The 115,062-nt window shown below is 51.6% G+C and overlaps 31 protein-coding genes and 2 non-coding genes across 33 annotated transcripts; 17 read left to right on the top strand and 16 right to left on the bottom strand.

Annotated features, from left to right (window-relative positions):
• Nucleotides 1–3,668: 3,668 nt before the first annotated feature.
• COL26b_007421 (uncharacterized protein) lies at nt 3,669–6,457 on the bottom strand (the record flags this gene model as incomplete). Its single annotated transcript, XM_053180213.1, has 3 exons — nt 3,669–3,724; nt 3,785–5,490; nt 6,348–6,457. 3 exons carry the CDS (start codon nt 6,455–6,457, stop codon nt 3,669–3,671), a joined length of 1,872 nt encoding a protein of 623 aa, XP_053035822.1.
• A 1,578-nt stretch (nt 6,458–8,035) lies between these two features.
• COL26b_007420 (uncharacterized protein) lies at nt 8,036–9,698 on the bottom strand (the record flags this gene model as incomplete). Its single annotated transcript, XM_053180212.1, has 6 exons — nt 8,036–8,162; nt 8,224–8,305; nt 8,376–8,571; nt 8,631–8,670; nt 8,751–9,217; nt 9,276–9,698. The coding sequence occupies 6 exons, from the start codon at nt 9,696–9,698 to the stop codon at nt 8,036–8,038; spliced, it is 1,335 nt and encodes a 444-aa protein (XP_053035821.1).
• Nucleotides 9,699–11,445: 1,747 nt separating this feature from the next.
• Nucleotides 11,446–13,185, bottom strand: COL26b_007419 (uncharacterized protein; the record flags this gene model as incomplete). The annotated part of the gene is made up of 1 exon (XM_053180211.1): nt 11,446–13,185. One exon carries the CDS (start codon nt 13,183–13,185, stop codon nt 11,446–11,448), a length of 1,740 nt encoding a protein of 579 aa, XP_053035820.1.
• A 2,817-nt stretch (nt 13,186–16,002) lies between these two features.
• Nucleotides 16,003–16,359, bottom strand: COL26b_007418 (uncharacterized protein; the record flags this gene model as incomplete). Its single annotated transcript, XM_053180210.1, has 2 exons — nt 16,003–16,233; nt 16,333–16,359. 2 exons carry the CDS (start codon nt 16,357–16,359, stop codon nt 16,003–16,005), a joined length of 258 nt encoding a protein of 85 aa, XP_053035819.1.
• A 1,014-nt stretch (nt 16,360–17,373) lies between these two features.
• On the top strand, nt 17,374–17,901 carry COL26b_007417 (uncharacterized protein; the record flags this gene model as incomplete). Its single annotated transcript, XM_053180209.1, has 1 exon — nt 17,374–17,901. The coding sequence occupies one exon, from the start codon at nt 17,374–17,376 to the stop codon at nt 17,899–17,901; it is 528 nt and encodes a 175-aa protein (XP_053035818.1).
• A 5,153-nt stretch (nt 17,902–23,054) lies between these two features.
• COL26b_007416 (NRPS) lies at nt 23,055–37,999 on the bottom strand (the record flags this gene model as incomplete). Its single annotated transcript, XM_053180208.1, has 2 exons — nt 23,055–32,909; nt 32,972–37,999. 2 exons carry the CDS (start codon nt 37,997–37,999, stop codon nt 23,055–23,057), a joined length of 14,883 nt encoding a protein of 4,960 aa, XP_053035817.1.
• Nucleotides 38,000–39,730: 1,731 nt separating this feature from the next.
• On the top strand, nt 39,731–40,455 carry COL26b_007415 (uncharacterized protein; the record flags this gene model as incomplete). Its single annotated transcript, XM_053180207.1, has 3 exons — nt 39,731–39,748; nt 39,815–40,395; nt 40,440–40,455. The coding sequence occupies 3 exons, from the start codon at nt 39,731–39,733 to the stop codon at nt 40,453–40,455; spliced, it is 615 nt and encodes a 204-aa protein (XP_053035816.1).
• A 784-nt stretch (nt 40,456–41,239) lies between these two features.
• On the top strand, nt 41,240–42,358 carry COL26b_007414 (uncharacterized protein; the record flags this gene model as incomplete). The annotated part of the gene is made up of 2 exons (XM_053180206.1): nt 41,240–41,476; nt 41,543–42,358. 2 exons carry the CDS (start codon nt 41,240–41,242, stop codon nt 42,356–42,358), a joined length of 1,053 nt encoding a protein of 350 aa, XP_053035815.1.
• A 376-nt stretch (nt 42,359–42,734) lies between these two features.
• COL26b_007413 (putative secondary metabolism biosynthetic enzyme) lies at nt 42,735–43,505 on the top strand (the record flags this gene model as incomplete). Its single annotated transcript, XM_053180205.1, has 1 exon — nt 42,735–43,505. One exon carries the CDS (start codon nt 42,735–42,737, stop codon nt 43,503–43,505), a length of 771 nt encoding a protein of 256 aa, XP_053035814.1.
• A 706-nt stretch (nt 43,506–44,211) lies between these two features.
• On the top strand, nt 44,212–45,049 carry COL26b_007412 (putative secondary metabolism biosynthetic enzyme; the record flags this gene model as incomplete). Its single annotated transcript, XM_053180204.1, has 2 exons — nt 44,212–44,267; nt 44,320–45,049. 2 exons carry the CDS (start codon nt 44,212–44,214, stop codon nt 45,047–45,049), a joined length of 786 nt encoding a protein of 261 aa, XP_053035813.1.
• Nucleotides 45,050–45,428: 379 nt separating this feature from the next.
• On the bottom strand, nt 45,429–49,184 carry COL26b_007411 (putative PKS/NRPS-like protein biosynthetic cluster; the record flags this gene model as incomplete). Its single annotated transcript, XM_053180203.1, has 1 exon — nt 45,429–49,184. The coding sequence occupies one exon, from the start codon at nt 49,182–49,184 to the stop codon at nt 45,429–45,431; it is 3,756 nt and encodes a 1,251-aa protein (XP_053035812.1).
• Nucleotides 49,185–50,820: 1,636 nt separating this feature from the next.
• Nucleotides 50,821–52,643, top strand: COL26b_007410 (uncharacterized protein; the record flags this gene model as incomplete). The annotated part of the gene is made up of 4 exons (XM_053180202.1): nt 50,821–50,901; nt 50,985–51,635; nt 51,688–51,931; nt 51,988–52,643. 4 exons carry the CDS (start codon nt 50,821–50,823, stop codon nt 52,641–52,643), a joined length of 1,632 nt encoding a protein of 543 aa, XP_053035811.1.
• Nucleotides 52,644–54,861: 2,218 nt separating this feature from the next.
• COL26b_007409 (uncharacterized protein) lies at nt 54,862–56,739 on the bottom strand (the record flags this gene model as incomplete). Its single annotated transcript, XM_053180201.1, has 6 exons — nt 54,862–55,505; nt 55,565–55,930; nt 55,984–56,274; nt 56,330–56,389; nt 56,453–56,600; nt 56,659–56,739. The coding sequence occupies 6 exons, from the start codon at nt 56,737–56,739 to the stop codon at nt 54,862–54,864; spliced, it is 1,590 nt and encodes a 529-aa protein (XP_053035810.1).
• Nucleotides 56,740–57,395: 656 nt separating this feature from the next.
• Nucleotides 57,396–58,289, top strand: APF8 (Cytochrome P450 monooxygenase apf8; the record flags this gene model as incomplete). Its single annotated transcript, XM_053180200.1, has 4 exons — nt 57,396–57,412; nt 57,460–57,529; nt 57,635–57,854; nt 57,904–58,289. 4 exons carry the CDS (start codon nt 57,396–57,398, stop codon nt 58,287–58,289), a joined length of 693 nt encoding a protein of 230 aa, XP_053035809.1.
• Nucleotides 58,290–59,363: 1,074 nt separating this feature from the next.
• COL26b_007407 (uncharacterized protein) lies at nt 59,364–61,419 on the top strand (the record flags this gene model as incomplete). Its single annotated transcript, XM_053180199.1, has 5 exons — nt 59,364–59,432; nt 59,499–59,890; nt 59,943–60,147; nt 60,207–61,225; nt 61,257–61,419. The coding sequence occupies 5 exons, from the start codon at nt 59,364–59,366 to the stop codon at nt 61,417–61,419; spliced, it is 1,848 nt and encodes a 615-aa protein (XP_053035808.1).
• A 987-nt stretch (nt 61,420–62,406) lies between these two features.
• On the top strand, nt 62,407–63,751 carry COL26b_007406 (uncharacterized protein; the record flags this gene model as incomplete). Its single annotated transcript, XM_053180198.1, has 2 exons — nt 62,407–63,002; nt 63,058–63,751. The coding sequence occupies 2 exons, from the start codon at nt 62,407–62,409 to the stop codon at nt 63,749–63,751; spliced, it is 1,290 nt and encodes a 429-aa protein (XP_053035807.1).
• Nucleotides 63,752–63,870: 119 nt separating this feature from the next.
• On the bottom strand, nt 63,871–64,796 carry COL26b_007405 (uncharacterized protein; the record flags this gene model as incomplete). Its single annotated transcript, XM_053180197.1, has 2 exons — nt 63,871–63,903; nt 63,957–64,796. The coding sequence occupies 2 exons, from the start codon at nt 64,794–64,796 to the stop codon at nt 63,871–63,873; spliced, it is 873 nt and encodes a 290-aa protein (XP_053035806.1).
• A 2,547-nt stretch (nt 64,797–67,343) lies between these two features.
• On the bottom strand, nt 67,344–67,710 carry COL26b_007404 (uncharacterized protein; the record flags this gene model as incomplete). Its single annotated transcript, XM_053180196.1, has 2 exons — nt 67,344–67,412; nt 67,498–67,710. The coding sequence occupies 2 exons, from the start codon at nt 67,708–67,710 to the stop codon at nt 67,344–67,346; spliced, it is 282 nt and encodes a 93-aa protein (XP_053035805.1).
• A 969-nt stretch (nt 67,711–68,679) lies between these two features.
• Nucleotides 68,680–69,780, bottom strand: COL26b_007403 (uncharacterized protein; the record flags this gene model as incomplete). The annotated part of the gene is made up of 2 exons (XM_053180195.1): nt 68,680–69,407; nt 69,459–69,780. The coding sequence occupies 2 exons, from the start codon at nt 69,778–69,780 to the stop codon at nt 68,680–68,682; spliced, it is 1,050 nt and encodes a 349-aa protein (XP_053035804.1).
• Nucleotides 69,781–71,072: 1,292 nt separating this feature from the next.
• COL26b_007402 (uncharacterized protein) lies at nt 71,073–72,874 on the top strand (the record flags this gene model as incomplete). Its single annotated transcript, XM_053180194.1, has 4 exons — nt 71,073–71,224; nt 71,309–71,387; nt 71,453–71,744; nt 72,009–72,874. 4 exons carry the CDS (start codon nt 71,073–71,075, stop codon nt 72,872–72,874), a joined length of 1,389 nt encoding a protein of 462 aa, XP_053035803.1.
• Nucleotides 72,875–73,371: 497 nt separating this feature from the next.
• COL26b_007401 (uncharacterized protein) lies at nt 73,372–74,339 on the bottom strand (the record flags this gene model as incomplete). The annotated part of the gene is made up of 4 exons (XM_053180193.1): nt 73,372–73,397; nt 73,476–73,778; nt 73,842–73,920; nt 73,965–74,339. 4 exons carry the CDS (start codon nt 74,337–74,339, stop codon nt 73,372–73,374), a joined length of 783 nt encoding a protein of 260 aa, XP_053035802.1.
• A 665-nt stretch (nt 74,340–75,004) lies between these two features.
• COL26b_007400 (uncharacterized protein) lies at nt 75,005–76,732 on the top strand (the record flags this gene model as incomplete). Its single annotated transcript, XM_053180192.1, has 8 exons — nt 75,005–75,032; nt 75,099–75,249; nt 75,306–75,469; nt 75,606–75,743; nt 75,834–75,964; nt 76,016–76,117; nt 76,177–76,336; nt 76,401–76,732. The coding sequence occupies 8 exons, from the start codon at nt 75,005–75,007 to the stop codon at nt 76,730–76,732; spliced, it is 1,206 nt and encodes a 401-aa protein (XP_053035801.1).
• A 2,241-nt stretch (nt 76,733–78,973) lies between these two features.
• Nucleotides 78,974–79,369, top strand: COL26b_007399 (uncharacterized protein; the record flags this gene model as incomplete). The annotated part of the gene is made up of 2 exons (XM_053180191.1): nt 78,974–79,065; nt 79,150–79,369. The coding sequence occupies 2 exons, from the start codon at nt 78,974–78,976 to the stop codon at nt 79,367–79,369; spliced, it is 312 nt and encodes a 103-aa protein (XP_053035800.1).
• Nucleotides 79,370–80,537: 1,168 nt separating this feature from the next.
• COL26b_007398 (uncharacterized protein) lies at nt 80,538–81,258 on the top strand (the record flags this gene model as incomplete). Its single annotated transcript, XM_053180190.1, has 3 exons — nt 80,538–80,592; nt 80,613–80,782; nt 80,830–81,258. The coding sequence occupies 3 exons, from the start codon at nt 80,538–80,540 to the stop codon at nt 81,256–81,258; spliced, it is 654 nt and encodes a 217-aa protein (XP_053035799.1).
• Nucleotides 81,259–86,703: 5,445 nt separating this feature from the next.
• Nucleotides 86,704–87,944, bottom strand: COL26b_007397 (uncharacterized protein; the record flags this gene model as incomplete). The annotated part of the gene is made up of 3 exons (XM_053180189.1): nt 86,704–86,871; nt 86,931–87,067; nt 87,128–87,944. The coding sequence occupies 3 exons, from the start codon at nt 87,942–87,944 to the stop codon at nt 86,704–86,706; spliced, it is 1,122 nt and encodes a 373-aa protein (XP_053035798.1).
• A 2,206-nt stretch (nt 87,945–90,150) lies between these two features.
• Nucleotides 90,151–92,094, top strand: COL26b_007396 (uncharacterized protein; the record flags this gene model as incomplete). Its single annotated transcript, XM_053180188.1, has 3 exons — nt 90,151–90,357; nt 90,430–92,012; nt 92,067–92,094. 3 exons carry the CDS (start codon nt 90,151–90,153, stop codon nt 92,092–92,094), a joined length of 1,818 nt encoding a protein of 605 aa, XP_053035797.1.
• Nucleotides 92,095–93,861: 1,767 nt separating this feature from the next.
• COL26b_007395 (uncharacterized protein) lies at nt 93,862–94,719 on the top strand (the record flags this gene model as incomplete). Its single annotated transcript, XM_053180187.1, has 3 exons — nt 93,862–93,969; nt 94,052–94,072; nt 94,138–94,719. 3 exons carry the CDS (start codon nt 93,862–93,864, stop codon nt 94,717–94,719), a joined length of 711 nt encoding a protein of 236 aa, XP_053035796.1.
• Nucleotides 94,720–97,062: 2,343 nt separating this feature from the next.
• Nucleotides 97,063–99,437, bottom strand: COL26b_007394 (uncharacterized protein; the record flags this gene model as incomplete). The annotated part of the gene is made up of 6 exons (XM_053180186.1): nt 97,063–97,805; nt 97,854–97,973; nt 98,070–98,213; nt 98,282–98,540; nt 98,599–99,161; nt 99,215–99,437. The coding sequence occupies 6 exons, from the start codon at nt 99,435–99,437 to the stop codon at nt 97,063–97,065; spliced, it is 2,052 nt and encodes a 683-aa protein (XP_053035795.1).
• Nucleotides 99,438–101,051: 1,614 nt separating this feature from the next.
• On the bottom strand, nt 101,052–102,643 carry COL26b_007393 (uncharacterized protein; the record flags this gene model as incomplete). The annotated part of the gene is made up of 4 exons (XM_053180185.1): nt 101,052–101,473; nt 101,525–102,062; nt 102,126–102,417; nt 102,468–102,643. The coding sequence occupies 4 exons, from the start codon at nt 102,641–102,643 to the stop codon at nt 101,052–101,054; spliced, it is 1,428 nt and encodes a 475-aa protein (XP_053035794.1).
• Nucleotides 102,644–103,670: 1,027 nt separating this feature from the next.
• On the top strand, nt 103,671–104,653 carry COL26b_007392 (uncharacterized protein; the record flags this gene model as incomplete). Its single annotated transcript, XM_053180184.1, has 2 exons — nt 103,671–103,706; nt 103,781–104,653. 2 exons carry the CDS (start codon nt 103,671–103,673, stop codon nt 104,651–104,653), a joined length of 909 nt encoding a protein of 302 aa, XP_053035793.1.
• Nucleotides 104,654–106,435: 1,782 nt separating this feature from the next.
• On the bottom strand, nt 106,436–108,585 carry COL26b_007391 (uncharacterized protein; the record flags this gene model as incomplete). The annotated part of the gene is made up of 2 exons (XM_053180183.1): nt 106,436–108,119; nt 108,173–108,585. The coding sequence occupies 2 exons, from the start codon at nt 108,583–108,585 to the stop codon at nt 106,436–106,438; spliced, it is 2,097 nt and encodes a 698-aa protein (XP_053035792.1).
• An 812-nt stretch (nt 108,586–109,397) lies between these two features.
• Nucleotides 109,398–109,503, top strand: COL26b_007390. The gene has a single exon. It is a non-coding gene; the product is annotated as a tRNA-Met (tRNA).
• Nucleotides 109,504–113,226: 3,723 nt separating this feature from the next.
• Nucleotides 113,227–113,309, bottom strand: COL26b_007389. Its single transcript has one exon. It is a non-coding gene; the product is annotated as a tRNA-Arg (tRNA).
• Between the last annotated feature and the right edge of the window lie 1,753 nt (nt 113,310–115,062).

Below are 115,062 nucleotides of genomic sequence, written 5' to 3'. Positions count from 1 at the left end.
TTTGTCTCTGTTTTGGCTTCCTCTTTCGAGGGCCAAACGCGCCGGAAGCCCTATTTTGCAGGGGTTGAACGGGCCACAAGGGAAAAGGAAAGCGTATCACCCAGGCTCCTCGCGCTAAGATGAGTCAGGAATTTGGGGGAACCAGGCATATCAGCCAGTCGATTTTACGAGGCAAACGGGCGGAATTGAATTCGACAGGCCTGATTCTATTTTTTCCCAGTTTTTGTGCGCATGGCGTGTTGCGATAGTGGGTTGGGCATCGTTCCTTTTGCTTTGCTCGGGCCAGGTTGGGACAGTTGGGACGAAATGGACAAGGATCTGTCTAGAAGATCGCACGGCATTGGACGTTGGCGGCCATTTCACTGCAACCTGCAAGCTCCCGGAGGCGACCGGGGGGTCTGGACTTGGACGTGGTGTCTGTTGATTCGTCTGTTGTGCGGGCCGAGCCATGGACCCCGGCCGCTCTGCTGCTCTACTTTGCCTTGGTTTGTGTCGACGAGATGAAGGGAAAGTGTGTCTATTTCATGATTCGTGAAAAGCTTCTTGCCGGCCAAATCGGAAACTTTCACTGTCTTTGTCTGCTGATGACTGCCAATATGGGAGCAACAGAATGACTCTCGCCATCCGCTGGTCTGACTGTATCCTGATGCCCGGCTTATCAGATCGATGCTCGCGAATAGACGGTGGCTTTCGCATCCCGCCTTTCCTCTTCGACGGGTATCGATCCACCACTTTTGCTTCATTGGCCGGTTATGAGACCCAAGTGGCGGTACGCATGCCCTGTCGGATGCGCCGTGTCTCCTCAATCCCGCGTTCGAGTCTAGATGTTCTGGGAGGGGTTTGCGGTGGAGACCGACTGTTCGTGCGTACTCTGGGTATCCTTGACGATAACAAGGAAGCGCGACTTCCATCTTCCCGGGTCCGACGACATGCATACGGACGTACTGCGCTCGAGTATCACCAGAATCTCATCTAGAACCCCTTCTTCGACTCCTTGCATGCTGTTGTTTATATGACACTAAATCTAGAAGGTCTACGCGAAAAGTGTGTGTTGCTGAGTAAACTTGAAGCGAAATGATACATTGGAGCAAACGGAACAATCTGCATCTGCCACGCACCTGAGGCTCAATCGCGCAGCTATCGACCTACTGAAAACGAATGGCCCGCATTTCACGCTGAGGCGTGTTTGCTGCGGCTGTCGTGGCTGGATGGTCGGGAGGATTATGCAGGCCTGCAGCGGCCCCTTTTCGTCCGTCCAGTCAGAAAATGAGGCGGTCGAGTAGTGTTGCTGTGTGACAACCCGTAGGCTGCATGCATTGTATGTGCATGTACGGAGTATGCCTGGTGACGTACCAAAAGCAAAACACCGTGAACGTCTGCTCGTGAGAGTTGCAAAATGTCCGGAAATTGTAATTAAATTCCCCGTGGCGGCACCTCCTTTCTGCCCACCTGCCATGCTGATTTTCATCCCAAACGACGATGTTGCTGCTGGTATATCTCATGATTATTCGGCACAATTTTATCTACAGACCACAAAACGACCTTTTATTCACCTTCTTGACGTAAACCAATCCATGTTCAACCTTTGGCAAGCCTCCATACGTTACATTTGAACTGACTTCATGCAGAGTCTAGGCTTGGTACGTACACATTGAACAGCCTAAAAGCACGTCTAGAACGTTTGGGACATGTTTGCGTGGACATGAGGAATGAGGCGAAGAGGCGAAGAGGCGAAAGGCGAGTGGTTGGACAGAAGAGTGTATCGATGTTAAAGTAACACCGATGCCCGATACCTCTACCGAATCTGCAAACGAAACGTACTCCACGGAATCTTCATGCTGTCGTGTCTTCAATGGGACGATGAAGCAGTCAAAGTGGTCTTGAACTCGATAATAGCCGCGCGGGGTTCTGTAAGCGCATGATTCAGTCATAGTGTCATTGCCAGCTTGAACAAGCATTACTGTGAAAACACACGATTAACTCACAACACATCGAGGCTAGAATCGGTAACCGCAGGTGGTTCTCACCGGAAGTTTCCTTCCATTGGCAAGACCCTAGCTGCATGTTCAGATTGAGGCCTCCCCCGCCTGTATCCTCAAAGAGGACGTGTTGATAGGAAAACACCAGCACAAGATTATGGAGTAGGCATTCTAGAACATTACAATACAATCACGCCTACAAGGCGAGACGCTTCAGAAACATTGGTACAAAAGGCAATAGTCCAAACGAAGACCATACGTGGCAGATCGTTTCCGCCGGATTGCTCACTGAGGCCAAGGTTAATGTACTTTGTAACTTTGGACGCGACTCCGGGTGTCCCTCATTGGACTAACACGGTCTTGATGCGAGTACACGTGTGACCTCTGAGGTTCGACGCGGAGAGCATCATCAGCAAATGAGCAACGATTCCGCCAATTGTATGGGTCTGCAAATGGATCTGGGGAGGGGAAGAGCCCACCCGCCCACCCAGCCCACAAGCCCAAGCCAATGTGCAGGGCTGTGGAGTTTGCATCGGGATTGGTGGACTGTTCAGTTATAGCTTCACTCTGCTTGCCCCGCACGATCCTCACCTTCAGATGTTGAATAGTGATTGTATCTATTCAGTTGCCGAAAGAGGCGATGGAGTCGCCGTAATGGAAGCGTACCAAGCCGGGTAGATAGCCCGCAGACTGCTCACCGTTCAAAGCAAGTTGCGGTAAGAGAGGTCGTGAATGTTCGTGATGGTTCAGGATGGTTCAAGAAAATGGAGGGTCTCTGTCTCCATCATCGTCACGAGGATCGCAGGGGTCGGGAATTGTGCTCTGAAATCGCCGACGAACGCATGCTGCAATGCCTCGCTTTGTCCATCACGCCCCATCCGCATCGTGGGCTTGACGGAAAGGCACGAACTCCTACGTGTTGATCGTGAGAACGTATGGCTTGTTGAACTGGAGGGGCAAGTTCGTGGGACCGGTCATCATGTGACGAAAATTGCGAGCGAACCTGCTTTGGTGTTCGTGTGCAATCTGGCGCGTAACTTTGAGGGCATCGTGTGATCTGATGACGTGCATGTTCCGAGGGACATTTTCCCGGAAGCTTCCCTATTCGCTTTACTCGTCGCTTCACTCGAGGAAAATAACAGGAATTCAGACAAGCCAAGACAACAGATTGCCAACAGGTGGCAGATGCGGCAATCATTGCAATCGTGACAAGATATCGTGAGAAGCGGGAGAAAAGCGGATTGGCATTATGCCCAGTTTTCGTCAAGTGGTGCTAAAGATCACAACACTCCCATAGAAGTTTTAAACATGCAGAAATGACAAAGTCAGAGATGATTTGGTCATGTTCGAAATTACGTCTCGAGAAGAATAGTAGTGTTCAACCTGACGGGGCGCAGTGATAAGGATCCCAGAATGCCTTCGCGTCGAACTGCACACGAGACGGTGAGGGACCACCAGGATCACAGCTCACGCATTACATCAATGGTCAAGAGCGGCGTGAACACGGTGTCATGATCATGCAACAGATGACATAAGATCTAGAGACAATCTAAGGGTATTGATCATAATGAATCATGTTGAGAGCCATCATATACAAACGAGAACATTGCAAGCCATAAACCATCAGGAACAAACGAAACACATTTCCATAACGCTTAACATCCGTAAACCCAGCATTCTAATCATCGTTTACTCATCATCGCTGTCGGAGCTGGAGGTATCCTCGTCATCCTCCTCGTCATCATCTAAGCGCTGTTAGAACGGATGCTACACTGCGAGAGCTTGTTCGGCGGGAGAAAGCTTACCATCAGCCGGAACCTTGCTGGCAAGGACGCCGTTAGTCCTGTCGCGGACCTGCTTGTAGTGGACGGGGTCCGTCTTCAGGTCCTCGCCCTCAACAGCAACGCCATCATCCTGAACATACTCCTTCAGGTCGGAGAAGAGATCCTCGCCGAAGGCGCCAGACTTCTTGGCCCGGGTGATCAGCTGGCTGACGACACCGGAACCGACCTTGGCGGGCGTGTTGAGGATCTTCTCGAGCGCCTCGCGGTGGCCGAAGCCGCACTTGGCGTGGAGGTCCTCGACGGGCGCGCCGTCGGGCTGGCTGTCCCTGAAGCGCAGGCCGGGGGTCTGGTAGCGGCGGATGCGGACCTCGCTGTAGGCTCTCGCGAGCTCGACGGCGCTGACCTTGATCTTGGCGGGCTCGGGAGCGGGCCAGAGTCTCGCCTTGGTCAGGCCCATGATGGCCGATCCGAGCAGGAGCTGCTCGCAGTCCTCGACGGTGCCGTCGTCGGTGCCGGCGTGGCAGTAGCGGATCTCCTCGCCGGGGTAGCACGAGGGGTTGAGCAGGCGGTGGACGGGGTTGCTGACGGCCTTGATGATCTTGTCGATGGCCTCGGCGCGGGTGGCGGTCAGCATGGCGATGACCTCCTCGGAGATGGGCTGCTCCTTCCAGGGGCGGCCCTTGGAGTCCTGGAGGGTGCCGTCGGGACCCAGGCGGGACTTGTAGGCAGCCTTGGAGAGGACGCGGCTGAACCAGCGGGCCTCGCCAAAGACCCAGCTGAGAACGAGGGTCTTGTCCTCGTCGTTGCGGGCGCCGGCCATGAGGACGTGGCGGTTCAGGGAGACGATCCAGTCCTTCATGAAGGGCACCAGCAGGTGCGTGGCGGCATACTTGTCGGAGGCCAGGGCAAGGTCGTAGAGGACGTCGACGTTGGGCCTGGTGGGGAGCTGGTGGAACTTGAAGTGGGCGATGGAGAAGAGGGTGTCGAGGCCGCTGGTGGTGTCGGCGGCAGAGTTGAGCTCGATGATGCCCTCGGTGTTGCCCGCGAGCTGATCTCTGAAGACGCGCGACGCGGTGGCGAGAGCCGCGGCGCGGACGGAGAACACGGTGGGAACACCGCTGGCATCCCTGACCTTGATGTGAAGGTCGGTGTCCTCGTGGTACGAGATCTTCCTGTCGCCCTCAGGCGTGGGAACGCGGGCGGGAACGACGACGGCGCGGGTAGCAAGCTGAGCACCCTGAGACTCCTGGGCCTCGGCATCGTTCTTGTCCTCCTCTTCCTCCTCGTCAGAGGATGACTCACCCTCGTCCTCGGTAGGGTGGGCGTCGGCGGTGCTCTCAACCTTGAGGTGATCAGCCGCGGAAGCAGGCTCGGCACCGTTGCCGTTTGTCTCGGGTGCAGGCGCAGCAGCGGGCTCAGACTCCCCCTTGGGTCCGACCTCGGGGGCTCCGTTGGTCTCCTTCTTCTCGCCGTTCACGGGCTCCTTGTTGTTGTTGTCAAGGAAGGGCTTCTCACGGCCGGGCATGGCGGTCATGGGTCGCTGGGCGGGAGCTTCGTCGTTGCCAACCTGAGCCAGAGACGGGATACTCCGCGAAGAGTCGGTGCGCTTGAAAAAGCCATTGCCGTTGCCGTTGCCGTTGCCGTTGGCTCCATCCTTGACCGGGCCGAAAGTGGGCGTCGGGGGAGTGGAGGTGGCGTTCTCGTTGGTGGTCTTTGTGGTGGCAGCTCTGTTACAACATGTTAGAAACAAAGACTCTGAGTCATCCTGGTATGAGACAACCGTAATAACTTGGGCCGGTTTAGGTGCTTCTTCGCAATGGAGAAGTGGGGGAGGCAGAATGGTAGAGGAGGCATGGAAATAGATGAGGGCGAAGCAAAAGGACGCTGGCTACCGAAGGGAAGAGACTCTGGGAGGGACTGATGGCCGTCGAGGCATCACTCTTATGATGGGGTGTCTCGCGAGGGGAGAAAGGGGACGCCCTCCTTGAGGGTCAGTCGTGGAGGCATGATGGACATCGGGCCAGTCACGATACCGGCCAAAGGAGTCGGGCGCGTCGCCCCCGGGTGGTGTTGGCGGACTACGAACACCCGTGTAAGAGACATGGAAGGGAAGCTGATTGGAGGTGGCGACATTAGGTGTCGATGACGATGGGAGTTGGGATATCGTGGGCAGAGACACGTCAAACATGCAGGACCCGACAACTCGACAGGCCCGAAATCCGAAACGAAGCGTTGGCCGTTGGAAAACCACAAGGCACGCTCCGTTTGGTGGTGTTTGGTGGGGTGTCTTTGAAGCCGCGGCGCCCGCCCATCCAAGCCGGGGCCTGTCACGGCGGGGCGAAGGGTCCAGCGTAGAGCCAGGGGTAGCGAGCACATGCTGGCAACTTGACCAGGGGCAACAAAGAGGAGCATGAAGAGCGGTGAAGAAGGCCGCTTTTTGCGTGTCCCAAGACAACTGCATCCATTGTCTTGAAGAATGAGGCGGGGGAGGGGGAGGGGAGGGGAGGAGAGGAGGAGAAAAAGACACGCAGTAAGACGCGTGTATATAAAACGAAGAAAATGGATATATATCATCAGGACGTACCTCTTGAATCTGTTGTTCAGGAACAGAAAGCCGTTGGACTTGCGGCGCTCGGTGGTGGTTTCTTGGGAGACGGAGTTGCTCCTCCTGGTGTCGAAAAGCGCTGGAGACATTTTGGGCAAGGGTATCGAAGGCCGGAACTTGAACAGGAAAAAATGCAAAACAAAACTGAAAATGGGCCAACGCTTCAAGGAAAAGAGAAGCCGCCAAAGCAACGATGGAGCAGCCAGAAATGCAGTGCTCGCGGGTATCGTATCGGGACCAATAACGGATTGATATGAATCAGACGGAGAGGAACATAAAAACAGACCTGAGCCTGAGGACTGGCTGCGCATCTATATGTACTCTGCCTTCTGGCTGGTCGGTTCGACCCGACGACCATCAGGATCCACTGGTTGGCGGTTGAACAATCAATATTGGCCGTCCGTGAGTCTGTCGAAGAGTCGAAATGCCCATTCAGAGCCTGGGAATCGCCGAGGATACGGCCCACCAGATGGCTGGCCAACTACCTGAACCATGAGTTTTTCAAGCAGGGTCTAAACGAGATGGAAGGTCGACATTGGGCAGCAAATGTATGGATTGGATGGATGGATGGCGACAACGGACAGACAATCGCAACCATCTCCTCGACCACCACCACGACCGCCCTCACCGCTCGACTGGCCGGTTCGTCGCCAGACGCGTCAAGGCACCTTTCCTGGACGATTTTTTTCTCTGGTGCGAGAATCCCTGTTGACGAAGGTCGCCGGGAGCTCGGAACTCATGCAGATTTCTCCCAGGGGCTCCACCCAGTGACATTTTAGCGCAGTTCGCGTTGGAGCCGTTGCTTGGTTGCCCTCCAGATGTCACCAGGGTTTGCATACAGATTCGGCCGATCGCATCCACCGCCCTTTGGTTGCATGAAACATTGACGACGAGAGTGCTTGCCTTGTCTTGAGCCTCTCTCTGTCTTGTTGTCTTTTCAAAGTGATTCCTCGATATCGTCAACTTGGGGCTGTCAAAGTACCTAAGATACGTCTTTCTTTCGCCTCAACTACCCCTCTTCTGGTGTGAGGTCCGATGTGATGCTGGGAGAGCGGAGTCTGGCCCTCACCGCATGGCCGCGATAATGAGGCCATGTCGTTGGAGATCCTGTCCGTGGGAGTCAAAACGGCGATGCATGGTTGGCTGAAAACTTTGCTCGCCAGCCTCATCTGCAGCATCTAATGCTGGGCCACGTTCGTGATGCAGACTGCATCGCATGGTATCGCGCGCCTAACGCATTCGCCTCTCGATTTGGCGACACTTACCATATAACTGTGACATCTTGCATCAACGTCTCAAGATTGCGAGGGGAAGTCTTTCAAGCGTAAAGTGGCCGCCGGTCTGGAGAACTGGCGCTGCTGGGCTGGGTGCATCGCGCGTGGAGACTGAGTTGCGTGCCCATATTTTCGTGGACTCCCTTGTCTGCACATTTGACGATGTCGATCACAACTCGTTCATAAATAGGCATAACTAATTGCACGGCCCATGACATGACTCTTCTTCAGGAATTTCAAGAACACCAAAATTCTTTTTCCCTATCATCTCCGTAAATCTAGATAGCCCGCTGGTATCGCACACGAGGTTCCATCCAACCCAAAACTCCAGAAAATAGGTACACGAAAAGACGAAAAGAATCCACAAAGCCCCACCCGACGAGGTCAGAATATCTACTGCCCAATGATCACGCCGTTGGGGAGCTTGAGGCCGATGGGAAGGCCCTTGGTGAACTTTTGCGTAAACGCAGTTCCGTTCCTCTTCGCAATGACCTCCTCAATGTCCTTGTACATATCATAGCTGCACCCACGATGTTAGTTGATTGGCTCCCGAGTCAACGTCCAGGGATGCGGTCACTTACGCATTCATCTCCTCGATGGTGAGTTTGGCCTTCTCGTCCTCAACCTTGTACGTGCTGCAGCTGTCGGCATTGCTGGAGAAGCCTATGCAAGAAGTCAGACATAACAGGGCTCATGAGTCAAGTTTCGTGGTTGACAATGATGGGCGACTCACCGATGCGCTCGTTGATGTTGTAGGCCGCCTTCGCAGCAGCCTGCTGCACCCTCGTAGCACGGGGCAGGCGTACATCGTTGTACATGGACAGAGTCTCGTTCACGTCGCCGTTGAAGTACTTGGGGTGGAAGAGGATGCCAAGGGCAGCCGCATCTTCAATCGCCATGCAAGCTCCTTGACTTTGGTGAGGCATCATCTGTGCTCTCTAGTCAGTGGGATGCCGGTCATTCGAGAACAGGGATAGAGTTTACTTACAGGGTGTCCTGCATCGCCCAACAGGCAGACCTTGTCTTTGCTGATGTAAGGGTAGGGGTCGCTACCAAGCCGTCAACCTTTGTCTCGACAACCATTCAGTCCAGGAAAAAGTAAACTTACTGCATCCACAGACGCCAGGGCTGGATGTCCATGCCGATGGCGAGATGCGCCTTGACCTGCGCATCCAACTCAGGGTAAGGAGCGAGCAGCTCCTCGACGGGGCGGTCCTCGACGCCCCAAGCCTGGTTGGTGTAGTCGCCCTTGTCTCTGGGGAAGAAGCAGTAGTAGGACAGCAGCTTTCCTCCGTTGCAAGGCGAGAGGACAATCTTGTCCCACTTGCCCTCCTGGCCGCCCCAGTACTCGAGAGCGGCGTCCTGCGAGTAGTCGACGAGGCCGGCCTTGACCGCATCCTCGGTGAGGACGTTGGCGTGGAGGCAGCTCGAGTCGGCGGGGCGCTTCGCCGGCTTCACGCCGATGAGGCCCCGCACCGCGCTGCCGATGCCGTCGGCTCCGATGATCAAGTCGTGCGTGGCAGAGTGTCCGTTTTCGAATGACACCTTTCCGGCAGCGATGTCCATCTCTTTGCACTACACCAAACACGTTAACAACGTCAATGTTTCAAGGTCGGCCGAAATGATGTCTCACCTTGTAGTTAACAAACAGCTTGGCAGGCGTTCCCTCTCCGGCCTCCTCGAGGGCCGTGTCCTTGAGCATCGAGTGCATGTATTGACGGTGGAACATGTTGTAAACGTATCCCCAGCGCTCCTCGTAGTCGTCCAGGTCGTACACACTGACCGGCTCACCCGTCTTCCAGTCGCGGTTGATGAGCTTCTTCAGCACGACAGGGTCGCCCTTCTGGACGTCGACACCCCACTCATGCAGCCAGCGAGTGCCGTTTGCGGCGCATGAGACGGAGGCACCGACCTCTCCGGCAAAGTCGTTGCGCTCGTAGATGGAGACCTTGTGGCCGGCGCGGCGGAGGGCGATCGCGACGGACATACCACCGATACCACCGCCGACGACTCCGACGTCGAGCTGCCTCCACCCCGCAGTCGGCAAAGAACCCATGGTGATGACTTTTGGTGGTGACGGAAAGTGGGACCTAAAGAATATCGGACGAAGTCGATTATGTCGGATCAAGTGGATGAATTCTTCACGATGTCGTCTTGGTGGATGCAAAAAGTAAGGTAGCGAACAAGGCTCTCGAAGAACTGCCACGAGGCCGGCATATGTACTTCACGGTCGGCATCATTACTAGGATAAGGTCATGCGTGTATTGCCAATCCGAGCATCAACACACCCTCCATCTTTGCCCCATCCGTGCGGCCGGCTTGTCGCGGTCGTCGATAACAGATCCCACGCCCGTCCGTCGCGTGCCTCAGAACCGCATCAGACGGGCGGATGAGGTACGGGACCATGGGGGTGCAGCAACCGCTCAATCTAACCCACTGATAGCTTCATGTTGGAGAGGAAGAGATCTTGAGAAGGCCCCAGAATCGAGGAAAGATGCCCACTTGCTGCTCCAATGACCCGCTGGCGTGTTATCGCCAAATCCACGGCGCCGGGTCTCGGCAAGTATCCGAAATCCCTATCGGAAAGGTGTGCGGGCCGCACACAACTCAGGTGCAATTGCCGCAATCATTGGTGCAGCGCTGGAGGATGACTTCCGCAGGCTCTTCCGTATCACAGTGCACCCGAACAGTATTCCCGCCCATCTCTTACGGATGACGAAGCAGTCTTATTGTTCATCGCATATCTAATCTGTTTGGAAATCGTCCCAGCTTTCGCGATGCCGCTTGGCCTGCCCAAAGCCGCCCGAAAGCGAGCAAACCTAAGCTCTCCCGCCCCCGGTAACTCGTGGCAGTTTAGTGGGCAGCTAAAAGACGAATGTTTCTATGGGACTTAGCCGACTACTAGACCACTAGATTGGTTTCTGGGTTTGTCGACCCTGAAGTACAGCAACTGCAATTGAACTCAACGTCGCGACCACTTCCGACGGCGGCAGAAGTCAAATGAACGATTACGTTATCGTCCGCTGTACACAGATGCTGATCAAGCTACCGTGGATGTCATAAGGCCTAGCTGTGACACTCATTGGCGTGACAAGAGTCTTCCATCTCGTTAAACAACTTCTACGTTGGCCGATCTGTATGATCATCGAAGGAAGATAGCAAAAGCAATCTCTGTTTCCCGTCTCCTCGCTGATGCGATGAAGCTGAGAAAATTGGTCCACATCAAATCCCAAGGCATTTGACGTAAAAATTGACCTACCAAGATTCGCCGTTCCGTCTCTAGCTACGGACAAAGCCTAATACGAAGCGTCAGGACTAGTCGATTAGACCGGCAGGTTGGCCTCAATCCCATTGAAGACAAACGTCTGACCAATTTCATAAAACTTAAGAGCACACCGATCAGTGCAAACATAGTCTTCATTTGTTCAACTGATGTTGAATCAAGATCCCTGAGTGCTGTAGATATATGCAGCCTGATGGAGCTGCAGCGTTGCACTGAAGGTGTTGTAAGGTAATGGCCCACAGTGCAACGTAGAGAGCCGAGCCAACAGCATGTTTTGGGTCGGCCGCCGGCAACATGGTCTTCGAGTCTATCATGTGATTGCTCTCAAGAAACGCTCGATCTTTTCACAAACAAGTTAAAGCGGGTATGTTTGTTCTCATGTTCTATTGTTGTCATTTTCTCATCAATACCAGTAAGAAGTACTGTCTAGTGCCCCGACCTTATCCAACAGCCATAGGGTGCAGCTAACCCATATCCGATTTAACCAAAACCATCAACGCCTTGATGCTTCCCAGATACATTATCCCTGGCCGAACTGGGGGGTGTTGAGGGACATCGCCATCAACAAGCCACCAATCAAACCCGCGCAGGGTAGTGTGATGAACCAGCCAGAGAACACAAAGGCAACCTGGCGCCAGTTCACAGCGCGAACATCGAAGTTCATCAAGGCAACACCGACGATGGAACCAGTCAGACATTGCGTGGTGCTGACAGGAAGGCCAAGACGACTGGCAACCAAAACGGTGATGGCTGCGCCCAATTCCATGCTGAAGCCTCGGCTGGGTGTAACGGAGGTCATCTTGTTTCCCATTGCCCTTATAATCTTATAGCCCATGAACCAGAAGCCAGCACCGAGGAGAAAGCCGGCGACAACGAGAATCCAGATTGGGCTTTCGCCTTTTTCGGACACTTCGCCCGTCATGTAGACCTGGTACGCCGCAATCCAAGGCCCGACTGCATTGGCAACATCGTTGGAGCCGTGAGCAATGGACATCATCATGGCGCTGGCGACTTGGGCGTACGTCAACAGGTGCTCAGCGCGAATATCGTATTGCTTGGCTTTTCCATGAACGGAGGCAAGCTGGGTATCAGCGTGGTTGACGCAGTCACGCGTGACTCCTTGAAGAAAGATATACTTGATGAAGCTCCAAATACGCTTGGGGTTGTGAATGGGAAGGTGAGCCGTTGGAGCAAGGAAGCGTTCCTCAGGTTCAGGCATACGTTTGTAAGCGCTCGCGGGGGGTGCTGTCTTGCCGCGCTCAACGTCCTCAAGAGACAAGGGTGCGGCGGTCGGGCTGGTCGGGGAATGGTCGTTGACGAGCTTCTCTCCCTTGTCGGCACTAGACTCGGTCTTGGCCTTTTGCTTCTCAATGTCCTCATTGTCATTGGGGGATACAATCCTGGCGTTGTAGTCGACAACCACCTCGTCGCCCTTTGCAGGCAGATAGATGGGCGGGTTCTCCATCCACAACAAGGGCCCAAGGAAGACGTGACGCAGTCGGATGCGCGTGTCTTGCTTCACAAGCCTTCGGTGGACATATGGCAGGAAGAAGACGTAGGCGAGAAGAAGAGCACCAAAGAAGGTACCCAAGACGATTGCGCATGCAATGCCGGCACCGAGCTCCTCGAGTGACGGCGCACCAGGGGCCTCGATGATAATGAACAGGGCGAGAACTGCAGCGGTAAAGGCGAGGTAAAACGGAATGGCCTTCATTGCTTTCTCGAAGGGGTTCTTGCGCTCGAGGACAGCGAATTTGAGACTTCCAAAGAGAATGGCGGAGAAGACTGCAGAGATCAAAGGGGCGATGACCCAAGATGCGGCAACCTGGGACACGCTTCCATCCTTCCAGCCCCAAGATACGCCAGCTTCCGCAGCTATGCCAACGCCAACCAAGGCACCGACGATGGTCTGCGTTGTTGAGACAGGGTATCCAATCTTGGTGGCAGTGAGCAACCAGAAGGCACTGGCGAACTCGGCACAGCCCATGGCAAGGATGAGGGTTGCGGGGGTCCCGCGGAAGCGATCGAGGCCGATGATATTGTTCTTGATCGTTCCGGTGACGCGGGATCCGAGGACGACGGCGCCAAAAAACTCGGTGAACATGGACAGAAAGCCGACCTGGGGCATGGTCAGGGTGCGGGCGGCCACCGAGGTGGCGTAGGAGTTGGCGACATCGTTGGCGCCGTTTCCGAAAGAGCTGCCGCAGAAGGCGATGCTGATCAGGGCGATGATCCAGTCATACTGCGGGAGGGCAGCCATGACGGCGGCGTTGAGGGAGAAAGTCGAATACTGATATCGATATTCGTACTAGAGAGGGAGCGGGAAGAGAGAGCCGAGGGGGTGAAGTAGGAAGATGAATCTTCACCACGACGATTGCGGCCCAGAGAGGGATGGGGGCTTGAAGTATAAGTAGAGAGGAGGCTTGTCGGGTCTCTCAAGGTCGAGAGCCACAGGAGAGACCTGGAGCGCCGCGACCTTTATAGAGAGGGTGAGGTCGGAGAGGTTCCCAGCAATGGAGGATGGATGTCTGGAATCTGGAGACGAGGGCTGGCCAACGTGGGGGAGGAGTGGGTGTTTCTCCTGCTCCCCCTTCTTCCTTTCTTTCTCCTCTCTAGTCAATCAAGGACCGGCGGTCGCTGCTACCCTGGCCATGGTGGTGTTCGCCGCACATTGAGCCGGGCAAGAGACTTTGGAAAAATCAGATAAAAAATCTCAATTGCACCTGCTCGTCCGTGAAAGTGGCCATCAAGACCCATGCGGTGGATGTTTTGACGGATGCCCAGTCTGCGCCGAGCTCTGCGACCATCCACATCGGCGGCTGGTATTCGCGAGGCGGGTGCCACCTTGGATCTTGGCCTTCTTGGCTTTCGAGGTACCGACGACCGATCCGCCAGACGATTCCAGCCAGTCACAGTCGTTTTCGCAGGCACGTTGCTGTTTCAATACGCTGTCGACGCACCAGGTCGTGCTTGCGACTTCTCGGTGGTGAACTCTCCGTGATGCCTGCCAAGACACGAGATCTGACGCTAAACCCCAGCAGAGTCTTACAGAGACTCAACCACGGCTGCTGTCGCGTGCCCTCCTGCTCTTCTGAGAGCACATGTGGCAATCGACTGGGTAGGAGAGCACGCGAGCAGCTCCCCTTTCCAGCTTCCTCTCTCTTCCTCAGTTCCCTCCACTGAAGACTCGCATGGCATGTCATGCTGCTCACTGCTCAGTGAAACCTCCGAGGCTGTCCTTTCTCCCGGATTGCCCTTCTCGCTGACCGAAGGCCAATGTAGGCACTCATCCTTGATCCTGCACGGCATCCAATTGCAACAAGTCGGCATGAGCGATAATACCCGCAGCCAAGCTCGATTGCTGGCTGCTTATGGCTGGACGATGTACCGTGGGTGAAGCATTTGGGGGATGCGAGTCACGAGTCACGCGTCCACTGCGGCGCTGTCTTCAGAAGTTTGGGCGACCACAGGAATTGTGCGCGCAGCCAAGACTCTCCAGCGAGGGTTAGCGAGTCTACACAAAACGAAGGTGAGGCCGATAAGGCTGCTGATCTCTCTTCTTTCGCGACCTCCGTCAAGACCTCACTGTAAGGATCAGCGATTTTTGAGGGTCCCTTAGTCCAAACTCACCATTGATGGTCAAGATACTTGCGTCGGATTCTAGCTCACAGCCTCAGTCAGAAGCGTCGCCTCTGAGCTGTCTTTCCACAGCAAGCACCATCTCCCACGTGGACATGTCCATCGCCGCCAAAGAAGCATGGCGTACGCCCAACCCGCGAGGTCCCCAAGACTTGACTGTGTGGCTAGCTCTAGAGTCGTCGATGTCCTCCGGTGGTAATGCCGCGTGGTTTGGCAAGCCTACGCCACTCTGAAACTTTGCATCGCACCTCAGCCAAGAGAGGTACACTTGAGATGCTGCGTCGCCACTGGGTCCAATTCGTGATTTTCTCTGATTTTTGCCAAGTTGGACAGAGACACGGAGGTGGCTCAGTCTGCTTTCGCAATGTAGCTTCGAAGCTGTGAACCGCGACGCGTGGGAGCTTGGCAAGCTCGGGAGGAGCTTTTAGGGAGCTGCCGACAGCTGGCGGGGGCGCCAAGGCCCCGCGAGTGGGAACACCGCGATCACCAGAGAACCTTTGCGGAACAACTGGTTGATCAAATAGAGAGGACCCTGAGAATGAGGCCATTTATCTGGTCTTTATTCTTGGCGTGGCATTCGGACTGAAGCATCGGACAAAAGACCGTCTCTGACTACTAAAAATACACGGAGATGACTGCCCTCATGTTATCGCCAAGACATCAACCCCAATCCCGACATGGGACAGCGTGATTTACAGCGGCCCGTGGGCGTTGGAACTTTATATCATTCAAGATCAAGTCTTATGAGGAAGGCTATTTTAGGCAGTTTCATGACAGAAACATAGTGTTCATAGGCTCTTGCTTTGGAGATGCCTTCATCTTTGATTGCTAAGACCACGGATAATACGACCCAAGAAATCCCAATAACATCTGAGCCATCTGGATGCCAATACAGTTCATGCAAGAATGCTCCTGTCCCATAATTCTGCGGATATCATACACCATCAATATCTCCGACGATGCGGGGATAGCGTAATGCCATCAACATTGAAACAAATGCATGGGACGGCAGTTGTCAAAATTCGTTACCACGATTCATGGCAGAGCAGTCCCAAGACATGTCAATGCAAGCCTGAAGAGCGCCGTTATTTTTCATTCTGGGCTTGCAGTGACAATGCGCCAGTAATAATAAGACTGATGGATGGGATGACAAGTGCCGCTATCCTCGTTGATCGATCAGTCATGTTTAATCCGAGCACGCCAAGGGAAGTTATTCGGATTGTCCTTATTTCACAGCGTATAATCACGATAACACGTCTCACGAAGCTGTGCGATTCTCAAAAGCAAGTGCATTCGAGCATAGAAGCTCCTCCCGAATGCTGACTTGGTCTTGGAGTTTTGCACCCAGTACAAAAACCCTGAAATTTGCCCCTGGTATCTTACAAACAGCCACTCAACCAGCATTTCCCCTTACGCAGTGCTGTAATTTGAAGTGCGCTTATTTGGTATCCTCAGTCCCGCTTCCCCAGAATTTCTTGTCAACCTTGTCATCGGCAGCTGGTTGCGCTCGGTCGTGCTTCTTCTCGAAATCGCGGTTGTGCTCGTCGACCTCGCGCTTCTGCTCCTCGGTGAGCTTATCCGGTCCTTGTCCCGGCACGCTGGAGTTTGTGATCTTGGGCTGAGGAGGCGACGTCTTTCTCGCGTCCGCGGCGTCTCGCATGTCTGTTGACTCCAGCCCTGGTTTGTCGCTGAGATGACGTCGCGGGACGCTGGCTGCGCGAAGGGCGAAGGGCAGAGAGCGCGTTTGTTGCGCGAGTGCGGGAAGTACCCTTTGGCGAGTTGCTAGGTGTGCCATGATTGTGATTTGATTGATTCGGTAGTTATTTGGTATGAGATCTCGTGTGGTTGAAGCTCTGGGGTCCTTGGGAGGTCGTTCTGATAAGGGAGCTTAAGGAGCTTGGGGAGCTTGCCGCTCGACCTCATGATGTCATCAAGCCACGCCAGCTAGATGAGGACGGATGCAGCAGCGATCGGCAATTGTGTGACGGGATTTGTGCAAGGAGGATCATGATGACATATGGAGGTCGCCCGTGCCCCAAGACATGATCGTTTATCATTCTTAATGTACTGTCGGTCGCGACGAATGGGAAATGATAATCCGAGCACGGCTGGTCTCACCCGGGTTTTGCGAGTTGATGAGGCAGAGCACCGCAAATGTCAGCCACGTGCCCTGTAGATCATGCGCATCCAAGCAATTGATTGCTGCTTGCCTACAGACCAATCGTGCGCGACTGAATAGGATCGCTAGCGAGGGTTACGCAACATCTTGCGCCATAAAGGCATATGAGCTTCAAGAAACGTTCTAAAACTCTTCCCCATTTTCCTCTACAGCCCTCAGCTTTGAGTCTGGGCATGCATGAATAAGCAGTAAGCATCTCGTATGAGCTTATTGTTTCGCGAACGCGTGATCAAAGCTTTGAAAGTGCACATGTCACATTTCAGGAATTCCTCGTCGGCAGTTAATTACCTAGTTGGTGAGTATTCGTGGAGTTCCAGCTGTCTCAGAACAGCATCGTATCACACACCACTGTCAAAGTTAACCGATGCCTCGGATCCTCAATACTGCGTCCGCCGCCTCTACAGTCGGTAGTCGGAGACCACGACCTCCCGATTCGGTGGGTTCGTTTTACCGAAGGTGTTGCGGTGCTTGAATTGATTGGACACTACGCAACTGCGATCCGCAGACATCAGACGATGAACCAAGATGTCCAACATATAATTCCACGAGTTTGGAAAAGTGCTTGTTGATCTACATATTTGTCTTTTCCTGCATGAGAGTTGCAATTCTTCCTTGTTATCTTGAAGCACCATGGCCTCTTTCAAAGTCATTATCATCGGCTCTGGGCTAGCCGGCAGTTTGCTTGCTAACGGCCTCGCCCGGCACAACATCGCGTTCGAAGTCTACGAGCGAGCAGAAAAGCACTCGAAGCGGGAAGGATTCCAGATTCGGCTGGGCGAGGGAGCTCTTATCGGCATGCGGGCATGCTTGGAACAAGAGCAAATCGACTCTATTGCCAGACGATTCGCTCGCTCGACTGTCTCAAACCCACCCATCGTGTACGACAAGCACTTCAACAAGATGTTTGAGCCAGGAAAGATGCCGGGATATCAGAGGTCGACCCCAATCAACCGCGTATCTCTTCGAGAGGCTCTCTCCGAGCCACTCTACAAGATGGGAAAGATCCACAATGAGAAGCGACTCACGAATTACGAAATACACCGAGATGGCAGCCGGCGCTTTGTCAAGGCCTTTTTTGATGATGACACGTCTGACACTTGTGATGTTCTTATTGGGGCGGACGGAAGTGGATCCAAGGTAACTGCTGCATATCTATGAATCTTGGGTATCTGGGGCTGACAGCTCCAAGGTCAATCGCCTTTTAGGGCTCAACAATCTAGAAGAGGTCAGTTCCTATTATGGATTCCTTGCGCGGAAAGACTTCCCAGTCCCAGTCTTCAACGACATTCCTCGACAACTACATTCTCCAGTAGGTACTGTTGATGGTGGGGCCACCCTTTTCTTCCAAGGTGAGAGATGACTTAAAAATCTGCTTACTACCCCTCGTCATATTGACGGCTTGTCTGATAGTCTACCTCCCAAGAGAGACTGGAAACGCTGCCGATTCAAAACATAGCTCTGAACAGGGCATATCTACCATGCTTGGAATAGGATGGCGCCGTGATCGAATGCCTCAAGAGTTTGACGCATTAACAACAGAGGAGAAATGGGATGCAGCTGAGCTACTTATCCGCGATTGGTCTCCGCAACAGTAAGTGAATCAGCCGTGAGTCTTTATCAACGGAACACCCTGAACTTTGTAGCTATACTTACGTCGAGTCTCTCCAGTCACCAAATTTTCAATATGTTTCGCGGACAAGACATGTATTGCTGGACTCCGAGAGTTTCTTCTCGTCCTCCTCTCGACTGGCGTCGTGCTGTAGCTTCACCTGATGACGAACGCCTTGGAAACCCGCATGTCTGGCTCATCGGAGATGCCATGCATGCGATGCTTCCGTCTAGGTATGCAGTGAGGGTCTTAACCGCGCAAATCTTCAGGTATGTACTGACTTTATCGCGCTAGAGGTATGGGCGGGAACCAGTCCATGCTTGACACTGCCGACGCTCTTCCTCTCCTGACTAGGTTGGCGGAGAAGGCAAGGACGGCAAATGGTGCTAGTGAGCAAGACTTCATTGAAGCGTTACACGCTTATGAAGGAGCCGTCATACCTCGCGCATTTCAATGGGTTAGACAAAGTGGAGGCAACGACCCATTGGTAAGCTGCTCGAGGCCATATGTTTTATCAATGCTAACGCAGCATGGTAAGGCGGCCGACACGTCAAAGTTCAAGGCCAGGGCAATCATGCGCCTGCTTTCGTTCATTGGAGAAGCCTCGACGTTCTGGAACTGGGTGGTGTTCAAAATTACTGGCGTGGACAACTCAAAACAGGCGATTGACTTGCTATAACGGCTTTGGGGGATACGTTTGACGTGAGTACCGTAATTCGCTCGGTTAGCTTGTACCACGCGATGGTTTTACTCTGCTCAATTTCCTAGGCGAGTAAGACCATTTCAAAATTGCCCATAGGGACTTTCAAGATACTGCGTGTTCAACTCGAATAGCCTCAAATGAGATTACCATCACGGATACAATTGCTCTCGCCGTCACCAACTTTATTGTGACAGTCTTGACTTCATCGCCGTGACCAGATACCGTCGTTATGTGTCCTTTGACAGGTACATCAGTGCTATTCAAATATTCCTCGTAAACTCGTCGAAGTCCGACACCTCCGGACTCTTTGGGGCGACTTAGTTGAGTACGCAGCAATATGATCCATGGATACAGCAACAAGGGCCCAAATAACATGGAGGGCAATCGCGAGAAAACTTATATCAATGGATGCCCGTCCAGCAGCGTTCTGGATAATTTCTTTATGTTGCTCGCAAACTTTTGTCACTCTTCAAGCCTGACACAAGGTGGGACAGGTTGAATTATGTTGCAGTGTGCTACAACTTCCATCCATTCGATATACGTGTTGAAAAGGGCTCAGGCATTGGATTCGCAGCCTTTTTAAAGGGTCTTACAACTGGGAGTGACCGAGATTAATGCATGGATTTGCAAAAACGTTTTGTGCCTGGACTCTCACTCTCCACATAGCACAATTTACGCAATTGCTTTTGGCAAGGAACCAACGATCAATCGCACAACGGCCACGTTTTTGCCGCAGCTTTTGTCCGAGCAAGACGAGGCAGAAGTGGACCCGAAACTCGGCAGTACGACATGATGCGGGGGGGAGAAGACCGCAGCGTACAAGCCACCAATAATTGACGAATCGAAGTTTATTTGATTACTATAGAAATCTGGGGCTATGTTAGAGAGCAGTAGCCATCGAGATCGTGTCCACTCTGGACTTAATGTAACGATCGGAAAAGAACATCCCCTGGTTATGATAGCTCCTTATTGCACTCTATGCGGGGTGTGCCTGCGGGCGAGAGCTCCTCCTCGTCGGGGCACTGAATCATTGAGTTGCAACCTCGGGATACGCGTACGGTTACGGCCGCTTTTGCCGAGCTGAAGTGAGGTTATGCCGGACGTCTGTGGGTAGGTAGGGAGAGGCCGTTTACCCGCGGTCCGAGTTGAAAGGCCCCGTATTACCACAAGCCCGGTGCCAGGCAATAGAAGAAACAGGACGCGGATTTCGTAGAGAAACCATCAAACGGCAAGACAGTTGTCGTTTGACTCGCTATGAGGCTTTATGCTAGTTTATTTCAATTAACGCGGCTTGTAACCCTGCCTGTCGGAAATTTCAGAGTTCACGTAGGCAAACCGGGCAAATTGTACGTCAGCACTTCGGCTTAGCGGCGTAGCGGACTAGCCAAACTTCCATGCGTTCAGGCAGGAGAACTTTCCCGGACCACATGCTGAGAGGTTCGTCAATCTTCTGGAAGGCTCCCAATGTTAAGTCGGTTCTTACTCCCGACGGCGAGCCAGTCTACTGACTCGGGAAACTCTCGCTTGTGCATCGAGCACGAAAGGTAAGGTTTCCAGGGTCCTGGCATTTGCATGGGTCTAAAGCTTAGCTGCATTGGTAAACCACATTGCAAAATCAGACAGCAGCTCAGACCTGACAGCCGAGGACAAGCTGCCAAGAACTTCAGTGACTTGCGTGCTCAGAGACAATTCAACAACAAGCGGTGGGGTCGCAATGAGAAACCCGAGTTTCTGGTTGTAAGCGGCGTTGTCGTTTTTTCGGACATTGTTTGTGTCCATTGAGACGTATCGCGAGTCATTTAACGCGCATCCAGGGGAATGGAACGAACAGGCTGCCCTAGGTTCAGCGAAACGTTATTATGTGACGCTCCAGATTTTATACTTTGGAGCGTGGTATCAACAACCTCAATAGTATTCTACGCGCCGTGAGGGGTCCCGGCGGGCTGCGTCTCATGTTGAATTATACAAACAGTCTATATCCATCATTGTCGAGCAATCACGATGGGATAGATAGTTGTCGGACGATCAACCCGTCAGATGCTGCTTGCAAACGCGTTGCTGCCCGGCACTTACACCAGATATGGCAATGACTTCACGGGATGATGATTGGTCGCACATTACCGACATCAATGAACGTCGCAAAGCGCAGAACAGGATTGCACAGAGGAACTACCGTGAGTTTCGTCCCCAGTCAAAAAGCCTTCTTGGCATTGTTGGATACAATCCAAGACCTTAGTGATCATATCGCCAGAGGGGGACATACGGAAGTGCCAAACTAACAGGAGAGCACCTCAGGCTCACGGCAGCGTATGCGAATCGAACTCGCCGAAGCTATTCTTTTCGATCTGCCACACCTGAAATCTGCAGCAGCACAGCAGAGATGGAACGAGACCAGTAGTAACAGCGGTAGCAACACCCGGTCGCGAACACCAGAGTTCTTCGATACATCATATCAACCCGATTCTACGGTTGACTTTCTCGATGTTCCAGGATTGGATGATTTCGAGTCGCCAAACGCTTCCGCAGGCTTGGATTGCATCGATGCCGCGCTGAACTCGTCCATCGCACCCGCAGCGGTAACCACAGCTACCCAATTGCCAGCACCACAATCTTCAAGTCAACCGCAACCGCCATTGCCACTACAAGTAATGGAAACATCGTCTCAGCCCAGGAAGTCACCGTCCGAGCAGCCTTTGGCACCCACAACAAGTCAACCGCAGACACATGATAGCCCAAGCGACGCGTTCAGTTGCCTCAGCGATCTCAACGTAGGCGCTCTTCGATTCTCTCAGCTTTGCGCTCTTCAGTCACTGACTGCATTCCACCAGGATTCTGCCGACTCCGCGAACCTTTCTACAGCTGCATCGACCATCGATACTGTCAGCACGCCGTCAAGTCTAAAAGGGCTCACTCCATCATCCATAGCAAGCTCTTGCAGCTCATGCAGTTCTGTCGCCTCGCACGATTCAACAACAGAATGCACCCCGCTGCTTAGCGCCGTGATGCGCGGCAACCTAGAAATCGCGCGGCTGCTCATCAAGAGTGGAGGCAAGGTGGATTCGAAGAACAAGTCAGGGAAGACGGCCCTTCATCTAGCTGTGGAAAGGGGTGATACTGTTGCGGCTCGCACGTTGCTGGATTTGGGGGCCGAAATCACGTTGCCAGATGACTCGGGAACAAGTGTTTTCCACAGGGCCATTGTTCGCGACGATATCGAACAACTACGAGGACTGTTGAAATGGTGCGAGGAGAAAAGTCGTTTGCAGCCCTTTGGAGGGCTTTTGAAGCGTTGCGTCAATTTGAAGGATACCCAGAAGCGAACATTGGTACACTTGGCAGTGGTGTTGGAGAGGATCGAAATTCTGAAGTTGCTGCTAGAGTATGGAGCAGATGTGAACGAGTAAACAGGTAGTAATCAAGTATTCCAACACCTCATGCGATGTGACCATTGTCGTTACGTATCCGTATGATTTCACTCGCGAAGAATGACGACGCCGAGACCAAAGATAAGATTCCATAGAATTTGGTTAAACCTTGATACGATACGGATCTCACTAAATAGCATGCGCGTAGTTCAGAGTTTGTTGTCAAACACATGGGGTAGAATTTCTGAGCCAGTGTCGAAGAAGCTTAAAACTTTGAAGGGTTGATTTCATGGCTGGTTTCGATACACGCGATCGCTAAACTTCTTGTGCAGCTGTTAAGCTTTTGACAACACCCAGCCGTCCTAAGGTTCTGAATGGAAGAGGCAACAATCAAGATCGGCCGAACATTCCTGGTATGTGTAGGCGAATCTAGCCGCCGGGGGGAACCGATTCGCACAGTGTTTTGTCTTAATCATTGGAAGATGCCAACGCAAATGTTGTCTATTTTCTAGAGACTACAATTGAAAAGAAAAAATGAGTCTATTGAAGGATTGGCTCAATACAAGAAAAAGAAATGAAATCTCATGTTGAAACGTGAGCGCACGCCAATTGACGCCGTGGGATCCCGGTGAAATTAAGCGAGCAGGACTGTCTTGAAATCCTCCAGCAACGAATCGATACTCTCTTTTCGGGCCGCCCGGCTGTCCCAAAAAGCAGTGACTTCGATGTAATTTTCTGTAATGGTGCATTCGACAGAGAAGCCACCAGGAGGGGCCGTAACGACCTCACCTCCTACGAAGCGCATCCCAATGCCCTCGCCTGCGAAAGAAAGTGTGCCGTGTGGGTGGACAGTCAAATCTACAGGAAAACGACAAGCATCCCTTGCATCTTGGCTGGCGCTCTGGACCGTCTTCAATCCAGAAAGTTCATACGGCATGAGTCGGGTGAGTTCGTTCTGGACCTTCTCCGAAACATCGGCGGTTGTGTCTCCACCTTCGAGCCGCACGCGGAGCGGGACCTTGGAAATCGCCGGCCCCACACATTGCTGAATTCCGGGGATGGACGCCGCGCGGCCAGTGACGAGGTATCCAATGGTGACATCGTTAGATTGAGTCAGACGGCTGGTCGCCCGGACCCAAGCTGATGCTATCGTCGCTGTCAAAGTAGCTCCTTCCACTTTTTGTGGCAGCGAAACCTGGTAGTCTGCTCTCATGTCCTTCATAGGATCGCGCACAAACAGGTAGCCGAACAGCGGGGAGTTGCCAGCCCCTGAAAGGTATGATGCCCAGAACGAACGATCGGCAGCCAGATCTCTACTTCCAATGTGTTCAATTAGCTGTTGGAAGGCAAGTCGGGGCTTGACCTGGAGGGCGTCACTCTGGTAAGCCTCATTGACGGCATCCAAGAGAAGTCGCAGTGTCCATGCGTCGTAAAGGGAGTGATGCAGAGTCCAGATGAGATGAGTTGCGACCTTTTCGACGCCTCGAATGATGCTCACCCTGGTCAGGGCATCTCCAAGACCGGTGGAAATCGTTTTGTCGGTCTTGAGGGCGTCGGCCAGGCTCGTCTCCGAGACTTCTCGCCAGTGGATCTTGTCGGAGAGCACAGCCTGGTAGAGTTGTTTCGATTCTTCAAAAAGTCTCGTCCGAAGAATAGGAAACTCAAGTGCGCAGCGATCAATCGCAGAATGCAGCCTCGGCAGGTTGATTGTGCCATCGAGTGCGAAAATGAACTGCACAACGTGAGCGCCAGGAACCTTGATAGAATCCTCCATGAAGAACTCCTGCATATAGGTGCAAGGATAGATGTCCTCGATTCTACTGAGCTCGACGTCGTGCTTGCCGGCGATCTTGATTCTCAGAGCATCATTTACCCTTCGTGATGAGATGGCTGTCTGCAAAAGCTTACTACCTCCTGGCTGGCCACTGGTCTCTGTCTGTTGCATCTTGGAGGCCATTCCAGAAAGTGTCGGGTTTGAGAAGATCTCTGCAACGGCAAGAGAGTAACCTTCCGTTCGCAACAGTGCGACAAGGCGCATGGCGAGGATAGAATCGCCACCCAGGCTGAAGAAGTTGTCTGATGCGCTCACAGACGATACGTCCGAGATCTTCAAGGCAGTGCACCATAGACCGGCTAGTAGCCGTTCGCTTTCGGTCCGCGGCTTTTGGTATGAGTCATCCGCGCTGGTGTATGTGGCGATGGATTTGAAGGTCATTGATGTTACCATGACCTGCATCACTCGTCGATCGAGCTTCCCAGAGGTCTGCACAGGTATCATTGGGAGCGGGATGTAAGCATCAGGGATCATGTGGCCTGGCAGGGTCTCAGACAATCGACCTTTGAGAGCCTTGGACAACTCCTTCATGAAATTGATTAGACCCGTATTGGAACCAGAGTCGCTGGCAGCTTGCTCAAACTTCTCGCCCACTCCAAACACGGCTGCGAGAATCTGTCGATCTTGTTCCCCAGGCTTGAAAACGTCCACAGCAACAGTCAACCAGCTGGGAACATGTTGTCGGATAACTTCTTCAATCTCAGAAAGTTCGACTCTCTGACCGCGAATCTTGACCTGGGAATCTTTCCGAGCGAAGAAGCTCAGAGTGCCATCTGCGTTGTAGTAAACATAATCACCAGTTCTGTAGACTCGGGTGTTTGAAGAATCTCCCGGCAACCACGAAGGGGCGTCGATGAAGGCTGCTTTGGTCGCAACTTCATTTCCGAGATATCCACGGGCCAAGCATGGACCTTCGATGCAAAGCTCTCCGATACCTCCAATGGGAACTAATTCGGAGGACTTAAGTGGGTTGACAACCCAAGCTCTGCATGCAACCGGCCAGCCGACGGTGTTGGGTGGTGTGGTCGGTGTGAGTTCCCCAATGAGTGTAACAATACAAGTCTCTGTTGGGCCATAGCCGGCAACGAGTCGAACCTTCGAGGCCCACCGGTCCACGTCGCTCTGCAAAACTGCTTCACCGCCCATGACCACTGTCTTAAGACTAGGCACTGAGTCGGGATCAATGATCCTGGACAATGAAGTTGTGAACCAGGTGGTGTTGACTTGGAAATCCTGAACGAAGCCAGCCAAATCGTTCATCTTCTGGTGTTCGGATGGAACACAGACGCAACCGCCGTGGATGAGAGCGGCAAAGGCGTCCAGCAACATGACGTCGAAGGTGTATGCGCAAGATTGCAGGAATCTTGTCTCCGCGTTCATGCCCAAATACTTTCCAAGCGCAGATATGGACGAAGAGAGTGTCCTGTGTTCGAGAAGCACACCTTTGGGGATTCCAGTCGTGCCCGAGGTGAAGAGGACATATGCCGGATTGTGTGTTTTAACCGTGGATTGAACAGCGGTCACGCCTTCGCCAAGAGAGGGAACCGTATCTTCGTTAACCAATATAGGCTTGCATCCCAAATCTTGGCATCGACTGGAGTACTCGGACGATGTCAAGATAATGCTGGCGCTGGTTGCTTGGACGAGATGCTGCAGTCTCTGGTTTGGACTCTTGGGGTCAAGTGGCACGAAGTATCCACCCGCCTTCCAGATTGCCATCATTGAAACCATTGCCCATTTGGACTTCTCGAGCAAGAACGGCACTGCTTTCTCTGGTCCGATGCCAAGCTCTTGAAGTTGTTGAGCTAAAGTAGAGGAGACGGTAATGAGTTCCGTGTACGTCATAGAACCGTCCCAGGCATCGATTGCGATATTGTTCGGGCATTGCTTCGCTTGTTGCTCGATCAAATCATGAATGCAGGAGTCAACGACAGCCGGAGTCTTCTTCCTAGTGATGAGATCGATTTTGGACACGTGCGCCGCTGATAGTCCTGACAAGTCCTGAACTAAGGTACTGGGAGTAGCCGAAATGAGGTTGCGTAGGAGAGTGGAAAAGGTTGAGAGAACGAACGATGCATGCGCATCTCCCACCATTTCAGGGTCGTAACTCAGTGTCACTGACACATGATCGTTATCTGACGATAACTGGCAGTCAAGGACGAGCGCCTGCGGGAAGAACTTTGGTGATGCCACCGGCCCTTGTCTAAGTGTAGGCACCTTGTTGGTTCCGTTGTTGAGCGAAGGGGGTTGAACGACAAGGATGCTGCCAAACTCGCAACTCTGGTGGCACTCCTTGCTGACACGGGCAATGCCCTGGAGACCTAGCTGACAGAAACGAGACTCCGCCACGGCATCTCTTTGAACATCCGCAAGGAAATTGGAAATACTCGAGCTATAGTCAATCTTGATGCGTGTTGGGACAGTTGCAATCGTGGGTCCTGCGATGGCCTCTATGTCCGAGATGTCGGTAGTCTCTCTTCCCGTAACAATTGCACCGAACACAGTGTCAGGGCTTGCGACGTAGTGTGAAATGGTAAGCGACCATGCAGCTCGCACAGCTGTGGCCATGGTAACCGCAGAGCCCAAGCTTTGAGATTTGGGGAGCGAAACTGCTTCTTCAAGGAAGGCGGTTGCCAGCGGCTGATGTTTAGGATCGTGAGGCGGGCGAGGGAACGGAAGTGCCTCAAGACCAGACATTCTTTGCTTCCAGTATGACTCTGCCTCTGCAGGATCTTGATCGATCAAGTGGCGCATGAAAAGCCTGAACGGGACTGTTCGAACCGAGTCTGAATTGGCGGAATCTCCGGTGAAATAGCTTTCGAGGAACTGTCGAATCAAGCCTAGGGACCAACCATCATAAACGGAGTGGTGCGCGCTAAAGACCACCTTGACGATTCCGGACGTGTGGGTAGGAACGACTGCGAGATGAACCATCGGCTTGCCATATCCGTGCAATTCTTGGACCTGGTGGACAAAGCTCTCAATATCTGTGGCTTCATGCCAGATGGGATCTTGTCGAACGACGACTTGAAGCGAGCCAAACTCATGACTTAGAACAATTCTGGTGCGGAGGAGCTCGAACCTCTCGAACGTCATTTTCCATGCTTCTTGAAGACGGGGTAATTCCGCGTCTGAGATTTCCATGGTGTCTGCGGAAATGTATGCACCGGAGTTTCGTGCTGTTACTGCCATGAGACCCTCTTGAAGAGGTGTGCAGGGGTAGATGTCCTCAACTTCATCCTTGTTAATCCCATAGAGGGGAAGAACGCTCGAAAGGATCGTAGCAAGCTGTGATGCTGATAAGAGCTCGAAGGCCTTCGGCATAGGCTTCTCCTGATTAATCCCAACTGCAATACGAGATGCCATTTCAGTCAAGACTGGGGAAGAGAAAATGTCTTCAAACATGAGACGATGCTTTGACGATCGGGCAAGACCGGCGAGCCTGATCGCTGTAATGGAGTTGCCACCCAACGCAAAGAAATGATCCCCTGCGCTGATGTTCTCAGCGTCAAGCTTCAAGACTTGAGCCCACCACTCTTGAAGAAGCTTTTCGTTGCCGAAAAGCTCCTTTCGCTCGCCCTTGGCTGCGGCGACGGGGAATAGGAGACCCTTGGCAGAGAGTTCGGTGATACATGCCCTCACGAAGAAACGGTCGCGCTTGCTGGAAGCAGTTGTCGGCAGTCGTTCGACAGCAATATAAGCTGAAGGAACCATGTATTCAGGCAAGAGGTTTCGAAGTTGTTGTTGTAAATCGGTAGCCATTTGAAACAATTCTGGCCTTGTAAGATCCATCATCGACGCACATCCAATGTCAGATACTCTGTCCTCGTATGAGATGTTCATGACAAGGAGTGCTGCCAAGAATGGCTGGTTGCGGTTATTGGGTGAATCAGAGAGCTCAACGCCAATGTGCTTGAAATTCGGGTTCTTTGACATGATCTTTCTGATGTTTTCTTCAATCTCACCGACTTCAATGCGCTGGCCGCGTAGCTTGACTTGGCCGTCGCGTCTCCCAACAAAGGTTATTGTACCGTCTGCATTGTACCGAACCAGATCTCCAGTATGGTAGATGCGCCGTCTAGCCCCTGCTGGCAAACATCGTGGATCTGTCTCGAAAGAAGCATTCGTTCTCTCCGGATCTCCCAAATAACCTCTGGCAAGGGTTGGACCCTCAATGCAAAGCTCTCCGACGGCTCCGATGGGGGCCAAAGTCTGCGTGAAAGGGCTGATCACCCATGTGGCTGTACCGACAGGAATTCCGATGTTGGAGCTGCTGTCTGTGGGCGTGACTTTACGACCAGTGGCCATGACACAGGCTTCTGTCGGACCATACGCGTTGACAAAGGATACCCCAGGCTGGCTTAACCAAGCTTCGATATCAGAGGGTGCCAGTGGCTCACCTCCAACCATGACGAGCTTGAGGGTGGGGACCTTGGCTGGCACAAGGAGTCTGGTGACAGAAGGTGTAGAGATGAGAGCATTGACCCGCTCCCTGGTGATATATCCGCTGAGGTCATTCATTCTCTCCGACTCGGAAGGCGCGCAGACACATCCACCTGAGGTAAGCGTGATGAAGATCTCGAAGATCATGGCGTCGAACGTGTAGCTACTGAACTGCAGCATTCGGATGTGAGGCCCGAAGCCGAAGGTTGTGGATTGAGCAGCGATTGCGGAAGCCCAGGCAAGGTGATCAATGACAACACCTTTTGGTTTGCCTGTGCTACCGGATGTGAAAAGAAGATACGCTGCTTCTGCAGGAGTGACTGGAACATTTGATGGTGGCTGAGCTGTCCGAGCTGGTTGGAAATCGCCAAAGGGCAAGACTTTGCATTTCAGGCTGCCCGATAGAGATGAAATCCTGTCTGGAGACGCGAGTACAAGCTTGACATTGGCCTCATCGAGGAGGGCTTGGAGGCGGGCTGGGGGATGGTCCGGGTTGAGCGGCAAGAATGCGCCACCGGCTTTGAGGACGGCTATCATGGCAGGGACTGCTCTTGCTGACTTGTCTAAACAAAGCCCAACGAATTCGCCGGTCTTCACAAGGTTTGTCGAGATGATCTGCCCGGCTATCTGATTTGCCCATAGATCCAACTCAGCGTACGAAAGGGATGCATCATGAGAGACAACAGCCGGGCTATCTGGTTGTGCCTGGACCTGCTTCTCGATGAGATGATGCACACATGCCTCGACTGGATTGATGTTGTTGCTGTTCCACGTTTCTATGAGAGAAGCGTCTTCTCGTGAGATGGTCATGACATCACCCACGACAGCCGAAGCACTGGCGTTGCAGATGCCTTGAAGAATGTGGTTGAAATGATGCATGACAATATTCACCATGTCCAAATCGATGCAATCAGGGTCAAATCTGACGTCGATTGACAGCTCCTTCTCGCTTGGCATGAACTCGACTGCGAGGGGATATGTGTAAGACTCTGTCATATCCAACGGAACAGGAGTGATATTAATATCCTCGAAAGGCAGTCGAAGAGCGGCGTCTGGATGTACAACCATCAGGGAGGCGAAGTCGTAGGCCTCTTGTGCGGCTGAGCTTACAGCTTGGATGTCGGAAAGACCCAGATGTTGATGCGAGATGCTCTCGATAGCGACCCGTTGTACGCGATCTAGGAAATCAGCGAGAGACTCGTCTCCTCGCACTGCGAATTGCCTTGGCACGGTCACAATGGTTGGTCCGACTAGTTGCTCGATACTTGGAAGAGGGAAGTCCCTTCCGGATAGGGTGCAGCCGTAAGTTGCTGTTGAGTCTGCCGAGTACTGCGCGTTGACAAGAGCCCATGCGGCGTTGATCAAAGTTGCCGGAGTAACATTGCGATCCGAGGTTGACGCAGCGGGTAGAGGGAACCTGAAGCTGGTACCAGCGCGGGCGACAGGTTTATGCGACACGGGGATCAGTGGGAAAGATACACCTTGCCTTTCGACGATCGCCTCTCTCCAGTATTCTTCAGATGGCTCTTTTGGTGTGGCCCGCAGCTTTGCAACTAGTGCCTGGAACTGGGGTGCCGGATCTCTAGGCTCGCCGCGGTAATGCTGTAGAACCGTATCCCAGATCAACTTCGTGGACCATCCGTCGTATATGGCATGATGAGCATTGAAGACGAAGTATCGATCATTGCCCTCCTCGACGAGGCCCAGTCGTAAAAGTGGCGTGCCGTAGCCGAAAGCCTGGTGCCTTTGCTGGGTCATGTAATCGTTCAGGAGACCGACGTGCTTGGTGACAGGAATGCTGTCTTTCGTGATGACAAGTAGGGCTCCCTGTGGTTTCAACACAATGCGACTTCGCAGCACAGAATGGTCTTTGGTTGTCATCTCCCAAGCTCTCTGGAAGCGCTCCTCGTCAATATCGGTCGGGAGCTTGTATGGGGCGTGCAGCACATATGTTTGTGCTGATGACTGGCGGGCAGATAACGCCATAAGAGCTTCTTGTATGGGGACGCAGGGCACAACGTCCTCGACGGCCTCCGGGGAAACGCCGCACTCTTGAGATATCTCGTCAACCAGGCGAGGCACCGACTCGTATTCTCCGAGTAGAGCAAAAGGTTCGATTGTGACTTCTCCGTCAGTTACAGCAACTCTGTCCATCACGTTGGCCATGTCTGCCAGTACGGGATTTGAAAAGATGTCGGCAACGGAAATGCCGAGACCACTGCGTCGCGCTTCAGACCGCAGAGCCATAGCTGCGACCGAGTCGCCTCCAAGCCTGAAGAAGTTATCGTAAATTCCAACGGAACTCACACGAAGAACCTTCTTCCACATCTCCGCAAGTTGACATTCTTCAGGCGTTCTTCCTGTCTCCTTGGCACTAGACGTGAAAGAGACAAGCTCATCTCTGGAGAGCTGACTTGTTACTCGTTGAAGAGCACGTCTGTCAAGTTTGCCGGCAGTAGTGATGGGCAGGACCCTCAGAGGGATGAAGACATGCGGACTCATATACCGTGGAAGGGACGACGCTGTCTCATAAATCTGTTTGACGAGATCTTGAAACTTCTCGAGAGCTGAAGGTTCGGTCGCAATGATATCGTCCGGGTCCTCTGGCGTCGTATCATCATTACCGACGTGAATAAAGGCGGCCAAAAGGTCCTGCTCGCCAGCTCCAGACCGCTTGAGTAGATCGACAACGACAGGGCCGGCAGTTGGCGGTATGCTGCTCCGGAGAGAGTGTTCGATCTCACCAATCTCGACACGTTGACCATTGATCTTCAATTGTGTGTCTTTTCGGCCGATGAAGTTAATGGTTCCGTCTGAGTTGTATCTGACAAGATCTCCAGTCTTGTAAAGACGGTTGGTCCTAGGATGGGGGCCATTCTTAAGCCATGAAGGAGCATCGATAAATACCTCCGCTGTCTTTTCTGGTCTCTTAAGATACCCACGAGCGAGGATTGGCCCTTCGATCAGTAGCTCTCCGGCAGATCCGATGGGCCGCAGTCGTTCATGGTCATTCTCATCAACAACCCAGGTGACACACCGATAGCCACGGCCGATGTTGGAAGCATTCGTCTCACGAGTGACGTCCTTGTTGACGACGCAAGCAACACTGCACTCGCTGGGGCCATAGATGTTGAGCAGTTTCAATCGATCAACCCAGGCGTCAACCTGAGATGCAGGTAGCGGTTCGCCGGCCATAAGAAGCACAGTCAGCGTCGGTACAGTGTCGGGATCAACAAGGGAGGCAAAAGATGGTGTCCAGCCAGCCCATGTCGCTCGGCTCTTGGCGATGAAGTTCGAGATTTCCATGCTTCTGTCCTCTTCCGAAGGAATGCAGATACATCCTCCGACGAGGAGCGTCGTCAAAATGTCGCCGACACTGGCATCGAAACTGTATGCGGAGAACTGCAAGGTCCTAGACTCTGGGCCGACTTCGATCGCCCACGCGTGATCTCGGAAGCCAGTGCAATAGGCTCTGTGGGATGTGATGGATCCTTTTGGCGCGCCTGTGGTTCCGGATGTGAATACCACGTACATAGCGTTGTCTGGAGTGACCTCTGGGCAGACCGGCAGACCCGGGTCTGTGGATGGTAACCCATATGCAAGATTTGACTCGATGACAAGGGCCTTCTCTTTGATTGCCTCAAACTTGGGTTCAGTAAGAGGTGAACAAAGTAAAACCTCGGTCTCGACTTCCTCAGCAATTGAAAGAACACGAGCATCCGGATGTGTTGGGTCGAGCATCACAAAACATGCGCCTGCACGTAAAACCGCCAGCATGGCGACGACGGCCCACTTCGATTTCTCGAAGCAAAGAGGCACGATTTTCTCGGGGCCAATACCAAGGCTCTTGAGATGGTGAGCGAGATTCCTGGAAAGATCATCCAGTTCACGGTATGACAGTGATCCATCCCAGCTGAAGATGGCCTCTTTCTCAGGGTGATCCCGCATTGTTCTCTCCACGAAGTGATGAACGCATTCCTCGACCGGAGCTATGCATGTCTCGTTCCACTTCCACAGTTGTTGGAGGTCGTGAGAACTGAGCGCAGGAATCTCATCTGGGGTCCTTGAAGGATCTCTCAATATCTCCGTGAGAATATGGTTGACGGTTGAGGCGATGTTGTTCGCGTGACCTTCGCTGACAAGGGACGTGCGATAGTGGATGGAGATCTGAGTTGCGTCTTCTCCAGTCTCTACAATGAGAGCAAGTTCAAACTGTGATTGCGTCAGCTACCTACGTGGTCAAAAGTCTGTGACAAATGGCAAGAATTATTTACCTCTGTTGGATCCTTAATCGACTTCTCTTCGAAGACCAGACTTGACCCTTGTTGGGCCCTCTTGTCCAGCAGGGGCATGAATGATATACCCGCGTTGAACAACGCGCCGCCAGTGATACCGACGGCGTTCTGGATCTCAGCCAACGAGCTGGCTTGATGCGCTGCGCCGTTGATGGAGTCTTGTTGCAGCTTCCTTAGGAGGGCGAGAAAGGATTGGGGGTCCGTGAAGTCAATATAGCAAAGAAGCATAGAGATAAAGGGGCCGATAGCTCCCTCGATGTCGGCGATAGGGGCGTCTCGTCCCGAAGCGAGGTAGCCAGTGACGGCTTGGCTGCTGTTGGTGTAAACACGAAGCACGAGCAGCCACACCAGTTGAATGAGAACCGGGAAAGTGACCTCAAGCTCCGCGATCCTGTCTTGCAGCTGCTTGTGCGAGATTCCGAGCGGAACATGTACAGCCTTTTGCTCGCTTTCGCCATTCGTGACGTCAAGAAGAGGCGGGAATACGCAAGCTTCGGCCCCAGTCAAATACTGCTTCCAGTATGCGATGCTCTCCTCCCTCAGCTTTGGATCTCGGATGTAGCGAATGAAGCTAGCATATGGTGAACTCCAGTTCGCGGCGAGGCTTCCGTCATAAGCTCGTGACAGGTCACGCAGTAAAGGAGCAATAGACATGCCGTCAAAGACGATATGATTGATCTCAAATCTCACGAATGAGCGCCCGTCGTCGGCAGAGCATATCAGTAGCCTGTGAAGAGGTTCTGTTCGACTCAATCCTCTTGGCTTCTCTGGGTAATCAGCCAGCATCTTGAGGGCTTCATCGGCGTTCTTTGCCCGAAGAAGCTTGCATTGAGGAGCATACTTCCTGAGGACAACTTGATCGAGCATGCCAACCGTAGCTGGCGTCTCTATGAAGACCGTCCTGAGAGCTGCATGACGGGATACAAGGCTGCTCCACGCTTGTTGGAGACGACTCAGATCAAGCTTAGCTCCAGTAGAAGAGGTTACTTCCCATATGATGTCAACTTCATACACCCCTTCAGCTCGAGATTGACTCAAGGCCAGTGACTCTTGCATTGGCGAGCAAGGATATACATCTTCAACATCTTCCAAAGTACTTACACCCGGAATCTGCTTGATCGTGCGCTTCAGAGTGTCCAGCTCGGAATACCCAAGGTCGAATTGGTCTAGATCACTCAAAGTGAACTGCCTCGGGGAAGATCTCAACGTGCTGACGATCTCTTCGACGGCTGCGGGTATGCTAGCTAGCCACGTCTCAATCTTGCTTTGATGTTTCAGCCTGGAATTCCATGCGAAGGTAAACTGGAGGCGGTCTTCCAGAACGCTAGCGGCGATCTCAAATAGGGAAAAGCGCTGAAGCTCTGGGCTGATGTCTTCCAATGCTTCGCCAGCTGTCCAGGATTCTTGTCGGAGTAAAGAGCCTTCCTTCTCCAGAAGCTGATATCGCCCCTCGTAATTAAAGAGAACTTCCGCTGGGAGGTGGTTCTGGAAGGCATCATGGCCTTCAGTTGTAAGGAAAGAGGCGCTAAAGTAGTCGAAGCCGTTGTTGGGGGTTCGCTTCCTGGCATCCTTGACTTTCATAACTAGGTCTATGGTGTCCCCGAAGTCGCTTGCATGAATGGGGTACACCGTGGTGAACCAGCCGATCGTCCGCGAGAGGTCCATCTGGTCATCCCAGGCCTCTCTTCCGTGAGCCTCTGTGAACACTGCTGGAGGGCGCCTTTCACGAAAGGCTTTGCCGAACGATTGCAACAGAGCGGCGATGAGGATGTCCACTGGCTCTGTCTGCAGAGCATGGTGGCAGTTGACCAAAACATCATTGGTGATATCCGGGCTGATGGAGAAGCGCTTTTCACGCACGTCGGCGTAGATGTTTTGTTGTCTCTCTATGCCCCAGAACGAGAAGTCAGAGGCAGGCACAAGCTCTGGCAACACGCGACTGATCGTCAATGTGTTGGCATACTCTCTCTGCTGGTTAGCCCAAGCGAGAAACGGGAAGGAGTTGCTGAACGTCGGTTGGGCTTCTGTGAGAGCCGATTCGAGCTCTTCAAGGATGACTCTCCAAGACACAAGGTCCACAACCAGATGATGAATTACAAGGAAGAGATATTGGGCACCACTGTCCTCAAACATGTTGACGCGGACCAAGGGTCCCTTCTCCGCTGACAATGATGCACGAGAAGTAAGCATCAGTTTAGCCCGAAAATCGGAGGTTGTGGTTGGGTGATACACAAACTGATAGGACTGATCGGTGTTCTCGGTGATGTGTTGAACCCACTCCCCTGTCGGCGCTTGTTCGAATCGGGCTCTCAGCATTGGATGTCTCGCTACGAGGCTGGCAATAGCCTTCTCAACGACCTGGGCCTCTCTTGGTTGCTCAATCCTGACAAAAACACTTTGATGGAAATGATCTCGTGTGTTGCGAGACGTCGAGATCTTGAAGAAGAGTTGTTGAATGGGGGATAATGGAAACCGTTGACCCGCATCAATCACCGGAAGGGGCTGATGGGTTCTAAGTTCTCCGATCTTTGACGCTGTCTCCCTCAAGGATGAAGACGTCAGGAGATCCTTCACCCGTAACGACTTGTTGGCAAGTCTGAGTGTGGATATAACCTGCATGCTGGTGATAGAATCTCCGCCAAGGGCGAAGAAGGATCTGTCAAGATTCACCTTGTGAAGAGGGATGTTGAGAACATCACTGCAAGCTCGCTGCAACATTGCCTCGGCCGGCGTGATATCGGCAGTATTTGTAGTTGTCTTTTCGCCGAGGAGATGGTGCGAGCTTTGCTGCGCAACGGCTTCCAACTTGTCTAACAGAGAAGGCCGATCCAGCTTGCCAGTAGAAGTGTATGGTAATGAAGAAGTCTGAAGCCACACAGAGGGTACCATGTAAGGAGCGACAGCTTGCAGCAGCAGCGGCTTTGCCTTGGATACGAAGTCAACCTCACAAGGGCGGAAGTAACTGCCATGTCCGTTGGTAACACCAGGCGAGCTCTCTCCGACCACAACTGCTGTGAGACGTCCAGCTAAAGGTCCGTCCCTGGGGAAGAATACGGCGGATTCCGTTATTGAAGTATACCTGCGCAAGTGATGCTCAATATCCGAGAGCTCCACACGTTGACCTCCGAGCTTGATCTGAGTGTCTGCGCGTCCGAGGCACTCCAAGGATCCGTCAGTGGAGTAGCGTGCCAAGTCACCAGTCTTGTAGAATCTCCTGTGAGCTGTCGCATCGGGTATGTCAAGTTGTGCCCAGTTCGGGTTGGAGATGAAGCTTTCGGCTGTCTTCCGAGGATCATTCAGATACCCGATGGCTAGGACTGGGCCCTCGACAATAAGTTCGCCAACGGCGCCGATGGGTGAAAGCTGATCTCTGCCAGGATCAACAATCCAAGTTCTCATGTTCAGGCCGTGACCGATAGAACTGGCTCGCCCTGTGATGGGTCCCCGAGTTGTAGTTGCCAAGAATGTCGCTTCTGCTGGGCCGTAGCCATTGTAGACGCGGACTCCTGCATCAACCCACGGCTGGATATCTGAGTCCCTCACCAATTCGCCACCCAATATTAATGTCTTCATGGCAGGAATTGTCTTCGGATCCAGCAAGCGTGCGACAGTTGGCGTCAGGATTCCCCATGTTGTGCGCACATCTTGGAGATAAGCCTGCAAGCGATCGAGCCGATCAGATTCGGAAGGTACGCAGATACAAGCTCCTGCAAGGAGTCCAGTGGCCATGTCGGCGATACTCATGTCGAAAGTGTAGGAACAGAATTGCAGAATTCTCGAGTCGCCTGTGACCTCCAGATTCTTGATGATGTCCAAAGCGGTCGTGTAGATGATCGAGTGAGAGAGCACAATTCCTTTCGGGGTACCAGTACTTCCCGACGTGAAAATGACGAAAGCAGTGTCCTCCGGATGCACTCGCGGCCAGATGTGTCTGTCATCGTGGAAGCCATTAGAAGTGGCGGCGTGGTTAGGGACTTGTATGACTGCTAGGCCGAGTTCACTGAGAGTTGTTGCTGTAGATGCACCCGCAAGTGCATGAGTCGCGCCTGTTGCTCTGATGATTTGTTGTACACGATTAGCAGGAGCTCTCTGGTCCAGAAAGACGCATGCTGCTCCAGCTTTGAGAACTGCCAACCACGAAACAACAGCCCACAATGACTTATCGAAACTCAAAAGCACCAAAGATCCAGGAACTACTCCATGCCGAATCAACTGCTTCCCAAGCAGGTTCGACGTATCCTCCAAAGCCTTGAAAGTCAAGCGTCCGTCCCATGCGTCTACCGCTGCAGCATCTGGTCTCTCTCTGGCAACTTGAGTGATGGCCTCATGGAGAAGGCGCTCCGAATACGAGAGTGCCACGCCGTTCCACTGACGTATCTGGTATTGATCTCTCTGGCTAAGTTGTAGGTTGCGGATGAGTTTGTTGCCCGAGTGGACCAGCTCGCGTATGAGATGACTCAACGTGGATGCCACATTTTGAGCCTCATTTGGGGACATGAAAGACAGACGGAACAACAAGCGGCACTCAGGACCCATAGCTTCGTCGTAGGATCCTTCCACCGCTAGCTGATATTCATGTGGCAGTGTAAAATGAGAGGTCGTGACTCCATTTGCCCTTGCAAATCCGTTGACATGAGAGGACTGAGATGTAAATCTAATCACCGTGTTGTAAGAAGCGTCCTGTGAGCCATTGGTAACGATCCCATTGGTATGAGTGCCGTTCACTCCGTTACGAGTTGGAGCGATGGCCAGTTGATTGACCACATCGCGGAGAGTATGGTGATGGTCAACGATGTATGTCTTGCTAGCAGTTTTGCCATCTTCGTCCGTTGAGGCAAATGAGATATGATCCTGGCCGGTGTACAAATACAGTACCAAGCACCATGCAGCGTTCAGAACTGAGCCTGCCGGGATGCCGGATTGCTTGAGATCTTCAATGTCGATGTCGACATATGCTGTCTCCTTGGATTCTGGCTGTGCACCAGCAAAGGCCGGTAAGTTGCACATCGTCGGTCTTTCGGCCGGCTTCAAGGTGCGGATCTTCGTTGTGAGAACCCCTGGCGGTTGGGGTGTCGTTGTCAATCGGTGTCGTCTTGACTACTTGCATGCATCGAAAAATCGGCCAAAATCGTTTGACACCTTTCCTACAGCTGTTCCGCATGCACTACACCCAACTACAATATTCCCCGTACTCTGCCAACTGGCCCTTCCCCAGACAGTTACCAGGGCCCCCTGGCACTGAATCTGTTCGCATCGTCCAGGTGAGGTAATCTCAACACTTCGTGTGTGGTCATATTTGGTTTAGCGCTGACCTCAGCATGACCGGACTGGACATTCGTCGGCACGGTCCCCGCGGTGGCCCTCCGGCCGGCTTCCGGCGGAAAACCCGGTCGCCGGCGGGATTGGCTGCCGGGAGGTCGGCCGGAGCCCGTCACAGGCCCGTTTCAGGGTCCATTGACAATCAGTCGCCTGTACATGGGGATTGGTCGCAGTATGTTCTTCTCAACACAGCGCTAAGTCACCCATATGCTCCGTTGATAGTGGTCTTTGAGGCGCATCTATAGCAGATTCAGTGATTCTAGCGATCGAAGCTGCAAAATTGTCGCCCTACCTTAGTATGGCTTCAGAACCAGACCCGTCGGCCGCAGTCGAAGACTCGCACTCACTCTCTGCATCTCAAGATGTCTCGCAACAGGAGAAAGATGATGAACAATCATTCCCTCCTATGGTACCGCGGGTGCTCATGGTCACCGCCCTTGGGTTGTCGCTGTTGATCGCTGCTCTTGTAAGTATTAGGAGGCATGAAAAAGAGATTAATCGCTAATGATACGTGTAGGATGCCACAATGGTCGCAACAATTGTCCCTACATTATCAGAAGAGTTTCAATCTGTCAAAGACGTAGGATGGTACGGGTCTGTGTAGTAAGTCACGGTTGACGACCTATTCATCGGTGGATGGCTTACCTTGGGCATAGTTTGTTGGTAACTGGTGCAACCCAGCCAACATTTGGAAAACTCTACGCCACATTCTCAAGCAAAGCAGTATTCCTTGCGTCGCTGCTGTTGCTGGAAGGTGGTTCTTTAGTATGTGCTCTGGCACGCAATTCCGGGAGCTTCATCGCCGGAAGGGCGATTGCGGGTCTCGGCAGCGCCGGTTGCATCTCCGGCGCTTTAATGTGAGTAGCAGACGGAGAGGACTTTTTTTTCCGGATTCAGTTGCTGACCCAAGGATGAAGCATCACGGCCCTTGTTGTGCCTCTGCAGCAGCGGCCGATGTTCACAGGCATCCTTGGATCCCTTGAAGGCGTCGCTGTTGTACTGGGACCAATCATTGGCGGCGCGATTGCCAGTCACATTGGATGGAGATGGTGCTTCTGGGTAAATCTCCCTATTGGGGGCGTGCTGTTCATCGTCCTTGTCGTTCTGTTCAAGCCGCCGCAAACCCCAGGCCAGCAGGCGCCATTGAAAGACAGAATGAAGGGGGTCGACTTCATCGGCGGGACGGGCTTAGTGGGAAGTATCACCTGCCTCCTTCTCGCGCTTGAATGGGGATCAACGCTGTACAATTGGAGCGACGCCAGACTGATCGGGCTCCTTGTGGTGTTTGGGGTCTCGTTCATATCGGTTGCTGTTCACCAGCACTGGCTGAAGGAAAAAGCCACGTTCCCGACGCGACTGTTGAGAAACAGGTCCTTCGCTTCATCTCTGTGGTACGGATTTGCGTTATCGAGTGCGCAAATGGTTGTTCTCTACTATGTGAGTTACATCCCAACAGCAGCAGCATCACCTTTGCGTTCGTGCGTTCTAACGTGGTCGCTGCAGATTCCAGTATGGTTCCAGGCCATCCAGGGCGTTTCTGCCCGCGAGTCGGGTGTCCGACTGTTGCCGATGGTCCTGGCCCTAATTTTCTCCGGCGTGTCTGCGGGGATTGGGGCGTCCATTGTTGGATACCTTCCGCCATTCATGATCGCTGGAACAATATTTGCTTCCATTGGAGCCGGCATGCTTTACACCTTCCAGCCCGATATTGAGAGTGCTAAATGGATCGGCTACCAGATCTTGTTTGGTCTCGGCACCGGCGCTGGGGTCCAGCAGTCCATTGTTGGGGTTCAGGTCGCCCTCGACCCCTCCGACGTCCCCTACGGCACGTCTGCCATCATCTTAGTGAACACTGTTGGGGGCTCCATCTTCATCAGTGTGGCCCAGAACATCTTCATCACCAGGATTGAACGTCTCACGCAGCTGATCCCATCCGTGGACCGTGACACGCTCTTGAATCGTTTCGGGTTCCTTAGAGAGTCGCTCACACCAGAGCAGCTCACAATTGCGCTTCGAGAGTACAACAGCGGCATCAAAAACATATTCTTGCTAGTCATCATTTTAGCCTGTCTGAGCACCTTTGGGTGGGTTCTCATCAAGTGGATTCCACTAAGACCACCAAAACCAGCGCCGAGTTCAACTGAAGAAAACTCATCAAATGAGGGGGCGAAAACAACAACAGAAGTCATTTCTCAGCCAGCATCATGAGGAGCATCATTTCCAAACCGAAGACAGCGTATATAATATGTAATATGTATCAAAGATTTTGAATGCAATATCAAGAAGAACAAAACATCAAGAAAATGTTCATGCTCACTATTGTCCACCATGTACCCCGACCTCACAGTGCTACGACTACCGACAACCTTAGGCTTCGTACTGACTCAAGGTGCGCTGTGCCCCGCGGACCGCGGTTCGAATGGTGGTGCCTGGCCTGGAACAGTCTGCCTGTGGCTGGGGAATGACATCACTTAGACCCCAACGAAAACGGGTTTCTCAGCTGGGCATTTTGCAGCCTATCGGAGCACTCAATCGAGTGGAATCTCCGGTCCACCAGGCTATTGAATTTCACTAAGACTAGATTCCACTTGCCTTTGCTTTACCGACATTACATTGGTCCAACCTCTGCTAAGCGAGCCTCTCTTCTAACATTGACGAACCAGATTGATTCAACAGGGATACTATGGAATCCCACTTTCATGAGACTCAACGGCTCGCCCGGGGCATCGTATTTGGGAAATCCCCCTGACCGCCTTTTCCCCTGAACAGCTGACTCATCGTGCCACGTGTAGAGGGGTTCTGAGGCTTCCACCGGCGGTGAGTTTGCGCCTGACTTGACCGAGGCATGTCCCGTCATTCCATTGCAAACCTTCACTGAGCGTCAATTGGTCGTTGCCTCATCAACCTCCCGGTCGAGGAAAGAGCACAATGTTGCGCAAACGGGCGACAGAGGCTCTGCCTTGGTCGTCTTCTCAACCCGTAGGACTCGGGGCGACGTTGCGCGCGAGGGCCATCGAGGCCTTCAAGGCCGCGAAGCCGGTGCTCCTGCGGGCCCTTGAACAGGCCCAGCGCTGGGCTGCAAAGAACAAGGGCAAGGCGTGCCTTGCCGCCCTTGCAGCAGCTGCCTTCTGTCTCAACTTCAAAAGATTGCCCTTCGTCTGGCACGTAAGTCATCTCAGCGGCAGATCATTCCCCTCACCGAAATAGCGCATCAGTCTGACATGGTCTCAGTTGCGTGTCTTCTACAACATTTGGTTCCCGAGAAAGCGTTACTTTGACTCCCGGCCAGGCTCCATTTTCAGGCCGGTTGTCACTCCTTCTCGTGTGGCCCTGCTTGAGACCGACTACAACTTGCATAAGTCTAACAGCACCTACTTCTCTGACCTTGATGTTGCCAGAACGGATCTCCTTGCCGCCCTGCGGTCTCAGGCCATCCGCGGCGGACTGTACAAGGAGTACAAGGAGGGCGTCCAAGTGCTTCTCGCCGGCACCTCTTGCAACTTCAAGAAGGAAATCAAGATCGGTGTAGCTTTCGACATGCACAGCAGAATTCTCTCCTGGGACCGCAAGTGGATTTACGTCATTACTCACTTTGCCGAGAAGCGAAAGAAGTCAGTGAACGGCAAGGCCCCTTCTCGTTCGCCCAGCGTCTATGCGACAGCGATCTCGAAGTGTGTCGTCAAGGCCGGCCGCCTGACGGTGCCGCCAGAGAAGTTCTTCCAGGCAGCGGGAGTACTCCGCACTGAGGTCCCCAACTTGAACTGGGTCGACGGAAACACTTCCTCCGAGTCGTTGAGCAAGTCCAAGAAGGAAAAGAAGTCAAAAGACAAGGACTCTAAGAAGAGGGACAAGGGAGAGAAGTCCTCCAGGAGACACGGAGATTCCACCTCGTCACTGCCTACGGTCCCGGCCCCGCCCCCGCCGGTGGCCGGCGGCGGATGGACATGGGAACGTGTGGAGGAGGAGCGCGCCCGGGCCTTGAAGGTCGCCGAGGGCTTCGCGAACGGATTGGATGCAGCTCACGAAGAATTCCGCATTTTGGGATGAAGATACAGAGAATACAATGAGTAAACGTACACGCGATAGATGAAGACCAATAGATGAACACAGAAACATGATGAGGCTCCGAGGCTGTAACCAAGTGACATGGGACGGAACAGATGAGACGCTGACGTGATAAGTGGCTTGATACACCAAAACTCTCTCTTCTGCGGCGCAGCAGCGGGCTCTTGGTTCACGTGCTCGTCTCTTCCCCCGCCCTGATCCTTCCAATCCTCTTACACGGAAATGCAGCTTGATTTCAGCGCAGCTTGCTTTTCTTTCCTCCTATCTCATCCGCGCCAGCTTGAACCTAGTTCCATATCCAAGTTCCCCAGCCTTGTTCATTTAATCTCCGAGAAAAGTCGTCCATCACAGTTGTATCATGACGAACACCGTCTACGTGATCACCGGCACCAACAAGGGCATCGGCCTGGGCATGGTGAAGGCCCTGATCGCTCGCCCTTCCACAACCGTCGTCGCTTCAGTGCGCAGTGAAGCTGCCGCCGCCTCTCTGAAATCGGGCGTTGCCGAAGTCACCAAAGGCTCTGGTAGCGAGTTGCATGTCATGCTGCTCGACCTCTCCTCGGCGCCGTCTCCTGCCGCTGTGCGTGAAGCTTTCACAGTAGCTACCGCTGGCACCGTGGATCGCATCGACATTTTGGTCAGCAACGCAGCTGCTCCTTTCCCCATGCTTCCTATATCTACAACCCCAGCCGAGGACTTCCGCAAAGCATTCGAGATCAACACTATTGCTCCGTTGATGGTGTTCCAAGGTCTCTGGCCACTGATGGACAAGCCCCGCACCGAGACCGATGTCCCCGCCAAGTTCATCGGTGTCACCTCCTCTGTCGGATCCATTGAAACGCAAGAGCCGGTCCCCGGGGGTGCTTATGGCCCCAGCAAAGCAGCTTTGAATCACATCACCAAGTCGCTGCACGCCCAACACAAGAATCTGGTCGCTGTCGCCCTTCATCCTGGGTGGGTCCAGACAGACATGGGCAATTATGCAGCGAACGCATGGAATTACGCTGCCGGACCCCCGGACACAATCGACAGCAGTGTCAGTGGCTGTCTCCAAGTCATTGACGGAGCGAGCCGAGAGACTACGTCGGGGAAGTTCGTCACCCAGACTGGCCAGGTTGTCCCTTGGTAGACATAAATCATTAAATATTACTTCTTTGCCCTGTTCTACCACAGTAGCCATCATTGTCTTATCCATACTTATCATCAATGAGAAGAACTTTGAGCTAAAATAACTCCATTCTGGATGCCTACTTCTCACGTCTACCTTGAATCCACTTCATCTTGCACATACTCAATGCTGGGTACTATCTGCTAAGGCGGATGATCATTAAGTGTTTATTTACACATTATCAAAGCGAAATACCTCAACCTCGATGTGAATCTCCAGAATTGCCGACAGAGCAACTCTTCGATTCGTCCCTACCGAATAATGGTTGGCGAAATCACTCGGGGCCGAAGACGGAGCCGATGAGGGCCCATGCGCTGCACCTATTCCATGATGATTCAAGACGACAACTACTGACTCAGGCTTACTCTATCTCACGTCATGGCCTTCAGAGGCCATTGTACTCTCACTGATATCTCGTACACTGAGTCAGACGGAAATAGGGACGGGATTATGTGTCGACAGCTCACAATGTGATCATCTGTCGGAATACCCATTTGCTGCAATGCCTCGATCGGAGCATAGGGACACGCCGGTCACCTTTCTCACTGAATGCCGACAACTCGTGTAAGCCGAGCAACGGACACGCAGCCGACCACACCTCCGTTCCCAGAAGCCATACCTGTGGGTCTTATACCGTCTATTGTTCAACATCCCGAACACCGAAACCATGTCGGAGTTATTCCAGCTGACAGGGAAAAATATTATCATCACAGGAGCTGCTGGGTACGCCATGATCTATTCAAGAAAACAAGATTAGACTTCTGATATTAGATAGGAGTATTGGTACTCAAATAGCAATTCTGTTCGCCAAGTCTGGAGCGAACCTGTTGCTGTCCGACGTGTCAAACAAAGCCCTTGAAGACCTGCGGCAAAATGTGGAACGTCACGGACCGCATCCCGGACGAATTGACTACAAGACATGCGATGTGTCTAACGAAGATGACGTTGCGGCTCTGGTCCAGTACTTAGACCAACACGGCGGCGTCGATGTCATGCTCAATAATGCTGGCGTCTTCCCCCACGAAGATGGCGATGCGCTTGAAGTAACTGAGAAGGCTTGGGATCTCACCTATCAAGTCAATGTCAAGGGTACTTGGCATGGGTGTAAACACGCCGTCTTGAGCATGCGGAAGCACGGCAAGGTCCGGGGAAGTGTGATCAACACATCTTCGGTTGTCGGCTTGATTGGTTCTGCAACAGCTCAACTAGCCTATACCACCAGCAAGGGTGCCATCATTGCCATGACGCGAGAGCTCGCCATAGTTCATGCGAGAGAAGGCATCAGGTTCAATACGTTGTGCCCGGGACCGCTGAACACCCCTCTCATGCAAGATTACCTGGGTACGAATGTGGAGAGGAGAGCACGCAGGGAAGTTCACTTGCCCCAAGGAAGGTTTGGCGAACCTATCGAGCAAGCATCTGCGGCGCTATTTCTTGCCAGCGATGCGAGCTCATTTGTCAATGCTCAGGAGCTTGTGGTAGATGGGGGATTAACCAAGGTTTGACTCCACGTTCCCAAATCCATGACAGCGACCCAGAAACTGACGCTGAAGACAGGCATACGTAACTCCTGAAGGCCCGGCACACGAGAGTATCAAGAATTTTGAAACCAAGTAGAGATCGTGTAGCGGCTGAGCAACGCTAATACGTAGTGAGTGAGGGAATTATCGAGATCTCTCATCTATCCAATATACATTCTGATTCTGTTCAAAACTCCTAGTTTCATGCTAGAATGCTGCCTATAAATGCGCTATGGTTGTGGTGCTAACACACATGACCATGTAATGCTACTTGTCCGCCATGTTTGTATCACATTGTCCATAATAAGAAATGAGTAGAAAAGAAAATTTCCTTCGCATCTGAGAAGAGAATCCAGCCCTGTTCTTAATAGCGTTGCTCAGAGAAACGAGCTGCCGGGTTGAGCAGTGCTGCAGACTCCTGCGTCGCCTGGTAAGGCGGCAAAGTCTTGGTGTTGACAAGTTTCTCGTGAAGTATCCCGCGGCTGAAAAAGCTGTTTGCCTTTCTCCATCTATCATTCCTCCTTTCAGCGTAGTCCTCATAAGACTGCTTGTTTGTGGTCGCAAAGAGAAACTTTGGATGAACCAGAATGGCTTGCGAACCCTTCTGTCCAAACCCGAAGGAGGTAATGGAGCAAGCATTGATCTCTTCAGCCCGGGTGGTCATGTTTGGGAAATGAAGAAGATTGTACTGTCGGAGGTCGGTGTCGATGTTATCGGCATTCCGATTACCTGGGATCAAACCAGAGTCCATCATCTGCAGGGCACCGTTCACCATCCAGGCACCGGCAGCTCCTTTGGAGTGGCCAGTAAGCCATTTCTGGCCTACGCAAGGAAGAAGGTTTCCCTGTTGTCTCCCCAGAAATTCCATCTGTTTCTGCAGGACTGACGACTCGTTGGTGTCATTCTTCACGGTTGAGGTCAAGTGCATCGACGCGACCGCCAAATCATCGATCCCGAGGCCCCAGGTTGCGAGGCTGCCTCGGATCGGTGCGATGTGCTGCTCGTTCTTCCAGAACTGATTCCCCAGACTGAATCTCAAGTCCGCCTCTTGCTTCTTTGCGTCCTCTTCAAAAGCAGCCATGTTGTCCTGTCGATAGCGCTCCTCGTCAAAGCCGTCGGTTCCCATCTCTTTGATGTAGTGAATTTCATGTTCCATGAGGTCCAGATTCGTCTGGTAGTTGTCGTTGACTTGCTGAACTCGCATATTGAGTAGCCTTCGACGGTATCCTATATCAAGCAGGGGATGTGGCGTGGCATATCTTCTCCCTGAGCTTGCTTCTCGGGCATTTGTTAAAACGCCTCCACCGGGTGCTGGAACAGAGCGGCCGACTTTATCGGCGGCCATACTGGTAAAGGCTACCACCCCAAATATGGGAAGACCCATCTCCAGGGCAAGCTCGGCAGTCGTAAGGATCTGAATTCCACAACCTTGAGACTCGACAAATCCACTTCTGGTTGATGTTGTAGGTCGGGACATCTCAGCTGGACTCCTTCCAGCGGCAAATTCCTTGTCGGTGTCACAGGTAGCATTCATGCTGCCGAACTCGTAGGATACGTCTTCGACAAAGTCCTCGACGCCACCAACAATGCAGACCTTGGCTTTGCCAGCGACAATGAGGTCGTATCCGGTATCAAGTGACTCCAGCGACGTAGCACAGGCACCGACAGGTGTTTTAATTGGTCCAGTTGAAGACATCAGAAGCATGTTGATCCATGCCCCCGTTGTGTTGATGAAGGTTTCCTGAAGGATATCTCCCTGAACTGTTTTATCGAGGAACCGATCGCGGTGCATCTGTCTCAATGACGAAAGCCCACCCATGCTTGAACCAATACAATTGCCAACTTCAGAGAGATGGATGTGCTTGTACAATTCGTACGGGTCGACAATCCCTGACGCCAAGAGTGCTTCGACAGTGCAAACCAACGTGAACAGTGTCACGGGGTCAACTTGCTCAATGATCTCGTCATCGATGCCGTATCGCTTTGCCGACCATCCAGTGGGAATCTGCCCAGCCACAGTGCGATTGAATGGGCTTGCTCTAGGGAGGAGAACTTTTGCGCCGGCCTTGAGCTGGACCATGACAAGCCCAGACTCCATCTTGCTGATTACGGCCTTGTCACCGTGTTGAAGTTGAAAGTACCGTGCGACGTCAGAAGATGCCTCGAATGGGGGTAGGTCCTGGGTGAGTTCCATTTCCTGGACTGTCGTCTTCTTTTCCGGGTCGTAGTTGTTATCGCAATTGTCTGGCTCAATCTTACGTATGCCGGAATGCTCGAGGATGGATCCCATGTATCGTGAGAAGATCTCACTCTCCTCCACCGGAGCCGAGGTCTTTGCGTCTATCCAGCCAGTCCACGGGAGGCCGTCTTTCAGAACATCCTTGCTGTATTTGATGAGACCCATCATCCATGCCATCTCAATGCATCCTTCAAGTGACAGAGAACCCTCGGCCTCCATCTCCCATCGCGTCCTACTGCTGCCATAAGGTCCAAGTTCTGAGAAACCTGTAACGACAACTACTCGGCTCAGATCGACCATACCCTCCAAGCCTTCTGCGAGAGATGCCAGTTCCCCGTCCCACTCAGTTAGTCGAGGTAACTGAAGACGTAGATTCGCTCTCCGCGGCAAAGCTTGGGGAGTATGGAACGACGTTTTTCGACCAGTAATTGCTGCTTCTCTCTGCTGCTCCTCCATGATAGCTCGTTGAATGTCTGCCTCGGCGCGAAGATCTTGGCGAATCCTCGTAAGCTTATCCTTCAGTTCCATGACCTTGCCCATTCCGCCGCTGAGATCGACGACAATTGGGATAGACTGGCAAGCAACGTTCATTCTGCCACCCAAGAGGGACGCAATGAATGCAGCCATCTGGTATTTGGAGAATGTTCGAACTCCCATACCCTCGACTCCCTGAGCAACAATATCATTGTCGTCCATGAGGCCTGTTCCTCGAGTCCAGCCAATGACAACCCCCAGCATAGAGAGATAGTCCCGCCAGGTTTCAGACTTCCATTTCGAGAGTAGAGATTCCAAGCCCCTCTTGGACTCTGCATAAAGACCATCGTTACCCATGAGTCCGTGATTGGGAGACAGGGGGAGTACGACTGTGGCAGGTCTGGTAATGATTCCCCTGGAACGCTTGTTCTTGGAAATGGCACCAAGCAACCTGAGGAGATTGGTGAGCATCAGCCGGTGGGCAATCTCCGACTTCGAATCCAACTCTTCAAGCTCTCGGCCGTTCTCAGATGTTGCCGCAAATGGAATAAGGAAATCAGGGTCCCAGTCATCTACCAGGTTCTTCGCAAGTTCCTGGATGTCTCGTTGACTACCTTGGTTGAATGGAAGAACCCTCAAAGCAGACCCCTTGGCTCCATGTCGAGAATAAAGGCTCTGGTACATTTGCGTGACTTCTGAGGAGTAGTTGCTGGTGGTCACCGTGACCCTTCCACCGCCCTGTAGCAGGTACTTCAGAAGCCCGAAGCCAATGGAGTTCCGACCAGCACCTGTCAACAGTACATTTCTACCCCGAAATGTGAATCCAGAATGACGCCCTGTATCCAAGTCTTCTGCGTATGCAAAGCTGAGCCTATCGGACATAGTTAAGATGCCATGATCATAGGTGCCCACGGGATATGGCATTTGCGGCATGGAAGACTTGCGAGCCTTGAAAGGGGCCGTTCGAGGTACTTCGGCAAACTTGATGTTACCCTCTTTGTCAATACTTGTTGATGGCGCCAGGTCGATTGACCCATCAATGAATACCGGATCCCGAGTCTTCGAGGATATGCTTGCTTGCAGACAAAGCCTCATGATCCGGCCCAGGTTCGTCTTCTCGCCCATGGTCTTAGAGCAAAGATACTGGATCTGAGCGATAGAGCGCTCGCAAGATCGATTGATGATAGAAGTTGAAAGTTCTTCGATTAACCCAGCATTCTGCGAGCTGGGGTGCTTGGCAAGATCGAACAGTAGAGCAATGTCGCGGGAGGACCAGTTCCAAAAGGAGTCGTAGAACCGCTGCTTCTTGATATCGAATATCGGCCTGATACCCTCAGCGTAATCTTCCCCATGCTCGCTGCGCCACAAGTCGATTTCGCCAATCTCTTTTTCAGATTCCGCCGCCATTGAATCCGTTTTGGGACTCGTGTTTGCGGGAAGATGCCGAGACATAGCTTCACTAATGTCTCGTAGCAGAGCGTTGCTTCTTTCGTTGATCACTTCAAAAGCTTTTGCGTCAACCTTGGCGATTGTTCCTGCGCTGGATGAGCTGCTTTGGGGAAGTGCCAAGCCCTCCTGCTTGAAATATGCTCCTGCGCAGTCGTCGATAAAGCTCTTCGCAACATCTTCAGAAGGTAGGCGTGAGTCAAGCTGACTTGTGAGCGCAAGAAGCAAGACCGCATCCTGGCGCATTGATCCTAGACCCCATCGTTGCTGGAGATGCTCTCGAACCTTTGACTGATTGAAGCTGCCTGGTAACTTGGAGGAGACAAAGGTTGCAACGAGCGATGAAGTCTTCTTCCCGAGTGTCCCAGTGTGGAGCTTACTAATTGTCGCAAAAAGCTCGGTGAGTCGCTGCTCCTCCGCACGATCGGGCAGTTGGTTTGCAAACTCGACGTGAAGATCGCCAACAATTTCATTGGTGAGCGTTGAGCGTCCTTCTCGTATTAGTGCTTGAGAAAGATGATGGACGAAACATATTGACTCACCGCTTACGAGCTGGTTGATTGACTTTGTGGTGTCAATATCTTTGGGGGCTTTCTTTAGTTTTGTGGCTATGATTGCGAGCAGCACTGCTGAGACCGGAACACTCGCTTCTTCTAAGTTCATCACCGGCGCTATTGGCTCATTTTTGTCATCTACGATCGACGGCGATGCTGGCTCGGTAGAACCAAACTCATTCTCGTCGCTCTGGAGTGGTGTCTGGGTACTTGCTACCGGCGAGTTCTCAGTCCTTTCCTCAGAACTTGTTTCCTTAACGTGAGACTGATAATAAATCTCTGGTAGGTCTGAATCGGGCCCAAGTATCCGCCGGCGAAGGCCTTGGACATCGTCTGATATTGTGTATCGCCCATTCCAGGTTCTTTTCATCATATTGGTAAGAATATTCGCGGGCCCGACCTCCACAATCCTCTCTGCTTTGATCTCTCCGAGAATAGCATCTTGTGTTTCGATCCTATAGATAACATAAGCTGAAAATGATCATTATGGACTGACGTCACTCATGCCGGCATACCATCGCACGGGATACGCAAACTGATGCCTATTTGCGATGTCAGTTTAACCTTCATATCTAGTGATTTGGGGTCAAGCTGCATACGCTAGTAACTCCACGAGCAGAATATACGCCAACTCCCGCTCTGCTTCTGGATGCATGGCTGTCGCTTCTCGGGATTCAACTTCAACCCGAACCGTAGGGTTTGCAATTTGTGGATCTGGAACTTTCCTGCAAGCGAGAACGATGGTTTCGAAGGCATCGCAACTGTGGCAACCTAATTCGTGACGAATTCAGGATCAGATGCCCATGTCCGCCCTCGCGAACACCCTCGGATGCGGTCGTGCAGGGGTGTTGATTATTGCTCCGGAACCTTAAAGGTGACATCAGCACCTGGTATCCGTCTTACTCAACGCCGAGGGCAGGCTTATGAGTCAGGACAAGACCGCGTTTGATGCATGCGGGAGCCCGCCGGGAAAACTCGTGGATGACCAGCAGCAATCGTTCGTGCGAGGAATCTGGCAGTAGTTCCTCAGGACCGAGCGAACAATGGACGATCTGAGCAAGGTTGTTGGTGCCAGCCTGTCGGTGTCGAAAAGTACCGCGACGGCTGGTTTTGTTGTTTTGCTGGTAAGTTTTCGTCCCATGTGCCGACCTCATTCCTACAGTTCATCGGAAATGTTCTCGTGTCTCACATCTAACAATATCTTGAGATTGCTGTAATTGCCTTCATTTTCAAGCGCCTCGTTCTGCATCCGTTGAGCTCCCATCCAGGCCCACTGATTGGACGTTTGACGAGCCTTTACAATACGTATCATGCCCTGAAGAAGGACCAAGCTCGCAACCTGCATCAACTGCATGAGAAATATGGCCCAATTGTTCGCTATGGACCCAACCATGTCAGCATCAGATCTGCCGAGGGGGTGAAGATGCTGTACACCAACAGTCGCTACACTCGAAAAGCGGACAACTATCTGGCGTTTCCCAGAAATCCAGAGAAGGCCAGTCTGTTCTCTTCCATCAACAAGCAAGTACATGCAAGGAAGCGGCGGATCCTTCGGCAAGGCTTCTCAGACTCGGCGCTCAAAACCGCAGGTGTCACCATCAAGAAGCATGTTGCGACTCTCTGTCAGTGTTTAGAGTTCCTAGACAACGATACTCAAGAAGGCTATGTGTTGTCGGGAAGGGAGCCTTCGAACTCAGAGCGGTGGAGCAGACCGAAAAACTTCTCGGAATGGATCAACCGTTTCACATTCGACGTCTCGAGTGACTTGTCATTCTCCAAATCTTTCGACATGATGCGGTACGCTGGCAACAGGCACATTATCAAGATTCTCCACGAGACATTATGGGCAGACAACGTCGTAAGTAGAATTGTACAAGTGTTAGAAGAACAGTGGCTAATTCATCAAACAGACTGGATCTTCGCTTACGCTTCTTCACACCCTGAGGCTCAAGTGGCTGCTGTTCTCTCACCATGTTCGGTCTACGGTCACATTCGATTCTTTCATTGAGAAGGCGGCAGATGAAAGAGTGAGCAAACTGAGTGATTCCAAGAAGGACTTCATGTTCTGGCTCACTGGTGCGGTTGATCCCGTTACGGGAGACACGTTCACGATGGAAGAGCTAGTCGAGGAGGCAATTCTATTGATCACAGCAGGTAAGTACAATGTGAAAATACCTTACGGTGCCATGGTGATAGACTAAACATAGTAGGGAGCGACACGTCTTCAACTGCCATCAGCTCCACGATATACTACTTGCTGCACAGCCCCGACAAGCTCGCAAGACTGCAGGCGGAAGTTCGGAGTATGTTTTCCAGTGTTGATCAAATTGAGTTTGGCACGGAATTGCAGGCCTGCACTTACCTTCGGGCCTGCATCAATGAGGGCTTGAGACTGTCTCCCCCGGCTGGCTCAGTGCTTCACCGTCAAGTGGAACCGGGTGGTGTGCATGTTGGGGACACCTTCTACCCCGAGGGTGTCAACATCGGCGTGCCGGTCTTCTCCATTCATCACGATAAGGAATATTTCCCCGACCCTTTCTTGTTCCAGCCGGAAAGGTGGATCGTTGGTGAGACACTTGCAGACGGCACCATCATCACCCCTGATTTTCTGAAGCACTCTTCCGCCGCCTTCATGGCATTCAGTGCCGGAACCCGCGGATGCATTGGAAAGCCTCTCGCCTACCTCCAGATCTCAATTCTCTTCGCAACTCTGATGTTCAAGTATGACATGAGACTGTGCCAGCAATCATGGGTCAACGGAACCTGTAGCGGCTCAGGACCGGATCCGTCCAAGGAATACGAGCTGGTGGACATGTTTATCAGTTGGAAGAATGGCCCACTCATTGAAGTGAAGCCCAAGGCTTGAAAAGCAGATTAATTCTTTTACACTTGTTCTATTATTTTAAAATTTTGTCGATTCGACACTAGATTTTAGCTTTGGTCCATTGCCGTGTCACATTATATGTCATTCAGCGTCAAAATATTTTTGCCAAACATATCTTGATGATACCCTCTTGTGATCAACTCCATTGAGTGGGCAGAACTGTAGCCGGATGCTCTATCTCTTTGACTACAGCATTCAAAGTCGCTATGTAGCTGCCTGTGTAGCTATCGCCATCTGCTTCACCTTGATTCATAGCCACTGGCCAATCACAAGCTGGTTCTCCAATAGCCATCGCCCACAGTCCTTGGCTCACTTTGACGAGCCGATTCGCAAAGCCGATTCATCAAGCAATATTGCATATCATGTCATCGTCGCTCGCAATTTGCAATGCTTTCCCGCTTAGCCAGGGCGAAAGCTCATCTCACGTCATGCTCACCAAATTCACTTGTGGCCGGTGCGCCCGGTTAAGTGATGTGATGTGCTGTGCGACTAGCAGCGGACCCCTGTCGATGAGCCGACGACCAAGGCAAGCAGCAAGAGGCTGGTTGCTTAACGGCGCACAATGGCTCTTCCTGTTGACTTGCGCTGTTGACTTGTTGTGCCAGCTGGTTTTACAGGGTACATTCAGTCTCACAGCCGTTATGATCCCACCAAAATCGGATTACAGCAAGTGCCCAACCCCTGGAACAACACAAGGGCTCTCCCGAAGCTTGTGCTAGTGTCGCTAATGAGCAACCAGAGTGGGATGTGTATGACAGCAAACGGAATAATGGTCAGTTACCGCCTCAAAGTAGAACACCGAGACATATCCAGCTGATCTTTTTTTCAGTTGCTGGTCACGTAGAGTCTGTCTACGACGCGGCCACTGGCAAATGGACAACCCCGACGTTTGTTGAGAGCCCTTTTCTTTCAATACACGGCTTGGCTCCGGGGTTGCACTATGGTGTGTGTCCCCACCAGCTTAGATCGACATCTATGGGTGGATGCTAATTCGGTCGCAGGTCAGCAAGTCTTCGAAGGACTACAAGGTATCAAGCCATAGTGATGATCGTTTGAAGCAGTAATGCTAATCCTTTTATCGAAATGCAGCCCGTAGAGACCCAGCAGGCGAGATCTCCATATTTCGTCCCGATGCCAACGCCGCTAGAATGAGAAGGTCCGCTACCTTTGTCTCCATGCCAGAGGTACCAGAAGACATCTTTCTTGAAGCCATTCACCTAGCCGTCAGGAAGAACGCAGAGTATGTTTGCCCGCACGATGTTAAGGGATCTCTGTACATCCGACCTTTCCAGTTTGGTTCCAGCGCTCAGATTGGTCTGGACCCCCCCGAGGAGTTTCTATTTTGTGTGTTTGTTCAGCCTCACATTGCCTTTCATGGTCACGGCGCCATCAAGGCTTTGGTACTTGATGACTTTGACCGCGCTGCCACAAGGGGGTCAGGTGCAGTGAAGGTTGGTGGCAACTACGCTCCAGTGATGAGGTGGACTTCCGAGGCAAGGAAAGAGGGTTACAGCGTCCTCTTGCATTTAGACAGTCAGACTCAGACTGAAATTGATGAGTTCTCTACCTCTGGGTTCATCGGTATTCGGAGGATTGGAGGGGAGACCAGCCTCGTCATTGCCGACAGCAAAGCTGCGATAGAGAGCATCACAGCGGATTCAGCGGCCAGAGTTGCTGAAAGCCTCGGCTGGAGGGTGGAAAAGCGAACCGTAAGCTTATGAGCATGACGTATGACATATAAGTCTTTGGTCAGTATTTGCTAACTTACCTTAGATAAGATTTGATGAGCTTTCAAACTTCACGGAGGTTCTTGCCGCGGGAACCGCGGCTGGGTTGGTTTCCGTATCCTGTGTTCATCGGAAGTCTACCAACGAAACGCTCAACTTTGATTCCGAAGGCCCAGCTTATGAGGAGTTATGGGGAGCACTGAAGAGCATCCAGAATGGCACAGCAGTGGATAGTTTTGGTTGGCGCCATAGTCTCCAAGAGTAGTTCCATAATATTATGATTTCAGCATTTCCTCATGTTAAATCCATCTTCTCAAAGCGCGAAGCTTGATTGCTCACATTGTGGTGGACGGTCTGTCATAACGGCCTTCATCACACCAAAATTATCCAGACCGTCACAATTTGGATATCTCTCGTGACTTTATGAGGATTCGTATTGTACATTTGAACAATTTCCCTACCGCTGGGACACCTCAGTGCAGACCGACAGCCTCGGCTCGCCGGAACTGCACGAAGGGTCCATCCTTCATACTAGTGAAAGCCCAGAAGATCTGATACTCGTCCTTCAAATCACCCTTGCCTTCCCCGACTCTGCCCATCCCTGTCTCGTCTCGGCGGAAGTCAAACTCACTGATGACTGCAGCCATCGCCAGCGAGATCTCAATCATGGCAAGCCCCTTCCCAACACAATTCCTTGGTCCAACAGAGAACGTACCATACGCGGACTTCGCCTTCGAGGCAGCTTCCTCCCCAACAACCTCTGGGATCCACCTTTCGGGCCAGAACTTAAACGGTTGAGGATAGTACTCTTTGTGATGGTTGATAGAGTAGATACCAGTTCCGATGTCGTACCCAGCTGGGACATAAAGGTCACCGACTTGAAGACCGCCATCTTGCACTTCACGCCACATCGCCCCGGCGGCTGGAGGTGACAGACGGGCTGCTTCAGTTATGCAAGCTCTCAAGTACGTGCAAGCAGAAAGTTTGGGCCCTTGAGAAACCTCCTTTGCGGAGCGGAAAGTGCTCCGGACCTCCTTGACCACCTTATCATATGCCTCGGGATATCTGGATAGGTAGAAGAATAGAGCAGCCATTGCGGTTGAGGAGGTATCAGATCCTAGTAAACGCTGTCAGTGACACTGGCTGCCATGTTTCGTTATTCATGGCAGTTCTTACCGGCAATAATCAGCAAGTTGCTTTCGGCCCATAACTGCAGCTGGGAAAGTGACTCTCCCGTCTCAGGGTCCTTGGCAGCCAGAAGCTTTGAGAATAGGTCGTTCGTAATAGCCTCAGAAGACTCTTTTCGCTTTTCCATGATCTCTTTGCTTTTCATAGAAAACCGAAGCGCCTTCTTGCGTGCGTGTGGAAACAAGATCTTATGCAACCTCAAGTCTTCCAACTCGGGCAGCTGCATCAGGAAACTCACCCGACGCATTTGGCCCAGGATAGCATCCGCAACCCAGTGGTTTTCGGGGCTCTCCAAGAGATGATATGACCTTCCAAAAACCAGCTGCGACGTCACATCAAATGTGAAATAGTCACCTGAGCTAAATTAGCCCAAGTTGATTGTCCCCAGTAGCTTAGCGTCAACCCACACCAATGGGCCATGTTCTTGGCGCATGTCCATCCGTCAGTAGTGGCGTCCGTTTCAGGGACGAAGCGGTCCTTGGTTGATCCCAGACTTGACGAAAACAAGCGAGCAAGATCTGTCAATTCTTTGTCGAATGTTCGGATGTACGATTCCGACAGTCCTTGATTCAGGATTCTTCGAAGCTTGCCATGCTTGGTCTTGTCGACGACACTTTGGGTTGCTTCCACACCCTTAACCAGCGAAATGCGATGGTATGACTTGGCCTTCCGGACATTCTTGCCGTGCCCATAGATACCTACATTCTGTTAGACACATTTTGTTCGATGAAACTCTCCGTGATAGGTGTTCACCTTTCAATCCTGCCTCATTGTTGATCAATAGTCTGTTGGGACCATAGCGGACGACGTCCCCTGTTTCGGCGTGTCAGCGGTGTGGTAGCACTTCTTTTTTGTAGCCCAGTATCTTGAACTTACCATACTCCTCATGGCACCGCCAGATGTCAACGTGGAGATCACCAATATAGGTGTGATATACAGAATACCAACTGGTCAATTTCGCCAAGAGGGGCCCAGGATACTTGGCGTAGGGATGGAAGTAGAGGCGATAGACACAGAGAGCCACCTGTTTGTGATCTGTTAGTGCTCGACATCCGGCTCCAATCTTGAAATTGCGCACTTACAGCCGCCGGGAAACCCGCCCCGGCAGACAGGGTGAATATTTGGCCCAGCAATGCCAGGTATGTGTTTATCACGCTGAACATGGTTTCTGCCGTGTTTGGAAGACTCTGAACGAGGATGCGAGCTGTAACGCATGCGATTTCAGTGCCAACAGCGCATTTGCTTCCCCGCCGGGTGTTTGTTAGCGCCCCGACAGGGATCCTCCCACCTAGACTCGCCTAGCTGCACAGGGCAGCTCGCGCAGAGAACTACTCTCTCTGACCGTGACGTGAGCCTGACTCACATGCGGAGAGTGCTTGCTTGGCCGAGATCAGGGCTGCCAGCTGGTGGCTCATCCGCTGTAAACGATGGCCCACCCTGTAAACGGGGTGCCGTTCGCTGTGCCTAGGTCAGGAGACAATTCACAACTCCACGGAACTCGCGGTGATACAGCGTCTCCGAAGACCAGAGATTCGGCGGAATGCTTCCATTATCGTTTTGATTCACAAATTGTCGCAAGAATGAGTTATTTAAGTTTGGCTGCATTTGCAGCAGTTACCTTCGTAAGTTTATCTCTGCAAATTGACCGGCAGTTTGATGGGTTTTGCGGCTGATATCTCTCGTAGGTTGTAGCTTTCCTCGTCAAGCAACTTGTCTGGCACCCACTGGCGGCGTACCCAGGTCCGCTGCTAGGAAGATGCACAAATCTTTATGCCGCGTATCACGCATGGAGGGGAACGCTTCATGTTGACATGTACAGATGTCATCAGAAATACGGTAAGTCCCGTAAACCATCGTAACTTTTAAGTACGTCCCGCTTACAGGAACTCGAAGGCCCCGTTGTCCGCTATTCGCCGTCTCGCCTACTTATCAACAGCAGCACGGCTGCCCGGGGTATGTACTGTTTCCACCCCTCTTCTCACACTGTTTTTAACCTGAACTTGGGGTACAGAAATCAGCTCGCATGGAGCAAATGTCATCAAGTCAAAGGCCTACCAGGCACTCGTTCACAGTGCCCCAAACACCTTGACAATACGCAACAGAGAAGATCATGCACGCAGACGCCGTATCCTGAGTCTTGCCTTCTCTGATGCACAATTGCGCGCCTATGAAGCTATCCTCCTCCGTCACATCGACACGCTTTGTCTCAATTTGTCTGACAATGCAAAGTCTCAGGCATCGAGCTCTGGGTCTGAGGCACTGGACATGTCTCACCAGTGTAAGTTTCCACGCCTGCCTGTTAAGATTGCCTGGATTAACTTGTGAAGGTGACTACTTCACCTTCGATATCATGTCAGAGGTCATCTTCGGTATGAAATACAACGCCCTCAGAGAGCCAAAGTACCGCTTTGTTATGTCAGCCTTAGAGGCATCCAACGTCCGTATCAGTGCCTTGGTCCAAGCTTCGAGTCTTGCGCTTGGAAGGATCGACAAGTATCTGTTCGCCGATTCCATCAAGTCCAGGAACAAGTTCCTCGGGTTCCTTGGTTCTCTCCTGAAAAGCAGGGCGAAGGCTTCGTTCTCTGACAATGGCAATGTCTTCTCATATCTTGAAACTGCCAAGGACCCGGACGGCGAGTCAACACTCAGCAAGTCTGAGATACGAGCAGAATCAGCCACATTAGTGGTTGCCGGTACGTTTATTCACTGTTAAACGCCTTTTGGTCCTCCTATTGACACTTGTTCAGGATCGGACACGTCATCGACGACACTGGCAGCTACCTTGTTCTACCTCAGTGGAAATGCCAGGGCATATGCCAGGCTGTGTCATGAGATCAGATCGACCTTTGACAGTGTAGAGGACATTCGGATCGGAGCCAAGCTTAGCTCATGCAACTATCTCAGAGCTTGTATTGACGAGGCGCTGAGAATGTCACCACCTGTAGGAGGTGCGCTTTGGAGAGAGGTCCGGCCAGGAGGTATGACTATTGGGTCTCTTTCCCTTCCAGAAGGCATCGATGTTGGCACTGGGATCTACAGTCTGCATCACCACGACGACTACTTCGATTCTCCATTTGAATATAAGCCTGAAAGATGGGTTGCAGGCGAGGACGGATCGACCAAAGAGTCAGAGTTGGCACGCACAGCATTTTATCCCTTTTCGAGTGGACCTCGCAGCTGCGTTGGAAAGGGATTTGCGTATCATGAGATCACGTTGACTTTGGCGCATATCCTTTACAGGTTCGATTTCACCAGGTCTACGAAAGACCAGAAGTCGTTTGGCGGGTCAACTGGCAACGTGAATGAGTTCCAGATGTGGGATCATGTTACATCCGCCAAGGTTGGACCCTGGCTTCGGTTCCAGTGTAGATAGGTCTCATTTAAGCATCTGTCCTGCTTTGCCGCAAATCATTATTTCTCTATCCTTTGCCGCAGATGTCTACTAATTCCAGCTAAGTTCAAGCTGTTGGCGAATTACATTCTGTGGGCGTGCCTGGTCGCATTGACCAGCCGCTGTGGCTGGTGGCTCTAGTTACTGCGATTGCCCCTGTAAAATCTCACGTCAGCTCTCACATCATCACCTGTGGAGCCCAAGAACACCGCGTTCATTCCCTCGGTAATTGCGAAATGTTTCGTTTGATTGGGTGTTCATGCACGTAAACGGATGAAATAGGTTCTTTCAGCACAGATTTGGGTTCAAGGCTTCCCACAAGCTACAGGTGGTGAAGCTCAAACAGCTATAAGGTGCTTTCAGCGACGTTGTGTGGCCGCTGCGTGTGCTGCAGTCATGGAGCTTACTTCCGCGTACATCGCGTTGCTCGCGTTGATTCCTCTCGTCTCTGGCCAATGCAAATGTGTAAGAAGTTTACCATACATGCCGTTCATGTACAATCATCCATGCTAATGCGACCGCGACACGCAGACCCCTAATGATATCTGCTGGCCATCTGATAAAGAGTGGGGCCGATTCAACAGCTCCATCGCCGGAAACCTCATCCAGACGGCCCCACCTGCGGCGCCGTGTTATGCCGGATCCAATCGGGATGCCGCCGCATGTGAAGCCGTCACCCAGGGCTGGAGCACGGCGACTTTCCAGGCATCTCAGCCCATCGGCTATGACTATCCTCTCAATTCCTCTTGTCCACTAGCTCAGTTCACTGCCAATGCCCCCTCAGCCAACTGCACCATCGGAAACTCCCCAGTGTTTGCCGTCAATGTCACCGACGAGGAGCATATCTCGAAGGCGGTTGAGTTCGCTAAGAAGAATAACATCCGTGTCGTCATCAAGTCTACGGGCCATGATTTCCTTCAAAGGTCAGCTATGTCGAATGTAGTCGAACCCGGCCAAGCTAACGACAAGCCAAAGGTCGACCGGCTACGGCAGCCTTTCTATCTGGTTGCAAAACTATCGAAAAGGTTTCAATTTCCATGACGACTTCCAGGTCGTAAACGAGTGTCCCAAGTCGGACTGGAAAGGGAGCGCATTGACAATCACTGGAGCCTACTCGTGGTCCGATATCTACCCCACGGCGTTCGAGAAGAATCTCATCGTCGTCGGCGGAAACAATAGGGTATGTTTGCCGTTGATCTCTTACTGCCATTGCGGTAAAGTTTACTGACGACAACCAAGGGACCTTGTGCCACTGGCGGTTGGACACAAGGAGGCGGACACAGCCCGGTGACTCGTTTCTACGGGCTTGGTGCCGACCAGGTCCTGTCCGCAAGGGTCGTCTTGGCATCTGGAGAGATAGTGACTGCAAGCCCTTGCAATAACACTGATCTCTTCTACGCCATCCGTGGAGGAGGTGGTGGTACCTATGGAGTCGTGACACAGATGACGGTCAAGACCTACCCTACCAAGAACATTGATGCGATCGACGTTGTTATCGGCACTGCATCAACAAGCGCAAATGTCTCGGCCAAGTTCATCGATACGATGACAGATATCTACTCTTCCTACCCTTATCTGTCGGAGGTTGGCTTTGCCGGCTATGGCGCCTGGGCAATGAATAGCCCAGTGCCCATCGGCGGCAACTTTTCTACATTCTACACCCAGACGTTCATTACGCTGGGCAACGACGCAGCAGAGGCGACCCGGTTGTTCAAGCCCATCGCAGAGAAGATTACTCCTCTGAAAGACGCCGGCTTCACTGTTTCCATCACGCAGAAGGCGTATACAGACTATGGTGCGTACTACGCCAACAAGTCAGGAACAGATGCAACTGTCGGCGGCGTCTCAGCCCTGGCCTCCCGCTTGTTGGGAAAATCGGCCTTGGAGGGCAATCGAGGCCAACTTCGCAAAGCTATGGAGCCAATGGCTGGAAAAGATGGCAAGGCCGTGTTCCATACCGTCGTCCATCATGGTCTTCAGACGGCGCAAGAAACGCGAGACAAGTCGTCCGCGGTTCAGCCTGGTTGGTATGATGCTGTCATCCTCGATATTTTTGAGAGACCGATTCTCAGTGGCGAGCTTTCTGTGTCATCGAACATCGATCTCTTCGATGACATCCGTCAGAACGTACTCCCAGTCTATCGGGAACTTTCGCCAAATACTGGAACTTACATGAACGAAGCGGATTGGGGCGACACGAATTTCCAGGAGGACTTCTACTCCTCAAATTGGAAGCAATTGATTGAGATCAAAACCAAGTATGATCCATCTGGGGTCTTTTACTGCCAGACTTGTGTCGGTAGTGATGAATGGAAACAAGAAGCAAGCGGCGCGTTGTGTCGACGATGCAGCTCTCGAGAAGGCCGCTGTAACGGTCGCAATGATGGGGCCGAAGGCATGTGCGCTTGCTGGTAATGCAAGGGCGCAACAGAACCAACCAGATCACGCGTAAAACTCATATGTACAATAGTTATAACATATTACCTATCTTAGTAGTGTAACACCTGTCTCTAGACAGCTCAATTCTGTAGCCAAGTGTATTTGTAAGGTACTGAACAAAAGACGACTGGACAGCCGGTTTCCTCGAAGACTGTGGCTCCAACATCTCCCGTCGCCGTGATGATCCACCTCACTGTGCCCCTGCAGAGGCGGCCGACCGGTTCAAGTCCGAGCCTGCACCCTCAACATCCACTTTGCTGCATCTAATCCCTGGAGAAAATATGGTCTGTCTACCCGTAGCCTCGTGACGGGCAAAGTCACCGCACCATATTGGACGCCGTTTTTTAGCATCTGAATCCTTCACTGGGTGCCGGCAGAGGACCTTGCTACTTGGTGATACGATCGTCATTACTTCATGTCTGCAAGGGACTTCGGTTAGCCAATGTTGCCCATGAGCGGGGTTATTGCAAGGTCTACTCCGACACGATGCAACCTCGCGCGGCATCTTTCGTCACTGCATTGCACAACCTATCGAGACAGAGGCGGTGGTGAAGGTCCACCAGATGAATCCTTCGACGTACCCACTGCCCCTGGTCATCATGTGCTATCCGATCGGGCGAGCGCCAACGCTTGGTATTTGAGAAACAAACTCGAAAGAAATTTGGCCAAAGAAATGTTTCTGATTACACAACTGCTGCCGCATCCTTCATGATGGCAATTTTGAGTGTTGCGAATTTTCTCCTGCTCGGCGTGGCGTACATCGCCTGGAACGTTGTCTATCAGATCGTTTACTACAGGTTCTTCCATCCCTTAGCCAAATTTCCCGGTCCCTTTTGGGGTTCGGTCACCAGATTATGGATCACATATCACAACATCAAGCAAGATGAGTGCCAGACTCTTCAAGCGCTTCACAAAAAACATGGTGAGCTTTGTTGACGGTGTTTTCTGTCGCCATCATTGACTAGGTGCCCAAGGTCCTATCATGCGTATCACACCAACGATGCTGTTGGTGACGGACGCAACAAAACTCCCTGAAATATACCACCGTAATGCCAACAAGTCTCAGCATTACATCACTGGCTCGTTCGGCAAGACAGAATCTCTGTTCAACATGCAAGATCATACGGTCCATGCTCGCTACCGCAAGATTGCAGCTGCACCCTACGCCTTCTCCAACATCAAGAAGATGGAACCGCTGCTTGACCATCATATCGATCGTTGGATAGAAAAGCTGGACAACAACTTTGCCTCGCCTGGAAAACGCTTAGATTTTGCACCGTGGGCAGTTTACCTGGTGTACGACATTGTCTCCGACGTTGGGTTTGGCCAGCCTTTCGGCTTCATCGAGCAAGAAAAGGACGTTGAAGGACTCATTCAAGGTTTCCACGACGGACTAGTGCCATTCGGAATCATGGCCCGCTGTTGGCCGTTCACAAATTGGGTGAAGAGCACCTTCCTCGGCAAGTACTTGGTGGCGACACCCGAGCAGGATTCTGGGATTGGTACCTTGATGAGATTTCGAGACCGTCTGATTGCTAAGAGGTTTGAGGATATTGAGAAGGGGGCCACAAACGGCCGGATTGATCTACTTCAAACGTAAGCCTCAGGATGAAAACGGTTGTCGCAGAATTTGATACTAAATTCCGTCAAGGTTCATTGAGGCTCGAGACGAAAAGGGAGAGCCACTCGACTTAGAGTATATCAAGGCAGAAATTCTGCTCGTCCTTCTTACTGGCGCAGATACTACCGGAACCGCATTCCAGGCCTTCATGATTCACGTATTGACACACCCGGAGGTCTACGAGCGTCTTATGGAAGAGATTGACACGCAGACACGGGCAGGCAATCTTTCAGATATACCTCAGTATGCCGAAGTTCAAGCTCACTGCCCTTACTACACAGCCTGTGTTCGGGAAACACTACGTCTGAATCCATCGGCACCCAACATCTTCCCTCGAATCGCAGGAGCGGGAGTGCAGCTGTTTGGACAGCACGTCCCCGAAGGTACCGAACTAACCTGCAATCCATGGCTCGTGCATCGTGATGAAGCGGTTTTTGGGCCTGATGCAGAAGTCTTCCGACCTGAAAGATGGCTGGAAAGTGAAGAGAAGACGAAGGAAATGCTGAAGTACAACATGGGCTTTGGGTACGGTGCCAGAGTATGCCTTGGGCGCGACTTGGCCATGATGGAACTTTCCAAGGCCCCTCTGCAGCTGTTCCGGAGGTTCAAGCCAGAGGCCATTAACAAAACTGATCCCGGACGATACGTTGTCAAGGGCGGTGTCAGTTTCTACGAGGATATGTGGATCAACATCGAGCGACGGCCCAAGACTCTACAAATATGATATTGGGATGGCTTCGCCATTTTCGTTGTATCTAACGTGAAACGAGCCAAGAAGCTCCTAGTCTACTTGTATGATACCAATCTCGAAATCCAATAGCTCAATTGGAGCTCAGCCTGAGCTCAGTTCAACTCAGTTTGGATGTATTCAAACTCCTATATTCTAGTCAGTTTACCACCTGCATGGAACCAAGGCATTTGCAACATACCGCAGAGTTCAATGTAGGTAGTCTAGTACCAGTGCTGTAGATCGCAAAATGGCTGCCGACAAAATTCTGCCAGCCCTCAACGTAAGACTGTAGCCATCGATTCTCGACACTGGCAAGCCACTGGGGGTCATTACTGCCAGTTGAATATCCCAGACGGTAGCCAACGTCCTTCGCCTCAATGAAGAGTTTGACGGGCGCGCCTGCAGCAACTTCTTCATCCTCGACATAGGTTGTGTTCAGTGTTGCATCGATACCCGTTCTTGCATGAACCACGATTGCCCGCTTGCCCGTCGCATTCGAGTAGGTCAAAGCGATTTCGTTGTGGTAGTGAATGCTGAGATAAATGCTTACCCCGGCTTCCTGTCTCCAGTTCTCCGGGCTAAACGCGCTCACCTCAGTGCTGAAGGTAGTGTTGAGATCAACCTGCTTGCGAAGTAAGGCTGCGGGAGTCTCTCTGTCATTCAATGTGTAGACATTCCCTCGGATACGAAGCTTCCCAGGGCTAGACTCAAAGTCTTTGAAGTCCTTGTAAGGCGTTCTCAAGTAGTAGTAAGACTTATCAACAAGCCCGCCATCAAATTCGTCTCGCCAGACTTGAGGCCTGTCCAGGTCATAGAGGACATCGGCTTCGTACTCAATGATGGGGTTGCCGTTGTTGAAAATAGGCCATCCCTCATCGTCCCAGGTGACCGGACAAAGAAAAGTCTCTCTGCCCAGCTGGGGGAGACCAGTACTGTTCCGTGGGTTCTGTGGGCGGGTTGCAAGAAATACCGCCCACCAGTTGCCTTCGGTGTCGTTGACGATGTCAGCATGGCCTGTTGCAAGTACCGGTCGGGACATATCTTCGCCATTCCAGAGCACAGGGTTATGTGGGTTTCCATTCCACGGCCCTTCGAGACTGTCTGAGCGATACACGTTTGCTTTATGGCTGGCTTCAGTGCCCGAATCGGCCGTGATCATGTAATAGGTTCCGTTGAGTTTGTAAAGGTGGCTTCCTTCCGTCTGCTGAGGTCAGTCTCTAGAATATGATCAATGGCGGGTGTTTATCTATCTCGTATACGAACCAAAGGGTATCCAAGTTCGGGGGGCACTGTGGTAGTATGGAGCAGTCGAGAGTTGCTCAAAGAGTCGCCAGTCGTGATATCGATTTCAGTGATCCAGTTTCCGAAGTTCCCATTTTCGACGAACTCAGAGAAAGTGGATGTAAAGTATGCTTTGCCGTCGTCGTCAAAGAAGAGATCGCCATCGAATCCCCACTGATCAACGTAAGTAGGGTCACTCCAACTGTTTTCGTCAAAAATGTCGGTTGTGGTAACGTAGAATGAGCGAGGCACTCTAGTCACCTAGAAGCGCATCAGTAAAGACGACTTTTTTAGCTACGTAAGGTATACAAACGTTGTCAGGAGGGTTGATAATGTCAAATGCCGTGTCGACGAGATAAAAGACACCGTCATGGTGTCGAAGTGTGGGAGCAAAAATGCCCCCACTGGGGGCGGTCCCACGAAGATTCAACTGAGACGGGCGATTGAGCGCATGTCCGATATTATCCCATTTGACCCTGGACTTCTTTCAGAATGGTGTTCAAGATGCTGGGGAGGGGGGCTGCTGCATGGGGATCCAGCTTCTGAGCTTACAAGTCTGTCGAGTGATGGATGGGGACACCCGGGAAGAATTCGAAAGTACTAGTTGCGAGGAAGAAGTCACTTCCCACTCTGATGATTGAAGGATCCGGGTTGAAACCTGGGATAATGGGGTTGACCAGACCACTCGCGAGTTCTCCGGGGACGATCAGCATCAACATACAAAATTGGTTTCGAGTGGATCACCTGTGAGTTGAAGTAGGCCTAAAGCCAGGAGCGCAAGTGGTTTGAACATGGTTTTTTTCATTGAGTCCCGATGGATTGCCTTCCGAACTCACAACTTCGTGACACATGATAGCAGCCAACAATTTGTTTCTAATTTATACCGTTCAATACATCTAGGGAAATGACGTTGCTGATGTGACCCCTCACGGCTAAATGCAAGCTTCCATTTACCCCAGATTTCCGGTTACATCCTAAGCTACAAGAGGACGAAATCTGGGCAAGTGGCCCCATTCGGTCTTCGCGATGATGCTTAGCCGAGGGACCGGCTTGCTATTACCGCAGGGGTTTAACTGGTGTCGCTAAATCAAAGTTCACCATACAACTGCCCACTCGCGATGCGCACGAGACAAGATCCGCCAATATCCAATTATGGCACGTTTGCATTTTGGTCTTTTACCGAGCGAACCATTATTTAGGCGAACGGAATGAAGCTTGGATCGCAAAGAGTTCATCATTGATGTGGTCTCAAAATGAGAAAGATCCCTAAAACAACATAGTACAACTCAGTTTTCTCAACCAATGAGCATGGGCACGCGGAGACTGATGATAACACAAGCGCAATGACAGTTCTATTGATGATTACGGGTGCCATGCTGTCTAGTTTGTTGCTCGTAGCGTAAGTTGGCATCCATGCCAAGCCAGCTCTGTCGCCCATCATCCCAGCCTGGGGGTTTCAATCGAATCCGTTATGATAAATCTGGAGATATCAGTATTCGAGGATGTGGTGGAGAAGTATCCCACCGACCAGTGCATTTGCACGTAGGAGAATTTATCACCATTAGACTGACATTTTCAGCCATGGCGATGCGTTGTCTCAAGATGATTCGACCAAAGTATTCGGCCATTAATGTACAAGTCATTTTTATAAGTGACAGGAAAGCCCCGAACTCACCCAGGCTCAAAATAGCAAATGTGCAACAGCTACCGAAACAACCAAGAACATGGAGGCTTTTGTCATATGCGAAGCAACGCTCTTGTCAGATCCATCATTACCGGACCCGTTTCCGCTGTTGCCATCACTACCGCTGCCGCTTTCGCCGCCGCTTCCGCTCCCGCTACTGTTTCCGTCGCCATTTCCGCTGTTGTACTTTGCCCCCTTCGCAGGGGCCGCCCTAACACAACTCAATTTCGCGAAACCAGGCTCAACGTCCAGACTGTATGGTGTATCATTCTGGAAACGCCCAAACATCGTGACAATCGGCTGATACCCTTGTGTCACAGTCTTCCACATCTCTTGCATTTCTTCGGCAGCTGTGTTCTCGTTGATGGCGTAGCCGCTCTGCCAAGTGGTTGAGCCATTCAAATATTGCAGAGGTATTCCCCAAGCTACGGAAAAGGTTAGCTTCCAATAAAGACTCGAATAAATAACAAGAAAGCTGCGTACTTGGGAGGAGTGGATCATTATCCACCAATTTGGTACTCGAACACTCCTCTGGAACATCCAGATCAAAGCATGTATGCCGAGAGCCGTAGACACCCTTCGGTTCTGAATTGATCCAGTATGCCGTACTTGCCAGTTTCTCTACAGCTTGAATACAAGCATCGGGTAGCCACTGCTTGCAGGAACCATCTTCCGGTGCTTCAAGGTTGTCTGGATTCATAGCGAGGGACTCATTCCCATACGGTGGAGAGAACCAGCGCCATGCGCAAAATACCCAATCGGCATTCGCGTTTACCACAGGTTTTCCATGGTCGCTCTCGTTGACACTAGGCACATAGAGTGACTCGGGGGCAATGATCTTGATGTCATCCCCGATAGTCGCACGGCCACCCAATAGGCTGCCGGCCTCACCTCGCTGCTCGTGATCCAAGTCAACGGCTGCCATAGCAATCTTCCAGCCGTCCATCGGGCTACCCGGCCATGGTTTTGAGACGTCGTATCCAGGCATAGTGTAGGTACCGCTGGAGTTGCTGTTTCCCACGGCATCTGTCCAGATTTTGTCGTCCGCGCCAATGAATTGGGCCCCGCATGGCTCAGCGTAGCCGCCAAAACCCCAAATGCATGATGCGTGCGCACCTGAGCCTATGATGGCGTATAGAGCCGCGATGAGAAGCCAACGTGACATCATCTCGCTGTCGCGGGTGTTTTGGGCTGATCGTTCTGCGTTCGGGAGACGAGAAATGTAAATGGTCACAAAAGTATGCCATGGGGTGGCTTTTGAGGCAGCTGTTTGCGTCAGAAGTTTTCTGTCTCGAAACCCGGGCAGATTTCTCGAGGCCAATTTCAGTGCGAAATCGCAACAACCACTCATCTTGGCGGAGTCATGTCCACTTGCAGTTAGGGCTGCGGCACAGCAGATACGAAGAGGGTCAGCGTCACATTCACCAGGTCTAAAAAGGCTTAATTACGAGTTTAATACGCGAGCTAAGATTGCCACCCCTGAATTCAGCGGGTTTGGGGACCGGCAAGACTCACCAACAGGCTTTGGGATTGACCGGCAACGTATGGGCAACAACTTTTGCCCGGATGGTCACGGGTGCCCGGCAAGCGAGACATAAAAGGTCAAGCGCTGATCGTAGTAAGCCACATGTACTGATTTTCTTGTGTTACGTTGCAGTCTACGAGACCTCGATGATTCTGGACATCTAGAAAGCAATGACTATTGACGCCGGGCACCGGATGCCAAAAGCCGAGTAGGGTATGTGGGGCCGAAGCGACTGACCGGCCCGCTGGCCGGAATCTTCGGATCCATTCGGGGGTGGAAATATTCAGGCTGGCAATAGCTTTGCACTGATTGTCACCGGGATTGGGTATTTCATAAAGTGTTTCACGTCTGTGTATCACATTTACCAGCACCATTTGTGCTGAGGAATGGCATTTGAACATGTTCTGGCATTGAAAAAATTGTTCTGTCCTCTCATTTGAAGAAATGTTTGTTGACAGGAGTAAACGCCTCCTTGCCAAGGATCACCTGCATCACATTCCTCATCGCAAGTTCCTCAAATCCAATCCTTGTTTCAACAGCGCCTCCCGCAGTATGGCAAGTCAAGCTGACGTCCCTCGTAGCAAGCAGGCGTCGATTCACGTGTGGCTCGTTGTTGTGCACGTCAAGGCCAGCAGCAACGAGATGACCTGACTCCAACGCATCCGCTAACGCCTCCTCGTCTACCAAGTTTCCACGTCCTACGTTTACCAGGCGTGACTGCGGCTTCATCTGAGCTATGCGCGCCGCATCCATGAGAGCTTTGCCACCTTCGGCGCCCCCAGGAGCTGAGATCACAACGCAGTCGGAGACAGCCAGCATTGCATTGAGGTCAGGGTATCGCTTTGCACCGACAGCAGCTTCTCGGTCCGCGGGCTTCGGTAACGGGTCAACATATGCGACCTTCATATCAAAGGCTGCGTGTGCCTTTTGCGCTATGCGGTATCCAATATTGCCGAGTCCTACGATGCCGAGAGTGTGGCCCTTTGGGTTGCGTGCTGTCTCGCTATTGTTTCTGTGTGCATCCAGAAATTGTGCGGGGTCGCCACTTCGTCCAGCAGTGGCAGTCCACTGCATATTTCGGAATACCGAGATTATGTGGTAAAGCGCCATGTCGGCGACAGCTTCGGACGATGCCGTTGCTCCATTGCAGTAAAGAATACCTGTAGCTGGTCAGAGAAATCTGACAGGTCGCGAAGGCCTACACCACTTACCAGCTTCTGCCAGCAGATCTACATCTGCCCAGTCGAATCCAGCCCCAGCAGATGCGAAGACTTTTACCGAAGCAGGCAGCAATGGAATCAGTTCTTTATCCCACCGACCCATCTCGCCGCCCGAATTCCAAAAGGGCCTCATGATGGCCGTGAAGTCGCCCCATTTCTTCTCTCGGAGTGCCTGCAGAAAAGGCTCTCGCTGTCTCTCTTCAACTGGAGGTCTGATTACAGTCGCTATTTGCTCCAACTCCTTGTAGATGTCGGGATTGTACTCGATGGGGTCTCCGAGATGAAGGACGATGGGTCTCGTAGCGCTGGGCATCGTGGAGAAGGCTGTATTAAGCACAAAAGCTGGGTCAAACTAGACTGTGGATGGTGATCATATTTACTCAAGTAGCCATCCTTTATTCCAAGCTTGGGATACACACCGTTCTAATAGATGCCAGCGTCACAATCCGAACGAGGCAGCGGAGGGGAAATATTGGTTGACCGATGGTCGGCATTGGCGACATCGGAGACTTGTCCGAGGAAGCACGCCACCTTGGCCTGCATCAAGCCTGTCTCGAACTTGGAATGGTTGGATGGTTTGTGCAAGGCACGTCTCACCCGCGATTCCAAGCGGGGTCTCGGCCGACACTGGCCTATTGAGAATCAAGCCGACGGCCGGTACTTTTGTTGAGATTTGTTCGAAGCATCAGTGAGACCATCTTCATCCCGATCGGCTGCGCCATCCCAATTTTGTTATCGATGATCATCTGAGGAACGCGTTCACAGCGTTGGATCCCTACCCCACGACTCCGGACTGACCCCCGCGGTAGTGGATAACCACCCCGGAGATGTATGCGGGGAAGCTCACTCCAACGAGCCAGATCAAACATCACAGGGGTCTAAGGCGGAGGTTGGACCTTCCAACTTGGAAACCATTGAGGACCTTGGGGTTGGGGGCGGTGCCTTGTCACGTCTGAGCTGGTTGCGGTTTCCACGTAGACATTGGATCATGCTCCTCTGGTTTCTTCGCTTTGGATATATTCGCCTCCGCCCACTGGCGCGAGACTGCTGACCACATAGAATCATGAGCTATTGATCAGATTTCGAACTACACGAGCTCATTCTCTTACCCATCTCTTGAGACATTTGACAGATCTTCAGCCTACGTGTCGTTCGAGCCCAATCGGTATCATGTAGCTCTCTGAGGAATGCAGCGAAGTCAAACGGCAATACTATCCGCCATATTTCTTTAACCTTCAGACATGATTCTAATTGTGACCTCAGAGACCGGGATTATGCGACAGCCGACCGGCTCGCGTGTCCTTTCCGACGACCAAGGCTCCGAGATCAGAACACCTGCGTGAGCATCTGCCCATTAGCCTCCTCGAACTACCCCAGACCCACAGCTCCCGCCATTTCTCCGCATCAGTGACTGCGGGGGAGGGGACGATATCCGGAGACCTAGCGTCGGTTGTGGGACTAGGTCGGAGAATACGCCGATGGGCCGAGGTGTTGTTTGTATTTAGGTCTGGTCACATCGAGTCTTCTCATAGATCTCGTCCGAGTTTGTGAAAAATAGCTTACTCTTCTACTCTGTGTCTATCTGACTAACGATCTTCACCCATCATGTCGCGCTCAGGAGTCGACAAGGACTCAGGCAAAGATCCTCAAGTTGAGATGTTGGACGACGCCGTCAAGCCAAATTCTGCCGACGATGTAGTCATTCAGGATCGCGAGCTAAAAGAACGGCGGCTAGTGCGAAGGATAGACATTCGAATGTAAGCGCTGTCCTGCAATCAACCCTGTTGAAGAAATGTGCTGACCAGATGTCCAGGATGCCGTTAATGATGCTACTCTATAAGTCTCGTCTTCCAGGAGCTTCTCTTACAACGTACTGACATTTCGTGGGCACATGTCCTCAACTACCTGGACCGTAACAACGTAAAACCCCGCTTTCTTTCTATGACTTCTCTAGGGGCAAACGCTCTAATAATCATGATACGTAGATTGCGACCGCAAGACTTGGTGACTTTGAGAAGGATATTGGCTTGGTCGGCACGCAATACAACACCATCATCAGTGTCTTTTTTGTTGGATATATCTTGACTCAGGTGCCGACAAACATGATCTTGAACAAGATGCGACCGAGTATCTTCCTGCCTGTCGTCATGTGCTGTTGGGCGGTGGTTAGTGCCTCGACAGGTGCGGTACAGAACTACACTGGTGCTGTTGTACTTCGGTTTCTCCTGGGTTTCGTCGAGGCGCCATTCTTCCGTAAGATCCGTTCCATCGTTTCAAGTAACATGATATTCACATTCTATTAGCTGGTGCTCTCTACCTGTTCAGCTCCTGGTACACAAAGAAAGAGCTTGCGGTACGCATTTCAGTCCTCTATGCAGCTGGTCAGATGGCAGGGGCTTTTGGTGGATTGCTGGGAAGCGCAATCATGGGTGGAATGAATGGAAAATTAGGGTTGGCGAACTGGAGATGGCTCTGTACGTGTTCTACATTGCTGTCGCCGATCCTCCATCAGACTCATGAACTAACTCAGTGGTGGGCCAGTCATCATCGAAGGCACGATCCCCATTCCTGTAGCCGTCCTCACCTACTTCACTCTACCCGATTATCCGGCGACGACGAAATGGCTCACAGATGAAGAAAGACAGCTTGCCACTCTACGTATTACAGAGGAGGCCGTTGAAGAAGATGACCGAGGCGAGGCGACCGCCTGGCAGGGTTTGAAGATGTCGTTCACTGACCCAGCGCTGTACATGATTTGGCTGATGCAGCTGGGATTGAACACGGCAGCTTCCTTCACCAACTTCTTTCCGACCATTGTTGCAACTCTTGGCTATAATCAGCGAAACACCTTGCTCCTGTCGGCCCCTCCTTACGTCTTCGCTGCCATTCTTGGAATTACCAACTCATGGCATTCAGACAAGCATCGCGAGCGATGGCTCCACATCGTCTGGCCTCAGGTCTTTTGCAGTGTTGGCTTCATCATCTCGGCCACTACCCTCAACGTCGCTGCAAGATACACCGCGACATTCATGATGATGAGCGTGTACGGCTCTTTCGGCTGCATTCTCTCATGGGTATCAACAACCCTGCCACGTCCGTCTACCAAACGAGCTGTGTCCTACGCTGTCGTCAACGCCGGAAGTAACTTGGCTAGTATCTATGCCAGTTACTTCTACCCTAAGTCGCATGGGCCTCAGTACTGGCAGGCCAATATCCTGAACGTCGCCTTCGCTGCATTGTGCATCCTACTGGCTACGATTCTACATTTCTACCTCCGCTGGAGGAACAGAAAGCTTCGTCGCGCTGGTGACGAAGACTTACTGGCCGCGGGTGTTCGTGAAGGGTCTCGTTCAAGAGCTCTTGGGGAGCGCTGGCAGTGTCATCCCGCTTACCAGTACACTCTTTGAGTTGGAAGACCGAGGCAGTGTTGGCTCAAAGTACTTCATGCAGTCAAACAGGTAGAGCTATTTTGTAAAGGCTCATAACAGGTATTTGGCTTGAGCCAAGCCAATAGCCATAGTTTACGAATAAGGTAGTGAGAAAAACTCAAACGAGCCAGTTACTTCAATATGCGACAATCGGGATGGAGGTATCCCACATGGACACCAAGATCTGTCTGTCTCCCTCCCAGGGCTCCCTTCCATGTGATACCTGAAAGTTATCGACCAGCAACAAATCGCCTTCTTCTAGCACCAGGCTGATTTCTTCCTTGTCAATGACATCGATCAACTTGTCGAGAAGGTGTCGCGGAATTGGTGTCTCGTCTCCATATACGCATGGAACGTCTTTCAACCCGTTAGCTCAATACCAGCGTTCGTTAACTCAGAAAGCTCACAGGTCATGCCATCTCGGCCAATGTGGGGAGGGTCAAGAGCTCCGATATCTCGAGTAATGCCGTGGCGTCCTACAAGTCCATTGAACCAGACAGGTCTACCACTTGCTGGCAGTCTCCAAATGCCTGTGGGTGTTAGCTGCAGCCAAGCTCGCACGCAGTTTCATGCAGTTTACCTGGAATGTGCTGAGTCAACTCAAGAGTTCCATCCTCTTGCCAATTGAAGTCATCTGTCAATTTGCGCACTTGCTTTTCGACCTTTTGGCGCGTCGTAGCTTCGTCGTCGCCGGGGACCAACTCCTGCCCGAAGCTGTGCTCCCCCGCCCAGTTGAATGAGTTGACCTTAGCTTCGTTTCCAGGTGCGCGAAAGACCATCTTCATGCCCAATCCACGCTTGTGCACTTGCTCTACAAGCTCGGGAATCTCAGCTTGGACCTTTTCGAAGACATTGGCGCTGTTGGCGATGGGCGTTGCGCCACCTTGATTGATGAACTAATTAGCAACGTCCTTCCCTTGCAAGCCAATTATGTCTTCTTCTATACCTTTTGGTGCCTTTTTGACGCAGTAGAAGTGGATATTAGAAGGGAAGCGCGTGTATCTCGAGTACTGTACGGCATACGCCTGTTGAGTATCGTGAGGTAGTTATCGTAGGGGGGTTTCCATACCTCGTTATGTTGATAAAACCGCGTCAACGGCGAGCCTTCGTTCGCAGTCCATACATTCTCCGCCAAGGGTGTTCTCTTTCCAGCCAAGCCGATCTGCACATGGGGATGAGAACCGCGACCTTCCTCAGCGGCACCAACGAGCTTGGCGAACGTGTCTGCGGACGGGTGGCCCGTCCCGCGAACTAGAACTGCACCGTGGCGTTCCAGAAGCTCTTGAAGTTTGCCTGATTCCCCTAGCTTTCGTAGAGCCGCAGCTGTATCTTCGACGGCAGGGGTGGCAGTTCCTGTCTGCTTCACTTGGAGGCCATAAGGTAAAGTGTTGCCGAAGTAAGTCCGCGCCCCGGGGACTTCGAAAGTCTCGATCTCAATGGCCATGTTCGCTGCAGGCTTCTCGTCGAAATTTTCAGTAGAGATATTTGACATCTACGCTCGCTTGACGTAAAAGAATCCGATATTCCACCCGCATTTATGCTCAAACGTCAGTTGCAATCCATCTCCGGTATCCGTCTTACGAACAATTCGGACCGGAGTCGGATGCGCCCCGGGTGAACCATCTGCCATATTCTCGGTGCCTTCAGCTTTCCCCCCAATAGCTGTCGTACGCTGCGATGGCGAATTGGGGATGGGAATCACGACATTTTCGGGAAACCCCCGACATCGACCACTGCCGCATGGCTGGGGTGATGTTCCTGTAACAGGCGACAAATTTCGGCAGCAAACACCGAATCCAATAAATCGGTACCGTTTTTAGTTGGTTTGCTTCAGTAAATGACTCCTTGTTTCCCTATTACTCGCTGCGTGGTCAGCACTGAATTGGGTGATTCGACATCTTGGCTCCAGTATGGCGTGCTCTGTACCCCAGCTCTGCGAGCGCGGATGCATCGTGCTAGCTCACAAGTCGGGAACTATCCGTCGCTAGCAGATTTTCACAAAAGCAGATCTCCAAATGTTAAAACCCTGTTTTCTTATCGTTAGCTATGGTTTCGTTGTCCTTGGCGACTTTTCACCTCTGAATCCTTGGTATCGAGTTGTCTACGATAATGGCTTCTGAGGGCGATGTTATCAAGAGTAAGTGAACATCGATAAACAGGGTTTTGGCTGAGGTTTTTGACGCTTATGCTAACGATGTCATAGGCACCCCGGCAATCAGTACTGCCAGTGATGGCGCTGATGACTCTGTCAAAGATGGTCAGCTGGGAGTTGTGGAAGTCAACGTGTTGCAGGAGCGGACAATTGGGCTCTTTGGAGCTGTTTCGCTTGTTGTGAATAAGATCATTGGCGCAGGGTAAGTTATTGTGGCTGCACGGTTCAGGAAGTGTAACATGGCTGACATTCTCTCAGAATATTTTCCACTCCTAGCACAATTTTCAAGCTGTCAGGAAGCGTAGGAATGGCCTTGATGTGCTGGGTCATTGGCGCAATCATTTCAACATGCGGTATCTTTGTTATGCTCGAATTCGGCACAGCGATTCCTAGATCCGGCGGTATCAAGAACTATCTGGAACGTGCATTCAGCCCTAGACTCATGCAAACGTGCATCTACGTATTTTATTGCGTCTTTCTCCGTAGGTTTTGTCCTCCCAGCCTCAGCTCTTGAGCCCGAGATCGAACCGGTTCCGTCATCTAACCAAGCTTATACAGAGGTTTCCGCGAGTAACGCCATTACCTTCTCTTCTTATATCCTAGTTGCGGCTGGCGTTGATTCAACGACATGGAAACTTCGCGGTGTCGCCATTGCCGGCGCTATTTTCTCTGTTGGAATCCACACCGTTGCACCCCGTGTTGGCAGAGGGATTCAAGATGTGCTTTCGGCTGTAAAGCTGTTTACACTCCTCTTCATCGTGTGCTGTGGCTTTGCTGCCTTGGCAGGGCATCTCAGGATAGAGAGTCCCCACAACTTCTCTAATGCTTTCGAAGGCACGTCGAGTAGCGGTTACAACATTGGCTCTGCCATTCTCAACGTCATCTTCTCCTTCCAAGGATATGACAACGTCAATGCCGTAAGTTGCATGCTACAACGCGTTCCAGACGTTGCTGACGTGGGAATCTAGGTCCTTTCTGAAGTTCGCAATCCTCAGCGGACACTTAGATTGGCTCTTCCCTTGTCTATGGGCGTCATCGCGGTGTTGTATCTCTTGGCCAACGTCGCATACGTAAGTGCAACCTCTGTTTAGAACTCCAATCTGTGCCACATTCTGACTTGGGCTGTCAGTTTGCTGCTGTTCCTAAGGAAGCTTTCATTGCTGCCAAGGTTACGGTTGCGGCAACTCTTTTTGAAAATGTCTTTGGTCCCTCCGCCGGAGCCAAAGCACTGCCAGCACTTGTTGCTCTGTCTGCCCTTGGACATCTTCTCGGGGTCGCCTTCACAATCCGTGAGTCACAATTGCCGTTGAGGCTTTGAACAAAAGCTGGCTGCTTTACTAACTCTAGTAATAGCCCGCCTACTACAAGAACTTGCCAAGGACGGTGTTCTGCCCTTCTCCAACTTGTTCATGGAGAACAGACCGTTTCGAACGCCAATTTACGCTCTGCTCCTTCATCTTGGTGTCACGATTCTCTTCATTTGCGCCCCGCCAGCCGGCGATGCATTCAACTTCGTGGTATCGCTATCCAGCTATCCGACAACCGTCTTGTTGTTTGCCATTACTGTCGGTTTAGTCAAGCTGCGCCTGACCGACCGCGCAAACTTCCACTCGCCCCTCCCCGCCCCCTGGATTCTCATCCTCATCTATCTTGCGGCAAACATCGTGAGTCTTGCCAAGATCTAATTCTTGTAAGGTTAATTGCTGACTCGGATAGTTCTTGATTGTAATGCCTTTTGTAAGACCCCCCAATGGAAAGGGGAGCACATCGTTACCATACTGGCTGTCCTCAGTCGTTGCTCTTGGGATATTGTCGTTGGGAATCATCTACTACACCCTTCGTTTTGTGGTTGTACCGAGACTGCTGGGCTACAAACATCAAGAAATTCAGCAAGAGCTGAGCGACGGATCCAAGGTTACCAGATTCCAAAGAATCGAGAGATGAACTTTGATCGTTCAGGACATTGGCCCCACTCAAGTCTCGTAAATAATTATCCAGGAATTCCAGACCGACTCAATGAGAATATGTTCTTTCCCCTGTAACGCTTACTTAACTCATATGCTATTGATAAATTTAAATTCGGGCCACTGGGAATTATTCTCTGCTGAGTCGCTGAAGGCTGAGTGCTCAACCCGTTTTCGCAGAGCGGCTGGCAGTCGGTGCAGACGGGACGATCGGAATACAATTTTGCAGGCATCTGAAATGTGATGGTCCCAAGAGGTTGGCAAGGTTCAGGTTAGAGACTTTCTTGCCTAGGTATATACTTATGTCAAGGCAACTAAATTTGAGCATTGAACACAGTCTTCAGTATCACGATTGTCATCAAATTGGTTCACAGGAGCTTCAAGAGTCGCGGACGACTGCCTGCTGTGACGTTGCGAAACACTGCCTCTCTTGGCGGAGCGCTGAAGCTGGCAGCGGGTTGTGGAGACGGACATTGGAAAATGCGTTGAGCTCATTGATGGAAATTCCGTTGAATGACATCGGCAGGCCGGGGGTGGTGCAGCTCGCCTATTTCGTGCCTTGGCAACGGATTGGTGATAATTGAACGAAAGGCTTCCAAAAGAAGGCTGGGCCAGAGCGTAATACGATGGAGACAAGATGAGATCTGGCCTAGTGCGGCTGCATGGGCCTGACTCTGTGGGATTTCTGGAAATGAAATCAGAGATAATATTCAGGGACCAGAGATGACATCAACGAGGGTTTTCGGCTATGTGACGAGATTTCGGGACGATTTGGAGTGGAGTCTGCTGTTTTTTCGCGGGTGGAATCGGCATTTGGGCGTCGACGATGACAATTCTCGGCTTCAAGAATGGGGAAAACATTGAGCACGGATGGAAAAACGCCTGTCAAGCCAAAGGGTCTTGTTGAGACATCTCCAGTTTATTGCCGAGCAGTAGATGTCATAATAGTCTTACCGTGGAACAAAACACCGCTAGAAGGCGAATTGACATGGTCTGGAAGCAACGGAACCCTCCGACGGCCGTTGAATGTTCGTCATGCACTTTCCCGACCTCGAAGACAGACCATCCATCACATGCGGGCAGACAACAACATAACACAGGATGGACGGGCGCTGGAGAGAACAGCCAGCCAGCCGCCCAGGCAGATCCGGGGGGCTGTGCGAGCGTCGTTTTGGTGTGGTCAAGGAATCAGGGATCAACAGACAAGTCGAGAGATAGTGGACAGGGGGCGCGACCAGCCGGCAAGCTACCTCGGGAATGTTGTCGTCGCCCTCACCTCCAGCAACTCAACGAACACAGCTGAGAGCTGTGGTGCTCCATCACGGCCTCTTCTTTCGCCGTCCGCCGTGACATGGAACAGACAACCTCCGGACTGACCGCCTCCCCAAAAAGAAAAGTCAAGGTCTCCCGGACTCCAGCGACTCCAGCGAGGACCAGCAGCCGTCACGTTACTGCACCCGGGCTGTGCCGATTACACCCCGCAAATCGGTCGACATCACCCCACAATCGACGCTCTGGAACGATGGCGGCGCCATGCCCAATTGAGGCGCTGCTGAGCGTGGTGCCATGCTGGTGTCACACGAATACTGCCGCGCATCCCGCTTTGCCCCCTGCGGAGGTGCTCGTCCCTACGGAAATGCTTGCCCCTGTTTGGTGTGGCCATCCAATCCAATGGCTACCTTACGGATATGGCCTTGCAAGTTAGGGGATGACCTGGTTGTTGGGGGGTCTCATCAGATAGTCACGCCAAGGGGGCGCGGGCGACTGCGATGGGCGGGAGACGCTCTGGCGTTTGGAGGGTTCATTATATGAATGCATGGCCGCTGCCACCCGGCGCTTTCTTTTAGCCCGAAGAGATCTCTCCCATCCCTTGCGTTACATTCAACGGACCAAGATACAGACGAATCATACAAATATCGATCGACCCCCAACATCCACACCAAAACGAAATCATCACATACCATGTTCAGACAAGCCTCCAGAGCCTTTTCAACCAACGCTCGCGTTCCCCCGAGCTACTTCCTTCAGACCCCCCGCAGACTCGCCATGAGATGGTACGCTTTTCCCATGAGCCGATGAACATCCAATATTTGCAATGTTGGACTAAGAAACAGATATACTGACGGATGTGGCAACAGGATCCCGCCCACAGTAGCAGTCGTGGCCGTTGGCTACGGCTTGAACACCTACCGACAAGCCATGGTCCAGCGTCGCATCGCCATGGCTGAGCAGGCGGAAAGACAGGCAGTGGAAGACCGCAAGCGTGCGGCAAAATTGATGGATGCCTACGGAGACCGATCGAGCCTCGAGGAGCTCGAGAAGGCGATGCAAGTCTACGAGGCTCAGAACCAGGTCTAAGAGACCCGCACCCACTCCATCAGCAACGACGACATCGTCGGTCCCCACCAACATCGAATTATCATATCGATCACCCATCGCATTGGCAAAGGCGTTTATAAGCGGCATCATTAGGAAAGGATATCATGGGAAAGTCTCCGGACATTGGAGCTGCACCAATTTGGAAGTGTGCATTTTTAAGGGATGCAGGAACGGAATGGCGTTACAGGCGAAGCACGAATCTGGCACGCATCATCGTCAAGGACGTGTACATATTAGCATTCTGAGTACATATCGAACTACTCAACACAACAAACATACATCCTTTTTGTCACCACATCGCCTCTTGAGATCTTGCATCGCAGCTCTCAATCCCTACAATGCTCCATGGACCTGTAACCCGGCATAGCGTAGGGTCTTACCCCAGTACCCCGCACGCGTCTTGTGATGGCTGGAAAACACGGTGGCGTTCAACGGTCCAATCCGGGAGCTCATCCCGCGCCGCCGTTCAGCTCCCTCGCGTAGCTGGAAGCTTGGCCCTTCAGCCACTCGAAGCCTTCGGTCGCACATGCAGACGCGAAATACGATGTGAAGATCAAGAAATACGCAGTCAGCCTCGCTGCGATACTTTCCCAAGCTCCCGAGCTTTTAATCTGAGGGTCTCGCCGTAGCCCACGTACGACATGAATGCCGCCGTCTTCACCTTCCTGGGCGCGCCCGACTATTCATCCGTTCAAAGCTCGGTGTCGCAATTGCTCTCTGACATGGGGGGAGCTTCTTCGCGGTGAGTTGGAGTCTAATGTTGGGCCCAAGATCGACCGGTGACCTAACTTGCGCAGTCCGCCACCCCCGCCCCGCGTCGCCAAAACGTTAAGCTCGACAACGGTATGGGTTTGCCACCTTCCTCCAATCATTTCAAAGAACGCACGACAGGCCATTCACTCCACAATTCAGTTGCGCAATCTCTATCTGGCTGGGGACGACGCAAGCTCAGGACCCCAGGCTGTGGCGTCACTGGTGGAGCACTTGGACGGGTCGGTTGATGAAGCCCGCGAAACTGCCAACGTTCGCGATTATGTTTCTCTTGTAATTGAGTCGACAATACTCAGCTTAACGACTGATCTGGGTCCACCTTCGAAGATACTCTTAGGTTTGGCACGCGCTGTAAACCCGTTTCTCAACCACCCAGATGGAGCGGCTGAGCCAGGGCCGAGCTCCAATGGAGACGAGGCTTTGCCTCTCCCGTTCAGACCGTCTCACCTAGCACTGATTGACGACCCGGAGAAGGACCTCCTTGTCTTGTTGTATTACTGCGATCTTGTCAATCTCAAGGCCTCCCCTGACGAGACGGTGGCTCAGCTGATCAAGATTGCGGACAAGTATGGCATCATCAAAGACCTCGACCTCCGTAAGGAACTGCTCTCCGAGATAGAGGTAGGCTTTTCAGTTTCAGGTCACAAGTACGATTTCTGACGACCTAGATCTACATTCACTGGGTAATGATGTACCTCGCAGCGAACCTATCGACTTTCGTTCCTCCGACCTCCCTTTCCGCAAGTTATGCAGCCAAGATAGAATTCGAAAAGAGCATCCAGATGAGTAGACTCTTGACCATCTGTGATATGCTACTTAAGGATTCAAGGAGCGACCAAATTTGCCTTTTGCTCATGTTTCTCAGGCGATGCGCCATGAATCAAGAGAAGACGTGGTGGCGGTCGCGCACGAAGGCGGTGTTAAAGGGGTTGAAGAAGACCCGAATCGGACGATCAACCTGGCATGTGGAATACGCAGAGAAATACCTGTCTGGTTTGAAACGACTGGAGGAGTCCGGCGATGAACGCTGGTCGCGGCGTGGGTCGCTCATGATGGCCCGCGAGGAGTTCGAACTAGGAAAGATGAAAGGTGACTGAGCGTGTTAGTCAACGCTCACAAAGTACCTAGCAATGTGAGAAAAGCCGCTTCCACGATGCTAAAGAGGCCCGAACACGAGTGCTACAACCCAAAAGTCGTTGCTGTGGATCTTTCCCGAAGACCTGGCCGTACAAAATCTCCGCAACAGCTGGCCGCAGCCCCTTTGGCCGGCCAGCGTCGTACCGGAAGAGTGGGTCGTTGCAACGGAACTGGGACACGGCATCGGAGCCGCACGGCTTAGCTTGAAGCACTCGGATGCCAAAGGAACTCTGTTAACTTTCTCGTTTTCCGTCGCAAGATACTATGGTTTCTTTCAAATTCTAGGTACCTACAAATTTTATTGACAAGTGCTCTCCTTATGGGCCTCCACTTCGCTGACTGATGATTGGTCAAAAGAGGAAGCCATATAAGCCTTCTGATTGATGGAGCGAGTTCTGCATGTCAGCGGCTGCTGAGAAGAAGGAACCATTTCTAATCATTCTACTGGTCAACGTGTGGCGTTCTTTTTGTTTGAGGTCTCATACTCAGGTGGTCGGGCAAAACACCCCTGCAGTTCACCTGTTTCTGAAGCCGGGTCAGGCCAATCTGCGTGCAAGAAATCACAATTGCAGTAGACTGGATCTTGTCCACGTCACAGCCTTACCGCCTCCCAGTGCGTTGGTTCTGGTACCTGATGAACTTTCAACCAGTCATTTTTGACGTGGGCGCGCGGGTCCAAAAAGACCACTGCAGAGCCGAAGCGGTCAATGAAACCGGGGTGGTCTTGTTTACGGTCAACCAGGGAATGACAGGAAAAATAAGCTCATGACAAGTTACCGACACAGTGGTTCGTGTAAGATTGCCTCGAGGTTTACAGGCTAGACCTATTGCATCAATCCATGGTGATCGTGTTATTCGCCGGTGAACCGCCAGGATTTGCGGCTACTTTTGGACACCGCCTCCCAAAGCCAATTGCTCCGTATGGGGCGTAAGCACTAAGAGACTGCATTCCGCAATCTCTCGGGATTGTTTCATCTGAGTGAGCCACTGCCAGTCACAGTGTGAGGCAAATTCACGAAATGTGTCGATTGAGTATTGAAGTGCCAGCTGCCTGCGTCGTACGTCTCGCATCAGAGAGAAGCGCTTCATCTGAAACCCAGCGAAGCTCGGAGGCCTCTCAACTGCCAAACGAAAAATGTGCTACGCACCAATAGTATTATCATCTCAGTAAGGCGTGTCTGTCAGCCATAGTGGGTCAAATTTGTTGTGTCTGTAGGCGCTCACGGGACTACTATGACGATGTGTACGGCCTATCTGGCAACCAGATCTTAATTTCGGCTCCATCTACCTTACGACACCTATAGTAAGGGGCTTGATGCGGCCAGATGACGGGCCACAACTTGACTTCGAACGCCGACGCGGCATGAAAGTTAGCCCAGTACGAAAGCACGAATTGTGTGTTCCGACCTCCCACAACACTTTTTCAAAAGAACCGGAGAGATGCTCTGTGGGTCACGAAGCGCCTTTGCATACCGGTAATATCAAGGAGTTCAGCGGCTAAGCGCCTGCCTCTTCTGCTTCAAGCTTATTTTAAGCTATCTGATGTAACATGGAACCCGCACGTAGGTAGGCTACATTTCATTTTGGTCAATTCATATAAGATCCTTCTTATGTCCATTTAGAGGATTCACCGCTTCATAGTTCCACCATCATTCGCTATTTCCGACAATCCTTTGAGGACTAGCTCAATTCTCGGCAGTCCAAATAACTCATCACCCCATCAACATAATAAGAAACAACATGAAGCCCTTCACTACTCTTCTATCTATTCTCAGCCTTTCCACCATCGCATTGGCAGCCGAATGTGACGCTTATGGGGACGTCATATGGACCACTTATACAGTCACGGCAACCGGAGTCGACAACAAAGATGCTGTCTGCGCGGAGCTCCTCGATCTGACTCCTTGCGATGATCCTGGTGCGCGTGATGTTATCTGCGGCGGACTGGACGGCAACCTGGAATGGACCTTCACTGTCACTCGTCAACCCAACTGCGACCTTTGGACACGAGGCTTCTGGTCTGGCACTACACAGAACCGCTATGGAAGTGTCGAGTGTCCACATGTATCGCTGAATCCGGCTCCCGGTACATCTACCAGCGGATGATCTACAGACTATCCGTTCGAGGCGGTCGTCTGGTCACGCGCTGGCGAAGAGCTTAGGGACTGAGCGTCCGTACATTCTATTCAGATTGGCGGTGAGGAGACGAGGAGTCTCCAATCAACGTGGATAATATTTCCTCCTTGCACATGGCTGGGAACTTGTAAGATATGCGGTGAGAGTCTAGCCGGAAGGAACATGAGTGTTGTTTTCGTCATCAGTGAGGACAAAGTCACGAGATATCATGAGGGTCATTGAAAAGAGCTGAGGTCTGAAAATAAGAATCATTACATCATCTTGTACTTGTTTTTGACCTGGGCTACCGCAACTGATCATGCGCGAATTGTGTATCGTAAATGACCACAATAATCTGAGGACATGATTTGAGGGTGTGGCTGGATAACCTGAACCTTTCAGCAACTTTTCCTTGAAATAAGTCAGTTTCTATTGGATACTTGCAGTAAACTTCCAATATTCAATCGCAGAATAAACTGCATATCGCGCCAGGCCTTGGTGACAGTTATGAACCGTGGCCGGCAAGCTGGTGGGCTCGACGGAGTAATGCTCTCTTTTTTTTTTTAGAGAGGGCGGGTTTATAATTCGATAATCTTATATTGGATGTCAATTTTACACTCGCTAATGGTGTAAACTGACTGATTCCTTGATGATGTATCACAATACGGAGGCATGCTGGTTAAGCGATAAGTCTGGATATACGCACCTGCCCTGTGAACGTGATTGCGTAGCTAGTTTCGACGTGTACCTTATTTGGTGTAACTCATCCAGCACGAGTTCCAAGACCACGAGGGCATTTCACAAAGGGACGGTTGCTCGTATCTTCAGAGTCAAATTTTTATTACACAAGTCAGAGGAGAAAAGCCCGCGAGATCCTTTAAACCTACACTTCATTTTCGCTGATGATTATTCGCTCAAATTGGTCCAAATGGAATGGGATCCTAGCCAACTTCGTTGCCTGTGATGGGGCGATTTTCTAATATGGGAACGGTGCCACTTTTGGGATTCGAAGGATTCACCTGCCCCTTTTCTGCGCGGGTGCTGGGTTGTCATGTTTACCCCATCAACTTCAACAGTCTGCAGACGCGAAAGCTGTTCCTACCAAGTTGCGTCGTCAATTTGATCTCTTCGTCACTGGCCATTCATCTTCTCTCAGAAGTGGTAGTTCTTGGGTAACGCCATGAAAATCTTGCACTTCTTTGCGTTGCTCATCGCAGCTTCAACTGTCGATTCACAACTCATACTCACATGGACGACCGATTACTCAAATTTTCCGAATGCGAAGATTGGCCCCGATGGCCCATGGCAAGCTGTCATGGTGACGACCGAAAAAGACCGAATACCACTGTGGCCTAGTGGCTCGAGCTATACGGAGATGTTAATGAACGAAGTGGGCGGGAGTTGGAGTCCTAGTTACTCTGCGAAGCCATTGAATGGTAGTAGTGCGTACTTTGACACTTGGCAAAGCTACTTGTATACTGGAGGAGATTACTTTGGGGAGGTCTACGTCGACAATCTCACAATCGGTTATTCACTCGGAAGCAGCGATCTGAACTTCAATGCCACCATTAGTGGTGGTAACAAGTGGATGGATGTATACGCCGGCGCCGCCAGCGAGCCGTCAAAAGTAGGATTTCTTGGTCTGGGACCACAAAAGTACCGCACACAGCCGCATCAAGCAGCTCCTGGTCTCTTGGAGCAATTGAAAGCAGAGGGAAAGATCGATCGAGCAGCATGGAGCCTTCACATTGGCAGCGCGGCACTCAAACTACCTGGGTCATTGGTTCTTGGCGGCTACGAGCAGAACAGAGTGCTTGGCAATGTTGGAACGTTCTCGATGGAAGTTGGCTTTCCACAAGTTTTCCTTCGAGACGTGTTCATGGGAGTCGAAACTGGGGAAGCTTCCGGATTTCCTGCAAGATCGAACGGCAGCTTTTGGGTCGACCCTGGAGATACGAACGGCACAAACTACAACGATATCCTCCGGGGGGCAACTGGATCTGCTACAGTCATGCCTAACCCCGTGTCTCCCTATATCTATCTTCAACCGGGGATATGCGAAGGGATAGCGGAAAATCTGGGACTGCGGTTTCATAATGACACTGGCCTCTACTTGTGGGAGTCAACCCGCATCGGCTCGGTTGGTGATTTCATCAATTCAACTGCCTACCTTGGATTCGTTCTGTCGGATAAGACGGCAACAAACTACACGATCAAAGTCCCCTTCAAGCTCCTCAATCTGACTCTCGAGCCACCCCTGGTGGAATTCCCCGTCAACTATTTCCCTTGCAAGTCAACAGATTCCCGAGCTTCGAATGCTGGTCAGCTAGGACGGGCATTTCTGCAGGCTGCATTTATGGCTGTTGACTACGAGAAGGGGGTCATGTACATTGCTCAGGCCCCTGGCCCAAGCATTGAACAGAGCGTTGTGCAGAGGTTCGACGACTCCGTGGTGAAGTCTAACTCGGCCACGACATTCCAGACTACCTGGAGCCGGTCTTGGGCGGTACGCTCCACAGTCACAGAAGATGCCGTCGAAGATAAAGGTGTGACGAAAAGCGGGATTGCAGGGATCGCGGTCGGGGCAGTCGCTGCCGTCGCGGCAGCATTGTGGATATGCCGTCGTCGTAGAAAGCGAAAACAAGGTCCGTTGGCGCCAGCCGATGTCTTTGACAAGGCAGTGCTATGGTTCACGGAGGCAAGAGGCAATTTTGGAAGAAAGTCCAGCCCGAGCAACACAGGTTCCAATAAAATTGGTGGCGTGGACAGAAGCCATGCGATAGAGCAGAAAATTCTCAGACAAGGTGTGAATGAGTTGGACTCGACACCTACACCAGCAGAAATGGAAAGCTCTGAGATGGAGCTCCGAGAGTTGGATTCTGTGTCGAAGCCCGTGGAGATGGACGCATCATCTCAAGAACGTTTTGGGTACAGCCCGGTCAGAAGTGATGCTCCGGATGACAGCGTGGCGCACGAGCTGCCAGCAAGCACTCCGAGACGTTAGAGAGGCTGGCCGAACGTCCTAAAGGTGAAGGAAATACGATGGTGAGCAAGTATGAGAGAGAGCCAGGTACATATTACTACGATTCCCCCTCAGTACAGTGTGTTTAATCAATTTATTGAATCTCTGCAACCTGATAATCAGGACTTTCTCCATACAAGTACTAAGTATGTCTGGCAATGTATAACGACAGTTTATCTCTAATCATCTTCAAAATCTACAGTTGTATCTGGAGACAGACTTCTACTTCTATTCAAGTTCTCGGGCGTTACTCGTGACGAAAGTGTACTTAGAAGTGCATAGACGATTTGAACACGCGCATCTCGGTCCCTACTGGTTCCGCGAATGGATAAGAGTCTCCCTCACACTCTGCGCCGGCTTCGGGCAGAGTTCCATTCTGGAAGTAGGCCTTGATGTAGCCTTTGGTGCACTTGGATGGTGCGGCAAGAGTTGTGTGCTGTTAATGATACGTTAATGAAATGATACTGCAACATCCGCGTGCATCGGCATACTTACGCCATATGAGTTCTGGACCAAGACTGTAGAGCCAGGAAAGCCGGCGCTGTTGTTGCGGGCGCTAACTAGAGGCGTGATGTTGTCGAATTTGTTGGCGATAAACAAAATAGGATGCTTTGTCTTGCCCTCGAAAGGTCCTGTAGCGTGTTTAGTTGACGGACCTGCTCAAATGGGCTACCTTAAGTCAAAAAACCTACCATCAAATCTCCATCGCGGACGGATGTTTCTCTGGTTGCAGGTAATAGGGAATGGGACGTTGATTGAACCAGTAGCTGGGCTGAGCCCAATCAACTCTTCTGACTGTCTCTTGACCTCCTCCAATGTCAGGTCATGCACTGGTGGATGATCAGCACACATGATGACTGGAAAAGCGTCGGGTGTGCCGTCCAGTATCTCAGGGAAGGGCTCAAATGGAGACACCGGCCTCGGGGCGCAAAGCGGGGCAGTTGAGGGCTTGTTGGGGTTGTAGTGCTCGTAGTAAGGCCTTCCATCTCTCCTCTCCAGAGCAGCGAGAATCTTGGCAAAATTCTCAAACTGGTACTGTGGCTCATAGAGAACGGAGGAAAGGAGGATCTTGACCTTCGAGTACGTTACCACAGACGGCACGTCTGGTCCAGTCTTCTCATCTGCATTGATGACGATGGGAAGCGCCTTGATGTCCGAGAGGAGCTTGTTGAACCTCTCCTCAATCGCTTGCGAGGATGTTGCGTAGAAGGCACATCTGTCAGGGCCGGCCTGGTAGCAGAACTCGTAGAAGGCATACAAGACCTTATCCGTGTCCCTCAAGAAGTTTATGTGCTGGGAATTGAACCACTCCCTGAGATCCACGTTGCCATCGTTGACCATACGCTCGACTTTGTCGGGGTACATGGATGCGAAGACTCCTCCAATTATCGTGCCGTAGCTAAAGCCCCAGTACTTCAGCTTGTCGTATCCAGTCTGGTGGACTATCTCAAGCATGTCTCGAACGTGAGATACGGTACCAATATGCTCAAGAATACCCGAGCCATTCATGGCATTCTCACATGCCTGAGAATACGCCGCCCCTCTGACAAAGCTTTCAGCTAAGGCACCCTCATGAGCATCGGGTAGGCCTGGGTCTTGCATGCCCCAAGTTTGGCGTTTCTGTGGGGAAGACCAGCACTCAATCCGGGGAATAGACGCGCCAACTAGCTTGCGTTAGGTCCCGGAAGACTTTACTCTTAGGTCATGTACAACTCACTGCCTCTTGGGTCGAAGCTGATCAGATCCTAAAAGATAGGTATTAGCATGATATCGGGCGTCAACCACCTATCCGGGAGTTACAACGCACATGGTTCTCGCCGATAATCTCCTGCAAGTATTTGCCGTGGTGTTTCAAAGACCAAACTCCAGAGCCGCCGGGTCCCTAACCTAAAAGTTAACCCAGCTGTCTGAAGTTCCACGCGATATCGCTTACACCAGGGTTGAAGAACACGGGGCCTTTGTAGTTGGACTTGTCTGTAGCACGTATTCTAGAAACCGCAACAACAACTCTGCGGTCATCGGATGGTTCCAGCCAATTCATAGGGAGCTTTCGGAGCCAATTAGCACCACCATCTTCTCTTGAAGGGAACTTGAGAACTGACATCAAGTCTAGCACAGTCAAATCCTCCGTCTTCAAAGCACTCATGCCACTCAAGGGTCCTGCTTGGCTTGATCTGAAGATTGTAGTGTGTTAGTACTCAATGCTCACGGTTTTATCACAACTCATTACGTACGCTTGACCAACTCCAACCTGCGGAACCGTGGGGCTCGTGAGCCTGTCGGTGTGTGGAAGTAGGCCATGGGGACGGAACGAAGCTACCCTTGAAAAGCGCCACCAGCCCGAGAGCCGAGAGCGCAGCAGCGGTGACCGCTGCCTTGCACTTGGATCTGGGCCGGGCCACTTGAGTGGGAGCCGAAAATTCGACCGCAAGTTTAGTGTCCATCTTAAAATCGATGAGGATGATATTGCGCTTGCAGTCCCCGCCCGCTGTTTTAGGAGAGGCACAAGAAAATAAAAGGGGAAAAGCAGAGCACCAGCCGGCTCAGAAGAAGATATCCTCTGGCTGACTTGTTTTACAACTGGTCTATTCTGTGGGGGTCCTTTTTTCCGGATCGCTGACCATGTGGCCGGAGACAAGCAGATGGTGTACCAGGTGTCTCGCTTCTTCGGGGTTAGCGCATCCTTCGAGCTTCTTGGCCCATGGCCCGACTCGTACAAGTCGGTCGGGAGATAAGAAAGACGTTCGAGATTGCCTACTTGAGCCACGCTTGCATTATCTTTTTCATCTGATTATCTGCGTCTTGGCTATCGGCAGAGTGAAGAAGGTTTCTGCTGCACGGAAAAGAACATGCCCCTGTGTCAGTTCCTGGCCGTCTCAATTAGCCACGTTTACACTTACTCGTTGAGATGTTTCAACGTTCTATCTTTGATGTTCAGGAGCTCCCAGTACTTCAGCGATCCTTGAGCCGGGTTCATCGACTAAATGCCAGTCACCGCCGACCGGGACCCACGACTCCATCTTGGGTGCCGGGCCCGCGTGCTCCATTCTCGAAGCCGCCATCGGCCGTTAATGTCGGCAAATATCTAAATTGCGGCGCAATAAGGGTGGATTCTCCCGTTCGGCACCGCTCAACAGATCTAATTTCCAGGGTCCATCCCATTGACGACCAACCTTATCGCAAGCTATCGGTTCTGGAATGCTATCATTTCATCATGCCTCGGGAAGCATGGATGAGTGACACGAGACATGGAAAACAATCCCACCAAGTATCGGACGAGTCGCAACGGCTCATGAATCAAACTGCTATCAGCAATGTTATCACAAGACCATGTACGATGACAACGTCTTCATTGTGATAGGTTGGCTCACCCCGCGCAACCCCGCGCTGCCTCTGAGTCGAGCGGTAGATAACAACAGCGGGATGTCTTCCCGGGCCGCACCAAACTCTGTCTGGACGGTTGTCGGTTGTCAATGAGCCGATCCCTGTGATAGGTGGTATCTGCGCATCAACGTGCCGCAGACTGACTTCTTGTTGGGAGGGCGGGGATCGTCTCAAAAGGCAACTTTGGGCAAGGCGCCGGCATGCTTACGCGCAGTCTTGACTCAAAGTTTGTTAAAGTCGCCGCATCTTTCTACTCGGACCGCGAACAGTTCGTCCGCAGCCCGACTTCAATCCGTCTTTCCGGCACCAAGTAGCCGAACGACGAGTCGCGATGCGCTTCATCACTTCGTTGAAAGGCCAGTTCCGCTCGGACTCTCGGCCGTCCGAGCAAGCCGCCGACGATAGCATCACAGTTCCGCGGACTGCCAACGACGTGGAGGCGGCTGGCAAGACGGATGACGGGGTCGACGACCCCGATGCCGACGACAAGATTAGGTCTTCCGAGCTGGTAGAGTCCGGAGTCGGCACGATCGAAGCAGTACAGGCAATATGGGGAAAGAAAGGAAGATGGCTCGTTATCACCGGGTTGGCTCTCATTATGATTGTGTAGTACGTGCTCAATACCGATTTTGTCCATGAGGAAAAGCTCATCCGTGATAGCGAATTCGACAACACCACCGTTGCTATCTACAATAACTATGCGACGTCATCTTTTTCGGCACTCTCCAATTTGGCAACACTCGGCACAGCTAATGGTATCGTCTTTGCCGTCATCAAGCCCCCAGTGGCAAAGGTATCCAATGTCATTGGCAGAGGACAGACATACATCATGACGATTTCGTTCTATGTGCTAGGCTACATTTTGATGGCTTCCTCTCATGGCTTCGACTCTTACGCCGCTGGGGCCATTTTCTACACTGTCGGCCAGTCTGGGACAAACATAATGAATGATATTGTCATCGCCGACATCACTACGGCAAGGTGGCGTGGCTTTGCTATCAGCTTTTCGTTCTTCCCTTTCTTGATTACTCCGTGGGCAGCAGCATTCATCATCGAAGACGTGGTTAGGCCCGGTGGCATTGGCTGGCGCTGGGGAATTGGCATGTTTGCAATTCTCATGCCCATCGGCGGCGCATTCATTATTTCGACTCTGCTCTACTTCCAGCGGAAGGCAAAGCAGGAAGGCTTGGCGCCATCTCAGAAGATGACATTGTACAGCTTCTGTTCTCAGATTGACCTTGGCGGCTCAGCTTTACTGTCTGCGGGTATCGCCATGGTTCTACTGCCACTGACACTCGCTGCTGGAAGCGCAAGTGCTTGGCAAACCCCATACATCATCGCACTTATCATCCTGGGCGGCTTTATCCTTATTCTGCTACCCATGTACGAGAAGTTCCTGGCAAAGCATCCGATTATGCCAGGGCATTACTTCCGTAACAGGACAATCGTTTTGTGTCTTTTTCTCATCGCTAGCGATTCCATCGGATTCTCTTGCACTCACACCTATCTCTACTCTTGGTCCACAGTTGCCCGTGGTTTCTCCGCGCGGGATGCGACATTCTTTCAGTATACTAATGGCGTCATGCAATGTGTCATGGGCATCATAGCCGGTCTGGCCATGGCCTACACCAGGCGGTATAAGTGGCTTCTCATTTCGGCCGCAGTCATTCGTATGATCGGGTACGGTGTCATGATTCGCCTAAGAGGTGCAGACAACTCGGTTGCGGAGCTTTTTGTCGTCCAAATCATTCAGGGTCTAGGCTCTGGCATCATGCAACTATCGGTCTTAGTTCCTGCCCAGGTCGTCGTTCCTCACCGCGAGATGCCACAGATCACCGCTCTAGTCATCTGCTTCTCCATTATTGGAGGCAGTATTGGCGCATGCATAGCCGGGGGCATCTACACGAATACATTCAAGCCGGCTTTGTACAGGTATCTCGGCAACGGGGCCTCAAGACAGCTTGTCGATTCGCTCTTCGATTCGATCGTTGGAACTGCGCCTGCGTGGGGCACTCCTGAGAGGACTGCGATTAATCATGCCGTAAGGAATGATTCCATTTCAATGTTCACACAATCATCTCAGCTTACCTCTCACCAGTTTTCCGATGTTATGAGATATATGGTATATACAGCCGTCGGAGCTTCGGCGCCAGCGCTGGTTTTGTCCTGGTTTTTGCCTGACTTCGAGCTACCGTAAGTTATTATACTGTCTACTCTCAATATTCTCCGTTGCTAATTCAACTCAAGTGACCGAAATAACCTGGTAGAAGAGTAATGACGTGGTTTTGAGGCCTAGGATTTTGCTTACTCCCGCCGTACATCAAAAGTCGCTTGCTCATTGAACCCAACAAGCGATGTAGACTTTCTTGTTGACAACACATCATTCACACTCTAAGTAATACACACTCTAAGTATCACCAAAAGTCGTTATGAAGACACTTGCATTCACCGTTCAATGGTTAATGCTGAGATGAGCGCGGGCTTCAGCCCCTGAAACCTCCATGTATCGTTAGGTCAGTCATAGAAACTGGGACGATGATATTGTTTTTTGGAATCCTCATCACGGCTAGCCAACGTAAGCTGAGGCCCGTCAGGCTATGGGCGGATCAATGCGGAGGCAAATGTGGCGTCTGGCGGCAAGGATTCGGTCCAATCTTCCACTCAATCCGAAAATAAGTCAAGACCGAGACAACGGAAGATTCCACTGCTCCGAACAAACCATCGTCAAAAATATAAAGTCACAATGCCGTTGATTGGTGATACTAGCTCCATTTATCTGCATATCCGAATTGTTCATGCGCCGCTGAAAGTTGGTCCGATCTTCACACCCTGGGATCTCACCGGCATTTGCCACCGTCGTCAGATATGTTACAAATCTCAAGTTCAATTGCCATAGACGACGAATGTGCCGACATAATCTTTGCTGATGACTATTATGCTTTCAGCAAACACGATGAAGTATATATGTGAGGTGCCATTTCGCACGGAGTATCTTAAAATACCTCCCGAAACCACCCGAACGGGAAGCACCGCACCAACGCCGCGCCGGCCCAGGTAAGCGCGCTTAGTGTTTTCAATTAAGCTTCTTAGTAGCGCCATCCCGCATCTCCTCTCTCGCACGGCTCGTTTCTATTTCCACCATTTTTCAGCTCTCGCACTGTTGATTCAGGCGGGGTGGCTCACGGATGGGGTTGCTTTGGCATAACATCCTCTCAGCTGGGAGGCGCTTCCTTTCCACACTACCGGTATTGAGACATCGGGCCTAGAACACGAGCTCACCTTGCGATGCTTTTTAATCAATGTCCGGGTAATCAACTATCCATGTCACTATAAGGGCCATCTGGAGTGCGGAGTAAGACTAAAGAAATCTCATATTACCCACGCTCTTGTAGATATTTCAGTCAGAGACAGTCTATCTGTCTCGTGAAGCTCGTCGTTCCGGATAACATTCGGGCTCTAGGTGACAGACCACTATCTTAAGATGGCACTGTCAACCACTTCCCTGGTTCTATTCAGGACACCTTTTGTTTCAATTCCAGGTGGTCTAGACTTTTTCCAACTCTGAGGATCAGTGGCGCTAACCCGAGGTTTTCGCCAGATTAGGGAGCTCGCGTGGCTTTGCCTTGAAGTTCAACGCTGAGCAAAACTTGTCTAGAACCAAAATCTCGGATCTTCTAGCTGATCCCGGAAAAGCTTCTGTTTGCCATGCACTAACCTCCACCCCACACGGACGAGCTAAAAGCATCGGCCTCGATTTGGGGATGCTTAGGCCTTTGGTCTTACAGAACGCGCTAGATTCTCACGCAAACGCTTCGTGTTTTCAAAGATCCAGCATCAATTCCCTAGCCGACTGCTCATCAGGCTCGTCAAGCAATGAATCTCCTGTATAAAAGAGACTTGAAATCCCCTGCCAACAGGTTTTTCTTATTTTCATCATCACACTCACTCTCCAGATCACACTTCTCTACAGTCTCTCGCTTAAAACCCCACATTCGCTCAAAATCACTCTCTTTTACAAGAAACCTTTTCAACAACTATCAAAATGCATGTCCCTACTTTCGGTCAGGTTGCCACCGTTGGCATGGCTTTCTTCGCCGCCACTGCTCTTGCTGCCCCTGTCGCTGAGCCTTCTCAGGGTGGGCTTGTCGAGGTGAGTACATCCGTTCCAAGGAATCCTCATTGGTTCCAGCATTGGTATACAGAGCTCTTGGCTAACGTCAATTGACTTTCAGGTCCGCGCTGAGGGTAATGCGGTAAGTCTGAGCTCACCATCATTTCTATGTCTACAAGGCTGTTTGTAAGCTAACAATCTTCATAGGCCATGACTGGCGCTGAACTCGTCACTCGTACTTTCTCTAAGCAGTGCAAGCGTACCTTCTGGAACCTCAAGGGTAACTGCAAGGATGAGCAGTATGGTAACAAGGGTGGAAACAAGGTTGACGTCTGGGGAAACAAGAACGGCGGCGGCGACAACGGTCAGTCTGGCAACAAGGGCGACAACAAGGGTGATCAATGGAACAACAACCAGGGAAATGGCAAGAACCAGAAGGATGACGACAAGTACAACCAGAAGAACGATGACAACAACAAGAACAAGAACAATGGCGACGATGACAACAAGAACGAGGACAAGGGCGATCAGTGGGACGACAAGAGGAACGACGACAAGGACAACAACAAGGGCGGTGACAAGGGTGTCTGGGACAACAAGGGTGCCAACAAGGGAGGCAACAAGAACGACGACAAGTATGGCAACAATGGAGGCAAGAAGGGCTCTTGGCGCCGCCAGGAGACCGAGGAAGTCGACAACCAGAATGTCGACGGTGAAGATGTTGATGGCGAGGATGTTGATGGTGAGACTAACGGCGTTGAGGTGGAGAACGCTGATGACCTCAACTGAAGTCACTCTGCTTCAAGTCGTGGAAAATGACCTTGACTACGCCACTGCTAGTCACTGTTGTTTCCTGCACGACTGAGCCTCAATCACAATGAGGTCTGAATCTCTACTGATTCTCAATAATCCCTAGTCCCTGACTGTACTTAAATGCTATGTAGCTTGATCCTAATCCCACATTTGAGTTGCATATCAGATAAATCAGATTTTCATATGTGCACCTATAACTCGAAGTTCTTTCCTCCATGATTTCATGAAAATCTAACACTACAACGCTATCATGAAGCCCATCAACGCCAATAATGAAGCTCCCAACCAAGGAGAGCATCGATAGCCTGTACCTCCAGAGTCCGTGTCAGGGTAGAAATGGGTGCCATTATGCTCACAACTGTAGCTTCCTGTGAATACAGGTCTTCCGCCTTTCGGAGTGACATATTCATCGCCCAGAGCTTTGCACGAAAAGGCTTGATCATAAGAATCAACCTGAAAATCTTCAACTTGAGAGTACCCCTCGAGTAGACCATTGCTACATAAATTAATCATCAGGTCATGCTGAGTTCATTTGGATTAAACGGAAGAACTCACAAAAACCCCGTGGACCATTTCGAATCCTTCATGACGAGCTTATCCATGTTCCTTTGAGGCCATCGCCAAGCGCCAGTGGATTCGTTGGTAACGGAGTCAGTTGTGTTGAAGTCCATTACTAGAGCCGGATTCTCCACGATGTAGATAGTCCCCGCATCGTATCTTCCACTAGCATCACCGTAGTTTCTCCAGTTTACGCCGTAAAACAGGTTGACCAGTTGCTGGTTGTCGCGGATAAAGAGGTAATCGCTAACCTGAAAAGGGATATCCAGGCGAATCAGGCTACACCTCTGCACAGACAAATGCCCAACTGAAGACGGAGGCTCTATGTATTTCAAGCTTCGGACTCCGTTCAGAGCTAAAGTGTTGATCTTGCTGTGTAGTCTGCCTTCCACGGGAGGCATATCGAATGTTACCTCAACTTCCCTATCGCTACCATATCCCGTAATATCCAATCGATCGATGTTATGGGCAGTGACGGTAATTTTCTTGATGTTTTGACCATGAATGGAGATGATTCCATAGTCCCGATCTTTGTTGAAGACCCAGTCAACGTTGTCGATGTCTGTCTCGTGAATTCTGATGTCTCCTGACCTTTCTGTTATGGCGGGAAAGCCGGCTGGACCCCATGTGATGTTCTTAAGGCCATAAACCCCATCAAAGAAAAACGAGCCTATACGAACCAGACTCGGGAACGATAGTGATGGTACATCTGTCATCGTGATGAAAAGAGTTTGGCCGACAGTCTCCAACAGTGGGAGCGAGTCTCGCCCGCTAGGCGAAAATGACCCTGTAACCTCTCTAAGTTTTGGAGCGGAGAAAGAGGTATCGTTGTCGATAAATAGAGTCCCGTTCACTTTGACCAAATTCGGTAGTGAAATAGTGACGTTACCAGATTCCCCAGATTCGGTGGCCACGTAAAATCTTCCAGAAATCGTGTCGCAGTTGCTCAGCAAGTCGGCTTCATCTTGCGAGCGGATCAACTCTCTTTCCAATAGCTCGCCTGAAGTCGCACAATCCAGTATGGTGCACAGTCCTTGTATACACGTCAGTAGCGTATTCAAGACAGACATAGGAGTTGCTCAACTCCGAAGACCTACCGAGGGTTATCAAGCCTGCCATGAACCAAATATTATGCTTCATTGTCGCAGACTTCTTTTCCAGATCCTCGCAAGCTTTGCTATCGAGGGCAGTGCCAAGAAATAAATGTACAGGGAAACAAAACTTTCACAGTATGCGTTACTGCCCTAAGGGCCATAAGTGGTTTTCTATTGAACGCCGCGACCTCGGCTTGCTGTCACAAGATGCGGGTGTCAATTTCCCTTGCGGCACAGCACGGCACGGCGCGTTCGATTTTCGTCATCTTCTGACTTGCTAGGCGCGCAACGCCATTCAAATATGCAAGCCAAGATTTGTTTTCGAGTCTGACTGGATCATATGGTAAGCGAGATTCTCTCGCATAACCAATCCCTGCCCAGCCAAGTTTGTTTGATTCATCCTGATCCTTCCTCTTCAGTTGCTCTGTGAACTGAAGCAACTGAGACCAATCACGAGCAGGATATCTGCCGTGTTTTCTTTCCAAGCTGGTCAGGAAGAACTTTCGCTTCTAGGGCACTTTTTGAACAACGATCCATCGGTAAAATGATGCACAGTTGCTTTTTTGGTCATTCCCCCTTATTTTCAAAGCAGACCACAAGTTCTAAAAGTATAAGTGCGCGTTTCCTTTTGATTTCGTTCCATTCCTGGCCTTTAAAATCCATTGTATCAGACGCACACCCTTCGCATGCCGTTTGCCCATGGCTCCTTGACAGCCTTCTTTACACCGAACCTTTGGCTCAGAACCACCCAAGAGCCGGTGACAACCAACTTTCTAAACGACCGCGGATCAGCCTCATCTCCAAAACCTGTCTCCAGCCAGCTTCGCGCGTCCTCCCATTCTATGAATCCCAAATTCTCAATGCTCTCCTTGGTGATCAGTCGCTCCATCATCTGATGCAGAGGGCCACCACGAGGCCATTTGACAGGAGCCGAATAGGGGTGCTTGCGCCGTTCGTACAGTTCCTGTGTAATAAATGGCTTTCCAGCCTCTTTGAGAATCCACTTCTCGCTCAACGACTGTCGCGCTGCACTGAGATTCTTCCACCAGAGACTCGCGCCAGTGCCTACAGCCTCGCCTTCGGCCTGGTTGTACGCAATTTTGAGGCTTGGAGGCAGGGCATTGACGTACTCGGCCAAGTGATGATCCAAGAAAGGTGGCCGAGCCTCGACACTGTGCGCCATTTCAGTGCGATCCCCCAAGCAGGTTAGGATCATGTTAGCAAGCGGCGATTTGGTGTAGACCCAGAGAGAGGAGTGCAGTGGGTGCCAACTTTCGTCCATCTTCTTACGGATCTCAGCCGGCACCGAGGCAGCAACGGTCTCCCTCATGTCTAGGCTTGCGTACTTCTCCTTGACCCAAGGCGCAAACAAGTCTTTGCTTGGTTGCCATCTCATGGCATTATTCCCAACTGCGAGTCCATGTTGAGACTTATCCTTCCAGCCATGGTCGAACATACCGATTCTGTCGAACATTTTCGTAATATCTTCCGTCATCTCTCGATGCATGCCTTCACGCACCTCGTTGTTCTTATTTAAGGTAGAAGATGGCCATGCATGATCCGGCTCCAGAAGAAAGTCTGGTAACAGGAAAGGGTAGCCAGCAAAGTGTTCATCTGCGCCTTCTCCGGTAAGGACAACCGGCACACCATACTGCCTTGGCAAAGTAGACAAACAGAACTTCCCCACCGTGTTAAGATCAAAGTGGTGATGCTCAACGTGATAGATTGCATCAGCAAAATTGTTGGCCAACTCGGTTTCGTTCATGTCCTTTTTGATGATCTGCACGCCCAGCCATTCGGCTGATCTCTCGGCAATATCTGTGTGAGGTGTCAGCCAGTTCAAGAATCCCTGGACAACTGCTTTTTGGCACTAGGAATGTACTAACCGGCCTCATTGAATCCCGATGTTTCCGGGAATTGAATGGTGAAGCATGCTATTCTCTTTGTTGCATCTTGGTTCCCCAGCAGAACGCCTTCCTCGCGAACCAATTTGGTCACTATGCCTGCGATAATTGACGAATCAATACCACCTGAGAGATAGATGCCAACAGGCACATCAGCGCGAAGGCGAAGCTTGGTCGCTTCTATAATGCGTTTCCGAACTTCCAAAATGATTTCATCAAGAGTGCGATTCTCTACGTCATGCTGGATTGGATGTCAGTGAGAATTTTCACGGTTGAAGACGGCGTATAGCATCACTGACCTTATCTTTGTACTCCGGGTCCCAATATTGGTGGTGTTGAATCTGACCGTCCCGGGAGATCTCCATCCATGTCCCAGGGTTCAATTTCCATACGCCCTTAAATACCGTGTTCTCGGCTTGAAGAGAAGATCCGCTGATGAGACCATAGACATTCCACTCAGGTTGCCAGCCCAGAGCTAGGAAGCCTTTCATTTCTGAGGTTAATAGCAAGCGTTTTCTGGCATCCTCTCCGTGAATGGTCCAGAACATGGGCTTGATGCCAAATCGATCCCGGGCGGTAATGACGCGGCCGTCTCTTTCATCGAAGATGACGAAAGAAAACTCTCCTCGAAGATATTCGAAGAACCCTGGGGCGCCATGGATCTTGTAAAGGGCAATTAGGACTTCGCTATCACAGTGGCCTTTGAACCTGTACCCATGCTCCTTGATACATCGCTCCCTAAGGGCGTCATGATCGTATATCTCTCCATTGACAACCGCATGGATCTTTGCATCGTCGCTGTGCATGGGCTGCACTCCATCTGGGGACAGATCGTTTATTGCAAGGCGTCTGTGTCCCAAGCCTATGTGTAGAATGTTAGGCTCTTTTCTCAGTTCGAGGGCCAATCACACGTACCTATAGCCCCATCCTCACTGATCCAGATGCCGGACGCATCAGGGCCACGATGAACGATAGTCTCGAGGCTCTTCTCGAGCTGGCTGCGAAGCGTTTCGGCATTGCTTCTTTCACTGTGAGCATGCTCGGCTTTTCCGTTGGTGCCATTGGTACCATTAGTACCGTTCACTCCATTACTAGAAGCCCCTCTTCTGAGAGTGATAGCCGCCGTTATTCCGCACATAATTCGATCGTGTATTTGAAGTGAGGTGGAGAATTCAACGGTGAAACGAAACAAACAAATTCCGGATTTGCGTTTCTTTGAGAGTCATGAACACGCTAGTTCCGGAACAATCGGCTGTGCTTGTGCGGGGGGATTGTGTGAAAGGCCCGAGGGAAGTCAAACTCAGCTCCTAGACGGCGGGTAATAGGCATACGTAGAAGACTGAATCGTTTGCGTATTCTTGAAAGAAAAGGAGACAACTACGCAGTTCAATGACCGCTTACTAAAACAACTTCGTGATTACATTGCCTCTTTTACCTCATCTTGTCCGAATCCAATGCAACATTGTACGATTGTCCACCGAGGTGTCGCAGGCACCACAGCCAAGCGCATTTGCCCAGAGTCTTGGCTGGTACGATGCCTTCGCCAGAGCGGATAATCATAGAGTGAGACGGGGTAGCTGTTTCTTTTACGTACTTAGTTTTCACTTCGGACGGGCGAAGCGAGGCTCGAGCAGCTGGAGAATCATGCCTAGCATCTGGAAGGCGGGACTGTAAACCTTATTTTAACCAAGGATCTCATCTTGAATGAAGCAAGCGGCCCGCAAAGGAGCCGGGGAGTTAATGACTCTGGCCGAGACGGTCGCTTAGCTCTAGCTGACTCGGTCCCGGTGGAGGGGGGGTCTTAAGCAACGCTACCCCGCTACATATTTTTAAAGTTTGCAGGGCGCCAGCGCTCCTAGTTAACAGTTGGCCGTTTATCCTATGACAACTAGCACATCCCTTGTTCTTATGTGCTGAGGATAGCAGCTGGCATTGGTGGTATTTCGTCAGCCTGTGACTTCTACCCACGCTGCTACAGTGGGCCTGGGATGGTTAAACGGCAAGTTAAAACATTCTCTTGAAATCGTTTCCCTGTAGGGAAACTCTAGGCGAGGTTGCGGCTGTAAGGCCGATACATCATCGTTCGAGACCACAGGAACCCAAGAGTATCATCTAAATTTGGGACGAGAGGTCCCGTACTAAATTGAACATCACATATGCGATGGCGGTGAGCGTCGTCAACCGAGACACGTCGTGGTCTTGTTACGCTGACCGAATCCCTGCAATTATCCACAACTCTATTATATTGTGACCCTGTCTTGGCTCACTGAACCGCCATTTTAAGCCGTTTTAGCCTAGCGCCATCGTTCCGGTGCCCCTTCTGGAAGCCTACCAATAGGTGGTGATTAAGCTGAAGACAAGCGAAGGCGATCATTAAGTTGCCTGCCGATACCAAGTCCATCTTGCATGGTCTTGGAACGACATTTGACTGCAAGCGCATGGGATGTGGTTTCATCGAAATGCAAAACATCTCTTTGTGATATTTCTACAATGTGCAAAGAAATGATAACCGGATGTTCTATGAACTTTGACTAGCCAATCCAGAAGCGGTGTACGATTCGTTGTCTGAGTTGCGTTTGCATATGGTGGGTTACTGAATACACAGAATCTTGGCACTTTGTTCACAGTATCTGGATCAGGTCATACGACGTTTGCAATATATTTTCTCTATCGTAAAAAATGGCTAGACATAAGGGTAGTCAACCAAAACTTGCTTTTGTTCTTGGCAATCTACAACACGACTCTATGGCTCCTAAGCCTCTGGGTGGAGGCGCACCTTGACTCCGTTGTTCAGTGTCAGGGACAAGGTCAGTTGCTCGCGCCATTCAGTCGGATCCAAGTTTTCGATGCCGGAAAAGGCATGCAGCAACCTTGCAACCGTGTAAGACGACTCGGTGAGCGCGAATTTCTGACCAGGGCAAACGCGCGGGCCGCCATTGAAGGGCAGGTATTCCCAGCCAGGACGGAAAGTCTCCCAGCGCTCAGGAATGAATTCTTCAGCATCGGGGCCGAAGAGCTCGGGTCGGCGATGCATCACGAACGTGCTGTATGTAACCACATTGTTCTTGGCAACAAACATGGGAGAACGTCCGTCGGGACCACCCCCAACCGGAATAACGCAGTCCTTGTTCGCCATGCGGCTGTTCGTCGCAATAGGAGGGAAAAGGCGGAGAGCTTGTTGGTGTCAGTAGGAATACCTAGCGATTGAATCATGGGCCGACTCACTTTCTTGCAAGACAAAACGAAGATACGTCATCTCCTGAACAGCATCGTAGGTAAGGGGCTCGGTGTAATGCTCAAGCACATCAGCTCTGAGCTTCTTCCAAACCTCTGGTTTGCGAGCCAGCATGAAGAATGTGAAAGCAAGAAGTCCTGCGGTTGTGTCGCGCGCTGCGAGCAGCATGTTGACGATTTGGTCTCGTAGCATGATGGGGTTGTCCGTGTCCTTGGCCAGCTCGTTGAGGAAGACGTACTTCTGGCGGGTGTACTCGTCCTTCTTCTCGGTAGGGAACATGAGTTCACGCTGTCGAAATTCTAAAGCCTGCTTCACAAATTTATCGGCGTAGGCATGGACGATGCGGCACGATTCCCTGAACTTGGCATCCCTATGGGCGACCATCAAGTTGCCCAATCGAAGTCGAAGAATGGTACCCTGCTGGGCATAGTCGAGTGCGTGATGGAAAGTGTGTGCGGAATCGGAGGCATTGTCGGACATCAAGCCGACAGACTCTCCAAACAGGTATTCACTGTTAGAGTCGAGAACCTAAATAAGGTTAATGGAATTAGGCTCAGTCGCATCGAGCATCGTGGGCGGAAAAAGACTAACCATGCGGAAAAAAAGCTGCTGCAAGTCGACAGTGTAGTTCTCGCGAGCAATGAGCTGAATAAGCTGGTCCACGTGCGTCTCAAAAATGCTGAAGTCGGTAACCTGAGCTCGAATGAAGCTCGGTCGAATGAGAGCTCGCTGATGGGCCCAGATCTCATTGTCGGTCGTAAAGATTCCACGCCCAAGGAGAGGTGATGCGCTCTTCCGTCTCAAAGGACCCATTCCGAAATCTTCGAACTGGTTAGACAGAACAGTCTGGATGAGCCGAGGGTCGCAGGTGTTTATCGTCGTTCTGCAGAATTGTGTAAGTGGATGCGAGTTGACAGTAGACTGGAAACTTACCTGAAGTAGGTGTTTGTGGTAAATGTCTGTCCTTGCTCTGCATGGCGCTTCTTCAACAAAGCAAGGAATCCAAACTTCTTCGCAGCAGCGAGGTTCTGAAAAACGACGTCGGTTCCCAGGAAGGGATCCTTCTGAGGCAGTTTCTTGGGTGGAAGACAGCCATATTCCTTCCTCATACGACGGCGGAGGATGTGTGTGGTAATTATGACATAGAGAGAATACACAACAGTTGCTAGAGACGCAACGAGAGTAATAACAGGCAACAACATGATTAATAACGCGCAGCGTCAAAGATAAAGGCGATGTTTCTTATGTGTTATAAAGCCTTCAGAAAGCTCAGCTTGTCATGGCAAAGCAGCCTCAAAGTATCCGCGGAGGATGTCAGGGCATTTATATGGTTTCCTTACTCTTGATACAAGCTCACGACCTCAGCGTTCTTCTGTAGCCATCTAGGTACCATCTAGAAGCAGATTCTTTTGATCCTTGGTCCCCACCATAACGGCATTTAATTCCGACCTCTTCGTTTATCCATACTTCAATCCGAATCGTGGACCCAATACTCACATGACGTGTCAGAGCCCGGTTCTGACAACAACATATTGATACCCAAGCCTTACCATACATCTCTCCCCGTCCTGGTCAGCATACCATGCAGCTGGGTCCCTCCGGGATGCTATCAATGTTCCTGGTTGTGAGGTCGTTTGGCATCATCCTGTCCTTCAGTGTTTAATCATACGATGGGAGCCGTTACACTGTGCCAGCATACGCTTCACAACTGGATCTAGCCGCTACCCATGTCATTCGATAAGCACTCTTCCTTGGCAGATCGGCTACACTGCCTCGAACAACTGCGGGATTTCCAAACGGGCAGGACACCACCAAGCGTCAGGGCCGTCCGCCCGACAGGCCGTCCCGGTGAACCTTAAAGTGTGGGTTGACCCGAGCGGTACGATCATCCTGGCGTGACACAGGGCGAGACATTGAGTCTGACAGGAAAGTGTCATTGACATGAGTTGAAGAATACAAAACATAGTACCCGATGTTGTTAAATACAGTTGCTATACTCGGTCTACTCCCAAAGAAAAATTCAACAGCCCATTGACCACAAATTTTGCTTCGGCTTCATCTTTCCTCGAATCCCCGTCTCAAGCCGCTCCGCCCCCAGCTTTCCCACCCGTAACAACACCAAACTCCCACGATTCCATGTCTGCCCCAATTAAAAAAGTCGTCCTCGCAGGTGTAAGTCATCTAAGCCTCTGCTCGGCGAGCGGACGTTACTTCTAGCCCGGAGCTGACGAGTCCTCTGCTGTTAGGCCAATGGCTTCCTCGGACGTGTGCTTCTTGATGTTCTCTTGAAGTCGGATCTTTTTGAGCTCACCGTTCTTACCCGCGCAGGGTCTGGGCATCAGTTCCCCGCAAACGTTACAGTGAAGGAGGTTGACTACGAGTCAGTACCCAGCATAGAAGCCGCACTCCGCGGTCAGGATGCCCTCGTGTCAGCTCTAGCGTTCCACGCTATCCACATCCAAAAGAATGTGGTTGACGCAGCCTTCAACGCTGGTATTCGTCGTATGATTCCATCTGAGTATGGCAATGATACCAAGAACCCAAAGCTTGCGGCTTTCCCCATTTACCAACCCAAGATTGCCATTCGGAAGTATTTGGATGAGAAGGTTGCTCAGAAACCCTCTTTCTCTTACACCATCATCATGAACGTCTCATTCCTGGCCCCGGGATATGCCCTGAACTTTCTCGTCGACGTCGAGAAGAAGAAAGCTCTCATTAAGGATGGTGGAGATATTCTCTTCAACGCAACGACCATGCCTCACATTGGGCAGGCTGTGATTGGCATCTTTACTCATCTAGAGGAGACTGCCAATCGTCCAGTCAAGATCAGCAGCGTTGAAACCACGCAGAATGAGATTCTCAGCATTGCGAAGACGATTGATCCTGCCGCCGAATGGGATATCAAGCACTGTCGAACGGAAGACTTGGAAAAGACTGCTCTGGAGCGATGGGCCCAGGGTGATCATAGCGAGGAAGTAGTTGAGATGTTCATTAACCGGGCTTTTCTTGGCAAAGGATGGGGTGGTTACTTCCCGGAAACAGACAACAAATTGCTTGGTATTGAGCCAATAGACAGGGAGGGGTTGGAGAAGATCATCAGAACGGCCATGAAAGGTTGAGGTCATGTAGTATTCAGGGGCTCAAACCTGGTGCGGAATTAATCTATCTATTGGCCTCTACGTTATGCGATTACTACTTTACCCGGAAGTCTCATTGGCACGTCGAGTTGGTGGGGCGCATACGAGCACGCGAAGTCTTTAGGACATGATCTGAACATGCCATACAAATACCATACAGTGCTGGGCAGCAAACTCAAACGGAATTTTAGAAGAGATCGAAGCTTAGCGCAGTGTTCTTGCGCGTGTTTCGCCGGTGGGCGGCTGAGTCTTCCCTTGTTAAAAGCTTGGTCAAAACGCTCCAGGCTGTGACCAAACCCTCCCACTCCCAGGCCGCTCGCAGCTTTTCTGCATGATGTGATATTGGATCTCTTCTGATATTATAGCCGACTATTTCCAGCGGAAGGTTTTCTTACGTATCGGGCAATCTTTCCACTCTCATGGCTGGCGTATTCGCCAAGATTTCCGCTCGCAGATCGCAGCTCCGCCCTGGACAGCTCCGGAAGTTTGTGCATGATTAAGTTGCTGAATAACCAGTTGACCAAAGAGGATTGGATAATGTGTGTAAGCTTTCATCCCAGTCATCTGATCGGGTTCGTACCGCTCGGCTTTTCTCCAAGGTTCCCTTGTGTTCGTCTACGCCTGCTACATGCGTTATTTCAGGTGAAAAACTGCGGTGTCGATGGTGATCATAGCGTCCTCTCGCTTCCTCAGATTCAGTAATGCTAACGGCAGGCAACTCAACTACTGACGCACCGGAAGGTTATGCATACTTAATAGCCCTGTTGCCATAATGAAGGAACAGAGCTTGGCCGCTGCCGCGAGTTGCCGGGATGGACAAGAGAACGATTTTGTCTCAGAGCTTCCACATCTGTGCAGTTGTTATTTTGTTTGACGCCCAAAACAGTGCGGATATACCGTTGCTCCTAATTCCCCGTCCAGCGGGATGATTGATGCATGATGACGTCTGTCAGTTTCCGCATGCAGGGTATTTACTCCCCGGCCTATACAAGGACTCCGCTGTTAAACCATTATTGACATATGTACCTCCAAAGCATACTCAGACGGAAAACAGTAAATGCATCGTACATCAATTGTTTACCCCCAATCACCATAACTGTGGCAGAAAAGCTTTTCATGTGGGCAGTCGTAAGAGTGTAAGTCGGTCATCAATATCAGCCCACATGATGAGATGGGCATCTCCGACCGTTTCTGTCACTAATAAGCAGTGGTAGGTTTCTGTCTTACCCAGTCTCCAAAGAAATCTGCTTGATTCCACCTTGGAAACACTCGGAAATATCTCAAAGACTTCTGCCATAACGTTGCGAAGCTTGGGTGGAAGAAAGTACACAATCCTAAAAGGATAAACTCAGAGTTCTGTGTCATCAGCATTTCGACTCTTTCGAGCCCTTCTGTTGAGTTGGGTCATCGAACTAGGTTCGTTCCGATACCTCCAGACTGACCGGAACCAAGTAAACGTATCTCAAGCAATAGTGTGCATTACACATTCGCCAGGCAATTGACACAATAGGCTCAATGGGCCTCCGAGGGCAGAAATGAATGCAGTGTCATCAATTAGTCAAGGTTTTGCTGCCATAGCCTAACGCAACGACCCCTGATTGAGTCGGTATAATCATTACAAACAGCATCCCGCCGGCAAGTGCTAAATCCATTCGTGTCCTCACTCCACGGCGATTCCCTTGTAGAATCTAATGAACTTCCTTGGGTGCATACTATTTCACGTGACATTAGGTAGTCGACTATTGAGCACGTTCACACCAACGCCTAACGGCGCCTACCAACCACGGCAGGGTCTTTCGAAACACCTGCTTCGGTGTATGGTGGTGGCATATCGGCTCTTCCTGGCGATGTTGGGCTTTGCGGTGGTACTATGGCGCTCGCTCTTCTGGGAGCTACTGGTGATGCCGGAGCCGCTGGAGTGCTCTCAGCCACGCGTTTCTTTGGGCCTTCAGCTCCCCTCTCGGTCAACATCTGGACGACCTCCCTGTTCCCCACGAGCTTCGCCAACACCAACGGCCTGATCTGTCCCATTTTGTTTGGATCAGCACCAAACTGGAGTAACACCTCCACCAATGGCTGATTGTCCATTTGCAGAGCCTCCAAGAGCGGTACTCTACCCTTATTATCCGCTCCGTTGACGTCAGCGCCATGTTTGAGTAGCATCTTGACGTGTTCGAATCGACCCCGATCGATGGCGTAAAGAAGAAATGTGTCGTCCTTGATTTTCTTGTTCGGATTTCCGCCGTGAGCCAAGAACGTGCGAAGTAAGTCCGTGTTGCCGAGCGTCACAACCAGAGACATGATGGATTCTCCCCAGTTATCGGTCTGGTTCGGGTCGGCCCCTCGATCAAGCAGGGCGCTAACAAGATCTGCCTTGATGCCGTCTTCCATGTCCTTACTCTGCAACATGGTCCATAGGATGCCTTTCCCCATCAGACCCGTTGCGTTCGGATCGGCACCCCGAGTGAGGAGGATCTTTACCAACTCGTAGTTCTTCTTGTGAAGTGCCGATACGATCATTGTGTCGCCGGTTATGTTGGTAACGTTTGGGTTGGCGCCGTGCTCGAGAAGCCATGCAACAATGTCTAGACGGTTCTGACCTAACGCCATGTGCAAGCTTGGTTGACCCGTAATGTCTCGGGCATTGACATCAGCACCGTATTCTTGGAGAAGCTTCATGTGAGCAAGGCTTCCTTTCTGAACGGCATGGACAAAGATGCTCCGACCACTAATGGCCATCATGTTGGCATCGCAGCCACGAGACAGAAACAGTCTGATGATGTCTAGTTGGTCGCTGTTGGCAACCTCGATGAAGAAGGCCTGACCCGACCAAGATCGCTCCTTCATGTCTGCGCCTTGGCTGATGAGATACTCTGCAATAGGTACAAGTCCGCACTCAGCCGCGTGGAATAGGGGCGGCTTGCGCTTGCCGCTGGCCGAATCTTTCGAGGACTTATCAGCCCCGGCCGAGATTAGAAATTTGACTGCTGTTAGATGATTGGCGCGAATTGCACAGATAAGTGGTGTGTATCCCTCATCGTTCTGGCCGTTGATGTTGACACCTTGCGAAACGAAACCTTTGAGGTGTCCCATGTCACCGTCTTTGGCAGCTTGACATATGGCAATGACCATCGGCTCAGGCTTCGGTCGCAGACCGGCAGTCATTGCTTTAAAAGAGTTTGACAGCGAAGACAAGAAGTGGCCAGCGGCTTTCTTCTTCCCCTTATCTGGCTTCCCAGAGCCGTAGTCTGGGGGCAGCTCGGTTGCTTGTACGCTAACAACCTCCTCATCAGGCATTCCTGCATCCGTCACCGACTGGCCTGCTTCACCAGAGTTGTCAAGTATGTCACTTCGGGTGAGAACAATTTGAGAAGCTTCCACGGCGTTCTCCAACAGTCGGTGGCCGTCGGGGGCCGAGAGCTGAGAGTCTTGCTCGTTCACGGTAGGTCTTCAGAACAGTCTTAGCGGCAGAATTACGAACGAGCAACGTCACAGACTCACATAAGAAGCACCTGGATGAACTGGGTAAACAGGCGAGTGTTCGCCGTGTGATAGTTCTCATACTGGATAACGACATCTGGGTTGATACCGATTACGTTCCCCGGATCAAGTCTCCGAATCTGCTTGTCGACGATCGCTGCACCATCGGCGCATGGCTGAATGGAGATGGACATGGCATTTCGGAGCCCCGGCGACATGGCCGAGGCATCTGTCAGCGATTGCCGCAGCTGCTCCGTGGTCTGCTTGAACTGGTCGAGCTTCGCAGACAGCGAAATCAGGTGCTGAGCAGCTATGCTTCCTGGATCGATGCCTTTGAGAAGGGTATCAAGCTCCGCAGACGTTGAAAGGGACCGATGGGAGATGTCGTCACAGCTGGACGTCACCGCCGTGGTAGAGAAACCGGACATCGCCATGATTGCTTGCGTCGTCGGCCAGCACTCCCGGTTCAATCGATAATGGGTATTTTCCCAAATATGGGGCTTGGCACCTCGCTCGGTCGTCGGAGGTGATTTATGGTTAAATCCAAAGACAAGGGTACCCGACTCCTCTGGTGATCTATTGTGTGGTGGTGGAATGATGACCCGACTCGGACGTGATTGGGGACTTTTCCTCGATCCAGGCAGGAATTCTGCGCCGCTCTCATGCAGCTCAGCCCCAGAGGACCGGTCCAATCACCACCAAAGGATTCGCTAGCGTCTTGAAGACGCGCGTATGGAACACGAAACCCGCATTCTGTGGCTGGGTAAGGCTGACAAGAGGCCTCTTTCGCGATGAAAAGGGACAGATGTCTTGCTAACGGGATCATTAGAGGTTGTCTGTGAGAGACACGTTGTGGCCGTAGGGCTGCCTTGCCTGGCACCCGTCGCGACAACTTTTGAGGCCGTGATATCAGACTCAAAGCACAGCCATCAAGTTCTTTTTAACACAAAGAGCGAGCCTGTGACTAGTCGCAGCACCCGCGTCTTTTCCGTCTTCCGACTTGCTCAACCGGTCTTGGGGCGGGATGACGCTAGCATCCCCGATCGCATGTCGAAGCGTTTGTCTCACATCCTCCATTGCAAGCCTCTTAATACTTTTCCCCAGACTGAATCTATCGCATTCAACGCTTTTCAAGCGCCACTGACCAAACAGACGTCGGTGAGGCTCCCCAAGGGTTCTCCACCAACAATGAGTCAGAGACCCATCCATTCTTAAGCCATGTTATGGCTGCATCCACCAGTCAATTGTCTTCGTGGCTCAGTCGGTAGAGCGTTGGTCTCATATTACTCAATATGACTCTGTCTGAAGGCAGGGACATCCAAAGGTCGAGAGTTCGAGCCTTTCCGAGGACATATTTTTGCCTTCATTGCTGTTGAATCGCGACACTCTATTATCATTTGCTGTCAGCAGCATAACTCCATACTTTTATTTACCGCTCTGCAGCGGTCAAAGTTCGGAATGCGCCCTATCCATAGATCTTCAGCCCTCAGAGCCTTCTCCGGCCACCTTGGGCTGATGTTATCTCCGTAAACGAGTGCTTGGCGCCAATTATTGGATTGCTCCCCGTAATAAACGGTGGGATCTAGAGATCGTCGCGATGAGGCTGGGTTCACTGTGTGACAAGTGGCACGAGCATCTCCCACCGCCCCGCCATGGTTGCCCGGCCCCTGAATGGACCCGGCCGTTATTGAGCCTCAGTCGTGAGGGACTGGAAATGTGCATCCGTAATTGGCAAATACTGATAATTATATGATTTGCATTGGACCAGGGTTCACTGGGCTCGTGCACACAAGGCAGACAAGGAAATTCAGCCGACGGCCACAACCAGGACGAACAGGAGGTCCAACATGGAGCGAAAAGTGACGATCGTGGAGTCGAGCCAAACACTGCCTCGGTGGAAGTCAGCATCTGCGACATCAGGAGAGCAACTGAGACGTGACAACACTTGGCCGCAGGGTGAACTTGATGAATCCGCTTTGCTTAGTGATGAAAGGTTGTAAATTTTGTCTTAGGCATCATGACGGCAGTGATGCCTGAAGTCTAGTATTACAAGGATTAATAAAATATCATTATGCTGAAAAGCTATCTCGCCAAGAGATTTTCTCCCATCATCCGAACTTCTTGTCCTCGCTGACCCAATCTGGGCTTGATGGTCCCGTGTACCGTGGCGGCGGTAATTCTACTTGTGATATTTGCAGTGCATCATCCACCTGCCTGTTCATGCCGTGATGCGCAGGTGCGGGTTGTGCTGGATGTGCAGTTGCCATTTGTGGCGTATTTTGTATTGATGATGATGGTTGTGCGTAGTGTTGGTAATGATTGTGATGTTGCTGTGTTGGTGCCGGCTGGGCGGGACCGATTGGTGTAGAGTCTGCCTCAACGGCTTGCATGTTGTCTCCGGGAAGTTCGAAGACCGGAGATGTTGCTGAGTTGGAGGGATGGGGCATAGGGGCGGGAACAGGAACAGGCATAGCTTGCGCGTTCCAAGTTCCGTTTGGTGGTGATGTTTGGGGGTTCCAGGTGTTGTTCTGGGCTTGGGCATTCCAGGTGAGGTCTCTCGCGGTCGAAGACTGGCCGTTCCAGGTTCCGTTCTGCATCGACGGTGATGATCCATGGGACGTGCCAGGAGGATATTGAGAGACGGGTGACACTCCGTGTCCTCCCCAAGTGCCTGTTGCTCCATTCGATACGGGCGATGGCCATGATCCTGAACCTTGGCCGTGTGTGTTTTGCTGTTGCCAGTGTTGCGGGCTAAGGTTTCCTTGTTGATATTGTTGTTGATGTTCGTGTTGATGCCATCCCGGAGTGGCGGCAATCTGCATTGTGCCGGCGGTACCGGGTCGTTGATCGTTGACGTTGTGGTACTGAGTCGTTGCTGCAGCAGTTGCATTATTTTGAGGAGGCGAGCTCATGGTCGTAAGGCTTGTCGCGCTGGACAAGGCCGCGAACTTTCCACCCGGCCCGGCACCGGCCTCACGCTGCTGCTTCTGTTTCCTCTTGCGGTAGCAAAGGAACGCCAGGATAGCCAGAACAATTGCGATTCCTCCGACAAGACCAGCCGCCAGGGCGGTGTGGCCAGGCCCATCACCCGAACTCGAGTCCGACGTGTCGCTGCTGCTGCTCCCCTTTCCAACATTCGTCCCGGTCGGTACCGATTCAATCCCCTTCGTAACCGTTACCGTCACTCCGTTCGCTACGCTCTTGTATGTCGTTAATGGAATGAATGATGTCGTTGATGAGCTTGATGAAGTCGTGGATGTTGAGCTCATTGTTGATGAAGATGACGAACTCGAGCTGCCGGTCGAGAGAAACTCTGCCTGTGAGACACCCAATGGCGTTTTCGAGTCTGTGCAAGACGTCAAAAGCATCTCGTAAACATCATCCAGCTCGTCGTGATCCGTCGAGGCGACACATGACGCGGTCGATGTCACGAAATTTCCCCCATTACCGCAGAGACAGTGGTTCATTTCGGTCACCGTGTCACCTGTGCAACCGGACGCGTCCGCGGCCTTGTAGAGACATGCCCGCGCTGACGAAGGATACGCGGAAAAGTCATTGGTGAATGCGGCCTGAGCTGTTGACGCGAGGTATGAGATGAGGAGTGACGATGGCGGTAGGATTCGGGTTCGATGCCTCGAGGCCATTTTCGGTCGCTTCATTCGACGCACGGCGCGCCGAAAACCTTTGTTTGTTTCTCTAGCAGGAGGACGACGCCTTGACCAAGTCTCTTCCCAACATTGGATGTTTCCCTCGAATATGATTTTCTCGTGACACGTTTACTGGCGGGATGGCTGTGCTGTTCAGGTCGACTGACGATATGGGACGAAGAAAGAGTTTTAGGTAGGCCAGTGTGGAGGAGGGGGCACGGGGACTACACTACTTGAAAAGGGACCAACGTCTTTCCCTCTGCTGCCGGACTGGAGATGGCACGGTTCACTTGGCCAGCACCAGGTACGTGTATTGATAAAGATCCTTGAACCTCCAGTTCTCCTCTCAGCCCAAAGGGGAGAAGACCCGGAGAGTCGGCCAGTGCGGGATTAGGGGCACTTTTGACCCAGTGACCGGAGGGACCAACCTGGCTCATCCGCGTTCCGTTGACGTCTGTCGTGATCGCAGTCTCCTGTGGCTTGTTAGCCAGGGGAAATTCCAAAATGTGTGGGGGCCTGCATGATCCCTGACTCCCGGTTGAAACCAGAACCCTGGTCGAGATACGAGTCAGGCACCAAGAGGAGATTGGTTCTTGTCATGGATTGATGGCAGTGAGTGGTTCCACTTGCCGGTTATTAAAGTTTGATTTTACTTTATGCGCTGGTTGGTGATCGTCTCTCTTATATTGAAGCGTATGCCGTCGTGCCTTGGACACCCGTACATAAAGAAACCCGCGAGAACATCGCGAATCGGCGTTGTGATGTGGTGTGGTTTTGCCGTCCAAGTGCACCTCGGGACTTTGCTCACGATTGCAGTCGACCGATGTCCCGAATCGGGCCAAGCCACAGATGACGCCCTGGTCATCATCCCTGAATGTCAAGCCCTGGGTATGTTGGCAGCCAAGACGTCTCCCACAAGCCGACCGTGCCGACCAGGGGCCCACGGCGATGCCGGCCTCTCACGGCCGCCGACGGAGCGGCTGTGCCGACGGGATACGAGCATCCCTTGGCTTCGAGCCGTCAGTTCCCCAGAATCTTATCACGATGAAATATGCTCGTTCTCGCACTCGATCAGTTGACAGACGCTGGTCTGATTCGATGGTCACGGATCCCCAGTGACGCACGCTGCCAGGCACGCGTAGGCCCAATGCAACGGCCGCGTACAAACGTTAACGCGTCGGAACTTCGCCTATTGTCGACTGAGCCTCCTTGCGCAACTCCCGCCGTTGCATACTTACGATACGGTGAACGCAAGCTTTTCCTTCGACTCAAGGAACAACCAACGAACCGTGCTTCGGCCCACAATAGGCAAAACGGTCATGTGGGTACCTTACCTCCCGTGGAGGCATCAAAAAATTGTGCCCTAAGCATCACTATGGCGTCAAGCACAACTCGAGGCTCAATGCGCCGAACAGCAAAAATTGAACTTGACCAGCCTGGGGGTCGAACCCAGAATCTCCTGATTCCACGGTGGATCGTAGTCAGACGCCTTGCCATTGGGCCAACCGGCCATCATCCGAAAGGACTCGATGTTAAGTTGTTACAACATGCCCACAACAGCTCTCAAGATCGTCAACGGAGAAGTTGCCGAGCTGTCCAAAGTCTTTGTCATCGCCGGAGTTGTTGATGTTCAACTCAATTGAAGCCAGCGAACTTTAACTTTCGTACCTTTTCATCCGACTTTTGCCTTCGACGACAACCAGGGATAGCCCTCTGTCTGTTGTCACAGGTAGAGTGCTCGACTCACGGAATGTGGCGGATGATGTCAAGTGCGGAACCCGAAGGCTACCACATTTGAACATCAAGTCGAAATCAACTGCCTAAAAGAGCTTGAAATCTCCGCATCATGTACAGAAAATGGTCCCCATGTTCACGTTTATGCCTTTTTGCTGGTAGCGATCCTGAGCCTTATCGGCACGACCATCCGAAAGTTTTAAGGTGTTTTGAGCCGCCGAGATTTCTTGCGAATTGGACTCCAGGTGACTTAGCTTATGGAGCAAGTCCGACCCTCAAGACCACCCACCTCTTCCATGGCCAATATAAGATGTTAGTAACCGTCCATCGGCCGGTTGCCCAAGTTGGGAGAGGTCGCATGACGGCTTGATATGAAGTGGCACGGGACTCTACCAATACTACCGGCTCGAGTCTGACAACTAGATGTGGGAAAAGATCGGCAAAAGCCTCTTTACACACATGTAACATCAATCTATCAAGACTCTCCACAGGTCCGATGCGGAGGAGACAACAACAAATGGCTCACGATAGAAGATGGCTGACCGCTTGTTTGTGCCATCAGAGGTTAGCACGCCTTTTGTCGGGGTTGGGACGCTGCCCGCTCTGTGCTGAAATTTGCAACGGACTGGTCACAACTGTTGGTCGCGTTGAATATCTGAAGTCTGTTACTCGACTTTGTTGCATGACCAGCCTCTGTCCTCTAAAACATAAATGAATACTCTTCCTTTCGGTGATGCGAAATTCGGAATGCTCCTTGAAGTCAAAAGCAAACAAGTCACCGCCAAAACCTCCGAATATCCCGATGATACCGCTTATTCTTCTCTTCTGACCTGCCCTGTTTTCTTAGGATAGAAGCGACAATGAGTTGCGACTTGTGTCAAGGTTTGTTTAAACACAGGTTGCTCGGCAGATATGACATTGGGGCCGCGAAATATCTCCATGGTCGTATGATTTGCTCAGGCTCTTGGAAGGTCAACTCATAGATATATCGAATAGTAAAAAGATGTGGCCATACTTGCCCCTCTAGAGAAACCTGTTTGGTCCCCATGGAATGGCTTGACCCCAAAAACCTTTGTTAGTCGTTCCCTAGGTAGGTGTCGTTCGGAGATTCAGAGGTAGCGACCATCCTAGTGTTTTGTTGTAGTGTCTTGACAGCGCCTACCTGTGAATTTTTTCTTGCAGTCTTTGTGGTCACATGCTGTATGACTTCCTTGAAAATGCATTTTATCGTACTAAGAATGGCGAGCTAAAGTCTGACTAGTTCGATCAAGAAGCCTCCCAGGGTTTGAAGTAACGCATTTGTAGTCGTATTATATTCGTTGGAGAAATATTGACCAGTAGTTTCATCGTAATAAACGCCGTCCTAAATTTATTCTCTGGTTTTACAATGGGAATTGATACACGGGCATCACGAATTGATACACGGGCATCACTCTTATCCGGGCATCACTTTTAAGCCCATCTATTGGCCCAAATTTTTTTGTTAGTGCACTTCCATTCTGCTAACCACCCTACAAGTATTACCGCCCA

The sequence above is a fragment of the Colletotrichum chrysophilum genome, assembly GCF_026319265.1.
Source record: "Colletotrichum chrysophilum strain AFK26 chromosome Unknown scaffold_60, whole genome shotgun sequence".
Taxonomy (NCBI): domain Eukaryota; kingdom Fungi; phylum Ascomycota; class Sordariomycetes; order Glomerellales; family Glomerellaceae; genus Colletotrichum; species Colletotrichum chrysophilum.
This window is presented reverse-complemented; position numbering and strand designations above follow the sequence as displayed.